Below are 127,662 nucleotides of genomic sequence, written 5' to 3'. Positions count from 1 at the left end.
TCTAAGACTGCTGATTCCTTAAGGCAAACATAAAGTTAATTTAAGAAGGTGTTATTCTTAGAGCTTGACAAGTAACAAGGATTTATCACAATTAGAACTCTGCTTCCCTGTTGATTATGAAAACCAGTGAAACAAACCCTCTACATTATAATCCAACTCTCCTATGATTATCAGGCTGACACTTTATAAAAGAACTATTGATGTAGCCCTCACAAAGGGTATGTTCGAAACTTCTTTGAAATGTAGATGTGACAAATAGTTCAAAATACACTGGTGAGCATTACAAGAAAAAGGGTACGTGGCACTTACAGGAAACAGTCTTTCCATATTATGCAAGAGAGTTACTGAAACCAATTGCAGTGATATATTTAAATTATTGGGGGGAAGGGTTGGGAATCCTGAGATCTGAACATATGTTAAATGATAGAAATGAGACTTTAAATTTCACTTAACTTATATTTACTGTGAACAGATGGGATTGGTGTTTCCTAATTCTGTGAGTTGCCTTTAAAAATTCAAGTCTAGACCAAGTCCAAGATACCTTTTTTTCCAACCACTTAGTCACAGAAAGGACTGGAGGTCTGAGCATATGCTGAAAACTGTTCTCTTCTGCACTTTTTACTTGTAGTTATTAGTGATATTTTCCAATCAGAGGAACTGTGCAATCAAAATCAGATGACAATTTGCCAGCACTGCCAGCTGCTGATGTCATTTCAGAAACATAGTTATTTTTGCTTATGGTATCAGAATGGGTTGTTGTGGAAGTTTATTTTCAATTTCAGCCTAGTTCTGGAAAGAAATAGAAAAATAGCTTACAAATGTAGATCCAACCTTTTCCTCTTTTTGTCACTGCTTTAGAAGAAACAAAATTATTGCTGAAGCAGGATGTTGCTTATATATTTTTAAACAATGCTGGTATGTAATGCTGCAAAAGAGCAAATACCATGATGTTAACCATATGCAATTAGGTAAAAAACTCCAAAAAACCAAAACTACTCAGTGGTCATAAGACAGGCTATGTTCCACCAGGTTAGATAAGCATATCCACAATTTTGACTACAATTTCTGAGAATTTCAATAGTTGGAATTTGGGATTACAGTCTCCATAGAGGCTTGACTTACTTGGCCCAAGATCATTAAATCAATTAACTTCTTGCACTGTATTGGAGGTGATGGATGTGTGTGTGTGAAGGAAATACTTCAGTCTGAATAAAACTGAGCCATCCTCAAACAATATTACACTTCCAGCTCATCGGACTCTGCATGGAAAACTTAATTCACACTGAATGTAATCACTTACAGTTCAGTGTTGGCTAATCTTCAACTGAAATCAATAACTCAGCCTGGACAGGGAGAGATTAGGCCAGTCAGAAACATGTGCTGTGATGTTTGCTTTTGTAGCCTTTTTGAGAGGTCAGGTAATGGAGACATCAATTAAAGGCAGAATAAACAGCAGACTTCTTCCAGTGCAATAGAGTTTTTCTTTCTTAAATGGGAGCATGAATTTAGCTTCAGAGCAAGCTGCCAAATCATTGATTTTGTTTATATCTGATAGAATACAGACATGGCCAGTGAAAACTTCAGTGCTCAGACTGGTTTCGTAGAAAGCAGGGTGTAGATTTCGAGTGAAAACATCAGTGTTCAAACTTGCTTCACAGAAAGCAATGGGGATTTTTTTCAACCTCATTAATTTTCCAGTGTTTGTTCCAATTATTTCAACATGACTTCAACATTCAGAATGAAAGTTGTTTGTGATGGATGTATGTGTGAAGGAAATGCATGTTTGAATAAAACTGAGCAAACCTCAAGCAATGTGTCACTTCTAGCTCCTCAGGCTCCAATGGAACCTAAGCATTCTATCTCCTGAATGTCTTTGTCAGTGATGATAATTTCTGTGGTGGGGTGAAACTACAATATTTATCCATTGCCCTGTACTACCTGGGCTGGTTCATGTAAATATCCTTTTTTTTCTCCCCTATCTTAAAATCCAATAGACTTGATGAATATCATGGTTTCATATTCCTCAGATGTGGTTTTGTTGTGTGGATATTTTTTGTTGTGTGGATATTTTTGTTCCCAGCCTTGTTTCATAGGCCCCAACCAATGATGCTCCAGGTAGTTAGAGATGCTATCACTGAGGCTGTTATTTAACAAGTAAAGTGTATGCTGAATCAGAACATCTGGTGAGAAGTGCTTTGGCAGTGAGTTTGTCCCAAAACTAGGAATTCGGTTGCTCTGATTCCAAGGGCTGGTAATGGACAGGCAGAGGAAAGAAATACTTGAGGCCTTTATGGGGTTGTGTTCTGCTCAGCAACAGATGAGGTCCTTTGGCTGTAGCTCAGAAGATTTACAGAAGATTTACAGCCAAAAGGCAACACACTCTGGTAGCTGATGGTGATTTCTTACATTGCATTGGATATCGAACAATTATTTTGCAAGAAGGCATTGCCAGCTGTGAGACAGATGGAGCCACATATGTTTCCCCACCCAAGAGAAAGGTTTGTGTACAGAATTACAGTCAGGAATAAGGCTGAGGGAATGATATCAAAGGTTATTCATGCAGAGATGTCTGGATTTGTAGATAAATTCACTTGCACTGTATGGATTGGTTATTATTTTTATGTTAACTTTCTGACTATAATGGAGTTTTTATTCCATTGAAGCTGTAAATAGTGAAGAAGTACTTGGAGATTATTCCATTCTGAATTCAGGAAAATTGCACAACTTTTGCATTTGGTCTCTTTCCTTAACCTGAAATGGCTGTGCAACCTTATTCTTTTTCCCCATAACCAATGGCACCTTGCCACTACCACCACCTAGGAAAGTCTAATGAAGAGCAATGCCACATTTCTTTCTCTCTTACATGCTAAAAAACTCTGCAAAATGAGGTCAGAGCTTCTGCCTTGCTGAGCCTCTGCAGGAAAGCAGAGAACAGTCACCAGCCAGGCCCCTGCTTGCTGGCTGTAGCATCATGTAGGGGGAATAAAGCTCACTCAGCAGTGCTCTGATTCCAGGCAGCAGAACCCTTGGGCCACAGCAGGCAGATATTACACAGGACAGCTGGAGCACATGGCACCTCAGAGCCAACATGTGCAAAAGGAATGTTGTCTTTGGGGTGAGTTAGAGTAGATTTTTTCTGTGTTCATATTGTTATTCTCTCTTATAACTTCCTCCTTTAATCTTCCACCTTTTTAGAGACAATGGGACTGAAAAGACTTGCCCATGCTTTAGCCTTATTAAGTCTCTGATGTGAACATAAAATTAGAACAGTGCTGTGGGGGACTGAGCTCTCAAAGTGTACAGCTAAGAACGGCTGAGGGCTGAGTTAATGCACCGAAGGTAATTTGCAGATAGATATCTGGATCTTCCTAACAAATTCCCCTCCCTTGTTACAGTCAGCTTAAGGTTCCATACTACTATTTTTTTCTTTTGTAAGTAAGGAAAAAAAATCACAACTGGGATTAAATCAAGCACAGAGAATTTCAGGTGAGGGAGAATACAGTAAAGTTGGCAAAGCCAAATGTTGTCTGTAGTTATAATTGTAAAGATTCCATTCCTAGGCTGTTCAGTCACTTTCAAAGTGACTTTTAAATATAACATTTGAGGACAGATATTTTATATATTTTTTAATTCATCCTAGAACAAATCCCATGTATATGATGCATAATTTGTTTTTATTTTTCTTTTAGGTACCATGTGTATTTCCTTGAAGAGCTGTTAGTCTTTAGAAATACTAAACAGACTTTCAATTCAAGCTGAAATTGAAGAGCTGCAGATAACTAACACTGCTAAAATGTTGGCCATGTTGTCTTGGTGAAGACTAGTCTGCAAGGGACAGATCTGAGTGTATCAAAAAAGTAATTCAGACAGTAGGATTCCTATAGGCTGAGGAATCCTGCATTTATTATAAAACATCTTCAAGAAAAAGCCAGCTAAGAGATTGTAAATAATTTGAGGTGGGCTGTAAACATTAGCATATCTGGCCTATTAGTGTTTCACTGTTGAAAAGAGGAGTCACAATTCCAGCAGATGAGTTAGGTCATGGTGTCCCAGTTTAGCTGTGCATTTTCTTCTGGCCACGGCCTGACTAGAAACAACACCCGTGAGCAAATATGAGAGTGCAGATTGTGCTGTGTGACATTACACACTGGGTGTGCTGCATGATTTGGGAGATGTAGGGGTCCTTCCTTCTATTACAGTGTCCTAGAGATTGTGATCTTTTCCCTATAACCTATAACATGCTTTATTAAGTACTTCTGAGCATAAGAGACCAGATGTAGTGCTGCATTATCCCTGTGGTAGATTAGCTCACTTGATTTCTAATCAGGATGTGTTGAGCACTGTTTAAATTGCCTGATATTCAATAGACACATCTAGTTCTCTAGATACAGGAAGTTCTGCATTCTGCCTACTTTAGGAAGGGCTGGTGGTAAGGTAAGGTAAGGTATCTGAAAGATATGACTCCCTTTACTCCAGCCTGTAACAGAAAAATAGAGGGCTCAGCATCTCATATTTTGGCACTTATCTCTGTTCTTATTTTCTACCTGTTTGTCTTCATTTTTGTTGCTGCTGTGGTCCTGTGGTGACAGTAGGAGCTGGAAGAACTGACATATTCATTCCCATTTGGCCTTTGTGGTAGCTGAGCTGAGTTGCTGTTGCACTAACAGCAAGTCCGACTGCCTGGACCCTGCCCAGAAGAATGGAAAAGACAGAGCAACTAGAGCTACTAGATGCAGATTAAGAAACTGCTTCAAAATATTGAGCAACATTTCAGCTTAAATGTATTGCAATCGATTTGCCACAATGTCATGGGAGTTTTTAATTGTGCTTAAGGATGTAGTTAAATTTAAACAAATTGGAGTAGAAGGACCCACGTGCCACAAAAGCCTTGCTCAGCAGCTTAACCCCAGGGTCTTTAAAAGCAAGGGTGTCATCAGTCAAGTATGATGACACTCACCACAATTGGTCATCAGTAGCACCACTAGTACTCAAGACTGATGAGAGGTTTTCAAATCACCACCAGAATGCCCAGTTACTCTTCTTGTATTACTGAGAGGGTGTTCAAGAAACAAGGCCAAAATTGCTTTGTTACAACACTGTGGGAGTAGTTCCTTGTGACATCAGGGAATGCCTTTAGAGGTCAATGTTGCCTCTGAGTAAAAGTGCTTCAGACTAGCAGGCTGGTATGATAATACTAATGCTGTCAAATAGGTAAGATGAACTTCAGAAGAAAATGAGTGGTAACCTTTGGAATGATTAATTATCACTCAAAAATGCATTTGGCATTTGTATATGAAATATACTTCTGGCAAAATATGTGAAATAGCTGCCATAGGGTAGTTTAGCTGAGCCATCCACTACAGGATCAATCCTGCAGGACAAGACTTTGTGTCTGGTATTGATGAAAACTCCTTGCTCGACAGGAACCACAATACAGGATATTAGAAAGCTATAACTGGTTCAAGACAGACTGCAGTGGCTGCCACAACAGTTTCCTAGTATTTTCAGAACCTGTAACACCCACAAAAAAAGAGAACATGATAGTGAGAATTAGATACAGGGAGTTTAACCAGTGAACTTTCAGTTTTGCCATATTGAAGAGCTAAGTTAATAAATCTTATAAAAGAGGAGGACAGCTTTTAGGCAGTTCTGAATTTCCAGAGAATTCAGGGAGAAGTGTAACAGCCAAGCTCAGGCCTGACACGCTGCCTGTCCTCCTTTCTTGGCATTTACTTTCAGATAAAACCAGCTGGACTCAGAATAGTGGTTCAGTGCTGAGTGCTTCCATGACCTGGAATTGGAGCAATTATAATTGACAATAGTTCCCTTTCTTCTATTGGTCTTGATAAACAAATTCCTTTTCCTTCCACTGATGTTTTCAGCTTCTCTAGGTATGCTGCTTTCCTCAGTATCAGTGGCTGTTTGTCTGCTGGAGCCCTTTGGACTCTGCACCACTCCTATTCACATGATGCTCTCACATTCCTCCTGGAGACAAAAATGCATGTTCATGCTGCTGGAGAGTGGAAACTTACTGATTGTACAGAGCTCGGCAGAATCTCCTGTTCCAGCCTCCTGACAGGAGCAAAGAGACAAGCTGCATTTCTGTAAGTGCTAAGCCAATAAAAGCCTCTGCACTGATGTTTCTTCCCTTCCTGTCTGTCCCTTCCTCCATTCTTATGATAAGTTCAAAGCAAGAAAGCTTCTTTTTTCTGTACCTAGGCAGTGATGGAAACAAGGTTCGCAGTGAATAAAGTCCCATTTCCGCTGTAGCCCTGCAAGTGGAACTGCCTACAGCAAGTGCTCAGATTATGTTTAATGTCTGACACATCCATCTATTTTAACATATTATAGCAGAAGATGGAACTGTTCCTTCGGAGTCCCCAGATGAATTAGCAGTACAAACTGGCCTTCTAGTGCTTGGAGCTCTGTCTACACTCCTTTGAACTCTTTTTTAGCCACAATCCAGACCACAGAGAAAACTGCAGTGAAACTATGAAGTGGCTGCTCTTTACAGTTTGATAACTTCATGAATTTATGTTTTTATTGCAACATTAATTTACTTAAGCCATTGCTTGTAGTGGAAGAAGATACCTGTGTATAATCTCACCTGTGTGTGACTATATTTGAAGAGAACAGCTCAGTGGATAGAATTTTTTCCCCATTTTCCCCTTTAAAATATTCCAACTAGTAAGCTTTAAGAAAGTGGTTCAAGCACATCTGCTGACTCCAAAGCCATAGCTATGCAGATACTTTAGTAGAAGGCTTGGTGAGTTACTCCTGAGGGTTCAGAGTAAAGGCAGCCTGTTTCTACCTTTCCTTCCATTGCTTGAAGCCCTTTTCATGAAGTCCTATAAAACATGCACTTTGAATGAGTCATATTATGGGCATTTACACAGTCAGACCTGCACATTGATTAATGATCAGCATTAAAGGCATGTCTCCAAATTTTCATCAAAATATCCAAGACTGGCTTTTCATCTGGGTTGTGATAAACTTTTTTGCAGACATGCATTTGCATCCAGTATGCCTGAACCTAGCAGAACAAAGTCTTAGTAGTCTGTAATTGTGCTATTAAAACTGCCAGTCTGATATCTGGAAATTTAAGTCTAAAGGCAGATATTCTTACTATAATTCTCACAGAATAGTAAGGAATGATAAAAAGCTGTTTGAGATTGCCTAAGTTTTAGTGCAGTACTGAGTGTAAACACACTGTCAATAGATCTCTGGTGGATGTGAATGCCAAGGGAGAGGAGGATTAGTGCTGTACCATTAGTTATGATGAAATGTACCTTGAAGAATGTGGAAAACTATTTTTGCTATCAGCAAAATCCATAAGGCTTAGTTTCAGTTAAAAGGTTCTGCTTTCCTAAGAAATTTAAACCCCTATTGAGCAGAGGGAATCAGCTTACATTTCCAAATAGATGAGACGGATGAGCTAAGACTTTTCCCCTCCCTATCTGTCTGTTCTCCTCCTTGGCTGCTGACTGTGGATGTGCTGTGACTCACCAGCTGTTCTGCACGAGGAGCATTTGGGCTGGAAGTGAGTGTGGGACAGGTGAGTGGTTGGAGCCTCTGTCCCCACACTCATCAGTCCGTTCCTTCCTTGAGCTGGCAGCAGAGTGCACAGCAACATGAGAACAGCCACTGTTCTGCTGAACACAGTTCAGTCCTGTATTCAGAGAAAGAAGGTCCAAACTTAGCAGTTTTTCAGCAGGATATTGATAAAACATTGATTTTTTCCAGATTTCCCCCCACCACCCCCCTTGCTGCTTTCCCCTGTCCTATCTACACACAGTCATTACCATGATGGCACAGTGCATTTTTTATTACTGCCTGTGCTGCATCACTTTTCTAAAAGGCAGTTTTCCTCTGCTAGTTTTACTTCTGCTGAGAACCCACAACCTTTATAGACTGTAATAATTTCTGAGTGACAGAATTGCCAGAACATGCAATGATGAAGAGGCAGCTTGGCTAAAGTTGGGTGGGCTCTATTTACTACCTCTGTAACACAGAGAGAAAATGTCAAATAGTGAATGGACAGAAAGCCAGACAGTTTGAAGCCCAGGATGCTGTGTTGTTGCTCTCATGTTTTTTTTCAGTGGCTTATTTTCCTTTTTGGTAAATGATCCTTGCGTTGTTTGCTTTTAAGAGAGAAAATTTTCTTTTTAATGGAAAGCAGTGAGAGAAATTAAAAATTTTAAAACAGAGAGAACTTGTTTTATGGATCTGTGGCCATGGCCAATATGAGAGATTTTACATAAAAGTGTTTTCTTTAGCTAAAAATACTGAGAACAAGTAGAACTCAGAGAAAATGGAGAGCTCTTCAATGCAAGGAGTGGATAGAGGCCTTGTTTTGCTTAGGTTGTTTGATTTCAAGATCAAAAAGAAATTTATGGAGAACTATAATGCTGTGGAGGCAGTTGTTTGAACTTTGGATTTGCTAACCCTAACAACTGCTGATATCCTTGAGAGGAAAATCCTTGGTAGCAGTGCTAAACAAGCCCACTGCTTTCATCTGCATTGGGAAAGGCTTTGCTGAAAATATCACTGCTGGGAACAGAAGAGGAGAGAGAAAGAGTTGGTGTAGTAGCTGCCTAGAAAAATCACAGAGGTGAAGAAAGAAGTGTTCTGAGTCTGATAAGTATAAAGTTAAGATTGAGCACTGGGATTTGATTGCCTTGTGGTTGTGTGAGTTCCCATAAGAGCTGGACTGCATGTTTGTGTAAAGCTTGTATGTCACTCTGAAGTTAGATGGCATGCTTCTCAACCTAGATGGCATGCTTATCTAGGGAAAGCACATAGAGGTTATGGGAAAAAATCAGTTTTTCAAAAAACTGCAACATGGGAATTCAGAAGTCCTAGTTTAGGCCAAAGGTAATTTTGAAGTTATATTGTAGTCTTCCTCTCCTTTTATGTTCTGCCCCTGTCTGACCTGCAATAGCTCTGAAGAAAATTGCTGTGTTGACAACTCCTGATAAGGCAAAGCAGAACCTGTACTGGAAACATTCTTCTTCAGGCAGTTATCAAAGTCCTTGCAGCTTCCCATCAAGGCAAATGAATCCACAACAACACAAATTGAATGTGGTTGTTGATCCTGAGTGCTTAAATACCAATCAGCATAGAGACACTGACTATTGCTTTGGCTGGTTCTAGATGTTATTAAATACTAATGTACTTTTCCCACCCTTCACCTGGCTTGTCTTCCATCTTGCTTTCGAGTTACTCTTTGCCAAACTTTGAACTGTGCTCCCCAACTCCCTTTGAACCCAGTTTCAGCTGGAAGCAGGACTAACCTGTGGTAAAAGGGATCTAAAACTACTTTGTTGTAGCAGAGATGTATCTGACTAGAAGCAGACAGGGATGTGCTTTATTGAGTGTTTCAAGCTGCCTTCCAGTGGGACAGAGCTGAAAACTGTAGCCCTCTTAAAAGCAGTAATGCAATTATGTGTTGTATAAATTCTTTAAAAATCATTTAATGAAAACCAGCCAATTGTGTTGTTATCAGCAGTGCTGGGGCAGGCAATGTAGAACCACAAGGTGATATATTTCAAGGCTCCTCAGCACTGGGGTAAAACAATCAGAAGCACTGCAACACCTGAGATTGGTGTGTAAGGCACATATTGAGCAGACAGCTACAAAAGCATTGTAGCAGTACTCTCTAGCTACTAAATATGCACTGGGTGAGTAAACATTTACTACTACTACAGTATTGCTACTACTACCACCACTAAGCAGATTGTATCTTGAGGGTCTAGCAAGTGTGGCTTTTGGAAAGTTGCTACTTTTTTTCTGCTGATGGCTAAATATGTGGATAGTCACAAGTTATTTGACAGCATATTTTGAGATCTGAGACATTATGCACATTATATTCTGTAAAAACAGTAATTTCATCTGTCTGTTATCTTTGCTCCAGAAAAAATCCCTTTGATAGGGCTTCAAAACTGTGTTCTCTGAAGTCCACCTGTAGCCCATGTAGTTAATAGGCTTGTTTCTGCTGATTTCGTGGGGCTTTGATATAAGAGTATATATGAAAAGAAATTTGTGTATTTCATAAGCATTAGGTACAGAATTATCTCTACAAGAAATTGGAAAAAATACACACCCTCTGTTAGTCTAACAGAGTAGTTTTTACATAAAGATGGAAACAGGCACTTTTTTAAAATAACCCCACAGTTCATTTCTAATATTAGTAACAAATTATATAAGCCCTGTTGTGTGAGTCATAGAGAAATCTGGATCAGAGATGTCATTTTCCAAATGATGGCTGCTTGGAAAGCTTCCATTCCTGTGCTATCCACGTTTTTCTGGAGATTTTGGCTCAAAAAATGTAAGCCTCATATCAGAATAATCAGATGTCACATAGAGGTTCAAATATCAAAAGGATTTAGTAGTGACTGGGATGAGATGAAATATATAGCAAGAAAAAAGAAAGAATGACAAAGCAATGATGTGCAGGGATGCTTTTCTGAAGCCGAGTGCTGGTTGGTATTCCCAGGGATTGAAGTGCTTCCCCTACTCTAGTCCCATCCAACAATCCCACTGTTTGGCTTGTCTTTGCCCCAGCACAGCAGTGGGCAGGACAACAGCAGCAGGATTATTGTATCCTAATGATGAAGTGTGCTGGCACAGTGTCTGGGGTAGCTGTAATACTGTCTGCCAGGCTGTCTAAGCACACACATCCAAGCAGATGTAGTCATCCACCTGTTTAATTAAACCAGAGCTCAGTTTCTCAAGTGCTTCTCACCTGGAAGACTTAAAATGTGCATGGCAAGACAGGAAATAAGGACCATGGAAAAGGACCACTTTACCAATCAGGATTATTTGAGACATTAGGGAGAAAAACCAAAAGGCAGTTCATAAGCTAGGAATACTTCAGACAAACACACATTTTAGGCTAGATGTGTACAACACTTTGTCTTTCTCTGCTCCTTTTGCCTCCATAGGTGAAATGTGGTTGCAAATATCCCCTCATGGCGTGGGATGATGGTGCATGATGCAGCCAGCAGTTGGTCAGTTAGACCTGGTGTAACTTCAGTGCCTGTTCTGATCTCTTCCTTTTTCACATCATTCCACTTGGAAAGTCTGTAGGATAACTCTGTGGGCAGGGAGGGATTCTGCTTTCTCAGAGAAGAAAATATGTTTAGTTTTGGGACAGGTTCTCTTTTCACTTGCTCTGATCAGCAAGTCTCCTTCCAGAATAAAGACAGTGGCATAAATGGGGCTAATAAAAACAACTACCAGGATCTGGACTTTGAAACAAACAGTGTGTGCAAACCTGATCCTTTCAACTTCCTTCACAAATTTCGAGTGTTCCCAGATGCTGAGTCTGTGATGTTGAGCTGCCCCAGTACTGAAGGTGGCCTCACAGTTACAATGGCACACCAGAGCAGCACACACTGCATTTAGCACCCAGGGCAGTGATGCTCATTTAAATGACTTGCCTAGGTCAAGTGTGATGCCCTGTTCTGTGAAACACTTTCATTCCAGAGTAGGACCAGCAGTGGTAGAGAAAGCTAACACACTAGGTAAAAGCCACCACAAATGAAACAACCCCCCAAATTGTTACTTTTTCAATATTGTCTTATCTGTTTTATAACATTACTTTAAAATAATGGAAGATAGTTAGTGACCCACATTCTCAGCTGTTGCAGACTTCTAGTGACTGTGGAAGCAATGCCCAGTTCACAGGGGTGAATTTGGCCTACTCGTATAATTCATAGTTTTTCATTTTAATGTGAGTACTCTGGAGGGGGGGTTAAAAATTGAGCCACTAAAATTAATCCTGTTAGGAGGATGAACAGTCAAAAAGGCAGTATAATTTTATGACTGATCCTATGAGACCTGTAAGCTCAGGGTAATTGGATTTCATACTTCACTTCTTGCACCTGAGCTGTTGCCTAAGGGAGAGCAGAATCTCCTCCAGTATTCATAAATCTGGTCCTGGCTGGAGAATCTCTGGACAATTCACTTGACAACTACCCTGTATTTTGTTTTCCTGCTTCATTGATACAAATCCTGAAACCTTACAGATATTTAAATTTACTGCAGCCACCACTTTTAAATCAAGAAAATCAGTTATGTGACCTTCAGAAGTAATGAGGCCTATCTTAGACCTCAAACTTTTCTGTAATTTTTTTTCCAAAAGTAAAACAGATGTGACTTTAAGAAAGGTCATAAATTGAACAGAACAATTCCTTTCTGTGAAGAACATTCATCAGTGAAGGGTTCATGCCAGCTCTGAGGAGAACCATTCGCTTGGGTGCAGTGTGGAAGGACACAAAGAAAAGCTGGTAGTGCTGCAAGCACAAGGCATTGGGAAAATCTTGGAGCTGGATCTCACTTGCCTATACAGTATCCACTCCTGTGCAGGTGAATCTTTCATTTCTTATATCCGGCTTCTTGAAAGCAGAGTCAGATTTCCTCAAATTTGCAGACTTATTTATAATGCATATTCTAGAGAAAGCAAGGGAAAGTCTACTCAAAATCAAATCAGTGACACTCAGTATCGCTTCTATGGGAGTGGTTTTCAGCTCAACCAGTTGTATTCTTCTGCTTTTTTTTTCACCTGAGTAATTAATATTAAATACTGTAACTTACTTGAAAACAAATGAAAGGGACACTCGTGGCTCAGGGGAAATAAATCACTTTAACATTTTCATTACCTTCTTATAAAGGTAGAGCTACTTATCTGCATTAGAACAAACAATCTAAGATTTCTGTTTATTTTTAATGTTTGGAAGCATTGTGTATAGACAACTTCCATTCATTTTGCTTGGATTTCTCCACAAAGAAACGTGGAGGAAGCAACATTTGAGGCATGTGTTCCCAGAAGAGAAAATATTTTCAGGGAGACTGAATAGGAAGAGCTTTAGAACTCCCTGATCTTTTTAATTGATTTAAGCTAATAAGATGTAATTTTCATGAAGCAACCACACTAGTTTGAATCAATCACAGGCAGACCATTGTCAGGTACCACTGAAGATAAACTACATGAGGAAAAACACATAAAACAAACAGGACAGAGAAAGAGAAGGAATTTAGCAAAGTTAAAGTCAATTTTATGCTTGTGGGAATACTTTCTTTCTATCAGGTAAAGTAGTAAACAATCCCCCCTGCTTTGATACAGAACAGGGGACAATGGCACTGGTTGCAAAAACTGCACATGAACAATGTAGCTCTAGGAAATTATGCACATCTAGGAAACAGTACCACGTATCCTTCTGATCTGTTTGGTTTTACTTTTATTTACTTTTTCTTAATGCATTTGTGTCTTTGGGGTGCAGAGACCGTAACTGCATGCTGTACTTAAGATGTTGGCAAAGCAAGGATTTATATGGCAGCAAAATGATACTTTTCAAAATGTTATTTCTCTTTGTATTCACTCAGATATCAGAATCCTAGAAAAACAGATGTTCACACAGCTTTATTTCCTCTGATTCAAATATAGGAAGCAAAAAAGCATCTAAAGACTTTTTCAGATTGAATTAGGCAGCAGTTATGTCTCATGTATTGTAGGGCCTTACATCAGTACTTGGCAATAGCAGCTGTCTTGTTGCTGTACTTGAAGTGACTGGTTCCTTCTGAGTGCCAGGGGTGAGATACATCCTCTACCTCATGATTTCCCAGCAGGACAGTCCATCTGATGAGGTATCTGGAAGATAATAGATGGTTTTTTTGGTGAAAGTATCCTACATAAACAGGACATCTGGCTTTATGGCTATTTTGTGGTATTGAAGCAGCACCCAGCACTCTGTGTAAAGAACAGGACCCTGCACCACTAAAACTGCAAGTCATCTCTGCTTGCACAGTCTGTCTCAATGGAACTGTGCATCAATTATCTCTCTGATCTGGGTATGAGTAATACACTAGAAAGGAGCTTAGTACCAGCAGTCCCTAAGAAATCTGTCAGTGAATTATAAAAACAAGTGTTTAATTAAAAGATTCATTCAGTCTCATGGCCAGAGAAGCTCAAAGTAGGACACCTGAACAAGCAAGACCTCATTAAGACCAGCTTGTTCAGAGCATCACTCACATAAGCACTGGTAGGGGAATTATCCTAACAACACTGCTTTGTAGAGAGAAATAAATCTCATTTGTTCTTATCGATGCAGGGCCTGTTATTTAGCAAATTCTGAAAATTCTTCAACGCTTTCATGGGAGTAACTTACATCTTATTATCTCAGGTGTGTTTTCCTTTACCACTACTACAAGAAAAAATTTAAATGGAAAACTTTACTAAGTTGGACTAAATAGGATTTATCTCAATCTGGTCCTCTTCCCTACACTGCCCACACCTACAGCTTCATTGTAACTGATGATTCTAACACACTCCTACACAGGCTGACAGCCCAGTGAAGATATGAAGGGTCATCTGTAGCAGTTCCAGGCCACTTTCCATTGAGAAGATGTCAATGCATATCTCTGTTAAATGAAGTCTTGCTTCACATCCTAATTCTTCATACAAATCTGGAAGATCAACCATTGCTTCCCTTCATACGTTCCAAAGATACTGTTTCCATATGATTACATTAATTGTGGCTAACAATCTTTTGGGATTTCAGCTACATCTCCTCTCTGCCCACACTGATTCCAGTAAGGATCCCACAATTATGTACCAGTGATTTACTGAGAGTTTTCAGCAGGAACATTTCCTCTGAAAAGACATCGGAAATTTTACTTGAAAAACTCATGGTACAGTTTGACAGAGTAAAAACTGGTAAATGTATCCTTATCTTTGACCCTAAGATAGTCCTTCCTTGACTACTGTACACACATTTTTTACTCTTATGTATTTACAATCCTTCTATTAATTTTTCAGAAGCTAAACATTTATTTATGTTAGAATTCTTCCTTCTGTATTTTTTTTTCCTCAGTGTCTAGGATGGAGAAAGGAGAAAAAGTGCACTTAATCTGCAGCTCTGGATTTACTTTTACATGTTCAAAGTCTCTGTAGAACTTCATGTGTGGACACAGAGAAACTAAAAATATAAGAAAGGAAATTCAGACTAATGACTAAAATCCCTGTACTGTTTTCACATTGATTACAGAAAAGGAGTGAAGAAACAATTCAGTGAGGACTCAAGCCTTAAGATCATGATAAATATTTTAGGTAGCACTGGAGGAAAAATTTCCAGGATAGGTGATAAGTATTGAGTTACTAATTGCCACGTATTTCTCACTACTTCACTTCTATCCATAAGTATTTATTGGCCTATCTTCATCTGGGGAGAACTCTTTGAGGTGAAAATATAGATGAATTTACATTTCACTTTTTGATAGTGCCAAAATCCCACACATTAATGTTAATTGCGGTGGATGCAATTTGTCTCCTGCAAATTGGATTTGGAGTATGAACGAGTTTATCCAGATCTCAATATCAGCACCAAGTTTTGCAACTCTGATTTTCAATACTTGAAACTGTTGTTTTAGTGTTTTCAGTTCCCTCCTTCATTTAACAGCACTAGAAACTCCTAAAAGAATGGATCATTTAAATATCCCAAGTAAGATGTGCATAAGATCACTACTTTTAATTAACACAGCAAATTTTCTTGAAGTAGCCATCTGCTTACCAAACCCTGACAGAGTTTTCCTGTGATGCAATTTAAAAACCCACTTTACAGCCTGGTGAACTGAAGCATGACAAATTAAACCAAGGCCAAAATAAACCACAGCCAGAAATAAACCAAGTCTAGAGAGAAAGTTATGTTTAGACTGTATAAACAAATTCTAGAAATCTGGACTCCCAGTCTCCCTGTCTGCTTATTTCTCTAACATGCTTGCTCTTACTCCATTAGACTCCTTCAATGACAATATTTGCAGCAACAGTTTGAAGTGGTGTGAATTCACTTTGGACCAGCAGAATTAAAGGCAAGAAGTGAGCTCCTCAGAGGTTCAGTGTGTCATGGTGAGCTGGGTGACTTCAGCCCACTTCTCACACGCTTCTGTGCCTTTAGAAAACCTGGGACTGGCCTAGAAAGGTCTGTGGCCTTTGGGGAGATTATGTGAGATGAGCTCCTGCTATTCCCTTTCTCTTTTGAGTTACTTGTAAAAGGATTGAAAATATCTTGGCCTTCAGCATGAGATCTTGTCTGAACATTAATCACTGCATGTGCTTTTATTAAATCTTTATTAAACCTTTTATTTAAATCTTGCTTTTAGGTAGGCTGATGTTTGCATCTATCTCTTGTGAACTATGCAATATATCTTATATGTGCACAGCTGGTGGGTGGATACAGATGTCACATATTTCCTTCCTCTTGCTGTAGGTACTAAACTTTCACTGAAAAGATATGTTTCCTCATTGCCAGTGGTGTGTGCGTGGGAAGCAGAGAGCTATAAAAAAGGGCGATTTTATTTTGTAGAGGAAACACTGTAAATCACTACTCTGTTCCCAGTTCCATGTGGAATCCCAGCATCTAATTGTTTAGCTCCTTTACTCTATCAATTTATTTTAATTAGGATAGCAAGATGTTTTAGGTATAAGAGGTTTACAGGATTTTGCTATACCTGTATCTATAAATATGACTGCGTAGTTAAAGCTTCTCTTACCTGAATTCAAAAAGCCAACCTGTTTAAAAATTAGGTGATAATTTTGCAAGAATTTCATCTTTTGCCTTCGGGAGTTATTACTGAACATATAAAATGATCTTTCTTACTCTACAACATGGCAGGTACTTCTGCTAAAAGCGCTTGGAACCTTGGATGGCTTGTGGATGATTTAGAAATCGTGAATGCAAAGAGAGATAACCAAGCTGACAAGTGTTTTGGTTGCAGACCTTGTTCCTGGTCTGGTTATCACTTACCTTCAGACTGCTCTGGCAAGCTCTCAGCCCCACTGTTGATTTCAACAAAATGCTGTCAAGGGTCACTGAAAGACAAGGCAGGAAAGAACATTCTTTCCACTCCTTGTTTCATTTTATGTCTTTCACGGTCCTCTAAGTCAATGTCTGCTCCCAACTGTAGCTTGTCCTACATACAAACTCTAATTTGTTTTATTTTTTTTCCTAATTACATAAATGGGATAAGGAACATATATGGAGAGTTTAATGTCTTTACTGGATTCTTAAGCACTTACAAAAACACTGAAAGAGTCTCTTATATGGTTACTAGATAGACTGAGATTAGGAACAGTTTGGGGTTGGCATTTCCAGGTTTTCTCATTTATTCTGAGTTGTGTTATTTGAAAATACATCCTTAGATCCTTACACTTCACTTCTCAGTCTCCACTCACATTTCCTGCTTCAGAGTTCAAGTTGACACATGAAAATTTAGGAGAAATATGTAAAGAAATGGTAGGAACCTGTTGCTCTGCTTTTAGGCAAAACAGACTTACTCTGCCTAGAGAGTCAATTCATCAGTGAAGCTCATCAGCATTGTTCAGTGTTTTATATCCCCCTGTTCCATTGCAGCTCTCAGGCTCTGTGCCTTGCTGTGATGTTTAAGCTTGGTCATTCTGTGTCAATCAGTTCTAGGAAATGATTATAAAGTCCTAGAAAGAGAAATATTGTCATTTTATGTTTGTTTTTTAATCAAAAACAAAACTAGTCAGTGCTGAAAGTAATGTAGTGTAAAAATGTCCTGTTTCATTCATGTCCTATTAAATTTTAGGAGAGCTGCTCAGTAGGGATATTTCTGTCCGAGCTAATGTTTATTTGCTTTTAAAAAGTTCTTGCAGCAATTTTGAGTGCCATCTAGTATTTATCTAGAATGTTAAGAAAGCAGAGATAAGTTTTGCCCAGGAACTGCAATGTATGATCAGTTCTGAGAATTAATATTAAATTAGCTCCCTGTAAGTGAGATAATAGTCCTTAAATAATGCAATCTGGGAAGGATCATTGATGCAAGATTAAGACATGACCATCCCAGAATTCACCCCCCAGTGCTAAGTGTGCCCTTGGCTCTGTGTTGCACTTTGTGCCTGAGGGTGCTTTAAACCTATTTGTGACAGTTTCCTGCTTGCCTTTCCTGTGGGATCTGCAGGAAAAGCTGTGCTTTAGCTGCAGTTTAAAACAGCAGTCCACTGGAAAAGGGGAGAAGACCTGAGAGTCTTGATACTTGTGGCACCTGTATCTCAGTGCAAGGAGCTGGTGGGTCACCCCTACGTGGAAAAGACTGCACCACAGAATAAGCAAGATGGTGCCAGCACAGCCCCTTCAAAATGTGCCCAAATAGCAAAACCAATATGATATACACAAATGTTAGAACCTTGAAGTGCTTTTGCAGAGGGCAAATGTTCTCAGATTGCAGTGCTGAGAGAACACTTGAAAGCGAGGCTTGGTGAAAGTCAGGTTGGCCAAATGCTAGAGGTGTGTGAATCTGGAGGGAAGAAAAACCCCCTTTCTTCATTTATCATGGCCTTTAAGCAAATATGTAATAAATCCACGGGGGAAAAATCTCCTTACACCTGTGCAGATCTGATTTAGACTCTGCATTAACAGGAGATTTTGTGTAGAAGCTCTGTTTATTCACGGTCTATTGATATTTTGGGCATTAATGCACTAGCAAAGAACAAAAAATTGTGTACTAAAACTATTTTCCCGAACTTCAGACAGACATATATCCCACAGGGCATTGTTATTTATTTGTTGTTATAGAAGAATTTTGTTCTAGTTTGATAACTCCAGAATAATTGAAAAATGCAGACATAAGAGCTCAGGCTAAAGAAGATTTCATATGGTTTCCAAAGACATGTTTTTTTTTGTCTAAGTTTTGGGGACTATAATATTTCCTTTTCTTATTTTTGTAATCTTCTTGTTTTCAGGAAAGTTTATGTGCTTTTAAAATTAATGTCTTTTTTTTAAAGCTGTTCTATGAGAACATCTTGCCCTCTAGTGGCGTAGAGAAGTGAGACTGAGTTCAGACCTTGCAAAAGTCGTTAAAAATATTACAAGGTATCTGTGGTATTTAAACACTGAAAATTCAGCTGCATAGATCATCACCCTTTGTGAGCTATATTTCAAGGGCCAGTGGGCCAAGAGAATTGGTGAGCTTTGAGAATGTTCTAAATAAAAGTGAACATTTTATGTGAATAATGAAAATTGTTCTAAAGTGTCCAAGCAAAATTCTTCAGTATTTATAGTATTCTTTGCTGTAAAGCAAAGGAAAAGGATAATCAAAACCACCCTTTAACCTACCCTGAAAAGCACATGTGAATACACCAGTGCTAGAAACACACTTTAGGCTGGAAAAGGAGAAGTTTAATCGAATTGTAATCAAGAGATTTATAAAAGTTTCCTTTGAAAAGCCTCACTCTGAAAGATTAATATGGTAATTTAGAATAATTTGGATTCAGTTTGTCAAGCTCAGAGTTCAGCTAATTTACACTAGAGTATGTCTTATTTTACTCGGTACTTTTAAATATCTCTTTGTAGACAGAGAGGCACTAGAGTACCTCCAGGATTACTGACGTGCTCGTTTGCCACTGCTGATGCTTTTGGCTTCCACAGCACCCTTTTGCTTATTCCAAAGTATTTTCAGGCTTAAACAAGTCTGAGAAATGAGTTGCTGTGCTGCTGGCAAGCTGTGCCCTGCTCAACCCCTGGGTAGGGCCGTGCCAGCACAGAGGCAGGAGCTGTGCCTGGAGAGCTTTTATAAACTGGGGGGTTGTTTCTTTTCTGCACAGCTGAGCAGCAGCTCCCGTGCGAGGGAAAGGGCGCAGGTGGAGCACGGGCGATGCATGAAGTGGGGGACCACACGTGCAGTCATGTAAGTAATTCCCATTTCCAGGCCTGGCAGCTTGTTTGCTAAGCTACCTGTCTGCCTTTCCAAGAGCTGCACAGGCTATTAGTTCACTGGAACGTGTCAAGAAGGCTTCTCGGGCAACCCTTGCCGGAGGTGGTTTGCTTTAACCTGCCAGGGGTCGCGTTGTGATGTGCCGTGGAGGGCACTGGCCACAGGGAGGCAGGGCAGGCAAGCTTTAGTTAGCACTTGCCACATCCTGAAAACACAAAAGGTTGTCCCTGTTCCTATTGACGGCATATTTTGCTTGTGCATTTAAGAAAGACGCAGAAAAAGGTTATAAACAAGTGATCAGAAGTCCACTGAAGCAGTGAGACATGGGGTGGGATGCTTGATTTTTTTTTTTTTTTTTTTTTTTTTAAGCAGAGCTGAGCAGTAGCTGGTATGCAAAGGAAATTACACTGATGGAGCAATGGTTACATACAATGTGGTTTTTAGGAGACCACAAAAGCAGCCCCATTCAATTTTTCCATGCCACGACCTTTAGAAAACACTTAAAATTTGCATACAACGATCAGCAATCACAAAGGGAGATGGAGGCTGGAGGAGTTCCTCCCTGTGCACATTTTTCTTTTTTTTTTTTTTTTCCAACTCTCTGCTCAGTAGGGTTGTAACAAACTGCAAGGCTTCCCCTCACACATCATACAAATAACTACTTTTAGAAGGTACAGTTTACTACAGCTTGCCCTGAGCTAAATTAGTTGTAGTCCTGGTGTTTCCAGTTTTGAATTGAACACAGGCCAAGATCTGCAACACATTCCCATCATGACAGTAAATCAGATGCCATTAAAATAACAGCTTCTTCTAGAGCAGCTTCTCTCAGTCTATTGTGAAATTACACTCCCATTTAACATTTTTGAGGGCGGTTCTGTGCCAAATTGCAACAAGGGTTTTCACTTGCAAACAAATAAGAATTGGACAGAATTTGGAGCGGTCTTCAGGTGCTTCAGTTTTCCGTGTAGGTTGTTTGTTGGTCTGAGAATGTGTGTTTGGCAGAGGGATGTTGTTTTTGGGAACTGGTGCTGGTGGTTGTGACAGGAACTTCTGCCTACGTTAATGCCATTGAAATGCATTGTTCACTTTTTTTTCCCCAGGCTTGAAATACAAGAGGCTCAAGTTGTGGCACTTGGAAGAACTGAGATTTTATCTCACTAGCCAGTTAATCTATATTTTTATAAATTTGTATTTATAGTTTATAAACTCATTTTACTCGCACTGAGTGATGGGAGAGAAATAAACTCTTCACGTGAGAGACTTCTATGCTACTTCAAGCAGAAGGGCAGGATGGCTTACACAACTAGAAATCCAGGTTTGATTTACCAGAGGATTGAAGGAATTGCTCAGTTAAGTTTTGCTTATGTGTTCCTTAGTGTTCAGTGTTTTTCTATAGGAACACTGACATCTTAACTTGTCTCAGGCACAGTGGACTGGGGAGATGTTACCTAGGGATTGCTGTTATGCAGTACCACTGTCCTCCAAGTCTGGTGATGTGTTAAACTGCAGTTTTAAGGGAGCTCTCCCCAACATCTGGATAATTAGAGTACAATTCTTTAAACTAAGAGTTTGGACCCACAGCCTCAGGTCTTTCTGATCTGGTAAGAAGGTTAATGGCAGAGGTCTAAGTTGAATGACCAAGGTGCTAGGATTGGTTTTACATCAAAGTAATTTCACTTTTTCTAGATCCTTTTTCTGAAGTTGGCAGCTGATTTTCATTCACAAACTTTAGCTACCTCAGGAGTAGCATGAATTCTCCTAACCACATAAGAAAAACAACCCAAAGACCAAGCTAACTAAGAACAGTTAAAAATTACTTCCTAAAACCTCCTGCCTTTGAAGACGACCCTTTACCCCTGTAAAAAAAAAAAAAATCACCTGTCAGAAGCTGAAAAAACTTCTTACAAACACTGACTGGTAGATTTTTCAATATATGTTTACTGTAAATAGTCATTTGAAGCCTCTCCATGCTGCATCATTTAGTTCTAGAAATGCTTCTTCATAGCTACTTTTTCTTACAGCATTGAACACAAAATAGAGTTGTTTTCTGGTTAACATTTATTTTTTGACATGACAGTGTATAACAGAGGGCCTCAGAAAACACTATTTTCCTCACCTTTCCTTGTCTGATGACTACGAATCCTATTAGGTATCCATAGATTTGCCAACTCCTAAAAAAAAATAAAAAAGAAAGGCTGTTTTCTACCTCAAGAAAAGATAAATAGTAAGGAAAATGGACAGACTTCTGGTTCTCACTTCTTATCTATGCAAATTGGTCTCATTAAAGAAGAGATTGGCCTCCTACATTCCCCCCTTATATCCATATCCATAGTGCAATAGGACATTTCTATATTTGTCTTCCAGAGTCAGCTTCCTCACAAAGATCCTGCTCCCTCCTTCATCTAGTCTTGAAAAACTGTTACTTTCTCATCTTCCCAAGAAATGTTTTCTTGTTTGAAACACAGCAGAGTGGCTTCCACTTTTGGGGAGAGGTTATCAGATTGAGTAATTTACCACTTTAACAGTTTAAAGCCCTATCTAGGAAGCTGGCAGTGTAGGGTGGTGGGAGATTGTCTCCTGTACTGAAGGAGACAGGAGTTAGCACAAACCAGCCAGTCGTGGCCCCAGCTGAAGGAGAGGGTACTTTGGGAAATGGGCAGATACCTTCCTCCTAGCCCCACTTTTTTTCTCAACTTACAGAGCAAGCCACAGCTCCTCCCAGGACACCGCTGGTGGAGGAAGAGTTGTTGTTCCTCACAGAACTATCAGTGAAGAGCAAGGAGCTGGATCTCTGGGAGAAGCAGGTATCTTAAATAATTTAAAGTCTTCTAAAACACCTACAAATCTTGCTGATGGGAAACCCCTTGTCTGAAAACTTATGGACTGACTCTGCAGTTCACAGTTCTGAGGCTTATCCTGAGGTCCTAAATAAATGCTTGTCATTTTCCATTTCCTCTTAAACACTTCTGACCATTTCTGTTCCACAAAATTCCATTGGCCTTGTCTCATTGGCCCCCCCAAAGCTGCTTTGTCACAGCACTGAGGCTTTGCTGGCTCAAAGGGGTTTTGAGCCAGCAAAATAGTCTGTTCTGTTCTTCTGAGAAGCTTTGAACCTGCTCTGACCTGTTGGAAACCCTGTCTCTTGGAATAACCCAGTTCTGCTTAGGCAGCTATTCAGGCTGTTAAACAAAATAGGGGTCATTGGCTGATGCAATCTGCAGTTCTATGCAGTAGCATGTTTCATGCAGAATTCCTGTGTTTTTCCCATGCTGTACTTCTTACTTAGCTTGGCATTCCTCTGGAGGAAGCCCTGGTTCATGTTTTTCCCCATCAGTGGTATAGTAGGGGAATAGGAGTGTGTGCAATCCATCCACCCCTGCACGTTACTGGAAATGTGTCGTGTTCACAGGGCCCCTGATCCCTCAAAGAAAGAAAGACATGGTAAACAAGGAAAGGAACTTCAGAGGGCTTTTTTCTACTTCACTTTCCACCCCTCTACTTTCACAGTAGCTCTGCTTTAGAAGAACAATTTGCTCAAATTCTGAGTTCCCGTTTTCTGCTCTCCTGGCCCTCTGAGGGGCCACAACATAACACAACTGTCATTTATGCTCCTTTCCTACTTATGGTACTGGGACCTTTCAGGTTCAATATTCACATTTGCCTCAAGTCATTACTGCATCTGCTAAGTAGTGAATAATGAGGTTGCCAATAGAGCAGCACTTTACTCATTTCATGAGGAAAATCTGCATTGACACTTAGCTGGGAGTCTATTTTGAATTTTTCTGGCTATTGATCTACATTCTGAAGTGCAGCTCAGACCTTCTGTCTCTTGACCTGACCATAATTTTTAGTCCTTCATTTACCATGAATTAAAGGATCGTTTCCAGTAAACCCAAGTATAGCCCTGGAATGTTGCCTAATTTGCTGGAAAGTACTGTAACTGCTGTTTGCAGAAAGAAATTTGGACTTACATCCTTAAAACAAAGGCCTAGGGCCAAACACTGACTTCATTTGCACCATGGTAAGTCTAACGTAATTATTCTGCTTGTAGTGGAGCTCCTCTCTCGTCATCCTCTCCCTGTTTGGGATTTGCAGAATATTTTTCAGGAGTAGTAATAATTTCCGTTGCAAGCATCTCCAGGAAATGGTCAGAGTGGAAAATCTTACATGATTTCCCTGGATTTGTCAGTGAAAAGGCAAGTAAGTTATTGCTTGGCCTCTGGTAAGTGATGTCACAAGATCTCTGCTGTGTAACAGTTCTCACTACTGGCACCTCCTTAACTCTGTTTTTACCAAAGAGGCTCTTTCTTCATCCTCATTAAATTCTTAATTCCAAGAAAGAAACTCTGTCTGCTCAAAGAATGGGAGGAAAAGGGAGAGTTGGTGGGATATGGTGGGGATATGACAAAGCATTGTACCTCAGCTGAACAGTCATAATTTAGTGTAGATCCTTAGCTGGATTTTCAAGTATGAGGTAAATAACTTTGAGTGTGAAGAGAAACAGAGTGCCAGTCCAGAGGGCACTGGGAAGTCAATACACACATTAGAATTCAAAGCACTCCTGTGTGTCTTCTGTCCCCCCTGAGAGCAGGCCACAGATGGCTTGTAAAATGTACCTCAGCCTTCAGAATATGAATTTAGAGCTGCCAGCTGATGCCCTGTTTCCCACTGCTGGTTGCAGAGTCTGGTTGGTGGAGATCAGACAATATTACAGCATAAATTGGCTTATATACCTTCACCACATGTTTGCTCTTTAAAAAATACCCTCAAAACACTGATGTAAAAGCATCCTCTTGTGTTCCTTGGGCTAAATAATTGCAGGTAGTGAGCATGGGTAAGGGAAACTAACTTGAAGGGTTTTGTTTTCCCTGTCAGAAACACTATTTTAATTACATCTCCTGTGGCCAAGCAGCACCAAGAATACAGACTTTAAACAAACATGTCAATCGAGGGGTTTAAAGCAATGCTTGCAGGTCTGTTTTGGCTCACTTCCTGGCATTTAAATGTAGGGCTTGCTATGATAATGTTTCTAAGTTTTGTTCTAAATCCATGGAAGCTTGAAAAGTTCAGAAATGCATCAAATAGCTCTAGAAATCTGGAAGGAGCCAGGGGATCAGCAGCTTAAATTCACATCACTGCCCATCGGTGAAATAGGCATCATCTTTTAGAAAAACACAGCTTGCAGGATTGGACACAGAAATTTAGTCTCTATCATAACAGGAAGAAGAAAGAGAAAGAAAAGGGGTGGCAAGAATAAAACAAAGAAAACCAAGCTATGTACATATGACATGGCAGTAGGCTAAGGGAAAGGTCTTGCCTTAGGAAAGCAGCTCTGCTGATGGGGAAAGAAGCACCCAGAGGGGCAGAAGAGCTTTCATTGTGCCCATCCATCATAGGAACCAAACTAGCCAAACCCAGACTCTCTAGTCCTGGCAGCAGCGCAGAGGTAGAGGATAAAGCTGCCTTAAATGTAGCTCTGTTGTAGCTCAGCTCAGCTTGGAATGGGAGTGAAGCTGGTTAGCTGCTGTCTCTGCAGGTATAAAGGGAAAGGGGGATGGCAGGTGAGCCCATTTGCCAGACGAAAAGCATTTTGAACAACACTGTCAAAAAGTGGCAGAAAAATCATTGTTCTCATTCTACAGGCAGTAAAATGGGCCACACAAAGCCTCTGATTTCATCTGTGTGCCTTACACCAGCTCTGAACAGCCTCGGTCTGCACCAGAGGTCTGGCTGTGCCTGGGTACCTCCCAGATCCAAATGTCAGTCTGAAAACCCCAGAGTGCCTCACACTGGAGTTCTGGCTACTGTCTGCTCATTTGGTAGGGACAGGCAGTTGGAATCTAACCAAAAATATTTTCTAGGTTTGGTTCAAGCTTTAAGAGGAATCTTTTGAAATTTGGAAAAACCATTCAGCTGGAGTTGCATAAGGGAGGAGGCTATACCAGGAGGGGCCAAGACATCAACTGAACTACAACATTTGCTTTTATCAAAGTGATTGAGGGACAGGCATCTAAAAATTATAAACTAACAAACTAATCTTCTTTGTGCTTTGTATGTTAGAAATTTCTGATAATTTTCAGATGTGCTGTTTTGAGGGCAGCACTGTGTGTGGATCCATGTACCAATGCCTGTCTCTTCAGTCCTGGTTATCTGAAGCCTCTGTTCTACTTTCTTTGTTATTTTCTCTCCCCACAATCCCAGTCCTACTCCCCTGTCCCCAAAATACATGCAGAATGCCAGTTCAAATGAAGAGTACTAAAGAGGCAGGAGTCCTTTTTAGACAAACTGTTACAGTATCATGGTGTGGAATCCAAGAGGGTTAAGACAATGCTGCTACAACCTACACTTGCAAAAGGCAGCAAAGTTTAAACCAAATGAGACAGATGGTCTCAATGGACTGAGCCACAGAAACACATTTTGTCCTTCATTATTTTTCTAGGAAAAATAAAATCAAGGCAATTTTTTAGGGATACAAAAGTAAAGAGCTGCATCTGGCAATTAGGAGAAATAGAGGAATGGTGGAGGGTCTGAAAGAAAGCCAGTTTGATGGTCACATTCTTTACTGCTTTCATTATGTCTCTGTTACGGAGATGGAAACACAGTTGTGCTTAGCACGTGTTTACCAGCTCAGATCCAGCTGGGAAAATGCAACCAGTACTTCCATGAATAAGAGGTAAAGTTTCTGGGTTTGCTACATATCCTGTTTGCTAAGTGCTGAAGGTCTAAAATTCCACCTCTCTAAGGTATTTTCTGCTTTTCAGGTGAATTGCACTGAAGATTTCTGACATCCTTTTGAAAGCTTCCTGCAGGAAAGATGACATTTCAAACCTATATGTTACCTGAACCTTGATCACACCTTGTCTGCTATTGAAATATATGACCCAAAAGTGCTTCCTGATGAATTAGGCTCTCATCATGCATTTTAACCTCCTTGGAGAAAATTATGCAGGTCTCTGAATTGCCTGCATGAGTTATCTTTTATTCATTAGAATCCTAAATGTTATTGACATGCATTCTTAATTATTCCCTGCTGAAAACAGTAGTCTTCTTGAACAAGTATTTTGCATTTGTTATGTCCTACTGCTAGCATACTTAATAATGTATATAATAATAAAATAAGAAACTATGAGAGCAGAATAAGAGAACTTATTAATGTGATTCAATATAAGAAAATTGTTAGTTCTGGCTTTCACAGCCTAACAACATTGTGTGAATACTTCAAGCATGCAAAATCATTGCTATAGATCTAGCATAGAAACAGCAACATTGTGGAAAGAAGATGGTAAGATATCACCTGCTATCCATCTAAAAAGCATTAACTCTAGTAGTACCTTACTTAATGGAATTTGTTGCTGAAAGCTTTCAGAAGCAGTCTTTGGACATGTTTCTGGAATTAGTGGCTGTTCATTCAAACAGGAAATCACAGCCCTAAAAATTATATTTGTGCTTCAGTGTTTTCCCTGTCTTTCCTCTTTTTCCATCTCTCTTCCTCTGTGCACACACACATAGTTTTCACTTGCTGTTCTCTGTATGGGAAACAAAGAGCGTCTAAAAACTAAGAAGTTGGTTCTGAAAAGCTGTATAATATTCAGAGTTGCTCTCTGGTAGGAAATCTAGAAACCTCAAAAGAGTCAGTAAAAATTACAGCCTTTTGTTGCGTTGTATTTCTTGCACAGCTGCCTCGTACCCCTTTGACTCGCCAACCAGAGTGTGAGATTTGTCAGCATGTCCAGATTTTTTTCCTTAGTCATTTCCAGCTGCCTGCAACTCTTTAAATACATGGCTTTACATGCTGTGCAATTAAATGTCATCCAGTTCCTATGCTGTCATCCTCAGGTTTTTTCATTTCGTTCTGTAGGTTATTTCAGTCTTCTCTGATACTGATAACGTCCCACCTTTGACACTGACAAATATTACCTCCTGCACCTTTTAATGACAATGGCAAAATTAAATATTAAAGAGAGGTAGTCCTAATTTCAGACCTTGAAAAGACCGTCTAGGAACCAATTTTCAGCCTTCCCTTTTTGGCACAAATTATCAGTTCCTTGGTTTAATCAGATCCCTTACTGCTTTATACTTATTGCACTACATGTTTTCCTCAGACTGAAAAAATAAAAGTGCTGTTTAAACACAGCAGGTCTAAACTACTTGGAATTTCTTATCAAAGGAATGATCTGACAGGTGTGGTACTTTTGACCTGATACGAGATATTATCTCAGTGTTCATTCATCACTTCATCTTCAGCATTTCTTGCCTTTAAAATGTATCCTAAAATCTTAAAACCTGTTGAAAGACAGGCCAACAGTCCCACAGTTGATTAAATTGGTTTTCTTGCTGTTATTTTCCAGTCATGTGCAAGTTAACTGTCAACAGCTTCCTGCAGCATTTCTTTCTGTATCTAGAAATCATAGTGTCATAGAATAATTTGGGTTGGATGGGACCTCCAGAGGTCACCTAGGCCAACTCCCTGCTCAAAGCAGGGCTAATGAGATCAAGTTGTGTCCAATCAGGCATGTTGAGTCCAAACAGAGAGGGAGATTCCACAACTGCCTGGGCAGCCTGCACCAGCATTTGACCCCCTTCATGGTAAAAAAAATTCTTTATTTCTAATCACTTTCCTATGTTCCAGCTTGTGCCTGTTGCCTTCTGTCCTACCTCTCTGCACCTCCAAGAGGAATCTGACTCCATCCTTTCTGTACCCTCTGATCAGGGAACTATAGGCTGCAGTAAGCACTTCCTGCAAGTGTTTTCTCTTCCAGGCTGGACAGGCCCACTTCTCTCTGCCTCTCCTCTTACATCATGTTCTCCAGCCCCCTAACCATCTGGATGGCCACTCACTGAACTCACTCCAGAATGTTGATGTCTGTCTCGTACTGGAGAGACCAGTACTGGATCTTATATCCCAGCGAGGTCTCACAAGTGTCAAAGAGAGGGAATGATCTCTTTCCTCAATGTGCTGGCTACTAAATACAGCCAAGTTGAAGCCTCCAGGCTTCTTTGATCCAAGGACACGCTGCTGATTAATGTGAACTTGTCCATCTGGACCTTCAGATTTTTTTCTGCAGAGCTGCTTCCCAGAGTTGGCTCCAACCTGTCTGGGTTGTAAGGGGTCATTCCATCCCAGACGCAGGAAACGTATTCCCCAAAGTCCCTTTCTCTAGGCTGTTTAGGTCCCTTTGCCAGGCTGCCCTGACATCCAGCATGTTCACAGCTCCTCACAGTTTTATGTTATCTACAAACCTGGTAAGAGTGCACTCTGTCCCATCATCCAAACCATTAATGAAGACATTAGACAGTTGTGATCCCAGCACTGATCCTTGAGGGACACCAGTGCTTGCTAACTGCCAGGTAGACTTTGCATCAATGGGTATTATTGATGATTTCTCTCTCAACATGCCAGAATCCAGCAGATCTGAGGGAGATTTTTGTGTCTTGTTCACATTTGTACTGAGATCACCAGTTTGCCAGTGGAGCTTAGTTTGAGTACCAAGTTCTGGGAACACCATTCAGGTGTTTAAATGTGTTGGGAATAGAAAACATTGTCTAAAACCTAAGGACTTCAGCCTGAAGAACCCTTTTCAGTAACAATTTCTTATATTTCACATGTTAATGTGGGTTTTCTTTTTAATCAAACTATGTACAATTAAAAATATTTTAACTGAATTCAGCTGGAGGCCATCAAAATAAAATACAGCAGTGGACTGAAAACAGAATATTTTTGTAATTGTTGATACTAAATCATCCTCTTTACCATTATCTCATGAAGAAAAACTGAAAATTAAAAAGCAAGAGGCAGAACTGAAAGCAGAGCATATTGTATCCATTGTGGACACTTTGGTAACTTTCGAGAATTATTTTCGCAGCCAAAACAACTGGTTGATGCTGAAATAATCACTTGTCAGGGTAACAAGAATCACTAGCCTAAAAAACCAAATTTTACAGCACATTTTAATATCAATACTGTCAGCTATGGGACTTGTGTTCTGTCACTAGTTTTGACAAAGAAGAGAAAGCAATTATAGAGCTGAAACATGTTTGCCATCACTTGTATTTGAAAAGCCTTCAAGTTAAAAGTCTGTATGACACCAGATTGGATAATGTGCTAAAATATGTTTAAAATGTACAGGAATAAAGGCTGAATTAAACTCTTTTCTTATAACACTCTTTAACTTCAAGAAGCAGTCAGACTAATCCATATTTGATGTAAAGTAATACTTCTGCTCTTCATCCATTCACAAATTACCTGAGGATAAAATTCTTCAAGATGATACAGGCATGAGGAGTTTGCTGACCCTGTAAGATTCTGGGTTAACAAAATAATGTCTCAGCTATAGCTGTAACCTGGATCAGAAGAGAGAAACACACAAAGAGAAACTGAAATAATTAGAGGCAAGGCTGAGATACAAAGTGCAGTCTTTTTTTACATTGCCTTTTTAGAGAGAAAATTTGTAGAAAATCTTTTTCAGAGGTACTACCTGGGATCTCATAAAAGAGTAACCTTGTGGGCAGATCTGTCTGACCTGATCATGTTCAGATTTTTAGGGCAATCAGACAATGAATGTCTCTTTCTATTCAGGCAAGAAATTCCTCAATTTACTGCTACTGTTTCAGCTCATTCGAGTTTGAATTTTCGTCTGTGTTTTAGCAGGGAGCTCACTAATGGATGCCTTTGTGCCCACGTTCTGTTGACTTTGAGGGCGAGAGCTGTGCATAATCACATGTGACAAACAGGCTGCAACTCCAACAGAACTTTGTCCTGTAATAACAGTGATTTGCTGAGGAAAAGCAGAGGCATCATAATTCCTACTCTCTCTATTTGATGGATGGAAATCTGATCCTTCTTCCATTTCTCTAAAATTTGTTGGTTTTTTTTGCTTTTGTTTTTTTGTTGTTGTTGTTGTTTTGGTTTGGTTTCGTTTGTTTTGGTTTTGGTTTGGTTTTTTTGTTTCTGGTTTTGTTTGTTTGGGGAGTTTGTTTGGGTTTTTTTAAGGGAATGGAATGTGTGTGCACCTGGCGGTTTACACTGCATTGTGCAACTTTAAACCTAGGCTGCTGTTCTAATCTTTATGCACTGCTGCCAACTGACACACAGCAAAATCTTGAGGGGATGAGATTAAACACACCATGAGTCTCCATTTCTAATGAAAGCTCCATGGGAACACCGCTGGGATCCCTGCTACTTTGCTGCAGTCAAAGTTGTGTGAGCCCATGTGCCATCCCTCTGTGCATGAGGGAGACAGCATATCACAGATACAATGCAGAGCATTCTGCTTTCACACTTTAGGGCATTCAGTGCAAAGAATAGCAATGTTTTCCTCCTGTCCTCAAAGCCACTGGTTTACCCACCTCCTTTGTTCGGAACTGAAATGTTCAGCTTTAAAACCAGAGAGGAAAAGTGCCATTTTTCAAAAAAATAGCAGTAGGAAAAGCACATGAAATAACTGTCTTTTTTAATAAGCTTATTTGTTTAAGCATGCAGGGTGTTAAATTAGCTTCTCATCTATATGGGGTTTAATGCCCCACCCATCTCTTAGCTCAGGACAAAATAGGATGCAACACTATTGCCTGCTGTGACAAGTGCTGAGATGAATTAGATCTTAAAAGACTGAATTACGAGACCAAATATCACAAGGATATAAAGTGTATTGAACCCTATACTGACTGGACTATGAACTGTATCTTTGTCATATGAGTAAGTAATTATGTACAGTAGAGAGGGAAAACTATATGCCCAAGACTGCTAGTGCTAGATTTTCTGAAAAATAATATCCTCTTCCAATTGTACTGCCTACTTAACCATTTTCAGTGAGAAAGTTGTTTAAGATGCTGAAGGCTGTTACACTTAATTAACAAATTATTCAATGTAAGAGTTTGCCCTGGTTTCAGCTGGGGTAGGTTAAACCCCAGCAGAAGGCTTACTAAAACTCCACAGTTAAATATTTTCACCTTGCAGGGGGTTTCTAATCTGCCAAAGAAAACATACTTTCAATGCACTGTAAATAAGGGCCTCTAAACAATAGACAGTACCCTTAGAGAAACCCAGGTTGTTGCATAGTCTGCAAAGAAAGAAGCATTTGCTCCTGGTGTGCAAGATCTCAAATAAACAAACATATACAAACAGTACAATCTCACTTTACTCAGAGAAGGTTTAACCCATAAACCTGACTGAGATTTATATGGTGGTTTTACTTTTTTAAATACAGGCAACCAGACAAAGAGACAAAAGTTTCATAGCACACCCCGTGTAGGTCTGGTTTTAGTTGCCCTTTTCCCCATTTGCACATGGTCTCCCTAAAGGGCCATAGAGTCTTTAAAAGATTTACCTGAGTTACCTGGCATACTTGGCGTGGGAGGTTTTCATTGTTCTTTTGAGACAACCCAGCTCATCTTCATAATTCCCACCTGGTTTGGTCTTACTTCTCATGCAGGGAGGTGAAGTAAATCTGACACCAGCATAGATGAGAGCAGAATGTAAGAGGCAGCTTGCTTTGTATCTGAGCCAATTTAAAGGAATTTTTTTAAATAGACTTTAAACATGTACCTAATATTAGCAGCAGGTCAGTGGAACTCAACTGCATATTAAATGTAAGAATGCTTTCTTAATTCAGAACTTGCACTTGGCTGTGGGCAAGAGGTATGCATTGTTATCTGCCTTTTTAAAAGGGCTAATTCTCCTCCTCTTAGTCATGGTGATGTAAACTTGAAATAACCCCACTGAGGTCACTGGGGAATGGCAGAGTCCTTTTTGTCTATCTGAAATCAGCCTGCAAAATAAGCACAACCAATACAAACTATTTTAAAAGCTCACAGAATCTACTAAGATTGCCATTGCGTACAGAGAAAAAACCCACTTAAATGTTATTTCAATTTCAAAGTTCATTTTAGAACATCTGTTTTTCAGGGGAAAAAAGAGACAAATTTCAGTGGCTAATATTATTTTCAAGCTTCTGGAAAGAAATATCAAATGACTGCAAGTGGGGAAGGGTAATGAAAATCTCAAAATAGAAAACTGTCTTCGCTTGAAGGCTGTCAGAAAAACAGCCCCTCGGTTTCCTGCAGTTGTATAAACAGCCAGAGCTCACTCTAAGGACAGTCAGTGAGAGACAGGCAAGTTGCTCTATTTTCTCCACACTTGGGCTACAGCTCAGTGTGCATAGATGTTTGGTGCTGGGATGCAGATCCAATTCCCAGTTCTCTCACAGCACAGACATGGAGAGGAGGTACCAAACTGGGAGTTGTCTGTAGACCTTTGAATAAGTGACAAACTGAGGTACTTCATGCCCCGCCTGTCTGTCTGGTTGGTGAGGTCCACGGCAATGTATTCCCTGCCATGCTACACACAAAGAAGTATTTTGATGGATCCCTCTGGTCTTAATGCCTAGACAGGACCTGTGATCCCTCATGTGGGATCCCTGAATCATATTTAAGGGGCCCTGCAGCTTTTTCTTGGTAGCAGTAATAAAATTCTCCCTGTCTGTCCTACATCTGTAAATGAAGCTCTTCAGGCTGCTGCAGTTGGGTCACTCTTCATTTGGGATTGTTTCTCACTGACAGCTCTATGCATATGAATATGTTTGTTTTCAGACATGTACTTGAGCTAATAAGGATTTGGGCCTTTGCTTTCTTCATTCTTTTCATTATAGGCAATCTGATTCTCATCCATAGCATTTGTGTTATTTAGCTATTCTCTGCGGTGACTGTGATCAAATGGTCTTTTTTTATCATCACACAGTGCAAAACTTATTTGTCTCTCTCGCATTCCTGCCTCGATACACTCCCATCTCTTCTTGATCTTGTCCTGCCCTTGAAACATGCTAGTTAGCTTTATGCAAAAGCTAACAAGACAAAGAAATCACAGTTTTTCTGAAAAGAAAAAAAACACGAGTCCTCAGAGTGACAATGACAAATGATTTATACTGGCAGGCTCTCTTCATTAACACTGACTGCTGACAGGCTGCATTCAGGCTAGATAGAGGTGACCTCTAGGGCCATCATTTGTTCATTTTGTTATTTGTTCATTTAACCTAAAAAAGATGATGCTGTCTTAAACATACTAAAAAATATAAAAGTTACATTCCCCCTCACAACATATATAATAAAGGAAAATCTCCAAGTAGCCTTTTTAGCATCTGTAATGCTACAGAGCTCTTCAAAAGTTACAGGTTTTCTAGCAATCATCAGACCTGTGGAAGTAGATTTTGTTGCCATCCCATTGCACATGCTGGACCTTCAGCTGTGGGAAGGTATCATTTTCCTGACCTGTATCACACGGCAGCTCAGTGTCCTGGCCCTTTGCCTCTCTTGTTTGTGTTTGCTACACTTCACAAGTGCCTGAACTGAGAGTGGAAATCTTGTAAGAGCTGATAATTGAGAGCCAGTGATGCTATTTGTAGAATATTAAAAGAACTGATTAAAACACAACACAATTCACTGAAGGTGTCTCTGTGCATGACTGTAAGCAAAAAATATTGCTTATATGGAGAGGAAATATATGTTATGGCCCTAAGGGTGCCAACAGGCATTAATGGTCCTGACCAGCCTCACCAGGTGCCCATATCCAAAGGCAAGACAAGAATTAGGAATTAGCTGGCTAAAGGGTCAATAGATATAGAGTAGAATGGGGATTTTTTTTTCTAGGCAAAGATCTGTAAGAGCAGGAGAAGTTTAAATGATCTGAAATGAATCAGGCAATGCTACACTGGCAGTTTTCTAGATATTCTTGGAATACTGTCTGTTGCCTGCTTATCACTGGTGTTCACAGTGGGCTCATCGAGGCTGAATCAAGTATTAAAATATGGCTTTTTCACTTCCTTGTCTGAAAGCAAGTTCTCTTAGGGCTGGAGCTACTCTTAAGGTTACTGGTTTTGTTCGTTTGACAAATCTTAAAGTAGTGAGTAGGAAATTAATTCTTGAAATCCTTGCCCTATGTAGGTGTAAAACAGAGAAGCCTGGCTTAGCCACACTGACTGCTTTTCGTCTGACACACTGAGAAAATACTCCACAACCCATTCACTCCCTGCATTCCACACACTTTCTTATTTACTCCTACACCCTGGGGTAGTGCCTTCTGTCTGTTAATGCAGAAGAAATGGGCACTAAAAATGGGGTGTATTCCTGACACGAGTATTAAACATAGTTCAAAATAAATTACATTGAAGTGTCTGGCTTTATACGTGCTTAGTATGTTACTGTTCATGCCTGGAGCAATTCTATATGTTCATCCTGGAAGTTCATCTGATACAGCAGTAGGTACATGTACATGTGTAGAAGTCTTCTGCTGATTCACAGTATGTCAGTCAGCGTTAATTATAAGCATGAAGAATTGAAACTGTGGGAAGATAGATCTTGCAGTGCTATTTATCTTTACTTAACTAGAACATGGCTCCAGACTATATGTGTCTTGCATTCTCAGCCAATGAATTTGTGCACAGAAATAGGATGCTGAGATACTCAGATACTTAAATTATTCTGTGTTATTCATATTTCAAGTAGCGGTGACTTAGTATTTTCCTTTGAATGTTGTTTCTGCTACACCCACCCTTGTTATCCGTGTTCACATACACATTCTTTGCTGATGGAACATCAGGTCTGTTTGCCAAATGGAGCTGTACCTGCTGGCTTCAATGCAAAGCAGTGTTACTGACTGTAGGCTAGGGAAACTAAAATGTCCTGTTCCACATGATTTCTTTGCCTCTCTGGTGACAAAGAGTATGGTATGAATAATATTTGCATGCCAACATGAACTTCTGGGCATGTCTCCATAAAGTATTCCCAAAGCTTTTCCCATCTTTACATTTTGGACAGCAGTGATTGATTTTAATGAATGACTAAGGAGGAACGGCCACCACTTTTCCTGTCTGGCTGGGATCCCTCATGAGCAGGTTTGAAGTAAATCAGAGAACAGGGTAAGAAGGAAGCTGGCAGTGATGATGTGAGTGCTGAGGGCTATTTTTCCAGGTAGATTTCCCTAATTATACTTTTTAAGGTAGCAGTTTCCTTGAGAACTAAATACAATAGGGAGATAATATCATACGCTTTAAATTCACCTAACTTTATAGACAAGTACACCAGAAGGGTCAGAAACCTTCCTCAGCATGGTACCTGGGCATTCCTCAGAAGCCAGGAAGTGTTCAGATTCCCTAAAGCCAGTTTTGCTGGCATCCAACCATCTGGTCCCAACTCGCCCGGCAACAGAAGGGATAAAAGCTGTCACTGTGAATAACTTTACTGCCTCCCATTTTGGCAAGTTGACTCTGAATTTAACTAAAATCACAGCTTGAAGCGAGAATATTTATGAACTAGGAAACCCTCCTGTAAGCGTATAAGGGTAATTGTATATATATATATATTTTTTCCACACTCCCTCCCTTTCCTCCTATCTCCATGTTAGCAGCCAGCAATGTGGCCACCCTGGTTGCCTAGGAAGCTGATTGCTACTCCTAAAGGATCTGTTTAAAATTCTGATCTGGATTCTAGTCAGGTTTTCGAGACCCTGGGAGTGGAACTCTTGAAGTGGTGGGTACTTTCCATTTTTTTCCCTCTCCTCAGCTCCTCTGGACTGAGAGAAGGCAGCTGTGCTGCTTTGCTAGACAGAGCAGCTGGACTTGGTTACCCCTAGAACCAATTAAGTGCTGTAAGAATGGCTTGCCTTATCCCGAGGAGACAGAAGGAGCTGTTTGGGATCATAAATGACACTGGAGAGTAGTTGTGTATGTATGCAGCTATTTTAAGGGTTGTTTTTGAGGCTTTTCCTAAGCACCTGCTGCCTTTTTGGGCATTTGTACTTTCAACTGCTTTGTTTGAAATGCAAATAAAAGCAATGATACATATTCAGACAGTCTGAGACTTGTGTTTTGGAGGACTAAGCTAAACCCTTTGTGGAGTTTCTTTTCAGAAGTTAATCCTAGTGGAAAATTACTAAATGGGGCTTTAAATAGGTGAAATAATAAGCTTGTCAAATAGTGCACCTATCTATTAGAGTGGCAAAGGTGAGTGCACTCTCCAAGTCGTTTCCATCTCATAGCTCTACACTGCTGACAGCTATTTGGAGAGTTAAAGAGGGGTGATTTAAGAGCAAAGTTCCCTAACATTTAATTTTGGCTTAACGTTGTTCTAGGAGTTGTCTGTCACATCTCATAACATGTGCTGCTCAAGCTTAGGCATTCAAAATAACACCTGGATAAAAATCTATGAACAGAATTACTGATTATGAATGTAACTGATATTCATTAAAAGAGATCTTAGATGGTAGCAAAAGCTAGAGTTTGAGTCACTTGTTTATGCTCTTAAATGAGTGTAGGATCTCATTTAAACCTGCTTTGAAGTGCGAATATGAACAGGAGCCCTTTGATCAGAGCTGAAGTATGGTGTGTCATAATGCATTATGCCAAAATAGAGAAGCCACTTAAGCTTTCTCTCCAGAGGCACTGAGAAAAATGAGAGCTATGGTTCCCATGCTGTCTCTTAAGCTAGCAAGTCATGCTGGAGAAATTTGGCTACAAAGACTATGGCTGAACGTTTGCAAAGTGGGAAACAGTTTGATTTGCTACTGAGGAGAAATCAACAATGCATGATATGGGTGTTTTCTTATAAAGCCTATTTATACTGCACACATTCCTCCAAGCGTGTGGTCCCCCACACACTTCCTCTTTCAGAAACTTCAGCCCCAAATTTAAGTTTGTGCTTTCTGCTGTTTGCAGTACTTTCTCCATAAAGAAGTCAAAACAAGGTCTTTTCTTCAAAATATGTCACTCTGCACATTTAGAAAAAGCACGACTGGAATGTGATGGGCAGAATTAACATGTGGTGATGCCTGTTCCATGAGTGCTAAAACTGCCTCTCTGGTAGCTGACTGCATTGCTGTTGAACAGCTTAACTGGTCTTTGTTATCCTGACATGCACTGGCAATTCTCTTGTGGCCATGTAGGATCCTGCTGGGATAAAACACAGACCTGCTGGGATCAGAGGCCTGTGTTTTAATCCAATGACTGGTACGCATCCAGCTTCATGACAGTGGGACTTGGAAAAAAAAAAAGGAGGAAGAAGTAATGGGCCAAACCAACTGTCCAAGTTATATTTGTTCAGAGGTCCTAATTTATTTTTTAAATCCTGCAACTAAATAAGTGATTTTCCAAATGGAGGGCTATTATATACTCCAGGACACGGAGTCATGAGCAAACAGCCGTCTTCTGTTCACTCTGAAAAATAAATGGGATTTTCTATGATGTTATCCAAGAGAAAAGGTAATATTGGCAAGTACAGCCAGATAAGGCATATTCTTCTGTGGTTTTTTTTTTTTTTTACCTACAAACAATGTAGAATTTGTAATTATTATGTGGGATTTAATCAACCCTTGAAAGAGTAGAGGAAAATAGCGAGATATGTGGTAATATTCCTAGTATGTACTTTAATTACTGATTACTTGATTACTGCTGAAACTGATGAAGCTGAGTGTGATGATATTATCAGGAAGTTAAACCTGACAGCAAGAGATGAAAACGTAGCATTTAACATGATCATGATACACTGCAAAATGGCATCTTTGAGGGTTGGATTGACTGACTCCCTGCAGAGATAATTTAAATGCTGTAAAGCCATATATGTAGAAATGCTGATGAATAAGATCATAGACAGCCTCTGAGGAGAACAGAAGCTGCTGTATTGCAATAGAAGAGTTACAGAAATCTGGGTTAGTGGCTGTGGCACTATATCTAGAGCAATAGTTACAACATTATCAAGATTCCAAAAGATCCAATGAGACTTAGAGTGAGGTAATTTAATGGGCAACGATATTGCCACCCCAGGAATTATAGGAGAATAGTGTTGAAGTATACACGAGTCATCAAGGCATACAAAGCTATAAAACCAGGGCTAACTTTGTAAGGCATTGGATAGATACGTCACATGACACTCAGAATGGTGCAGGAACATGAACAAAGCAACTGAGAGAGGTGACATCAGTCCTCAGGTATGTGATGACAAAAAGAAGACAGAAATAACTGTTTCCAAAGGGGTTTCCTTCCAGAATTGTCAGTTTCTTTAATATATTTAAAAGCAGTAGGACGCAAAGTCAGTAATTAGGAAACTGAAAACAGTGCTTGCTAAGAATGATGGATTATCAGAAGCCACCTTTTACTAGATGATGAGGACTCTCTGAAGCATTCAGGCATGTAGCTGAGAAATCTAGCCCAAGTTAAACAGTGGAACTGAAAGAATGCTTCAGACCACTGAAACTCTTCTGTTTTTAACAGAAGAAAAATCCCCACCCACAGACTTAGAGGGTCTGAAACTGTCAGCGAAGAAATAACCCTAGAAGTGAAACACTGTGTACAAATATTACTTCTTATAAAATACTCTCACACAGTTCAAATGTACAATAGCTTAGAAGTGCTCCAAACCTCTCTTTATGTGCAAAACTGACTGTAAACTTGTCTGTTGAGCGTCAGTTTGCCTCTCTTTCTTCCCACTCACTGGGGCTTATGCACTACACTCCATTACTGTCATGGCTTTTGGGCAGTAGCTGGGATCTAGCTGGTATTTTGGATAAAGTCTTTGGGCTTCCTTCCTGATTCTCATTTCTTGCAGAAGTATTAGCTGTTGGATTGAATAGAAAATTGAATAATTTTATGCTGTGAAATGTAATTGATTGTGTACTATGTGTGTTAGAATTTGTCTGCAGGACAGCTATGAACCAACCTGTAGCCTCTCCAAAGTCTCCTATTCAAAAACTGGCAAACAGAAGAATGTGTAGTTGCTACGACTCAGTAACTAGAAATGAAGGAGACAGACAAAAAAGCCCCACCTAACAGTTGGAATATGCATAATTCCCAAAACAACAACAACAAGAAGATTATGGCCAGGAGCTTGAAAATCTAAGTAAACCCTAAAATTAGAACTGTCCTCCCTGGCTGGTGGGGCTGTATTTCACCATGACCTATCCTCTCTAATTCAGGTTGCCAGTTTACCTCTTGGGATTGAGGTCAGCCAGAGGAGCACCACAGCTTTTTGACCACATGTGATAGTGGATTGTCTCAGTAGCTGTTGGTTGATGCTACCAAACAAACTTACTATTTTAGCACCTAGATGTGCTTTTGGCTACTGTTTTGTTAATGTAACAAAATTTTTGTTAGTTCATAGCTAATTCATTCTACTTTAAGGACAGCCTTACAATATTTGCTAGATGAGTAAATCTTGATGGTATGAAATGGTATTTGCACTATCATTGGGTACATAATGCTGTGTGTAGCAGAAAGTAGACCAGTTGGTAATATCAAGTGAGTGATATGGTGGGGCTGTGCATAACTCAGAGTCTACTCCAAGGACAGCAGCTGCAGTTGCACTGCCCTATGAGTACTCATTTTGTTGTCTCCTAATTTAATCTTTAAAATCCAAGTGTATGTGGTTTCTGCAGAGACATTTTCAGGATATTAACAACTTTTTAGTACAGGATAAATTGTTTTATAAATATCATAATGACTATCTCTAAGGAAGTTGATTTCTTTTGTGTATGTAGACAAGCATATTTTATTCTCCAAAGCAAAAAACATCCTGTGAAGAAAATTAAATCCTTTTATTCCATGGAGAACAGATTGACAGTTTCTGAATCCCAAATCCTTTTTAAACTTCACTTTGCTCTAGAGGGAGGTAGAAATGTGACTGCCCTGGCAAGCATTTGTCATCATGGTAAATCACTGTTTCCATACGGAGATGATTTGTCTGCAATGTATCTTCTGCTTTTTGAGTAGGAAAAGGCCACATTTCTTTGTGCTATTGTTGGGCATTATGCAATCGTAGCATGCCCTAAAGGATCTGGTGAATGACAGTCAGAAATCTCACTGTCCACATCCAGGGGCCCATAGTTTGTCTTCTACTCTTCTGCACGTCATTCCTTTTCAGATGGTTGGCACCGGTCTTACAAAAAACCCAAGAAAATCGTTATGATCAATTAGCTGTAATCTGATGTGATGCTGGTGCAGGGGAGAACAGCTGCGCCTGCGTTTGATGTGCAGCAGTCAGTTGGCAGGCCAACCACCCTGCTGCTCAGCAGCTCTGGGGATGGTTTGTAGAGAGCAGCAGTTGGTAAAGGCTCCACCCTTCTGGCCTGCAGCTGGACAACTGCTTTCCACACCACTGTGCAGTCTGTTGGATAAAACTAGATTAACTTCTACGTGTTATACCAAACAGAAGGATGGAGAACCTCAGCGTGTTTCCAGGTGAAATCACACCAGTCAGGCAAAAGTACGACTTTAGCCAGAAAAATGAGCCTGGTCTTTTTGCTGGCTATGTTGACTCTGTGGATGTGCATTATCAAAGAGAGAAAAAGTGGCTCCATGCTGCAATTTGTGGGGCATTGACCACTGGTCACCCTGACCCGAGAGTAGAGGCCAGAGAGATAAGTGTGTCTGCTTGTTTGGCAGAGCAGTGTGACAGCACAGTTGGAAGCTGGCAGAAGTATCCAGGGTTGCAGGTATCCAGGAGTATGAGAACCATATACACTCTTTGAGGTGCCTCCTGACTGTGACAAAACACCTGACAGCCCTTTACCATAGACACTGGTGCCAAATGTTCTGTGTCAGTGCATCTCCTTTGATCACCCAGCATTCACACAGATTCTGCATTGACATGTCTGAGTACGTGTGTAAAGGGAATTAGGGCATTACCCAAATCTGCAAAATTGATTTCAGAATCTAGTTTAGGGATACATGAAAAATCGGTGTATTTCAAAGATGATCAGCTTGTAGGATTGAACAAGTCCTCCTGCTGGTGGAGAAGAATCAGCTCCTGTGAGGGGAGAGGCTGGTTAGCTCGGAGTTGCTTTGTTGGGAACAAATCTTGCCGAGTACTGAGCAAGTTATGGTATGAACTCACTTGTATCAGCTGTACAAGAGAATATGTTTGTTCTATCTTTGTATTGAAATTTGTGGCATTCCAAAGGGCCGTGACAGATTCCAGTCGCGCTCCCGGTGAGTTAAGTAGGAGACGAACATGCCAGCAGAGTCAGCGGCAGTAACAACCTCGCTCAGCTGCGGGAGATGCTTCTGCTGCATCTCCGGGGAGCCGATGGCCATCCACTCCAACGCTAGGAGCTGAAGCAGCGGGAAGTTGAAAAACAGAGCTGGGGAGTGGGTAACTCGGACTGGGCGCCCGCTGTTGGCCCCGGTGCCTCTCATTGCTCTCCGCAGCTGTGGCCGTGAAATAAGGCAGCGCCTGTGGGATCCACACCTGGCTGTGGGACCCGCCCGTCCCGTCCCGTCCCGTCCCGGCGGGCGCGGCCCCGGCGGGCTCGGGGCGGTCCCCCCGCGCCGAGGGCGGTGTCCGGCAGGGGGCGCGGGCGGGCTCCGTGGCCGCTCGGGGGCGGTGCTCGGGCGGGTCGGGCGCGCGGCGGGCGCGGAGCCGCGGCCGTGGCGAGGCGGCGGCTCCAGCTCCGGCCACGGCACCGCCACCGGCTCCGGGCCCGGCACCGCCACCGCTCCCGGGACGAGGCGCCGAGCGCGGCGGGGCAGGTAAGGGGCCGCCGCCCGGGCAGGTGGGACGGCGCCCGGGGCGCGCTGCCGGGGAGCGCCGGTGCCCCGGCGCGGAGCCGGCGGTGCCCGCGGTGCTCCCGCCCCCGGCACGGACCCGGCGGCGCCGGCGGGGCGGTCGCTGCCGCCGCCCGGGCGCGGAGGGGGTGCGGCTCCGGGGGCCGCGCAGGGTTCGGGGCGACCGGAGCGCGGCGGGCGGCGGCGCCGGGGCGGACCGGGGGGCTTGGCCGGTGCGAGCTGCCCCCGACGGCCGTGAGCTGCCCCCGACGGCCGTGAGCTGCCCCCGACGGCCGTGAGCTGCCCCCGACGGCCGTGAGCTGCCCCCGACGGCCGTGAGCTGCCCCCGACGGCCGTGAGCTGCCCCCGACGGCCGTGAGCTGCCCCCGACGGCCGTGAGCTGGTCCCGCAGGCTCGGCTCGGCGTTGCGGGCGGAGGGGGCAGCACAGCCCCTTGGACGGCGCTCGGCACCCCCGCGCTGACAGCCCCGCTCGTGTCCCCCGCCTGGGCTGGCAGGGGCTCCAGGGCTGGTGCGGAGCTGCTGTGCTGCTCCAGGGACAGATACTGTGTCACCTATTGTTGGATACACTGTGGCCGGAGTTGGAGTAACTTAGTGAGTTCACCTGTTTTCTGATGCCTGTTGTCTTTAGTGTATCCCATGGCAGCACCTTTCTCTGCGCATACTTAACCTAGATATTTTTAGAGCCTTGAACGGACTTCTTAGTGTATTTCTGTGCTCCAGGTTCCTAAAGAATAACACTGAACATTTTGACAAGCGTGGACTTTTCATTGGAAGTGTGTTCTGACATGGACATTGGCTTGGCCTTCATGCAGAATGTGGCCCTTGCAAAATAATAATGAAACAAAAATCTGTAAAAGTATATTTTAAAATGCCGGGAAATAAAGGGTTAAATAGTGTATTTGTAAATACTGTAACCTGAATTTCCAGACAGGTCACTTTACATGAATTCTTTGACAGTGGAAATTACAGAGTGAGAAGACAGTGTGTAATGACCTTACAAGCCTTTTATTTTGTCTAGCATCACAGTCTGAGTTCAGACCTTAAATTTTCTCTTTTACAAATTTTACAAATATAGTTTTATGTGGTGAAAAAAAACCTAGTGAATAAGTGGCTCTATCCTTGACTAACTGCTAAAGCTGTCACATATAATAAGTTATTGTGCCAGTATTACAATAGTAATGGGATATTAAACCAGCACATTTTGGCAGTAAGTAGCTGTAATACTTATGCCCTGTTTTGACGTCTGTAGAAGGAGGATTAGCTCAGACAGAATTTGTAGTGGGAGGGTGTGAGTGGGATGAAAAGCAAAAGCTGCTTAATTTTAATCTTCTCAAAAAGGTAACTACAAGTAGTGCACATGGTTAAAACACAGACGCTTCTCTCTCTAATGGCTTTTAATTGTAGTCTCTTCAATATTTTATGTAAACTCAGTAGTGCTGAAATATTACTTTTTATAAGAATCGGTACATACTAAAAAAGCTCCCTGTTCTGGGGGAAGGGAAGCACTGAGCAGTAGTGGGGTCTCATATGAAGGTCTGACAACACCAGAACTGTAAAAGTGCTTTGGTGTAAGTGAACCAGTGTGTCTGTACCGGTGTCCCTGGGCAGAGGTGGGGCTCAGGTTGGGTTGCAGGCTTTTAATTATGTGGCTTCAGTTTCGTGATTGTGAACTTGCTTTTCTCTAACAGCCTTCATTTGTCTTTTGGGCTTTCTCTTTTAGTTTTAAAAGTGGGCATCTTGGAGTGAAGGCACACAAAAGCAGTGCTTCGGGTTTTGCAAAACACCCTGTCCCCCAGGAAGTTTGCCTCCTCCAGTGGTTTTACAATGGGGTGTATATTTTTACATATTTATCATGACCTCCTTAGACGAATGAAACCTTAAGTGTCCTATGAGGTTTCTTATGTAGGTCTTTGTTCATTTTTGTAATCTCTTAGGGGACCTTTGAAACTAGACTTCAGTTTAATTTTTTTTGGATGCTTTTTCTGCTGAAGTTGCAGATGTAAAAAAAAAAAAGAAATATATATATATATATATTTTGGGTATAAAAGCTTTGTATCACAAGTGTATCTGCACGTTATTGCCCAAATGAGGAATGACGGATTCATTCCTAAGTGTGGCTTTTGTCTGTATTTATGGTCAGTTCTAGTTGCATATTCTCTCATCTCCCCAAGATTTTATCTTTTGACTAATAAAAAAACCATTGGCAATTAATTAAGTGAAGAACCACTGTGAGGTATGTGTTGTTCACAAACATAAATCAAATTAGCATGGGAATTAAATGTTAAGCCACCTACTAACATATGCTTTATGATTTAGATTTATGATGGGTGCTACAAAGGAGGTGGTGGTACCTTAATTGTCCAAGAGGGTGGAGCCCTCAAGGGCCTCTACCAAAAGGAGGAGGCAGGCACTGGAGTAGAACAGACAAACACTGCTAGACAGCAGCCTGGGTGGGGAAAGATCTGCTTAAAAAGAAATGCCCAAATGTCGGACAGTGTACTTTGGGTCAAACCTGTTCAGAAGGGTGTATTTAAAAATACTCTAGCTTGGGTGGGAAATTATATACAAAAAAGAAAACTTAAATTGTGCAGCAAAAGGGGAGGTAATGTCAAACACCTGGGAGGAGACTTTAGATGTAGATTTCATGCAGGATTTCTACTTGCATGGGTTTTAGTGTCATGGTAATTTTACTGGACTTGTACTAAAATAAAGCACAATATTTTATCAGTACTGCAACGAAATACATATTTTCTTCTTTTCTTCTTCAAAATGTTTTCCATAACAGGGAATGAAAATGCAGGACAGTGTAAGGTATAAGTTACACAGAAACAGAACTGGAAACAGTTGATCGTAAACCTACATAAAGAATGGTGACAACTGAAGGTTCATATAGCAGTTTTCCTGAAAGCTGCTAGAAATATCATACAGACCATGACACGCTTCATATTCTGTTAAAACCAGGCTGCACTTCAGTGAATCCCACCAAGGGTGCCCTGAAACAAGCATTTGGCTTTGCAAATCATTTAGGGCAGAAAAGTTTGGGAAATTTTATTGTCTAAAACTTGTAGGGGAGGATACGTGAGTCCTGATGCACGTCAATGCAGGAGCATGTGAGCTTTGCCCATGTGGCTTGTTTTGTGGCATTGAGTTTAGGGTAGAATTCAAAATTAATGTTCTTGTTTGTCTTCAAAGTATTAGGTAGTCTCTGATTACAGCTGGGTGAGACATTTTCTTGCTCAGTGAAGAAATAAAGAGTGGGAAGGTGTACTGTGACAAATGGCACTTATGATTGTTTTTAAAAAATCAGATAATGCCTGAATCATCAGTGTAATAGGTCATCCTAAGCAGCAAAAAAGAACATTTTTTTCATTGTGCAAGCTGATAATAGGAACGTTTGCCAGGAGAGCTGCAAAGGTGGATGGTAAGTGTGTGATTATGCACTAAGTGGTTCTGATGACAGAGAATTCAGAGTATGATTGGCAGGGTATTTCATATTGATTAGAGAAACAAACTGCTTTGAACAGCTAGACAGCTGGCATATTTCTTAAAAATAACTGATTTTTGGAAGCTGAAATAATTAGGCCTATTTGTTTGTGCCACATGGTAAAGTCATTCAGAACTGCTGCTTGGAAATCCTACTTAGTGGTTGTTTTCCAGCTGATCCATTCATAGTTTCTGCAACCACCTCAAATTTTATTATGTACCAAGAATGAAGTTAGTTTCCCCCGGAAATTGTCATGTAATTCATGGCTTCCCTTGTGAAAATATAAAAATAAATACTGTAACTTTGTTTCCGTGTCTGTGATAAATTTCAGTTACGTATGTAGTGGAAGATACGGTACTATGATTTCCCAATGCTAGCAGTGGCTGGTGTAAGACCCTGCAAATGTCTGCTACACTCTGTTGTTAATGACTGTTTTAAAAGGACAAAGCCATATTTTTCTTCCTTTGTTCATCTTTCTTGCATCTGTTGTTATGATGTTGGTTTACTGATTGCTCCTGGAGTCTGAACACAGGCTTCTGTTTCTGTCTCTGAAGACCTTTGGGTACCTTCATAAGGAGCTTCTGTGGGCTGATAAATTGTAAAACCAGCTAAGCAACAAAAATGTGGCCCATGGGCCTTTCTGAGGAAATGCTGGGACATCGTGTTCAATGGCAGCACTGTTTTTGTTTTTGTTTTTCCTTTTGAAGAAATAACTCCTCTGCCTGCACCTGTGTGTTCAGTTGTCTGTGGCTGTAACATGTCGTGTTTCCAGTGGTTAACTTGTGCTGCTGCCCTGAGGATCAAGGGAAAAGCCAGGCATGCCCTTTGCCAGGAGCACAGCAGTGTTCCCAGTGTGATGCCTGTGTCATTCCCCACTCAGCTCTCCAGCAGCCAGGCAAGTTGGCAGTTGTACAGTGCTGTGGGGAAGAAAGGGCAGCAGAAAATGCTGAATGTCTGCTAATGCATCTGAGTAATCACCATTCTGGGGTTAGATTGCAGGAAGATGACAAAATTGCTGAATAAACTCTATTTAGTCTTTTTTTTTTTTTTTCCCCCTTTCTTTTTTCCTTTTTTTCCTCTCCAGTATGAGCTGCCAGTTGTTGGTGCTGCAATGGACAATAGCATAGCCTGTGAAGAGGCAAAAGTTTTCCATTTGGAAGAGAAACAGAAGCCTGTATCTACCCTGTAATTTTGGATCCTTGAGATTGCGTAGAGGTGGTTGAATATGGAAGTTTTGGGTGACCTGGCATATAATAATAGGATGGAATCTTGTAGCAGGGAGAAGTCAGGAGAAACATCTTTTGGGATGAAGGTCAAAATACAGCTCGAGCACAAGGATAGGATAGAAATGTAATGGGTATTGAAATCAGTGTTAGCCATTCCATCCTTCTTGCACAAACACTTCTAACATCAGGTTGTTGCACTGACAATTTTCACATGTATAATTTAGCTAATTTAGTAAAATTGTGTTTTACTTCCTGAAAAGCTCTTGGTAAGGGCCAAATCACCAGATGTAAAATGACAATTTTAGGGTGAGCTGAAGGCATAGCTGGGTAGTGGTTATAGGTGGAGCTTATGAGTGAAGGGCCAGGGGAACAGGGTTGGTTCGGATTCTAGCAATGATTCCAGAGGGTGAAGGATGAAGGACCAGCTGAAGACAGGATATGAGACAGGATGGTGAGTAGGCTGAAGAGATTATTAAGTCAGTGTCTCTTTTGACTTAACTAGAATTTCCCCACGTCCATTCAGTTGGAATACCGTGAGCAAATCAACCTGTGTGAACCCCTGAGAACTGCAGGTGTGGGACCTCTCACATATTAGAGTGTGTGTGTGTGCAGGTAGGTTATAAACTGACCCAGTATAAGGTCATCTGGAATTAAAAGAAGGGCAGATTTGGGAGTTCAGATCCCATTCTCAAATCCATCTAACTTGAGTGGGAGAGCTGACATGCAGAAAAAAATGCTGTCCTTGATACTAACTTCATCTCAAACACTGGATGGGATAACTTTGACCCAGTGTGGGAAAATAAACATTTTTCTGCATTTATGAGTTTTCTTTGCTGATCTGTTTATTCAATGTGACTTCACTGGTTAATCACAACTAGCTTTGAGTGCATCCCTGCAGGGTTTGCTTTCAAAGTGAGTGCCAAAAGAAGGTATTTGCAGCAAAACACAACCCCTGACGCAGAGGCAGAAGGAGGCAGGTTCCTGTTCAGAGGCGTGTTCAAAGGAAATGAATGCAGAGGGGAGTGTTATGGTAGGACATGGAATTGTTTAAACAATTGAAACTGTAAAAAGTAAAAACTTAAAAACCCCTTGAAAATCATTTCATAATTCAAGCACTCTAAGGGCTTTGCCTTTACCTGCTCTTTGGAGCTGTGGTGTTATCTGATCAGCCACTGGCTGTGATCTGGGTGTGATTAGGATCTCTGCTCATACAATTACGAGCATATGGTATACCCTTTTAAAATTGTAAGTTTAAAATAATTACGTTCTGGTGCTGTTTTTTAAGAATTATTTAAGTATCTGTATGTTCCGGAATGGTTTTGCTGCCAGTTAATATTCAGTTCTGGCCTGGAGCCATCAAAATCATAAGGTTTCTTTCAAGTTTCATAATAATGTTAAAAAAGAGTTGCTCAGTTTCCTTTAAGGAAGTAAAAGAACTTCCTTTGGTTTTGTTTTTACTTTCTCTGAAGTTCAGAGACATGTATGACTCATTATTGCATAGGAAAAGGAATAGTAATATGGGGACATTCCTGAAGTGGATGACAGAGAGTTGGGCTTGTGACAGATTTTCCTAGATATTAAAACTTGGTTCATACAGAGCCTCCAAAGTGATGTGCTGGACTGGTGGGTCATTGTTGACTGCAACTTTTTTCAGGTTTCTACACAGTAACATGTACAGCTGTAGGACACTGACATTGTTTCCAGCCAAAAAAAAGTAATCAAGGACAGATCAAAGCACTCACTGAGAAGTTTGTCTGAATGCAAGGATCTCTTGAACTGAGTGTTTAGGTGGACTAGAAGAAACCACAGTTAAGGACATCTACTCCTGGAAATATTTTATGCTCTCATACGTTTGCTGTTCAGACCAGTAAACCACATGATACCTATAAAATCATAGTTGGAAAACCAAAGGCCAAAGCGTGGAGAACTTTCAACAATTCCTTCAAGGAATATGAAAATGAGAGGTGTTAAACTGCAAAGGAACTGCAGTAGTCTCTTCAGTACTTACAATTTGGGTATGCCATGAAGTCTGACTTTTTAAAAAGGGGAATGGTTTCTGATCTATCATTATTTCAGCTCTGTTCTAAGCTTTGTCATTTGACAGATTTTGTTATAGACTGGATTTTATTGGTAGACTGTAACACAACAGTGAAGCCTCTCTGTGGTTTGAAGGGAAGCAGTCCATGCTGTATCGTGTTCTGTCCAAAATGCAGCTTCAGATTCCGAACCACATTCATCCTCAGAGATTCTGCTGCACTCTGAGACCTTACAGCAGTGTTGGTGGTGCCAAACAGACATCTCTGCTGAAGGACTGACCTTCAAAGGTTCCTGTGGGTGCCATGTGGAGCTTTCCCTGGGTGTTTCCCATAATGTGGAGCAGAACTCGGGCACAGAGGTTCTTGTTTCTGCTCTGAGCCCCCAGAGTGAACTGACATCAGAGCATCAGTGACTAACAGTTATGACTAAAAGTACTAATCAAAAAAGAGAGAATGCATGAGCTGCAAAGCATGAATTTTGATGCTGACCATCACTTTGTCCTCTGATCTAAACAGATATCTAAATCTGGGAGAAAGCAGAACATAAAGGAGACTACAGACATGTTGAAATAAACATTCCATAATTGTTTCTATGTGCAATCCTGCATTTTCTCTTTTTTGACAGTCAGAGCTAATTTAGACTCCCGTTAAGTTCCTCTGGGCAGGGGCATGTCACCCCTGTGTCCTGGCTGATGGGAACACTTGATGTTCTTTGTAAATAGAATAGTGAAGCTGGTAGGAGGAAATATGCCTTTGCCACCAGGATGCTGCTGGAGCCTGGGCATGAAGGCAAGCTATCTCCAAGTGGAATCTCTAAAGGATAAGTCTTCTGGGAAGAGGAGGAAAGGAGACTAAATTTAAAATATTTTTATTTATTCGTTTTTAACGGAAGGTTGTGCAGGTCATGGAAATTATATCTGAATTGCAACTGTTCAGAACTTCTCTCACATATGCTGATAATTTTAGGAATAGCAGAGCATAGAGAAGGAAAAGATGATTTAGAGCAGTGACTAAAGGAGTTAGATATTTATGTTTTAAAACTATAGTTTTCTTCATGTATTAGTGGTCAGAGTGCAGAGGAGGTGAGCTGACACACCTACAGGGTATGCTGTGCAAGGGTGAAAAAATATATAAAATCCAACACTTAATAATCTTTTCATGCTTTTTAGCAGTTCCCATACTTTTCTTTTTTTCTCAGTTGTCTTTGTTCAAGATAATATGGGCATCATGTAATCAGAACACTGATGTAAATTTAAGGATGCTCCAGAAACTGGGAGATTTCTGGCTGCAAAATAAGTCAACTTCCAATGCTGGGAGACCCATAAAAGGTAGTTGTAATGTTCTAATGTTACATTACACTAACTGTGACATTAATGCACAAAACTTGAATATAGATGTCTCTGCATGATTGTGTTTATTGCCCAATTTCAAGAGCTTCATAGACTTGTATGTTATATTCTAAAGGACTTAGACTGGAAGAAATCAAATGCAAATCTAAACGACGTAAACAGTTGTTCTGCTTGTGTCTCTGAGCATCTGAGCTCTGAAAGAAGGCAGCTGATAACGGTGATTGAATGGGACAGAGTTCAAAAGATGGAAACAGTCCTCTGAAGGGTGTAAGCTGAAGATGGTTTTTCCAGAATTTCCAGGGTAAAAGTGTATGAGAGTCCTGCTCAAACCTCAGAGCTGATTAGGAGAAAGAGGTGTTCGAAATGATCACCGATTCATCAGCTTGTGCACCTTGAGATTTAAAAGAAAAGATTTTGGAGTCAAGTGGTCCTTTTATATTGAGAACAGTGGATTATCTTTGAGGTGTGGTCAGTTTTCAGCATTGCTAATGGTCCCTTCATCTCTTCTGTCACCCTTGCTGACTGATTAAATTCAGCGGTAAATTTGCTGCACAGTGGAAATAATCAGTGCTGGAGAGAGGGGCAAAATTGTTTGAGTAAGATCTGTTTGATCCCTCAGCTTTTATGAAGTGGAAGCTTGTGCTGGTTGCTTTGACAGAGTGGGCAGCACTGCTGGGCCACTGTCAATAGCTTTTGCACATCACAAGACCAGCTGGGCCAGTTTGAGGATTTTAGTACTGATTAGATAAGGGAGAAACTTGGAATAGGAAAAAAGAGAAATTTAGATGTAGACACTTCAATGTACTAAAATATATTATACTTAAGCAACTGAGGTGTTTGTTTTTTTTTTTTTTTTAATCAGATGCTTGCTGCTAAACTAATTAAAAAATAAAATTATAATAAGTAACTATCAGTTTGTACATATCAACATGTAGCCATGCTTTGTTGGACAGGCACAGCTTCCTGCTGTTTCTGTGCCTGGCTACTCTGGAGTGGTATGTAGCTTTTTTTTACCATGACTTTCCTTATCTTCACTTAGATTGTTTATTTGTTTGGGTTTTTTTTCTTTGTAATGAGACTGCTGACCTGTTTGTACTTTCAGTTGAGGTTTGTGTGTCCTGTGGTTACTGAATTCCAGCTTCAGTCGTGGGGTGGGCTAACACAAGTAACATTACCAAGCAGGTTTTATTTAATATTTTCAATGATGAACTGGTTTTACTCTTTTTAGAAATACGGGTTTTTTTTGCACCAAGTGTTGTGACCTATTTTTCATAAACACTCTTTTTAAAAAGAATGAATGCTCGTTCCTTTCCAGTGGGAAAATGAAGAACTGTGGTTAACAGTGTCACAGGTGCTGGCTGTGTTACTTTGTCATGCTGTGCAAAATGCAGCTGCAGTGTTGCAGGGATCCTCTGCCCACTTTACATTGCTGCTGTTACAGTCGGCTGTGGGGGTTTTGGGAGGGTTTCCTCACTGACAATTACAAGCATGAGTAGCTAAGCAGGTCTTGCTGACCAGAGAATTGAGTGTTCCCATTTCCTCTCTGTCTGGTGCTTGCCACAGATCTTTATAGCACTGGTCGATTTGGTCGTGTCAATCCCAGCCACTGTTTTTCATTCCTGCAGTAAAAAAAGGCAAATCCCTTGAAGCACCAAAGAAAAGGTTTGGCTTGTGCCACTTACTGACTCAACTATTTTCTGCACTTGCCAATTCAAGAGTATGAAGTTCCTCACTGTCTGGAGTTCTCTGGACTTGTTGGTTTTTGTAGGTGAAAAATGTACTGCCTGGTGTGCTGCTGCCCAATGGCTGGGGATTAATTGGTGGAGCATCACAGGTTAAAGTGAAAGCCAAGGCAGACGTTTTCATTAGAATTGTATCAGGAGCTTTCACCTTCATTTCAGATATCTTCAGAACAGGTTTTGTCAGAAAATAAGCCTACAGCTGTAGCTATATCAACAAGATAATTTAAAACTTTCTTTTGCAGTGAAAAGACATCAGACTAGTAAGTGGGTCCCTGACCCGCTTATTCCATGACCTTTTCTAAAACTGTGAATGTTAGTCCAAATCAACTTTATGTTGTCTGTAGGATTTTTTTTTTCTCCCTCCTATGCTCTAAGCTTGCTGCAAAGTATACCTCTGTCTTTGGTCTATAGTTAGGTACAGGCTGAGCACTACCTTCCTTTTTGGGCAAAGTCACCATTTCTCTTTGCTGGTTCATTGTGACCACTTTTGCTCACTTGTTTTAGTAGACAATGTCATTTTGATGTACCACATCAGATAAATACAGTAATTTTATTGAGGCAGACTTTGAGGAGCACTATTGATTATTTATGGAGACATGCTATTTTAATCAAGTAGATTCATTTGAGCTGTCATGGTGAGTCAGTATAATTCCATGCTTACGCTTCATGCTGGAGAGTAGCTTTGTATTATAGATGGATACTGGTGATTTAGAGGATGTAGCAGTATCAGTCAATTGGCACAAAAGTTTGGCAGTGGTGGTTTAGTGTCACGTCCAACCTCACAAGCCATTTGAAAGCATTGATGTCAAGTTATTTTCAGGGCCTGACTTAATATAATCAAAAGAAATAGTTTAGCTAGTCAGCCCTGCAAAAAATGCCTTCTCTGTATTTTGCTGAGGAGGAGGGGTTGCTGGGGGGGTTCTCTGTGAAGCAGTGGCTGCCAGTGCCCCATGAGTGCTGCACAGAAAGTAGGTTAGTGCTGGCAGCTGCTCTGCCTCCCATGGGCTCCTGGCAGACAGGCTGCTCTCCCAACATTTCTAGGGAGTTACTAACTTTTCCAGGGACATGGCCTAGTCTCCTGACTCCCTGGCTTGGCCTTCAATCATTAATCTGCTTTTACCTTTGTGTGAGCATGCAGCAGCTTAGCACCTTACACTAACACACGTGTGTGTGATTAGGTAAGAGCTGAGGGTGCTCTACATGCTGAGAGTCATTCTGACGTGTTTTGATGAGTTGAGGTTTTGGATCACGTTTAAAAGGAAAAGTTAAATTCTGTGGGTAGGTAGGTAGGTATACTGCAAAAGGTGACTCGGAAGTAGCCTTTTACTTATCTGTGTTTCTGTATAGGATGCCTTATTAATGGCTATCTTTATGAATATCTAGACTGCTTAAGTGTGTCACAGTTAGTGTCACTGAAATGTTTGGAGTTCTGTAGGTTGTCTTTATCAAGTCCTACATTCATGGAAACAGAATTGTGGAATTGTTTAAGTTGTTAAAGACCTTTAAAATCATTGAGTCCAACTGTTCCCCCAGCACTGCTAAGCTCACCACTAAACCCTGTCCCCAAGCGCTACATCTACACATCTCTTAAATCCCTCCAGGGATGGAGACTCCACCACTGCCCTGGGCAGCCTGTCCCAATGCTTAACAGCCCCTTCTGTAAAGAAATTTTTCCTGATATCCAATCTAAACCTTCCTGTCTCAGGGATGAGCTTAAATCACTACATTTTGAGCACACATCAGAAGCTGCTGCTGGAATGCTGCCGCTCCCGGTGCCGAGTTCCACCTGTTCTGCAGCGGTGTGGGGCTTACTCACCTTGAAAAGGAGTCAGTACTTCCTTGTGTCCCAGGCACAGAACCAAGGCCTGTTCCTGAGGACTATTGAGGTAGTGCTGTCAGTTGTTGACAGAATTGACCTTTGGGCACTGGGAGCTCACAGTGTGGAGATGGTGGGGCTGGGGCACGACCTGCACTCCGGCCTGTGCCAAGAGTAAATAGATCAAGATCGACATGACCTAAATGTCACCGTAGCAGCAGATGCTCTGCAGTGCTGCAGCCTCTTGCTACGTGGTAGTATAACCTGAAAACCCAAAATGTGTTTTGCTGTGTGGTTTGTTTTGTTGTTTCATCTGCATGTAAAAATAGGTTTGTGGCAAGAGAAGGTTGGTTGGCTTTTATTTTTCCCCCTCCCAGCTTGGTTTTGTCTTTTTTAGCTTACAAATGCTCACTTCAGTGAGTGCTCACAATACTTATTGTACTGCCTGCACTATTCTGTGCTGGCTAAGTGCTGCTTTTCCCTTGGAGCGCCTTGTGTGCCATCACAGAGGAGCAGAGGCTTCAGTACACGGGCTCTCAGATGTTCACCTGATTCCCACGAGCTTGTTACCAAGTAAGAGCTGATGACAAATTGTATTGACAGGCTTTTAATTAACAACTACTCAACAGGAGATGTTCCTGTTCCTCATAAGTTGCAACACAGCAACTTTTAATTTGTTAGCAAGCCAAGGTATATTTAAAAGAAAAGTCTTTCCACCTTGTTTATAATTTCTTGAGTGATGAATTTCAAATTCAATGTTTTAAAACTTCTGATCTTGCAATTAAGGCTTAAAGCTAATTAAGCTTATTCTCTAAAACATTTTGGTATTATGAGGTGTTTATGATCTCCTGTTTTCCAGTCTTGTAATTTTTCCTTTTTTTTGTGGCAGTTTTATTTTATGCAAAAATGTTATTAATGAGTGTAGACTGTGTACAAGACCTCCTGTTCCTGAGAGCTTTTTAATAGATTTTACCTTCTCCTCCCTGCTAAGTCTATTTTTGCTTTTTCCTGTGGTTCCCCTTCTGTTCTTCCATCTGTTTGGTTGAACTGCTTTATTCTCTCCTGGTGTATTGTATACACTAATCCTTTTACCTTTACCCTTCACAGCTTTGTTGAGTTGCAGTGCTGTAGTTCAGTTTTGTTCCCACATGCCTTTCACTAAGATGTTCCCAGATGAGCTATGATTTTGTGAAATTGAGACTGTTAAAATTGTTCCGTCTTTCTCTCTCTCTTTTTTTTTTTAACTTTGTTTTTATTACTGCTTGCACATGCCATTTATGGTGTTGTTGGCATTTGGGAAAAATACTGTAATGATTCTGTTTTTTTGCTTCTCAGAATCTCCAGATCTTTCCATTTTTCCACAGTTTCCAAAAGCTGTAAAAGCAGCTCTCCGAGTAAAACGAGATGGAAAGACCTCAATCCTGCAAAATGCACATGCATAATGGATTTCACTTACTGCAAGCCCCACTGCTTTCATTTCTGTGAGATCACCACTAGTGCTCTTGGGTCTCATTGCTTTGTATGGTGAAAGTCCCTTTGGGCCACATCGTAGATCCCACAACTTTTCAAGACCAACCACAATAGATAAAATAAGTTCAGTGATTCCCGAGACCTTTTCAAATACTAATAAGAAAATTAATTAGGGGGTGGAAGGGAAATCAGAATTTTGAGGTTGTGATTTTTATCAGCACTCAGAGGTAGAGATTAAAATCTTGCTAAGATGGTTAGTTTTCAGAGTGCAGAAGAGTTTTGGCAAGCAAATACGTATTAATTACATGGATGTGTAAACCTTGTCATTCTCAAAAGCAGGAAAGAAGGAAAAGACGTCTCTTTCTGTGAGGAAATAAGTGCTGGGGCAAAATGAAACTGTGTGTGGGGGAAAAAGTTATTTTCTGTCAACATGTTTGAATGTTTTGTCATAAACAGAGCTCAGTTCAAAGGATCTGAGAATCTCAGAAGGTTTCTTTCAAGACTAACCAATTTCCTGCAACACGCTGTCAGTGCTAGGAAGAGGCATCTCTTGCACATAAGAGCAGCTGGTTGTTTAAAAAAAAAAAGTGTAGGGGGGAGAACACCCCACCCCCATCCCCTATATAGAGCTATTTTCCAAAGGAAAATGTACATCTGTGAAAACAGGGCACTTCAGCAAATTTCAGCAAATTCTGTGCACTTTGGAATGTCATTTTGCAAGGAAAAGTCTGTGCATGCTTCTTGTTTGGATATTTTCAGGAAAGGACTTGGGGATTTTTTTGTATTTTCACTTTTGCAATGAGTTGAGCCTTGAAGTTTAATTACTTTCCAATTTTCTGTGTAGTGGTGTTGACAGTTTTTCTTACTCTTTATTGTCTTAAATAAGAATTGTGAATGTATTAACCCTGTCTTAGCAGGGGAAAACTTAATGTTACGGGAAATGGCATTTTTTTAAATTTACTTGAAAGTTCTATCATGTGGAAATATAGTTAACATTATAACTAGGGTGAAGGCAACTTATCCATACCGTTGTTGCCAACTTGAATTTCCTTTTGTGCTTGCCTTTAAGAAATAACTTGACACTGTCAAAAGGATGTCTGAATTTTATTTGCTGTAGCTGATGCTTCCACATCTGAAATATATTTGCCAATGTTTTGTTGTTTGCAGGAACCAGTGGTATATGAAGATGGGACCATGAAGAGAAAGCAGAAGGAATAATAATGCTTTTCCGAAACCGTTTTCTGTTCTTGCTGGCCTTGGCAGCCTTGTTGGCCTTTCTGAGCCTCAGTCTACAATTCTGTAAGTGCCCTCCCCTTTTGTTTTCTATATATACTGATCTATAGGTGTGTTTAAAAATGGCCATGATTATTTGTTGTTTAAGCATTCTATCTGTATTTAAATACTTGGGGTTTGTTTTGGTGTTGGTTTTTTTTTTTTCCCTCAGGGTTTTTGTTTGTTTGTTTTCCAAAAAATAAGAAAAACAGTTTTGTGTGCCTCAGAGGAATCTATACAATTTCGAGACTTCAAATCAGGCTATCTTAAATCAAAAAAAATCTGCATTTTGTAGTGCAATTAAGTAATTGAATGTGATTGAATCTTTCCATGGAAGTAGACAAACCACATTTGAGCGAAAAACTGCAGCAATTCCTTTGAGTAAAATCTGCTGCAATTCCTGTGTTACGTTGCATCAGAGCAGACGGGATTGAGAAAACTGCTGTGAGGGTTGACTGTTGGAACTTCCCCTTATTTGTGCCCTCACATTAGGAAACTTTAAACAGTTGAATTGGCTCATCACAAGTGGTTGGTTTGTTTAAGAAAAGATAAATTATGTTGTGCTTCAGATAATTAATCCTGGGTCAGTGCAGAGGGCCCTCGTGTCCTGATGACTAAGCAGGAGGGTGGCGCTGAAGGCAGGTCAGGGTAGGTGACAAGTGAGCATTGTGCCATACGACTGATGATCACCTACTTCTGAGAGATAACATTTGCTAGGCAAAGCCATGTTTTGTGTAAATCTGGTCTAATACACAGCAGTGTAATTAGCTGCTGTTAGAGGGCAGGAAAAAATGCGTATCCATAGGCTAGGATAACATTCTTTGTTGTTGTTTCCCTCGCATCATGTTTTAATGAGCACGGTCCTTCTGGGCTATGCTCCTTTTGCATAGTGTAAAAAAAAATCCCAAAATTCAAAAGATTGCTTTAGATTTAGAATGTGTCTTTTGCATACGATAGACAACTTATAAGAAAGGGGGAGAGAAGATGAAAGAAACTTTGTGGTTTTCTGCTTCTATTTTTGTGTGTTTAAACTCATCTGCATGTAAGACAGGAACGTGTGGCTTTTTCAGCCTCCTGTGGGCACAAGCCAGCGGGTCTGATTGTAGCTTGTTTTGCCCATTAGGCTCTTTATGGCTCTACCCTTGATGTTGCATGGTTGGTTATGAATTGTGCATAGGGTGCAGGTCCTAGAGGAACTGCAGTTGAAACATGAAACTGAATTGTTAACTAAAATGAGTTTTATTTAGAGATGAGGAGAGTGAATCACATTTCCTCTAAAGAGGAAATTATTTTCTACTTAATTAGAACATGACATTTGTGAAGAGGAATTCCAGGAGATAAAGATGTTTGAGGGGTGCTTTAAAAAGCACATAAGCTACAGCAAGCAGCCGTCATGAAGCTCAGTGCCAATACCAACACTGATACAGAAACTTTTCCATAATGAGAACTGCAATACAGTCTAGTGGGAACCAAGACATACAGGTAGCCTGATGTTTTAACTTCTACCAGCTTCAGGCTGTAGAGCAATTAGTTCAAACTTGGAACAAAGACCATCTCCACAGCAAAGACAAAACTCTCTTCCATCATCATTTACTTCTAGGCTAGCTCTGTCTGCTGAGCAACCTGTAGCTCAGCAGCTTTAGATGAGTTGTCAGTGCTGTCACTTGTTGCTTTCTCTATCAGGAACGTTGTTTGTCACATCCTCACCAGTGCCTCACCAGTTTCTGTCAGGAAACACTGTTTTTCACATCCTCAGAATGTTTAACTTTGGGATTGTTGGGTCAGGCTGGTCTCAGCATTCTTCAACACCAAAAGCAGTGTGACTCCCCCTTCTCCAACTATCACTGACAACTCTTGCAAACAGTAAAGTTCGAGCTGTTTTATCCCCCCTTAGAGGCAGAACATCTTGCTGCAGGCCCCTCAAGAGAGTCCAGGGAAGGGGAACAGAGCTGAGGAAGGGTCTGGAGCTCAAGTCTGATGAGGAGCAGCTGAGGGAGAGGGAGGTATTTAGCCTTGAGAAAAGAACACACTTTACAACTACCCAAAAGCAGGTTGTGTGGGGTGGGGATCCATCTCTTCTCCTGGGTAATAAGTGCTAGGACAAGAGGAAATAGCCTCAAGTTGTGCCAGGGGAGGTTTAGATTGGATATTAAGAAAAATGTCTTACAGAACAGGTTGTTATGCACTGGAACAGGCTGCCCAGGGCAGTGGTGGAGTCACCATCCCTGGAGGGGATTTAAGAGATGTTGTAGATGTGGCAGCTGGGGACATGGCTTAGTGGGGAACACAGTGGTGCTGGGTTAACAGTGGGAGCTGATGATCTTGGAGGTCTTTTCCAACCTAAATGATTCTGTGATATGATTTATGTTCATGGAATGAAAATGGGTGCTTATGCATTTAGACTCAGGAAATTGCCCAAGCCACTGATTTGTTTTGTTTTGTTTGAAGGGAGTTAACTGCTGAAGCATTTGGAGTGGAAATGGATGTTTTATGCTGTTGTGAGATTGTGTTTCTCTGTTAGCAAGCAGTGCACAGCTTTGTGGAGGAGGGTTGGTAATTTTAAAACACACTACTGCTTTTCTAAGCATGGAATATTGAAAATGTCTCTTCTTTTCTGTGATAAATTTGTTTATAAAAGTGAAACAGTAACACTAAATGTATAATTATACAAACGGTGCCTATCTTCCTTTTTCAAACTTCTGCTTTAGGGCAGGACATAGCTCCTATAAATGCTTGATATTTTATCCCTCTTGTCCACATGTGGAACTGTGGCAATTTGAAGCCAGACTTGTGAGTTGTAGCTGACTCTGAAGCAAAGGGAGTAGTAAAGGCCAAGTTCAGCTGATTTTCCATAGGTTCTGACTCAATATTACAGACAGCTCACACTGGGATGGCTGACAAGGTCACAGTCTGGCCTATGCTTGAGCTGTGAGGGTTCAAGAATTGCTTGCAGCAGTTTGCCACCCAGTCAAGCAGAAAGGGATGCTGGTTTACTTTAATAGACTGTGCTATGAAAGGTCTGGAAGTTCTTTATGAGCAGTGATTTCTGCAGCCACGATGAAGTGGAGGTGATGGGTGTCCTGTTAGCAGTCCTAATGCAAGTTTGTCCTTCCTTGTAAGACAAACTCCTGAGACAATTCTTTCAGAGCTAATAGTTGTCACATCTCAAGTTTAGACAAAAGGACAAAAACGCTGGGGAAAACAACCAATATCAGACCTCGGAATCTTCGGTATTGGTAGGCTGGGAATGGACCCAGAATTGATAGAAAACTGTGTCCCCTTTTCTGATGTTTGTTTGTTCTTGGTCCCTTTCTCTTCTATTGTGGTTTCTGAGTTCTGGTTTAAACTAGTCTGATTTCCTGTGTTGTTCTTTTCACCACAAGGCTGGTGCTTTGCTTGGATGCTAATAGTTTAACTTACAGGGTCAGTCATTGAGGAAGTTTCCCCTGAAGACTCTCTTGAGAGCAAACAACTGCTCTGAGTGCTAGAAGTGTTCTCTCCCACCAGCAGTTGCAGTGGATGGAGGTGGAGCGATTGGCAAGGACCCAGATCAGGAGCTGCTTTGTGTCTGCAGAGCCGTGTGCCAGAGGTGCTCTGTGGAGCAGTGGGTTCATGTTTGGCACACATTGTGTGCTGACTTGGCTTGCTGGATCAAATGCCAGCTGAATCTTCATCTCCTCATCCTGAGAAGAGGGAGACATAAGCAGACTGTGCTTTGCTGCATAGTTGGAGAAAGAACTCTTTCTAAACTGTAATGGTCATTCTTCTGAGTGATGGGGTTGCTCTGGATCCCATAAGATCCTTCCTGCTGCCAGAGTTGTTTGTCATGTACATATTGGGCAATGGGGCACTTGATGAGTTCTGCTCTTTATGTCCTTGTTCAGGAGCAAAAGGCCCAGGTTCTGTGTATAGTCTTTTCCTGTGCTGCTCCAACTGCCCCAGGTGCCAGGCTCGCCTGCCTGAGGTACCAGCTGTCTCCCTGGGAATCACACTTGGAGCAATAGGGTGAGGGAACTTTCTTCAAGAAGTTCCACTGTTTTCAAGTTCTGTGTATTTATTTAGATAAATAATGCCTCAGGCTTTGTTTCTGAACATATCTGATGGATGATAGAAGAAATATATTTGAGACACATTTGAAAATTTACTGGAGTACTCTAACACCTATTCATAGTTATACCAGGTTTGGTTACCATTTCTAGTAGGCACATAGAGGACTTTTAAAAATAAGTTATACTTGCTGAAAACATATAAGCTATAAAAGTTCTCTGCATCTTTAATATAATTGTATGACCTGGACTTGGAAGCAAAAGACTGAGGCCAGATGTGCCCTGAGATTCAGTTTGGCCACTAACACTTTGTACAGTGTGAAACCTGGACCTGATCAGCAACAGAGAGAAACTCTCTTGAATGGCAATTGCCTCTGAATTTTTTACAAGTTAGAATTTTTAAATAGTATAGGAAAATGACAGTGTTGAAAGTTAAAACTTGAAAATATGTTCTGCTGCCGACCAGAAATATACTCTGATATCTCCAATGGATAATTATATCAATGAGAGTTTTTGTTTGGGAAACCTGTTGGATAGGGAGATTGGTTGTCTTCCAAATCACATATGACTGGCAGTTCAGAGTTTTATAGGAGATGGTCATTGTTCCCCTCTTGTTTTATGTTTGGGGCTGGATCTATAGAAAAGGGTAGAGAAGTATTTTCCTTATAGTATTTATCTTTCCACTGTCAGTGTTAATTGCACTGATTAGTCCTCAGGTCAGCTCAGGAACAGGAGGTTGCAAATTTGCCGGAGGAGCTGCTTTCTTTTTTCCCTAAAGATTGGTGTAGTACATGAGAAGCCAATTATTGGACAAGCACAGACCTTCCAGTACATTAGAACATCTGTGACTGGCTGTGGGAGCCTGAAGGTGGGTCTCCTCAGGATGTTTAAACTGTTTGTCTTTGAGTTAACTCGACTAAACCAGACAGACAGGCAATTTAAAAGCCAGCTCTTAAGGTGCCATGTGTAATCTCTGTAAAGTTTGCTTGACAATGGTTTTCACTTTGCAATTGAAGGCATGTAAATTAATTTTTTTTTTCAATGACGTAAATACCTTTGTTTTACTTTTTTCTTTTTTTTTCTTTCATTTTGATTATCATTATTGAAAGTCTAAGGAAAGTAACAGCTGAGAGAAGAAGGACTATAACTATTGTGGGAAAGCATCCCTTTTTACAAGCTGTATAACCCTGGCATCAGTTACAGCCTGTCCTTTCAGCCTGCCTGTTCCAGGCACTTCACAGTTGTGAAGCCCCTGGCTCTCAGACAGGTCCTGCACATGGAGCTTCTCTTCTAGTTTGGAGTTTGTTTTCCCAAATACTTTGATACTTTGGTCAGTGGCTCAGGCCTGTCTTTCAATAAAAAGTATTTTGATATCTGCCACTGCTTTTTAGGATGTCAGCCACTGCCCCAGCAGGGCAGTTCCTGTGCAAAGTGTGAAGAGTTGTTTTGTGGTTTTTTTAGAGTTTTTTTAAAAATACTTTCTCAGCCTTGATGGTTCAGGTTGGGTGTTGGTGTTTCAACACGCCTGGAAATGACATTTTGCTGTTCCAGTAATAATTTCCCTCTACTTTCTGTCATCTGATTTTGCACTGGAGGTTTTGGTTTTAAAGATGAGTCACAGGAAACAGAAATCAGGATTCTCCACTCGGAAAAGTAGCAGAGTTTTATTTCGTTGGCTCGAGTGCTGCAGGCAGCTCTGATTTTATGAGGATGGTGTGGGCACCACATGCAACACTGAAGTGTTTGGGGCTTAGCCTGCTGTCCTCACCGTGGCTTCCTTCAACTCCTGCTGTGGCATAACCCATGGGGCTGTGGGTGCTTGGGTGGTCCAGTGCCAGCAGCTCACAGGGACTTGCAGGTGGGAACAGAAGTGGAAGCTGAGGGGGTGCAGCATCTCTGCTCAGCCTTTCCATTTGCAAAGCAGGATGTGCTCCCACAGTCTGGGAAGCTGTACCTGTGGTACTGCAGAGCCACCAGCAACCCCCAGAGACTGCAGGGGGGTGGTGTGAGTGTAAGGGGAGCTGGCACATGCAAAGTCTGTGGAAAAGCTGGGGGAGTTGGGTTCTTTCAAAACTTAATTTCTGAAGGAGAAGGGAAAAGGTGTGGGGAGGAAACCCCAAGGTATTCAATAAAACGAGAATGTGGCCTCCTGTCTGTTTCTGGGCAGGATACATATCCTCACCATCTCTCTAGGGTGCATTCCTTACCTCCTCTTGCTGTTCCATACCAAGAAACAGCAATGACTCATGTTTCATATTTTAAAAATATAATTTCTTTATAGGAAGAAAAAAAGAGTATTGCATTTTGCTATATACTATATTTAAAAAGCCGCAGTTTTAGAATTCTTGATGTAGAGAACTTGTTTTTGTCATGTGTTACCAGCATACGAAATTAAAAGGAGATCAGATATCTCCCTTCATGAATTTTGCCTTCAAGCTCATAGGCATGGAAGATTTTCCACTCATGAGAAGTCTCTTTGGGTTTTTTCAAACTACTAATTTAATCTGAACCTAAGATTAAAGGGAAAAAATGACCCACAAATAATATATCCAGGGCTTTGTACATTTTAGTAGTGAATGAAGAGAACTAACTGTAAATATATAGCTTTTTGTTAAAGATGTTTTTTATGTTGTAACTGGAGATTTAAATAACTTTTTTGTTATTCTCAAAAGTGGTGGTATAATGTACCAGTCCAGAAATGAACCCGTGAAGGGAGAGGAGACACAATGAGTACATGGGACTGATACTGTGGGACAGTGTTACTTTCTCCCACAAAAATAGAGTAATCATTTCAAAATACCTGCTTTAAATATAGGTCAGGTTAGGTTACTTGAGACGGGTTTTGACTGGTCAAAATGTCAGGCTACAGAATTTCATAATTCTTCTTTAAATACATATTGACTTCATCCATGATGGTTAGCTGAACTGTATTTAACCAGAATTAATATGAACTGCTAAAGCACATGTTTGAAGGCTACTGTGAGGTTGCTTCTGTAGCAGTAGGTCTGTTGATTTATGTAAGCTTTAGCAAATTCTGTTTTGTCCTTAAAGCAGTTCTCTGCCCTTGGTTTTTCACAACTCTCCAACGCTGAGTCAGGCTGCCTCACAGGTCACTGCAGGCGTGTTTTGGAATGGCACATGTGTCTTTTAAAGCCAAAAAAATTACTCCTAGGATTTTTCTGTTGTATGCTGAGCTAAATTGTGTTTAAACAACTGAAACATTGTTTTTAAATTCAGAAATTCACCCTATTTTGTTTGTAGAAATAGCAAAGAGAGAGTTTTCTTTCTAATGTGCAGCTGTTACATTCTTTATACATGTTTGGTGATTCAGGGTTAGTTCACGTGGTGAAATCTGCACAACATAAAGTCTCAATTCTCACAAGAACATGTTCCCTCTGTGTGGGGTTTGCATTGTAGCCCTTGCTTGGGGTTTTCAGGAGCACAGATTTCAGTGTAGGGTCCAGTACCTACAGGCACTGGCTGCCAGGGCTCTCTGGGAGATGGGCTTTGCTATAGGGCTTCCTTCCCCTGTTTCATGTTACAGAGGTGATGACATCAAAAGAAAACCTGGATATCTTGAGCTAAGCAGGTAGAGACTGCCTTGTCACTCTGCTTTGTTTTAGTGTGAGGTCTTTGTTAATCTTTTGCTGACCACTCTGATGTTAGACCAGTTTTCTGAGAATTCACAATCGATTCACACTTCATTAGCTTTATCCCTCTTACTTTACTTTTATGAAAGCTTTTAGGACAGTGTTATCTACTAATTGCAGATGGATTCATCATAGATTAATCATTCGCTGGTTGAGATTTGTGTTCTGCATCTTCATCAGAGGATGTTCTGATCCAAGTCTCCCTTCTCTCCTTGTTCAGTGAGCAGAGTTTCAACTGGACAGTACCAGGAAAACTGTCTTAACATCAGTGAGTATAATACAGTCACGTTTGCCCTGTTTCTAGGCCATGTGCAGCCTTCAATAAAGCATAGAGGACTACTTAAACTTTTTTTGATGATAGGTTTGTTTTTCTGAGCTGTACTTTGTGCCTGCCTTAATCCCCACTGTGCTGCTGCAAATTGAGTTGAAAACCATCGGGTTTATAGTTTGCCTGCGTGTATCTGAAACAAAGATGCTTAATATTCTTCACATAGTTGTTGTTCATGTTTCTTCTCAGTCCTTTAAAATTTTCTCTGGCGAGTTATCTTTCAGGCAGTTTTGTTCTTTTATCTATGCTTTTGCTCTTCTTTTATTGCTGAAATGATAGAGTGACTGACTCAATCCATTTGACTCAGAAGATTTTTTTTTTTTGTTTTTTTAAAATGTATTATGTGTTTTTGGGCTTGTGGAGTTTCTCTGATTAATCAGGTTTCTTAAACTGTACTGATTTTGAAGATTTTAATGGCTACAGACAGATTTTTATTGCCTTTTTTTTTTTTCAAGTAAGAGTAATCTCTGTTCCCAAAGTTCCTTCCCTTTCAACTTTTCAAACCTCACTCACTGAGAGAAAGCAGTGCTTGCACATACTGAATGGCAGTGTGGTTTAGTTTAAATGAGGCAATGTCTAAATAGTTGGCATTTAAGAGATTGGGGCTTTTGTGGACTTGCTGCAGTGAAATATGAAGTCTTGGAAAGTGGAAGTGATCTCCCTTTATGATTTTTGTGAGATGGTTGGATTAAAAGAGCTGGAAATGTATGTGGTGTAATTTTGGCTTTACCAACTGTGCACATTAATACTGAATGAAGACAAGGAATGAGATTCTCTGTCTTCCCCTAAGCTGTTTTATGGCAAGAGTCATAAAGACACCGATAATTCTCTGATCCAGAGAGTACTGTTCTGAATTTCTGAGATGAATGACTAGGTCTGTCATGGCAGGCTTCCCCAGCACAAAAATCTGTCAGGTTCTACTGTATTAAATATGTTGTTTCAGAGTTTGCTGCTAGCAAATCCATGGCAGCTTTCTGTGCCCTGGTGCTGACAAGGACAAACAAGTAGGCTGGCTTGGCTTGGGTAAGCAGTGGCATATGGTGTTGAGATCACTTCCCTGAGCAGGTCAGTTTGTGGACAGAAAACAGTTGGGATTAGATGTGAAACAGAAAAGTGCTAATTTAATGCAGTACTGAAAATATTGATTTGAATTTGTAAGGCTTTTTATCTTGGAAGGACACTGCGATAGAGAAGTGCCAGATGTCTGTGGATTGTGTCTGACTGATGACATTAACATATTAAACAGCTTGTGCCCTGTGCCTTTGCAGAGGCTGTGGCTGAGCTGCAGACACGGTGGGTTTCCCTGCCTTTGGGGTGGCAGCCCTTTGAGAGAGAGAGAGAGAGAGAGAGAGATCACTGCCTCTGACCCAGGTGCAGACAGATACTGCTGAGAGGTGCAGGAAGCAGCTCTGTAGAGAGGTGACAAAGGATGCTTTTCACAGTGTGCAAATGTAGTTTGTTGCCCCCCCCCAAAAGCTGCTGACTTGGTGTTTTGACACCAGGGGAGCAATGCTCGTAAAGATGTGGTGGGCAGAGCAAAGGTGTGCTTTTAAGTCCCTTTATTGCATTGCTTTACTTATGTATTTTGTGATTTCTATTTCAGTAGCTGGATATTCTAGTACATGCCCTAATAACAGTTGACATGAATGTCAAAAGAGTATTTGGAATTCTGAGTATTTTGGAATGCTGTCTCAGGAAAAGCTTAGGGAAAAGAGGCAATGACATGCACCTGAAGCTGTAGATAATTATATGCTCCTATTATTTGGTCTTTCAAAGGGGGAAAAACCACTTTCTGTAGGATTATAGAAAACAGTAGTGCAGACTTCCCCTTCATATCCATTTGAGGATATATCCATTGGTGAATTCCCTGAATTCCATGATTCAGGGAGCACGATGGTTTCAGCTGCAGAGTGCCCATGTCAAAGATGTGAAGTGTTAGCAACAGAATGCTGGGTAAGAGAACAGGAACAACTGCTGAACTATCTTGAACTCTACTGTATGGGGCATGTTTTTGTATCATTCTCAGCTGCTGTAGGTGAAAGGATCACTGAAGGCAGAGGATTTGTAGTCCATGTTCCTGAGAAAATACTTCTTGCCATGTTTTCTTCTGCTGTGCTGAACACTTAGTGTACTTGGCTGCTCTGTTGATGTTCTGTTCACATGTGAAATCTGCCAAGCATCTCTTTTTCAGTCATGTTGCAATCACTGCTGCACAGCTTCCTGCTCCAGTATCTGTGAGAATCATACAGGACAAAAAAGAAATCATACAGAACAAAAGGACAAAACAAAGAAAGAAAAAACCAAAGAAAAATCAAGGGTCCCCACCCCCTGGCAGAGGATGGCAGTGGCATTCAGTACATTGTATATCAGCATATAGCAGCTACCTTTTCACGTTCATCTTTATTTTGAGACAATACTGTGGAAATGGGAAGAGTTGCCAACAGTTTCTGAACACAGCTGATAAAAGCTGTTCTGAAAATGTGTTCCAGGACAATTCAGCTGGATTAGTTCATTGAGCAGTTGCTGAGTTCTGTAGACAGAAGCAGGACAGAGCTTTAAAATCTCACTGTAGTGCTCATGAATCTTGTTAGATAAGTAGCAATGGCTGGATCTACTGTATTTACAAAAATCATGCACATAGGCCATAAATTCCCCCCCCCATTTAGTCTTTGTCTATTTAAGCCTTGTTTGGTGGCCCTCAGGACACTGATTTGATATAGCTGAAGTCATCTCCCAGCCTGCTGAGACGTGACAGCTCTGTGGACACAGGAGGGACTTCATTCAGAGCGTTGTGGTTTATAGTGCTGCCCCTCTCATTTGTGAGCCCCAGTGAGCCTGCAATGTGCAAGGGACCAGTGTAACTCCCTCAGCATGAGCAGTGATGAGCTCCTTTTGCATCTTGTTACTAAATAACCTGGAGAACAAGCAAGATTTGACTTGAGTGATGTGTTTTATAGAGCAGGAAATCTGTCTGCTTGTCTCGATGTCTGGTAGGAACCTCCCCCAGCCCCTTCAGACAGACTGCAGAGCCAAGCAGTGAGGTAATTAGTGACAAGCTGCAAAGGAAAAGCTTTACTATGCATGTATATTTATTTCAAGAAAGCAGTATATTTATTTGATGAAAATATAAATATTTTCCATGGTAAGCATTGTAGAGTTTCAGTGTAGTGGGAAAATAGGATAAAATACAGGAGGCATTTTTTACTTTGGGTGGAGAAGTGGAAAATGATTGTCATCTCTAGAGCTTGAAAAGGCTCAGATTTGCAGTCAGCATTGCTGTGTTATTGCTGTCAGGCTGAAAATCCTGGAAGCTATTTAACCAGTGCCATATACCCTTCTGAACTGTCCAGTGAAAAACAGTGGGGGGGAACCTCTAAAACTATAAAGCTCTTTTCAGAGCCACATCTGGACTTAATAAATGCAAGCACCCATTATATAATTTAATGTATCTGCTTAAATTAGGTCTCAAACACAATAGTACAAGGCCTGCCATGCTGTGTTTGGTGCAAAAAGGATTTTCTTAACGTATTTATTTTCCTTGTGTAAGTCCAATTGGGACCTTGTAAAAAAAATCAGCAATGCATGCAGCTGATGCAGCTGGAAATAGGAAACTTGTTCTCTACAATACTGGTGTGAATTTTTAAAGGTGGTAAGCTACCAGACACGGTGGTTGTGTGTAGTTGCTCTATTTATCTTTGAACATGAGTACACAGACAAGGCAATCTGGTCTTTTTTCCTGAGTATGACATGGAATAAGGCCCTGGGTCAGTACCTGCAAGCTATGGCTCTGTGGGCAAGGCAATTGTCACAAAATGAGGAAAAGCTTCAGAGAAGTTCATAACTTGTGAGCCAGAAAATAGGCAGACAAATATCCTACTTCTGGACAGGGGTGGGAGGTTTGGCTATTTCTGTCCAAGTCTGTGAAAAACAGCTAAGAAAAGTAGCTGACTTACAGTAGTTCTCAGGTGTCCACAGGGACATTGGCATCTCCAGTGAAAAACTTTAGGGATCTGAAAACCAAGAAGGCTGAAAACTCAGCTAGTGTTAGGCTGAAGAATAAATAAGCTTCTGGTTGCATTTCATGTGAGAAAAATTCATCAATATTGATTAGTAAAGGTAAGATGCACTTACAAGTTGTAGGTACAATCATGTTATGATCTGGGGAGAAAGAAGGGACAGTGCTGAGAAAGCTCATACAGGGGTGTATTTGTAGACTTTCATTTTGCTTGTGCATGACAGGAGAGCATTGTGAAGTCCTTAGTTTTTTCCTCATATCCTAATATATGTGATTTTCTTTAAAACATGCATATTAAAAACCCAAATATTTTAGTGCTCGCACTCATTCCCCCTCAATCAGATCTGAATTCCACTAGATTAGCTGAAGTATATATGCAGCCTCCTACCCTCCCTGAGTTCCCATTTTCTGTCAGCAAACCTGTGATATACAGGATACTTCAAAAAACTTATATTTCATACACTTTAAACAGAGAAGCAGCATTTTTATTTACTTAAATAGTAAAAAGTGGCTCAGACTTCTAGGGGGAAAATTGCTCGGTAGTACAGAGAAGTAATTGGAAAAAAAAATTAATCCAAGATTATGGAACTTGAAAAAAAATATTGGAAAATGGAAAACTTTTGGTAGCATTTCTTTAGATTTCTTATTTCCAGTAGGTGTACCTGAGATTAGCTCAGCTGGTTAGAGCTTGGTGCTAATTGTGCCCAGGTTGTGGGTTCAAACCCTGTATGGATCATTCACTTAAGAGTTGGACTCAGTGATCCTTGTGGGTCCCTTCCAACTCAGAATATCCTGTGATATGTCTGTCTCAGCCTGGGACAGGTGCTTTTCCTTGGGTTACAAATTAAAAAGCAGCAGACAAACCAAAGAGAGCATTTGTTTTTTTGTTTGTTTCCCTGTGAGCTGAATAACAGTGAGCAGCTGTAGCTGTTGCTTAGTTGTGTTGTCTGCTGCGATTTATCCTCTAATGATGTCCTTGACAGTCTTTAAAAGACAGTTGAGATGCCTTTACTTCTAAGTATTTATTGACAGCAAATGTGGCATGGGCTGATGTTTTCTAGCAGTCAGCTTGCTGCTGGAGCTGAGGAGCATTGTGATGTGCTTGCTGCAGAGGGCCATGTGGAACCCTGCAGGCTCCCCTCTGGGTTTTGCTGCTCTGGGGGTGCCTCCTGCAGAATGCTTTTCTGCTGAAGAACAGGTGAGGCAATGCTGAAGTTCTCGCTTTGTCTGTGAAGAATCACTATCTGTTTATCCTCAATCTGAATTCAAATTTTCCATGAGTATTTTTCCAGTTGGAGGAGAGTGGTTCCTTATGGTGGCTGCCCTGCTCCCATCACCAGATGTTTTGGGGTGAAGAGTGACTGTAGCTGAGTTCCCCAGGTGGAGGATGGGGACAGCAAGGGACCTGGTGCTTCAGGCTCTGTGGTGGCTGAGTCTGCAAGGGTAAAAGAAAAGAGAGATCCACCTCTTGTCTTTATTAAATCACAAGAAGTAATTGGGGAAGGAAATGAGACTGTAACTTGTGTGTCGTCACTTTGAAACAGAAGATGTAGTTTAAGAAATATGAGGAAATACAAACATAGCACTGAATAGAATTTTAAAAGTAGCATTTTTCGATTATTGACCCAAGTAATGCAGAAATTTACCCTGCAAAGACCAGTGCACCAAAATGGACACATCCCCCCATCCACCCCTCTCACTAACTTTGTGAATGTATTCAGTTTCTCTTGGCAGGTTAAAGTTTAGATGTAAGAATTCAAAATATGATGTTGTGTTTCACAAGTCTGCTGCAGGATTCCTCATGGTCTTCAAAAGTAATTGCTACTTTTGCTGTAGGAAGGGACTATGTTTATGTTTACTTGATAGGATCGATAGAACTATTCCAGTGGGCTTTAACTTCTGGTGTCAGAGTATGCTGTGCTGAAGGCTGTGGCAGCACTCTGGTTCTGCAGTATGAAATGCAGGTATTCAGGGCTGCTGTAGCAAGCATTTTTCAGCACTTTTTATTAGAAACACTGGCTTGAAAAGAATATTTATTCAATGATATCTGCTACATGGCTACTACACTTAAGCATTCTTTATGAATATTTTTGAAAGTCTATCCTAGAACTTGACACATAGGGTGCTGGCAAGAGGATTGTGCTTTAAGTCAACAGACTCCTTGAAAAGTCTCTAAATTATTATGAACTCCCTTATAGAAGGAAGAACAGCAGGAGCAATCCAGGAATTGAATGGCTCAAATAGGTATATGCATCTGGGCATGTCTCAGTCCATAACTCATCACTAGTGCTGAGTGTCTGCAAACTGTTGGAAACTCAGAGTAAGGGATCTGTAGTCTCTGTTTTCTGTTTGCTCACATTTGACTGCTCAGTGAATGCTGTGAGGTTGGAAGTTCCTGCCCAATTCTGTACTGAGGTTGATGAGTCTGTATTTGAATCATCCATTTTCAGAGCTTTGGGTTGGTAACGTTTGAAGTGTGTGAGGAGGGAAGTGCTTACTCTGGTACAGCTGCAATCTGAAGGCTGTACCTATGTCACCTTCAAACACACACAATTGTTAGGTTGAAGTATTTATGGAGAAATTACACTCCAAAGAACATTCTTTATCTTGTCAGGGGTTGTCAAGGGAGAGCATTTTGTTGTTGCTATTGTAGGTTAAATTAAGGTGTGTGTCTCCTTTTGCCCCCCACTGTTTTTCTTTCTATTACCCACCCCCCTATAGCTCCCTTTAGTGTTTTATTCTTTGTAGTCGTACTCAGAGAATTTAGCAGCACTGTGGGAAGAAAACCTTGAAGCTCAGAGCCTGCTCTGCAGTAGAAAGGGCTGTGGTTGCACAGGGAGCTGCCTGTGGAGAAGAAATCTGTGCTCGAGGGGCCCCACTTGCTCCACAACATACAGGACACATGGCAGAAGTGGGGAAAATGGAAGGGCAAATGCTTGGGGAAGCAGGGATGTGGTGAAAGAAGTAGGTTCAGACTGGCTGGTTAAGGGGTAGAGGCTGCAAAGACACTGAGGGCTGTCACGTCTTCATAAGTTCAGTATGGACAGATTTTATATTAAAAAAATTCTCATCAGGGTCTGTAGGGCAAGGGGTTTGATTTAAAATAAAAATTACTGGAGTGTTTTCTTAAATTAAGTTACACATTCTAAATAAAGTAAAAGCCTGTGAAAATTTAAAAGTAAAAATTTAGTAGCTCCATTTATATTTTATATAAATACAAAAATCTGAAACTTAGAAGCTTATGTTCACAGGCTTAGAAAGCCTTTTAAAATATTTTTATGGTTATTTTTCTTAATAGTACTTGATAGTTTGACCAGTGTGAGGCTTTTTTTGTTTGTGTGATTACTCAGCATTCAAATACAGCACATTAGTGACAGTGGTGTTATGCATTATGGATGAAGGCCCTCACTGTTATTAGGGATCTTACCTTCGAGACTGTCAAAGCCTTTATTTAGCTATCCAAAAGAAGAAAACGAGAAGAGTGGATTGTGTGTCACACGGGCGCATTTGAACTTCACTGATGTCCAAGTGTGCATTTTTAATCTGAAGCAGAGCTCTAAAACTGTCCCTGGGGATGTCCTGCTCAGGTGGGAGCGTGGGGCACCAGGGATCAGACCCAGGGAGGCAGGGGTTGGACCTGGGATGCAGTGCTGTGCTCAGGCTGCTTCTCTTCTCAGCTGGCACCGTGTCCCTTTGGTCTTGCTCTGTGTGCTCTTAAGCCCACGTGTGCCTTATCTACTTTGTCCAGATTGTTTTTCTTGCTGCACACATCTTTACCTTTTTCCTGTCATCTCAGTCGTTTTGAGGCATTCCTGTCTCTTTCTGGTTGTTCTTCCCTCCACTTCTCCTTTTCTAGCTTACATTATTTTCAGGGAGAAAATAATTAGAAGGGCAGGTGGGAGTTGGGGGTGTTTAACCTGGAGAAAAGGAGGCTCAGAGGGACCTTATCGTTCTCTACAACTTCCTGAAAGGAGGCTGTACCATGTGGGGGTTGGTCTCTTCTCCCAGGTATCAAGTGATAGAACAAGAGGAAATTGCCTTAAGTTGTGCCAGGGGAGGTTTAGTTTGGGTATGAGGAAAACTGTGTGGATGTGGCACTTGGGGACGTGGTAGCGAGTCTATGAATCTCTGAAGTCCATATTCATCACCAGACTCTCAGAAGCCTGAGTGTTCTGCTCTGTGCTAGGCAGCCTTGTTAGTGCCCTGGTAGGAGCAGAAAGGGGGTGGGAGGAAGGTGGAAGTGGATAAATAACTTTTTGTGCTCCCTGACATGCGCATTTGCTTTTCTTGACCCATCAGCATAAGGTTACCTACAGTGGGGTTGCTGTGCTTTTTTTCATTTCAGCTGTGTGGCTGAATTTGTTTGACTGTTTGAAATAGTATGTTTGCATGGGGCTGAAAGAACCTTCTGTTTTATAATAGATGAAAACTTCAGGTCTCTGTTTAGTCAGAAAATCGAGACTAACATGGCTGCTGCTTCTCAGGCTGGTTGGAGCTACAAGGGAAAACAGCAATGGCAACCGGTTTTATTGCTCATCTTTCTGGTTTTAGGTAAATGTTAGTGATTTTTTTTTTTTCATGGATAAGGGTTTTTTTTGTTGGATAAGTCTTGTTTTCTTTTTTAATTTTTTTTCAAAAGGGGTGCTACCTTTTGCTTGTCAAGCTGAAAGTAGGACTGCAGGAGGGAGAGAAATTGATAATGAAGTGATTTGGCGTTTAATTTGGTGTTTCTTCTACATGAAGTGCACTTTGCTTTGTGTTTGGTTTTCTGCTGTAATGAATTCTGTCAGATTCATGTTAATTTTGTAGCCCTAATGTGCTTCAGACTGGCTCCCTGCTTTGGCTTCTGAGCACAATAGCTGATATGGTAAGCTTGACATTCTTCCAGAGGGGATTAGTTGCTATGTAGGAATTGTAACGGTGGTTCCACTGAAAGCACTTCTGAATGACTGCCTCTCTTGCTTAGAAACTACTCATCTAATATTTGTCTTTTTGGTATATTTTGTGGCATTCAGGACTTGGGTGGGGGGTAGGGAAGGGGAGTATGGAAGTCAGGCAGATTAACTTTTGGCTCTTTAAATAGGTTGTCCTTAATGTACACTGGGAATAAAGCTGTATGTCATAATGTTTGAGATACCATTGGGTTTGTTCATGAAGACTTTTCTTAGTCAAACTGGTTACCTAATTTTAAAATTTGGTCCTAGGGTTCTGTGGTATGAATTAAAATAAAAATTGCTGGACGTTTTGGGTTTAATTAAATTTAGTATCAGAGTTTGGATTTTATTTCTTCTGAATTTTGTTGACTTAATAATCTCCATTTGGAGCTGCAAGAATTCTTGAAGGAATTATTCTGTGGCAATATTTAGCTGTAATAGTATGTGACCAGTGTCCTTCTGTCTCTCCTAGGACAGAAGTTGCTGCAAAGTTCAATCAGATCTTCCTTTTGTCTGATACCAGCCCACATGTTTAGTTTTACTTCATGTTTCAAGCAATTTTAGCTCGATGGGACACTGGGCAGAGTTTCTCTGAGGTTTCTTTAATTTTATTGTTTCTGTAACCTTTTACTTTTTGTTCCTAGAAATAAATTTTTCAAAATTAATGTTTCAAAGCAGATTTAGGTAGCTTCTTCAGTTTTAAAAATAAGTTGGTGAATATTGGGAAATAAAAAATAGTCTTTCCCCTTCTGTTGCCAAACTACCTCTGTAATAATATGTACATATTCTTTATAGTTTCAGTGTTGGCAGAGCTTCCAGTTAGATGATGAAATATGTTTCAGATATATTTTATTAACTGCTCTGGCTGTGGGAAACGCACATCAAAATCATCTGTTCCATTTCTGGTTTACATTGCTGTATTCCTGTCATAGTAAAACATGAGCTTTGAAAGGCACAGCAGTGGAAAATTCCTGTTCAAAAACTCAATCATAGATTTAAGTATTACTATGTACACGTTGGCAGACTTCTGTTTGGGGCCAAGTGCACGTTACTGTGAACTAATAGAGCAAGTAATATAAAATAGTGCTAAGCTATAAAAAGTGATGTGAAAACTCTGTAACAGAATTCTGATATTGTAATGATTTACATCTGGAAGAGCAGAACTGAGTTTGGAAAAAAAAACGAATTTCAACTTCATATGGGGGGATTTTTAAAATTAATTTTAATTTATTTTTTCCCTTTCCCCCTCTCAGCTGTGTCAGCCCAGTACTGTTTGTAGGTTTGCTCATTACATGTGGACCAGAAAACCCACTTGGGAGACAGAGATGGATTTGACAGTGCAGAGGAGGATTTTCAGTAATGAAATACTCAGATACAGGAGAAAGTCAACTCTTCAAAGAGCTTTAGATAACTGCTCTATGTGCTATAAGGAGTACAAAACTGAGGGAACAAATTGAGCCTTCTGTGCATAGGGAGCTGGAGAGGATAAGGTGTGCAAAGGAGGACTTGAGAGCCAGAAAGGGAGATTAATGAAGACAGCAAGGGAGTATAAAGACCAAGTACTTGAAATGAGGAGAGAGTGAGACAGGAGAAAACATCCTAAATACGTGAGGCAATAACAATGTCCAGGGAATGGCAGAAGATGAGAAAACAACTTAGAAACAACTGAGAGTTTAGCTGTTGATATGGAAAATACCTCTGTGTTTGGAGCAGGCAGAAATACAAAGAGGGGCTGTGTCACTTGGGGGCCTCATCCCAAAGCACTGAAAGTGCGGGATCGTTCTGGGTTCTGAGGAGCTTTAACAAGGGCAAGGAGGACCAGCCTTGCTGAGTGGGCTCTTCAGGGTCACTGTGCTGAGCAAAGAGAAGGCAGATCTCCAACTGGAATTCATCTCTCCTTGGCCCTGTGGCATCATTCTCCCTCATTGTGCCCCCACCCCTCCATTCTGAAATACTTGCTATTTTCATGTATATACATTCAGTGGAAATTTCCAGTAGACTGCCTAGACTGGTACCCAGTTCATATGATTTTGTCATTTTCTGTTTAATGTATTTAAAAAAAGACACAGGCATTTGTGCAGGCAGTTTGGTTGATTTTGTTATTATTGTTTTCACCCAATATTTGTTATTTCAAGTGTGCCAAAAGTAGATGCTGTTTGTCATGGCAGTGTTTATTTGCACTTAATTTAAGTAGCTGAAATTTTTTGACCACCTTGGCAATTATTTTTGTCAAACCTGTGAACAATTTGAATAATTTAAATTGAATCATAGTGTAGTTTGTGTTGGAAGGGACCTTTGAAAGAGCATCTAGTCCAGTTCACCTTTGAACCCTGGGTTTAAAGTTAGAAGTTCTTTTAGCCTGGTCCCTGTCTGAGGTACCTGAACATGGACAGAGTGGTAATAGTTTAGTGAGGAAATGCTGTGTTCCTCCTTCCCGGGTATAAGGCAAGCTTGTTCACTGTGCAGTAAGGACAATAGTTGGAGTTATTACATGAACTATTGTTATTCCTAATCTGAGTCCATTTCCAGTCCACAAAATATTCTTAAATTGCACCCATTGCTGCTGTGCTGACTCGAGTCTCCTTTAAGGGTGTTCTGTGAGTGGCTTTTTTAACTTCAAACATGTAATCTGGCAATCCTGTAGCTGTTATTTTTTTAATATTTTAAAGGCAGTAGGTGTTTCTCTTTAAGATTTAGGGCTTTTCCTTATCCTTAAATTTGTCTGGCAGTGTTAAGGTATTTATTCAACCAGTTGGATTAGAAATGAGATTTACTGTCTGCAAACAGACTGTTTGGCCCCAGGAATCATAGGCACTTGATTTTAATAAGGTAATGTATGCATCTGTTGGCTTCTGCAGTTAATTGTCTCAGTGCAAAATGTGATCTGTTCACGTTTTTTCACAGCTAAAACTACCTTAGGTAAAAGATTAGGATCCTTATTTTGCCTTTTCCCCCCCAACCAAATTTTAGCCCCAGAGTTTGTAGTTTTTACCATTGGGGTGTGGTTTCCCTGTCTTCTGAAACCCTCATGTGTCTAAACTGGATTGAGTTATATCACCTTTCCAGTACTTCAGCCTGTGTGTGTGTGTGACATTAAGTGAGCAGTAGCAATGTTGTGGGTGGCTCTAGAGAAAATGGCTACAGAAAGCTGAGAGTTGTTGCTTGGAACCTTTTCTGGCTTGGAAACTTGACCAACATAATGTAACTGCTGTAGTTTGCCATTTATACTCTTTAGACAACTACTGCCTTCCATTTGCAGAGTCCAGCAACTGTTGTAACACATTCTTGGGTTTGGGATTTATACCCCAAACCCAGGTTTGCTGCAAGGCCCTTCAAGCCAGAGTTACCAGCCTCTGACAGGTATTGCCAAGGCTCTGTGATACAGCTGGTTTCTCGGTCAGCGGTTTGCAATGTCTCTCAACAACGTGAGTCTAAGCATGGAAGGAGCTAAAAAATGAACCTGGTAGATAAATGCTGGCATGGCAGCTGAGCTCCTCAGTTTAAGTGGCCAAAGTCAAAATTATAGTTTAATATTCTCACCAAGCACAGTTGTGTGCATGAACTGAAACAGCTTAATCAAAAGTTTGAAGTCGCTGCACTTTGTGGGTATTGGCCTTGTCAACAGCACTAGTAAAGCTATGGAAAATGCTTGGATTCTGGTTTTGGCAGGCAAAGGCTAACCAAATAAAAACATCTGAAGTGTAGTGTATTGTAGTGTAAGAATGAAGAGTCTGTGTTGTATTACTAGCTACGTGCTCCTAAAATCTGCATGCTTTTCACTTTGGTTTGCTGTTGTTGTTTTCTTGTTCTGCACAACTCTTTATTGTGAAACAAATTCACCTCTAAAATTGGAGTTGGGAGTCAAGATGGAACTGAGGAACTGACCCAGAAGAATTAGTAAAGTTTTGCTTTGAAATTTGTTCTTTTCTTTCTTTCTTTTTTCTCCCCCCCACCATAGAAGACTAATGGGGTAAAAATACAGACACTTTTCCTCCTCATTTTCACCTTTAAAACTTCTGATTAAAATACCAAAAAATACTAATAGAAAAAAAAAAATGTGGGCATTTGTTATTACAAGTGTAGTCTTGTAAGCCTCATAAATTAACTAATGCTTTCACATCAAGGATGTAAAGGATGTTGTCATTACAACTCTGGCCTTAAATTCAGATATGCTTCTACTTGCTTCTCTGTGTCGGAAGACCTAGTGGTGGTATTTCTGTTAGTTCCCCCACTGTGTATAAACATTTACTTCATTTTTCTGTTTCATGTTTTTTGGGTAGTCTGAGTTATGTTTCAAGAAATATAATTTGTGTGTTGTTTTTTTTTTTTTTTTTTTTTAGGTAAGCCAGACTGTTTAAGGCTGGCAAAGTAGCAAAGTAAGCGCAGGGATTAGTGAGGAAAATGATGGATATTCCAGATCCTTCAATCTTGAAGGAGCACTACTTTGTATTCCCAGTGGTTTGTACTACCATCATCATAACTGTGCTGTGTCTTGTGCTGATGTCCTTCAATGTCAGTTTTTAAGGGAAAATGATGAGAAACAGCTGGGCCTGTTGTGGCTCTTTTTCTTCAATTCATGTTCTTAGAGCTTCATCAGAGACTGACAGAAAAAGCAGCTTCAAGAAGAATGTAAAAGACAGCATTGTTCTATATCCAGGTCTATTCTGAAGTCTTAGCCAAGCATTGACTTTGCCAAGGAGCTCTTCTGGGTGTGTAAATCAGCAAAAAAATCACAACAAAGTTGTATACTATTGAGAGACATCCTCTCATAGAAACCAGAGTCTTTGTGCATAATTACTTAAAAATAATTTTTAAAGAGTTATAGTCTTCTATGTCCTTAAACCCTCCTAAAGATGTATGGTGTATGTTTTGTATCTTTCAGTGCATTTAATACCAGTAAACCCAGTCAGGGAAGATGGGCTGAATCCTAAGAGCCGAAAGAGAATAATGCCTGATTTGCTGACAGAGCCTCCTGCCATAGATCCTGTTTATGAAGCTCATGTTTACTGCAATATTCCCACCATTGCTGAACGCAGCATGGAAGGTAAGTTTTGGGAGTGCAAACCACAGCTTAGTTGCTTGTGTCTGTGTGCTGTCACTGGAACTGATAACTTTGTACATGGTCAGTTCTTTGGTACTTGGAGAAGGTACAGCAAACATGAACCGGTTGCTGAATTTCCTTAAGTCATTCAAAATATGCTGTTCTTCTTTTCTTCCCTTTGTATCCTCTCTGTTGTCTTGATTTTTGGAAGTGGTTCTGTCTCCAGCCAATGGTCTAAAATTCAAAGCGTTGGGATTTGTAATTGTAATTGAATTGTAATATTTAGTACAAGTGAGGTGTGTTGCAAACAGCTGACTTGGAATTTTGAAAAAAAAAAAAACCCCAACCCTGCAGAAGTAATTAATTTTGGATTCCAAACCATTAGACATGGTCAGCTAGAAGGCATATTTGCATTCTTTACCCTACAGCGGCTGCAGCGGCAAGGGAGTCTGAATGAATTCCCTCATTAGCATATCCCACTAATGCATATAAAATAAATTACAAACTAGTATATCAAAAAGCTCCAGATTAGACATGCTGCAAAATCCATCATTATGATGGGGTCTGGAAGAGAGGCATTATGAAAGTGGAATAACCTTATTGTGTTGGCAGAGTTCGGTGCTTGAATAATGTCTTGTGTGGTTGTTGGACTTTAGAGGTCCTATGGAGATGTTCTAAGAAACTCAGTCTTGCATAATTTATCCTGCAATTTAAAGTGAAATCTTTCTTGGGATGGTAAGTTATAATTTCTTAGGGGTGTTTTCTTTCATTGCAATAACAAAGCTATCAAGCTAATTATACCTGCTTTTTTATTAAAGAAAGTGTGGGCAGGTAACATGTTTTGTCTCTTTTTTTTCTTCCTCTTTCCTCACTTTAGGTCATGCACCTCATTATTTTAAGCTGGTGTCAGTTCAAGTGTTGATTCGACATGGTGATAGGTATCCACTCTATGCCATTCCCAAGACAAAGAGACCTGACATTGACTGTATGTTGGTGCCCAGCAGGTAAAATTCTTGGGTTATGTCATTCCTAAGTGCTTGTTTTGCTTGAGAATTATTTTGTTCTTCTTCAGGAAACAATTTGTGCAACCTGAAGTACGTTGTGACTTCAGATATTTGTGTATTGTTATGGTTTAAAAAAAACAACCCCTGTATCAGTGGTGTACAATGCTTCCCTTGAAACAAGAACTATTACCTGTTACCAGTTCAGATCAGAATAAGTTCTTTGTATTTCTTTAAAAAGAAAAAGCTATTTAATTGAATATTTAGGTTGCCATTCCTCTTAGATAAGCTTTTACACATTTTCAAAATGTAAGTTTTTTAGATAGTCTCTTCCATTTCAGCTCAGCATGCTTCCTTTCATCTGAATACAAAAAGGTCTCAGTCAGTTCATCACTACCATAAGTAAACTGATATTTGTAGTTTATATTATTATTTTTTTCTTTTACTTTTCAGAAATATAGGCTATCAGAGTTCCCTTAAATTAATGATTTGTGCCAAAATTCAGGAAAAAATGGGAGTTGTGCATTTAACTTAAAAATGCAAATTAACAGAAAATGCATTTTGCTACTTGAAAACTACCCTTTTCCTGTAGTTAGCACTCACTGTTAAGTACTGTCTCACTAAGTTGTGCCTGACTGAGGTTAAAACACTGGTTTCCTTCCTGTATCAGTACAGAGTGCTTCTGCCTGACGTCATGTCTTTGTAGGTTGCTGATGTCTGTTTTCACACCTGAACCACTTTGAGTTGTAGATATGATCTGAATTGCTTTTCTTCCCAATGGAAGAACCTTTCTTTTTGTTTAGAGTTTACTTGCTGATAAAGATGAAGTGTAAAGCAGTAGAAATAAACAGTGATGATGTAAATCCCCAGCCTTTGCCCTAGATTGCTTGATTACATGTATTTTTTTCTCCTTTTAAAAAGGATCTATGGTATTATTTTTTTTTCCAATAGAGAAATTACCAGCGAACCTACTGAATACTTACAATTAAAAGAAAAATATCAAGAAAAACTGTCAGATATGTTAGCAAAACCTTTAGGCAAATATACAGCTTTATGCTGCTGCCACCTCAGTGGTGTCAGGTGTGGGGATTTCCAAGTGACTGGGGGCTGGGTCTGCTTTGTGTTCCTGCATACATTACTCAGGAAAAGAGGCACAATAGATAAACACAGCACTGTAGATACACCATAAATACCTTTTCCCAGAATAGCATGGAATCTCCTCTGTCTTTAATTCTACACCAGAAAAGCAAGAGCATTATTTCTTCATTCAGAATTGACTTTTCTCTGTCACCCTGAAAAGGTTAATGCCATGCTGAAAGTGCATTTCACCTCAGTGCCTGGAAAGATCATGGAGCAGATCCTGATGGAAGCATTTTAAGGCACATGCAATATAAGGGGATGATCCAAGACAACCAGCATGGCTTTACTAAGGGCAAATTGTGCCTGACCAATCTGGTGGCCTTCTATGATGGAGTGACTGCAACAGTCAACAAGGGAAGACTGACCAGTGTCATCTACCTGCACTTCTGTAGGGCTTTCAGTACAGTCCTACATGACATCCTTACCTCCAAATTGGAGAGACATGGATTTGAAGGATGGACTGCTCAGTGGATAAGGAACTGGGTGAATGGAGGCAGACAGAGTTGTGGTCAATGGTGACCAAACTCCTGTTATCTCTGCCATAGAGCTGAGTGGGCAATTAATTTCTCTAATAAGATGGAAAATGAATCGTTTGCTAATAGCTATGATAACATTATTAATGACTTGCCTTTAGGGCTGAGACTATTTTCAGCATGCAGTACTAAGTAAAGAAATATGATCCAGATTTCCATTGAGTTCTTAGTGGCTCTGATCTTCTGATCTTGCTTAATATCTGTCATGTTAGAAGGTATGTGAGAAAGCTTTATTGAAAAGATGTTAACTGCAAGTGACAATGTTGGATTAGTAGCTGTATTTCTCAATATTAAAGTGCCACATGAGACCTCAGTTTTGTATTTGTCAGAGAAGCTTTTATAGCGATTTCCACTCCAGCTTCAGTCAAGGAATACAATATGAAGGCCCTGGAGTCACAAAAACTATTCATAAAAGGCAAGGAAGCAGTGTGGCACAGAATGACCAAGTGGAGCAGTTAAGAGAACGCAGTGTCAGGCTCCAAGGAGCCCAGTGGGGGACATACCCTTGGCTCGTACCATTTATGAAGCATTAGAGCATCAGTGTACAGATGATACATCTGTACACATCCCTTAACATTCACAACCACTGCAAGACCTTGTTTCCCCAAGAAGAGAACTTATGTAAAACAGAATATCCTGTTTTAGGGCAGCAGAAAGATTAAAGGAGTTGTCTCTGCACTGTTCTGTCCAGAAGTGTTAAAGCTGACCTTCCTGAATAGGGCTGGAATTGATACTGCTTTGGCCAGTGTTTTGAATGGAACATTTATTACTTTAGCATCAGGAAGTGATTTGCTGTGTTTGGCTGTTGGGCTTGTATTCCTTTGTGATGTAAACGTGGTGTTTGATTGTAAACATATTTGTAAGGGGAGTATGACAAGGTCTGTAATCGCTGCCTTTGAACTGAAGGCTTCTTAGTGCTGTACAGTTGAGATGTCTGATTGAAAGTCTGACTTGTTTAAGCTTTCTGGACTTACAGCATCAGATAAGCATGCTGCTCGTATGCAGGCTGTTCATTATTTGACTTGGCATTCATCTGATGGAATTCATTAATTAAGCAGATTATGCTACAACCCCATGGACTTCTAATGGATATGCAAAATAGCCTTGAGGTCACTCTTTGGTTTTGCGAATGATGGATTGTGACATTTAAGTGTGGAATGAATATAAGCAAATGGATTAAATGTTTTGGAGATTTCTTCACTCTAAAACTTCAATTAACATTATTACTTTCATTGTTCCGGATGCAAATTTCTAAAGGGAACTGAATAATATACACTTTTTTCCTTGAGAAAATCAACTGAATGATGTTATGAAAATCTTTTCATTGTAGTGTTTACTCATGAGGGAAATAAATTATTCTCCCACTTTTTGTTCCTTATGTAGATCACATTTACAGTGTCAAAAGTAAAAAAAATATGCAGTGTTTCTTCAGTGAATCTGTATGTGAGAGAGAGAAGAAACGCTTTTTGGAAGATGCTAAAATGATTTCAGAAGACTGCTATAATTTGATAGTAAACTGGATTAATTAGCATATGTTTTAAGGCGTTTTGAGAGGTGTTGATGTTAATCACGAGAAGCTTAGTAACAAATACTGAAATTTTATGTTCAATAGGCACATGTTTTGAAACTGCCACAAAAATGGGATGGAAAAGTGTGGGAGAGGAAGGTATCATACTGTGAGCTAAAGGAGGTGTGGATTTGACCTGGAGTGAGGTCAAAGTACAATCCAGACCAGAATTAGGTGAAGAAAGGTCTCCTCTCGACTCTAAAGACTCAGGAGAGCAGTGAAGTAGGTGGAATTATAAAATCACAAGATGATTTGGGTGGAAAAGGACCTTACAGATCATCCAGTCCCAGGCCCCTGCCAGGGGAGCACTGTAGAGTTTGTTATAAAAATGTAAAAGCTGTGAGACCTTTATGAATAAATAATCCCCAACAGTACTACTACTGCCTTAGGATCTCTTTTATAGACTACACTGATCTATTGTTGGGTTTAGTGGCTCTTTCCATTCATTTGCCTTCTAAAAAGGAAACAGTGCAGTCCTTTGATCTGACACTTTTTTTTTTGTCTACTTGAACTTCACAGAAAAGACACGTTATTTTTGCTTGAAGTTATAAAATAATTTTTTGCATTTTAAGTAAAGAGAAAAGGGGCTGGCTTGGTACAGTTTGCAGACACAATCACATGCTGTACACTTACAGAAAGGTCATGTCTGTCTGCCATACATTTTTTGTGTCTGAACACAGCAAATTTTTATTGAGGGATGTCAGCTCAGTTCCTGGCAGAAATGCACATAGAGTTCAAATAGTTGGGCAGTGTGATTTCTTTCCATGTACACTGGTTGCAGTGTAGCAATAAAGGGGTGATATTTCAGTATTAAAGCTTTTTAAGACCTTTACAAATAAGATATTTAAGTGTTGAATAAGGATTTCAATGTTGGTCCATTTTAATGCTAGTGCATGAAAACTACAGTGTTACATGTGGCATCTATTATCCCAGTGTTTAGTTTGTAAATAAGGAAAAGATAAACTGAATTAATTACTATGAGGGAAAAGAAGCATCCTCAGTTTTGTTACAGGTAAAATTCATTCTATTTTACAAAAATAAAATCATTAAAAGGCAAATTATCAGACTTGAAATATGGGAAACAAATGTTCAGAATGAGGAATTGTGGCTATTGCTAGTGGATTTAAGTGAAAAGCTTATGCTCTGACAAAATTTGAAATATTTATTGTACTAATACTATTTCCAAATGTGGTAGCTTGCCATTGTAATGCTGGGTAAATTACAGAAGGATATCCCTTTAGCCCATTTTTATTTTCTGATTACTTTTATGGAAATAAAATTTTAAAGATAATTCAGTCTTTTCAGCTGTACAACTGAGCAATTTCCTTTGCTTCCTGCTCCAGCAGCCCCAGCCGGGTTGCCTGGATACTCCGTCTCCTGCAGCATCTGTAAATTGGCCAATTCAACAGGAGGATTCATATTCTAAATAAAAGAGAAATCTTGGGGTGGGAGGGGGAATGGTTTGTCAGCTGGCAGCCTGAATGCTGTTGTAAATTCTGCTGCTGAGAAAAATATGTGTTCATTTGCCCAGTTGTACAGGGTTAATTGAGGAGAATTTCTGGTATTTTCAGAATTTGGTTCCATACATGAGGATTACATTCAGGATAAAAGTATTCTGTAGCCTGAGATGTCTGTCTCCTTCAGGCAGAATGGCTCTTATTTCTATTGTTTGGGTTTGTTTTTTTTTTTTTTTCTTCCCTGGAATATATTTAACAAGTAGTAAGCTTTGAATTTGTCATATTTCATAATTTGATTCTGCAAGCATGTCCTTATCTTGTCTCTACTTTAAATATAGTGTAATTCAAAGCTAAGTAACTTACATCTAGGTATCTATATGAAAATTTGACTTGCCTGCCATTTTTTTTGAGAAATCTTTTTGCAAAGCACTGACAAATACTTTTCTTTCTTCTTTCCTTTCTTCCTTCCCACAAGTGGTTGCTGGCAGTTTTGTCAGCACAGGTTTGATTCCATTAGAATTCTTTCAGGTTTTTATAAACAAAGCAGCAAAAGAAGTTGAATGGATAATGCAGTTCCTCAAAGTTTTCTTTCACATGTATTTGCAGAACTTGCTAATTAAATAAATGAAGTTTAAGGAAAATTGTGGTTGGCAGTTTATTCATGTGTAGACTTCTGTAAAGTACAAGATTTAGAAAATTGGTAGTTCAGCCTCCTACCTTTGTGATAAGCTTAAAGAGCAATTTGCTAATGGGTTTAATTTAATTTTCTCAACTTCTCCCATTTTTAGATTGCAGTGCTGGGCTGTGACAATAGTGTAATGTACAAAATGTTCAGTCTGAAATTCTCGTTTGGAGCTTGAGTGAGCTTCTAATGTACAGTTGTACAACAGGAAGCCTTGACTACTTGAGAAAGGAACGAAGCCTGACTTATGTATCTCTGCTTTGCAAATATTAATCTTCATTTGCTTTGTTAAAATTGTAATATGCAGAAGAAGCTGTGGAGTTACAATGTCATAAGTTGGCTGAGTTTCCTTTCAATTGGAAGGAAAAATGGAGTTCTTAATCTGACTTTTTATCTCATTACGCCTTTTGTCTCATTTTACATTGTTTTGTTACTGGCACTTGTACCATGATTTATTGTAACATTTTCCTTCCAGGAGGTTTGTTTTTTTTCCTGAAGGTAAATTAAATACTGGAAAATTCAAGTTTTACAAAATTATATGAGCAACCTTCCTATTGACAGGCACTGACTCTTATGAGATCTCCTGTGTATTCCTGCTGTGAGCTCAGCTCTGCAAGAGGTCTTCTCGTGTCTGAGAGTTTCTCAGTTGGCTCTTCTACGTAAGCAGGGATGTCTTTGTCCCAGTAAACTTTGATTCCAGACACTCATTCCTACTTTAGTGGTGTTATTGCTCCCTCTGGTGGGTCCTGCAACTCTGCTTCTTTGTTTTTTAGACCTGAGGTTTTTATATCAAAATAGTTTCATTCTAGCAAATGGAAATAGGAGGAATAAACACAAACCTCAGACTTCTGTAAAATATCTCAGGCAAAATTTATCTTATATATATAATTTTAGCTTTTTTTTAAGCAACATTTAAAAATATTAACCCTATTCAGGCTGCAAATCCTATTAAAATGACAACCACCTGGGGCAGATTGAGTTGCCAAACAGTTTCTGTTTTAGTTCTGCACAAAAGCAGAGAAGTGACTGTGTGACATTTGGTAACTGTTGACATTTGGTAACCGCTGACATTTAACAAAGAAATCCCTGCTTATGTAATGCATTTCTGCTGTAGAAATGTGAGCATAGATTTATTTTTTAAAGGTTCACACCGCTTTGGGTTACACTGTCTGTGGTCTTTTTTGTATCTGTAGTTTTCTGCACAGCAGTACCACAGTGAGCTGAGTCCAGAGTGTCTTTGAAATTTGCAGATGAGTTTAGGAGATCTGAGAAATCTTTCATGGACTTGAGTTCTGTTTCAGTGAGTTAAGTTAGGCATTTTGGTGTATATTTTTCTTCCAGCTGTATTCATTACTTGCATGGTGGGGGTATCTTATCTGTTCAAGTGTCCAACAGTGTTGGCCTCTTCCTTCCTGGGTTATAGTACAATACCCAAAACAATGACTTTCAATTTTAATGGGGTCTCTGGATACTACTTTCCAGGTACCACTTAATGGAGACTACATGTGCTTAAGGTCTGAAGTAATTAGAAAGAAAGGCTGCGATTGTAATCAGCATTGTACATTACAGAGTTCAAAAATTCCTTCAAGATCATCTACTTAAAATACTGGTTGTTTGAACCCCTTTAGATTGGTAGTACCCTTGGCTGTGCTGTAAGTGCAATGGTACTTTAGAAACTGGAGAGAGGTTTGGTTTTTTTACAAGGATTTTATATATATTTAAATTCACAACAGTATTAGTGACTGCATTTAAAAAAAACAACAAACAAACAAAACAAAACAAAAAATCTTTCCAAATTGCTTACTGAAAGGTATCATAATCTTAACATGAGAAGACATCTGTTTCACTATATCTCTTTGGTAGATAGTGAGTAGTTAGATTTCTTTTCCATACTTGCAAAAGTCCTGAGTAACTGCAGATGTTGTCTCAGTGGGAAATAACCTCACACCATGAAATTTCGGAGCTGACATACTTGGAATACTTGACTCTCTGGAGCTGTTTTCCCATATGCTTTTGGGAGTTTTCACATTTTGGTTTTTACCTCTCTAGGAAACCGTCTCATCCTCAGCTTGAAGCTTTCATTAAACATATGTCCAAAGGGTCTGCAGCCCAAATGGATGGTTCCCTGAGCAGCCTCCCTCGCTACCCCAGTCATTCTCTGTGTGAGATGGGAGAGCTTACACAGACAGGTGAGTTTCCATCGCAGCTCTGTCCTCTGCTCTCTTAAACACAGTCTGCTTGAAAGAGATCTTCTATTTTCTTTATGTTGACATAAGTGCTTTTTTATGGAAGCTTATCATGTTGGTCATAGCATAGGTTATGCTGGGATATGAATAAAGTATTAGTCTCTCTACTGTAAAAGTGGCAACAGTTGTAGAAACCATGGTTTATCCTATAGCTTGACAATTCCGTTACAGACTGGTCAAGCTTGGCATCTCTTAACTTGGTTTGTAGCAGGTCAGAGCACCTTTCCATCATGTTGCTTTACACCACAAAATTGCTTTGTTACCCTTGTGACAAACAGCACTGCTCAGTACCTCCTGAGGAAGAATCTGGTGCTCTGTTACTGACTGGTTTGTGATTCAGAGGAGCCCTGGAACTGAAGAACAACCACTTAGGGCCTGCTTTTACCTGTGTTGTAGCTGCTGTGTCCCTTACAAGGGGTTCTGATGGAACAGACAAACTGGATGCTTGTATTACAGAAATACTTTATACATCTGGTGCCTGTCAAATCCTTATGTGTTCCCATGGGAAAAAAAAACTTGGTCAGTGTCAAGTGTTGCAAAGTGATGTCAGGAGAAATTGAGGCAGGATACCATGGAGCACTCCCTGACACTTCCCAGCACAGCTTGTTGTATGTGGAATTGCACACAACACAGGGATTGTAACTGGTATTTGGGCACTCCTTTTGTCTCTAGCAATGTATGTTATGGGGCATAGATGTTTCCTGCCTGTTGCTTTGCTGCTGTGAGAGGCTAATGCAAGAAACACAGATTCTGGAGCAAAGGTCTTGGTGTGTCAGGAGGATGCACACCTCTTCCTTCCCAGCTGACAGAGCTTTAGTGTAAGAATTATCAAACAATTTAAATTGTTTAAAATTTAGGCAATTTTTTTGTTTAAAAAGACAAAAAGCCTCCTGAAGGAGGCTGGAGAAGAAAGTTTGATGGGATTGGCACACCTCACCACTGTTTTGTGAGTTTACACACTAATTTACATTCTATGTGTTCATTTTGTGATTGCTGGTGGTTTTACTGGCTGCCATAAATTTTCAGGGAGCAAAGCATTCTCTGCCTGTCTGGGTCTATCTTCAAAATCATCTTCAAAACTACTTTTATAGTCATGTTAGATCCATTCAGTCTCTGTCTTGCTCCAAGGAACAAATATCAAACCACTAAGGTTTTAAACAAATCTTGTGGAACCAGGTTTTTCTGCCTATATTTCAGTGTAGTTCCTGGAATCTGAGAGATACTGAAGAAAAACGATTTTTGTACTAGTCAATCATAAGTGAAGTTCAGTTTTGTAAGTTCATAACCTTTTAACTAAGTGTTCATTTATCAGTAAGGCTACTAGCTGTATTTTTTTTTATTTTTCAAAACTACAAAGTTTCTAATCAGATGTTGTAATTTCTTCAAAAATTCTCTTTCAGGGATTGTACAACACTTGAGGAATGGACAACAATTACGAGAAATATATATAAACAAACATAAACTGCTTCCCAGTGACTGGACAGCAAAACAGCTCTACTTGGAGACAACAGGGAAAAGTCGAACCCTGCAGAGTGCATTGGCCCTGCTCTACACCTTTCTGCCAGATTTTGACTGGAAAAAAATTAACATGAGGCTTCAGTGGAGCACCATTTTCTGCTCTGGAAGCTGTGACTGCCCCATGAGAAACCACTACCTAGAGGAGGAGCAGCGCAGACAGTACAGCTTGCGGGTGAAAAACAATGATTTGGAGAAAATATATGTGGATATGGCAAAGATTGTGGGCATTCCCACCAGGCAGCTGAGAGCTTCTAACCCTATAGATTCTCTCCTGTGCTATTTTTGTCACAATGTCACTTTTCCGTGTACCAAAACTGGCTGCATTGGTATGGAACACTTCAAAGTAATCAAGAGACATCAGTTGGAGGATGAGAGAGAAAGACAGGAAAAGAAACTTTATTTCTTGTATGCGCTGTTGGCCACTCATCCTTTCCTCAACCAGACTGTTGATCGGCTGCAACGCGTCGCTGAAGGCAAGAAAGAAGAAGTATTTGTTCTCTACTCTGCACATGATGTTACACTGTCACCTGTTCTCAGTGCCTTGGGCATTACAGAGGCCAGATTTCCTAGATTTGCTGCCAGATTAGTTTTTGAGCTGTGGCAGGATGGGAAGAGACCCAAAGAACACTTTATCCGCATCCTGTATAACGGTGCTGACGTTACATTCCAGACCTCGTTCTGCAAGGATCATTATAAACATTCCAGCAAGCCAATGTGCCCACTAGAAAAATTTGTCAACTTTGTCAAGAGGGATATGTTCTTAATTTTTAACAGCACGAGTTACTACGATGCCTGTCGGAGGAGAGCACTGTAGAGAAGGAGAGAGAAAAGGAGGCAATGTTAACTTGTCTCAGTGAAATCTGTTTTCTGGTTGAGGCACAACTCAGCTTTGTTATTTCTTGTACTTGTGTGTGTAAGTACAGAAGGATATTGCTTGAAACATTCTTCAAATGGTTTCATTTTCATTCGGACTGCAGATGGTCTCCAGTAGAAGAACAAATACCGAGTGTTACATATGTGTGTGCTCACAGATGCTGTTAATTGTAATGATAAATCACATGGGCTACTGTAACCTGGACATGGCTTGATAAAGAGTGAGAGAGCATAGACTTTGTGTCTCTGTATTCCAGAGCAATACTTGGATACTATAAGTTTAAAACCAAAACTTTTTTTTTTTTTGTTTCCCACCACCATCTCACAGTCATTTTAAGCAGTTTGTGTCAAGGTCTTTTATGAATTCCAGGCATCTGCATTAAGGCATTTGTAAGGAATTTTTGAATTTCCTTATTCAAAAGAAGCCTTCTAATGTTATGGGGCAGGTCTTTAAAGCAAAGTGCATGTGTGTGTCTGTGCATACTTACCTGAGCATGTACAAATGAGTGTGTGCCTTGTTGACCTCACAGACCTATAAACACGTGGCTACTGTTGCCAGTGCCAGAGAAGGATGCACTGGAAAATGGATACAGAACTCTATTCTTTGATTGCACTTTCAGCACTTTGAATAGTTCAAACACAGTCTAGAAATATGTAAAGGTCTTGTGACATTAAAATAGATAGCAAACACTAGCTGCGTCACTGAACCTGAGTGGGAAATTAGGATTAGAAAGCAGTTTTATGGTGAAGTGTTGGGCTCTTTCCCATTGTGAACGTGTTCAAACTGTTGTGTTATGGAATAAATCAGTGGTTTAGGAATTTGCTATGGTGACTGCTTGAGACAGCTTGACTAAATACTGGGAAAATTTTGTAGCTGAGTTAGTATTTTTATGGACTAGGAAGCTCTTATTTTATAAGACCAAACTTGTACATATTGTACTGTGTATATTTATAACACAGTAGATTTTTCTTACTTGTTTAGTTTGTAAAGACTTGTGAAGTTCACTTTTTAGACATTGTTTTTCCCCTTGATTGGGATGTTTAGGCTCAAGAAAAAACTGTAGTTTATGGGTAATTTGAACAATGAGTAGATGTGAAAACTTGTACTTCAGACTGCTTTCATCTCTGTAGGAGTAGTAAATTGAGAATCAATTTTTACTAGAATTCATAGAAATTTTATAATGGTGGAGGGTTTTTACACCTCTAGAAATAAATTAGTCTGTGACTTGTGATTCAATGGTGCTAGTTTATCAAAGAAAACATAACTCTGCGTAAGTTCTCTGACTATTGGCATTCCACTCTCTCTTTTTTCAATGCTGCATTTGAACATATATCTTTAAATAAAATTCTGGGGACTCTTTGTATACTTGTGTGTTATGTTTATTGTGACTTCTTTGACTCTTTGCATCAACAGGGTGTGTATTGTTAAGCTGTTTGTTGCATTTGTAACTTCTGCACTTGTGATGTTCTGGGTCCCAGCCTGAGAAGGAGCAAGTATGTGTTTTGTAAATACTGGACTAGAAATCCTGATAGAATATTTGGGGCTTTTGTACCACATTAGATTCGAAACATTTTCTTTCTGTCTAAGAAACTAGCTCTGTTTTCCATCATCCACGTTTGTGTGCTGGAGGGCAAACAGGAAGAGAGAATCTGAAAGTTGAGCTCAGTGTATAAATTAGGTGAATGAGACCATTTGTCCAATATTAGAAGCAAATACTCCAGAGCTGTTGAGGTACCAACAGAGGGCAGCTGTAGCTCTTCAGAGTGTTATCTGCTGGAACTTTGATGCTGTTTGTGACCATTTGCAGGACTGATCCTGAGAGCCAGAAAACATTACCATAGGCATATAATTGATGTTTATTTAGAAACATTGAACCCCCCTTGTAACAGCTTCTGTAAATGCCAGTCTTCAAAAGCCTATGTTAGGAGTAGCAGCTAATTTGCATCTTCTTTTAAAGACAGACCATAGAAGTGTTTTCTTTTGATTTCCTTGTGCAGAAAGATCCCTTTTGTCTGTTGTAGGCCTGTGAATTGGAGGAGAGGTGAATTTGGATGAACTTCTTATTTGTCAGGCTCAAAGAAGCACTGGAATCCCAGATATTAATGGATATTTCAGCAGTTTTCCAAACTTCTTGCTCAACTTTTTTTGCAGAGCAACAAAAAAAGCACTGGTTTTATGCACCACTGGTAGGTGGTCAGCCAGCAAGAATTCTGCTTGAAGTCTCACACAGACCTTGGGGTTAACTCCCCTATGTAAATCAGGTGAGTTGGGTGCCAGAAAATGTGTTCATCTGTGTAGCCATAGAAGAAAGTGAGACAGATGCAGAAAGATCAGGCTGTTAGTAGCTGCAGTTCCTCAGATTGCCCCAGATGTCAAATGTTCATCCTGTCTAATCTCAGTCAATGCTGCTGTGTTGAAGGGTGTCCTTAGCAATGGCAATAACTGTGATTATGAAGTATTGATATCCTCTAGACAGAATTTTCCTTATGCTTAGAGAGGTATGAGAACTGCTATTCCTCACTCAATTCTGTTCTCTCTTAATCACCCTTTATTATTTATACACATTGATGAAATCCCCCTGAGCCTTCTCTTCCCTGGGCCAACAAACCCAGCTGTCTCAGCCTACCCTCATGGAAGAGGTGCTCCAGTCCCTTAATCACCTTGGCCCATCAGTGGGGAATCTCCAATAGCTCCATCTCTTGTCCTGGGTATGATAAAGAGCATGGCAGCTGTTGCAGCCAACATGGCCTTCCACTGTGGTCAGGGCAGTGGCAAGAAACCTGGATTGGGGAATTTAAGGAAAATCTGGAACAAAAATTTCAAAGTTACAGAAGGGTCAGATTCTTCATATTCTTTAGATGGCAGAAGATGCAGATAAGTAACAGCAAAAGGTATTTTTTTTCCAGTCTCTTAATATTTTTGTGTTTTTGTCACAAAATGGTTTTCAGTGTGAGCAATAACTCACTTGCCATGGTACCAGCACCTGCTCACCTGTATGTCTGGGGGTCACTGGGTGGGCAGTACCAAATCTCTAAGGTAAAAACAAATTTTAAAAAAAGCTAATTATTCTTCTGTATATACATAGTTCATTAAGATATGCTCATCTCTTCTAAGCCACATACTCAGAGGATCTGCAGCAATGAAAAACTTGATCCATTCCCAGTGCCACTGGAAGTCCTAAAAGAGTTGCAAGACTGAGATCATTCTCACAAACCTCTTACCTGGCTGTGGAGACAAAATGATAAGCAAACTGCATTACTAAAGTTGGTTAATCATTAGCTTTCGAAGTTTGACCTAATTTATGATTCAATTTGCAATTTCAAGCTGATTTATGTTTGGATTAAGGTAACAAATGTAACTACCTGAACAATGAAAAGAGAAACTGGTGGGAATTTATTTATCCTGAAATTTATGAATAGTTTTTCTGTAGGACTGCACTGATGAATTAGACCTACCAACTGGGAAACATTGACTTCTGCAGTTGCACAGTTTAATCAAATGGTAGAGCAGAAGTAAGAGCTGCTGCTCTAAGTGCTTCTTGAGATGTTGCTGTTGGCTTGAAGTTGATGTAGGTGGGGGGTGTTTTGTTGTGTGCTAAACACAGTATTTAGAAGCTGATGTTTAAACCTGTTGGGGACTTGTACTGTGAGTGAAATGTGTTTAGTGCTTCCTCACAAAGCTCGGCTCATTTTCCAGCGCGGTGCTGATGTGCCGTCCCTCCCCGCCCGCTCCCTCCTTTCTCTGTTTCTGTTCTCAGACGTATAAAACAGCTTTAGTTTCAAACGCTCCTTGCACACTGTGAATGCCGAATGGCTTGGCTTGGGCTGTCCTCCTCTATTTTTGCATTCGGGAGTGGGTGAGAAGGCACCTCAATGCAAAATATCCGGGTGCGAAGTAGTTGGGGAAGAAACCTCTCGTGGGATGGCGCTGGGAGCGGGAGCGCTCCAGCACAGCCGGGTGTGGAGCGCGCTCTCGTGGCCGCTGTGTGCGGTACAGCTTCGGGGTTGGGGGAACCGCACCGGGAAAGATGCGCCCTCGCTCTGGAAAAATAGTATAACCGGGGAAGTTGTAGATGGATTTCACCCTCCAGCCCAAAACCTTCTCCATGGTTTCAGCGAATGGTTATTTATGGAAGATGCTCGAAACCTTGCGGGGTGAAGAAGGGGTAACGACAACAACTGTGGTGGTTATTTTGGAGCAAGTCATTCAGAGTGCTGCACATGGGTGTATTCTGCAGGTCACTACAGCTGTGCTGTCCCGTGTACTGAACTCAGTCCAACACTTTTCAGCAGAGCTATTTTTGAAATCGGTAAAGCCTATCCTACACAGAAGTACAAAGCAGAGTATTTTTTTCCCTGTCAGTGATCTGGTTTGGTCTCAGGTAGTTTGTTTGCCATGTGGTTTTGTTTCTTCCCCTTTTTCACAATGAAAGCAGCTGCATGCTGCTTATTCCTTATTCAGGTAGTTGAGATGTGACAGTCTCTGAATTTGCAAAGTTCCTTCAAACTGAAATCAAATACCATTAAACCTTTGTTTCCAAATGTCCTGGACAGCCGTTTTCAAAAGCAATTTAGAATTACACTTCAGCTAGGCTTGTAGGATCCCCTGACAAAAGTCATCTTTAAGGTTTTTTTCAGTTGGAAGTAAAAAGGGTGAAAGAAAAGTGATGGCATTTGTAATGTAAAGCAGTCCAGATCTCATTCTAAGAATAGTTGTTGTGGTACAGCAAAAAAAAAAAAAAAAAAATGTTCTGTTTGCCAGTTTTTAAGATGCCATTGTAAAATGGTGGTTGGAGGATGTGGAGAGGAAAAGTTTAGGAGCTGAAGTTGTTGCTGTTGTAGTTCCTTGCAAAACAGGATACACAAGATAAAAAAAAAAGAAAAAAGAAAAATAGATAACAAGTAGAAAATATGGCCTCTTGCAAATTCTTGCATGCATCTTCCCTGGAGTAGGTACACAGAAGCAGCTGTTTTAAGCATATTATCCAGGAGACTGGGGATCCAGGGCCAGCTACGGGACAGAATGAGTGTCAAGGTCATTCCAGGGGTATCTGCAGTGTGAGTGTGTGAGGGCTAGTGTGTACCTGGGAGTGTGTGAAGAAACTGGGAGATTAAAGGGTCTGGGTAGATGGAGTGCTGGATAGATGGAGTGCTGACTTGCTGCTGGCTGGACCTGGGCAGGCAGTGCTGCAGCAGTCTTGCCTCTCTAGAGCCAGTGGATCAAACAGGACCAAACAATTTTGTCATCAGAAACAGTGTGATCTGAAAAGAGTGTTCTGCAGATTTATGTGATGAGAGGGATGACTGTAATGCTGATAGGACTGTGTCATCTTTTAAAAAGTTTGTCTCTGAGTAACAGAGAGGGAACCGAGCCTGTTTTCTGGTGAATCAGTGTTGGCCCACTGGTTGCTAATTTCATTCTCCTGTTTGAGCTGGTCACATACTTAAAGTTCTCCTTTAACAATGCCAGTTATAACAGCCCTTGGACCTATTCAGTGCCTTTTTTGTTTTAAAAAAACCCAACAACTAAACAATTATAAGTAATAGGCTACAGTGCTTTTCTGCTACATTCATACATGCCTAGTTCAGGCTTATCTTGAAGGATGATTAATGGCTTCTGTCATTACTAGCTGTCAAGTGGGCAACAATAATGGCTTGAGTCCTATCTCAAGTGCCAGAGATGTATCTTTTTGCTTACATCTCTTCCATAGGGTTTTAAATGATGTCCATGACTATGTAATAGAGCTGGTGTAAGATGACATTTGTCAGCAATTAGTGTGCTCTCAGCTGTGTTCCTAACCCTTTAGATGTGAACCCACAGTTAAGTAGGTTTGTGGAAAGTTTTACCTGTTAATATTTAACTTCAGTCTGGGATGTGGTAACTGGGGTTTTGGCAAGAAAGAGCACTGAAATGCATCAGCTTGCTGAAGAGTGATGAAAAGATTTCTTCTTTTAATAGGGGACTGGAACCAGCCAATGCTGCTCTGAAGTAGTGGTTATAAGGAGGAGGGCAGCCAGCTTAACACAGAGATAGACAGGGTCTCATTAGCTGTAAGGGCTTGTGTATCTGTGCTGCTTCTGACAGTGTTTCTTCTGACTGGCATAGAATGGGAGGTAATTGTCACAGCAGTATCTATGTGTCCTGGTATCTGTGTGAAACCACTGGATTTGGTTGATTCTCACCCTTTCACAAAGGGCTGACTGCTTGCCATCCTTAATTTTTGTAAAGCACTTTGTAGGGATGCAGACATTCACTTTGTCTGCTGGGCCAGGAGGAAAACCTGTTACAAATCCTGGAAGAAGTCCTTGGAAGGAGGGAAAACAGCCTTTGTGTCCTTGATAGCTCCTTGGCAGGTGGGTTTTCAGGCTGTGAGCCCGACCTTCAGCTGGAGCCGATGCAGTCGGGACGTGCCGCAGGTGCCGCGGCTCTGTCCCTGCCCATCCCCAGCTGTGCCATCGCCTCCCCGCTGCCCCGCTCCAGCGGGGGACCAGGTGAAACCCGGCGAAACCCGGCGGGTTTGCTCCTCTTTGTGTCTGTAGCCGTCCCCTTTTTCACTGCCGCCCTCCTCTGCTGGTGTGGAGCAAACGCTGAGAGACGCTGCCTGTGGGCCGTGTAAGTATTTCGGTCGCTGTAGCGGCACCGTTTAGTGGCAGTTTGCTGTTCCTGAAACCATCATCTGTGGTTTCGGTTTTAAATAGGGTCGTAATGATGCTTCCTCATCATTAGATGACAATGCAAATGTCACGTCTTGCTTTTTGTCAGAGTAATAGACCCATTTACTGTCTTCCAGCTCCTTCATTGGATACAAATAATCAGAGTTAGGAGAATATGTTTTCAACTCTGTGTATATGTTTGTTCTCTGAGTGAGCAGGTCTGAGCAGTAAGTGTGTCATGAAGTGTACAAGCCAGGGGTTTCTCTGGAGAGAGCACCTCCTCTCCCTGCAGCAAACCCCCAGAAGGTATTTTCTCCAAGTAACTCGAATGCCACCCCAATGAGCCTTTTGCTTCATCCAGAAAATCTGGATATAGGTGGAGGTTCATGTCCTATGCTGATGTTGTACTCCAACTTCAAATAATGTTTTTTTAATTGCTGTATCCATGGAGGGACTAAACCAGCAGTGGCACACTTGACAGAGAGTCATCAGCTTTTGTACAAACGTTTATTTCCCTATGAATACGAGTATAGATTTCATCCATCTTTGGCTGTTGTGAAGGTATTTTTGTAGTTGTGTGGAGGGCTTGGAACCTGTCTGATCAGAGAACATAAATATTCATAGCATGTGAAAGAGATGACAAAGCTACAGAATGTCAGATATTAACCACTGGTAACAGCAGGTGCAGGGAACAGTTTGCATGAAAGCTCAGAACTGAAATATGTCATGAAATCCCTTTGAATATTTCTGGATGTGGCACTTAAATTATGAAGCTGTACTGTGGTTAATTTGTGGATGGAAAGATGATAGATTAGTAGATGGCTTATTGTGCATACTTTCAACTCTAAATATACTATGAGCAATTTGCTTACTGCTCTGGAATAGGAAATGCAGTGTTGTACAGTTTCCTTTTAAAATGACATTCTGTTTCATCAGTACAGAATCCAGGTCATGCTTTCTCAGTCTGATGTGTTTTTAAATAATGAATATAGATAGAATGAAACATGTTTCATCCTCATTCTCTTAAGCATTCAATTTATCATGGAAACAGTCACAATTCCTCTTGCCTCTTGAAGATCTTTAAATGTATTATTTTGCTAGTATGAAATGGTGTTAAAATACCTGGTGCAATCTTTGAAGATTTTTTCCATCTATGTTTATTAAAAATAACTCTCTGAATAGCTTAAAGACTAAGTGCTCTGCAGATTATACTAATTAAGACAAAATACAAATATTTAGCAATCACGTTGTCAAAAAGGAGGAAGGAGGGTCTTTAGCAGACCACAGATGGGGCTGTGTTCTTGAGGACCCTGAGAGCTGAGTGAGAGGGAGAATCAGAGCCAAGTGATGATACTGTCTGGGGACTGCATGAGGGAGAGTCAAAGGGAGGAAAGGATGGTGTAGTAAAGAAGTGGTATGGCCTACAGAATCCATGGAGCAATCCTTCCACTTTCTCAGTGCTGGTGAAGGACTTGCTTCAAGTGCCATGTTCACTTATGAAAACAGAACATCCAGAACAATGAGAAAGCTCAAAAATATGGTGAAACAACCCAGAGTGAGACAGACTCCAGAGAGAAACTGAATGGAGAGGGGGATTTTATCAAATGCAAATATGGTTACTATGAAGACAAAAAAAAATAAAATTGAAACTCTTCTTCCTTATGGTTAGGACTAGAAGTAATTGCAGGTAAAAATGCTGAAGCTGAATATTTAAGAAAAAAATTGTGAGAGTAAGCACAGCATGATGGCAGAATGAACTGGGGGGAGCAGTCTGAAGCCACAGGTCTTCAGTGATTTTGGGAACAGGGAACACAAATATCTCTCTGGGAGCATTTATTTTGTTTTATACTAGGAGATGAACAGGTGACTTCCAAGTCTCTTCCAACCTTTATTTTAATTTGATTCTAAGGAAATACATTCCTAATGTCTACCACATAAAATACCTCTGGCATGTATTTCTGGTAGCCTCCTGGCAAACTACTCATGAATTCAGATATTTGGAAGTTGCACATTTCTCCCAAGTCTCCCAGCCATGTTCAACCAGCTATCTAATGTCTTCTCATCCATCAAAATGAAGCCACAGAATTTGGCAGGGCTGGGATTTCTCTCAGTTCCCATGGGAGTGTGCAAGTGTAGATTTTGTTCCTGGGTTCCTGCCAAAAACCTCCTCAGGGAAAAATCTGTATCATCTTAATCCATTACCTTTCATTACTTCCTTCCTACCCCATCTTCCCCCTCCCTCCCCATTTTCTCTCTTTCTGAAGAAGCTTAAATATTTTTCTGTTAAATCAGTAACAGCTCAGGCAGCTTCAAAATATTGGTATGTGTTTGAGGTATTCTTTTCAGACACAGAATTTAGAAGGGCTCTGATCCACTATTTTTAGAAATTTTATAAATTTCTTATTTTAAACTTCTTATTTAATCTGGTTGCAAAGTTTGCTTTTCCAGAATCCAAATGGTACCTGTGACTTCATGTGCATTTGTTTGTGTGACTGCATATAAATACAATTTTTAACAGGGGATTCTCTTAAAGCTTTTTTCACCATGTTCTTATTTATGCCCAGCTCTTAAATCTGTTGAGTCAGAATTGAGATTTTCTCTGTGTGTACTGTTCTCTTTCCTCTGGCCCTCCTAAATGTGAATTTTCAAATTTTCTTTGTGTGATTTTCCAGCCATGTTTCCTGTATGGAATGTAATTTTTGTAATGACAAAACTTCTCTGCAAGAGGGGATTACAGTCCTGTTAAATATTGATCTAAGTTAGGTGCCCTTATCAAACATGCTTAACAGATGTGTTTTTTATTGGAGAGTTTTCCTCAGTCCAACAGGATGCTGCTGTTACTCTGGTAAGCAGCTCTGTAAATCACCAATTTTTTTGGTATATGAAAGAAAAGAGCATAAAGCTCTGACACTTTAATGTAGTACTTGAGTGAATCTAGTCTACTGGTAGCATCTTAACACAGAAGTGAGGAGTTTTTGTAACCACACCTGATACTGGTTTGGGGAGAGGTCTCCCTTTGGTAATTTTTGAACCTGAGTTTCAACAGCATTTGACAGGAATGTAGAATTAGTGAGTTCTACAGATTTTGTAAGAATGTATGACCAGGCAGAGGAAAGAGATCCTGCAGTTGCTGCATCTCTAGGGGAAGTTAAATCATGTTCTGAAGACACTAAAGTTGATCAGAGGTGCGATCAAAATGCGCAGACAGGAGGCTGCAAAAATCCTGAACATACTTTTGCCTTTGTTGTTTTCCATCAATAGACACTTGTCAATAAGGGTGGTTCAAATAAGCACCGTTGCCAGATCCTACCTATGCTCCCAGACAGCTGCCCTGAAGAGACAAGTCCCTGTAGGGATAGCAGGTGGGTAAGTTCCAAATTATTTTTTCGACATGGCAGTCTGCTTTCCTGATATCAAGAGAAGAAGCAATTCCAGATGAGTCTGCTGGAGATGTTAGCATGCTATTTGTGTTAAGAAAGGATACGTGCATCTCCCTGATGGATGCTAATAGGATAAGCAAATGAGCATGGCCCCTTCACAGCTGTGAACTAAACTTTGATAAGGCTCACCTGCACCTCGATTGAAAATCCTGAACTCATTCCAACATGCAATGTCTGTCAGGAAGCCCTAACACAGAACAGTTCCTCTGTGATTTTACTGACCACTGAAATTGCCAGTTGAGTGAAGAAACATCAAATCAAGAATGGCTGGAGGGAAACCTTTTTATTAATTCAAATTCTGAAGACTTTTACAAGAAGTAGTGAAAGGAATTTAAACCTTAACATTCTGATGAAATTCCAGACTCTGTAATTACACTGACTCTGAACTCCACCTGCAGTTTCCATATAAAAAGCTGCTCTGCTTCAGGCTGCACCCTGCTGTGCAGCTCTGCTGCTCAGTGTCAGACAGGTGCTAGAGTTCATCTGGGAGGGGAAATGGCAATATAATGTATATAATTTATACAGTGCTTTGTTGCATTTTTCAAAGTCCCTTCGGGATTCCTCTGGATAAAATGGACAGCAGAAATGAGATTCTACTTGAAGAGATTTTTTTTCTTTAATCAACCTGGCTGATGAGTTAACTTTTTGGGGATGCTAAATTGTTATGTTTAATTATGTGTTTTGCCAAAGCTTAAAATGTAACTGCATTATACATATGATCAGTGTATGCAAACATCAATCCAGTGTCCTGAAACTTAGGTCAGCTCCCCTCTAAAAGCAGATCAGAGAAAGGTCCTTTTGATAAAATTGAGAATCCCTGCAACTCATAGGAGCAATTGCTGAGTTCTCTTTGCTGGTCAGGTGTGTATGAGCTGTGAAAGAATGTGCTCCCATTGCACATTACCTGGAATAGAAAGTTTTTCATCCTCTATTTTGAGGAGAGGCAGTGAAAACAAAGGTAATCTGCAGTTAGGTGATGCCAAGTGTGTGCCATCCCTCATTTGTGCTTTTGTAAATGCAGGCATTACCTTGTATTTGTCACTCTGTAGGTCGTGGTGTAAGGGCTGCTCTGCATGGTGGGTTGCTGCAAGGCTCTTTAGTTTTACCAGTTTTTTGCAATTTTTTGAAGGATTTTTCCTCAGGAAGCCAGTTAGTAATTTATGGGGCAACATAAAGAGATTTGCATTGCTTTCTTTTAAAGTAAGTGTTTGCTGTTCTGTAGATGGGGATTTACAAAATGCACACTACTGCTAACACAGCAATGCAGAACTTCCAGCATCTATAGCCTGAATTTTGGCTTTATGCTGGATGTGAAACATTACAGACTGCATTAAATTCTTGTGTGTAACTCAAATTTTCCCATTTTCCTAAACTGATAATGGTTTACTCTATTGGTTCCCCTCCATTAATTTAGCTTGCATGATGATAAGAATGATAATTTGAGTTGCTTACTGATGACTGTCTTTTTAATGTGTTTGTGTTTTTAGTCATGAGACTGCTAGATGAGATTAGACCCACTGCCATAATGCCAGTGTATATACTCTGAGAGATCATCCTTTTACTGAAGTGAACTGGACTAAGAGCTTTGACTAGACAGTGAAAGACAAAGTCCTGTTTTCCTGATCTTCTCCAGAACCTCGGCTATTTCCTCTAGTGCCAGTTGGATGCTATAAATCCTACAGTGCAGGAGTATCTCTGGGATGGTTGCATTTAATTTGCATCTTGCCTCTCTGATTCTTGAAGGTCCATTCTTACTGTTTGTAGACCAGATCACTCATTCTGAGGGTAGCACTTGCACCAGGAAATGATGAGAACTTTATTTTCTTTATGTATATACAAACCCCAAGCTGTAATTGAATGTAGAACTGTTTGAAGACGGGAAGGAAGTGGCTGAATTTAATCAGGGATTTAATGTATGTTATATATGAATATAAATCTCACTCCTTCCTTAAAGTAATTCAGTATTCTGTTAATGCTTGTGTAGGAAACTGCTGTGTGTGTTGAGGAGGGGAGGGGAAGAGTAAATGATTTGAGTAGAGCTCCTGACACCACGACGGGACTTGGTGTGAACTGACAGCTTGAGCCTGCAGGTGATGATTTAACGTTCAAGTAACTTGAGGGAAGGAATATTTTCCAGTTTGCCTTGGGCACTGAGAACCTTTGTGCTTAATGCATCTTAGAAATTTTCTCTGCGGACTGCGAGGACTTCCTGGGGGCTGCAGTGCCTTACCCTTGCTGTTCATTCCTGCCTTGAGGTAAACAGTGCCTGAACGCTCCCAAAGCTGTGAGGAATAGTTCCCCTTTGATCAGCCATAGCCTCTGTGTGCTGCTGCTGTTCTGCTGATTTTTTTTTTTCTAAATTGGGCTGCAAACTGAGAGAGGTACCTGCAGTTTGATCATTTGTAATTTATTGAAAACTTGTTATAACACAGGAGACTGTGGTTAGAAGCTCTCCAAATGAGAGAAATATGTTAGCAATGTCAAATGAAGTTCAAAATTCACATCAGTGACCATGCTGAACTGTGAGTTTTCTCTCCCTCCTCCCATTCTCTTTTGTATCTAATTAAGATACAAGTCAGCAGTGTCCAGGTCAGAAGCTTCACCTGGAGAGCTGTCCAGGTTTGTGCATACAGCACAGCAGCCAGCCACCTCAGGGTGTAAAAATGAATCCCCTGGATGTTTGTTCCACTGTATTGTCTAAGACATCACTGCCATGGAAATGTGCCATGTTGGAGGCCAGGCTGCTCATCTGGGAGCACAGCACTTGTAGAGGTCTTTCTTTTTCAAAGGCTGCAATCAGAACTTACACTTTGTCACATGCAGCCTGGTCAGTGACATCACAAATCCCTGCTCCATTTGCTGCTTTTTATTGTCACAGGCAATAGCATATTGATTATTATTTCCAGGTTGCCTCTTGCAGGCATTCCTTTAAGAAGTTTCATAGCCCTACCTTACATAAATTTTACAGGTGCCATTCTAAGCAAATATGAATGAATGGATCAGGGAGAATTGCCATAATCCATAATGATGTGAAACCATGTCATCTTAAAGAAGTGGGTGGAGAAAATGTGTAGACCTTGGACTTCTAGCCAAAGAAAATGACCCTTTGTTTCCATCTGAGCTATTTTAATTTCTTACTTTAGGAGGTAGCCACCTGAATGGTGATGTGCTGCCAGGTTCAATGTGACATATTTTGAAATGCAGGTAATCAGTCAACAAATGGGATCCCTCTTGTGGAAGATCTGAATTTGAATCAAAAATCATGACTGATTTCATCTAGAGGTTCTTCTCTTCAGTTGTGATTCTAATATAGCTGGTAATTGTTTAAATATGAACAAATTATTTTTCTGAAGAGTACTGTATTTAACTGCTTTTGCACAGGGAAGAATCTTGTGTTTATCAAAGGGAAGCATTCCTAGTTCTTTCCATTATATCCAGATTTGTTGTGGCTGTTTGTCTCCAGATCCCAGGAATATCACTGGTTTCCTTTATTGAAAGTGCTGGAGCAGAGGAAGTGTGTCTGTTTCTCCAGGAGAGGGTGTCCCATCACTGTGTGCCAGAAGGATCTTACATCTACTGAAACATACTTTGCTCTGCTTTTTCACGTGCTATATCTCTCAGCCAAAAACAACTTGAAGAAATGAGAGTAAATAAAAAAGAATAGTAAGAATAATGTGTCTGAGAAGGTTGATGTAAAGACTAAATATTGCTCCTTCACTTAACATCCAGGAATATTCCTAGCAGCCCTGCTGTGGAACACAGAATGCAGCTTGAATGCACTGAGGGCAATTGTACCTACCAACCTTCTTTTTCTGTTGATGTAACAATCTGTCCTATACTGTTATTTCATTAACTCCTTATCAAAATCCAGCACCTGATTTGTGGGCCATATTTCTGTCCTTGTCTGATGTTGTTTTCAGAAACAGGGTGTGTTCTGTGTAGGCACGATAGTATTACATACATCTATGCTGTGAAGCCCCTTTATTTGATTTTTAACTTGCTCTTCAACATGAAGAACAACGTCTCTTTTACCCTTTTCTCTTTTAAACAGTGACTCATTATTCAAATGCATGGAAATTTTAATGGAAATTTGCACGAGGCTGTAGAATTCAGGTTGGCTGATGGCTATGGAATGAATGTGTGCAAAATTTATTTGGGGCTTCAAATTCTTTGTTATAGTTTCAGTTGTTATTGTTTTCCAAAATCCTGGCAGCTGAAGAATGAGAAAAAGAATAAGCAGAGAGAGGATCGATAGCAGGAAAATTAACTTCTGATGTAAAATGACAGCTTGACAGTGAACATATTTGGCATGGATTGCAAATGCAGCAAAGTCTGGGAACCCTAATCTGATACTTTCCCCCCCCTTGATTCTGTATCATTCTTTTATAAAAAGTCTTATATGTACTAACACCACTTGTGTTATAAGAGCCTTAATATAATCAATGTTTTATTGCAAAAGCATTCTCAAGATGGTTAAAGTGTCACATGCCTTCTCAGTGGCATTTGCAGTTAATTTTTGCAGTAGTAAATGTTCATTTTGGGGGAATCTGCATACGTCCTGAATCAAGGAAGTCTTCTGTACTCAATTGAGTCATCTCAAAAGAATAGATAATCTCAAGGCTTCTGTTCTGTGGTGCTCAAATGTCACAGAAGTAACTTAAATTGGTATTATTAGACCTGGATCAAAGCACTAGTCCTTATTTGGCTCATGAATTGTAGCATCAATCAAATCCAGATTCATGTGACCTAAAGGGGTAGTTGATGGCAGTGTGTGTGTTGTGCTCGATTTCTACATTGGGTACTTGGCAGTTGTGGTTCAGGTGTTTCTCCAAATGTTGTATGTAGTGTTTGGGGTTTTCTCCAGCTAATTCTAGCTCTATTTGCTAGACCTGATCCTTGCCCTCCCTGTGCAGAGAAATAGCCAGCACACCTTGCATCTCATGTGAGCATGAATGGAGCCCCCTCTGGACTTTCCCTTTGTGTTTTTGTTTTCTCAGCCTTTGCTGTGTGGCCACTACAAGGGGAATGTTTCTTCTGAGATTGCTACAAAACAACCACTAATTCTTTCAGATATTTTCCACAGCTGCCGAGCATTCAGTTGAACCGAGTGAATTTGATTGCAAACTAAGGAAATATTTAGTTTAGTAGCAGTAAAAGGATTAGAACTAAATGTGGTTTTGTGGCATGAGCCTGTTTTACATTTGAAGCTTAACATTTATTAGAATGCATGGCTGAGAGACTCACCTTGCACTAGTATCAAACACATGCTTACATGTGTCCAATGGAAAAGATGACATTTGAGGAAAACCAATGCTTGGCTGCGTTCATTGAAATTTCCTAAAGGGACCTGGTTCCAGTCTTGTGAGAATGACTTGCAAATCCTGTGTATTACAGTGATTCAGATCTCCATTCACAGCTACAAACAGACCCATCAATTATAATGCTACATCTAAAGCACACCAGCCATTCCCTCAGCCCCCTGCGTGGCTCTTTGGACATGGATCACAAATCCTGTACTTGGACTCATTTTCATTTCTTTGGCTGGTGGAACTGAAAGATCATCAGCCAACTCGTTATGAGAGCCGTGGTGATGTCTCTCTCTTGCAGAGGTTCATTAGCACTCACTCAGCAGGGCTCCCCTCCAGCCTGTGCTCTTTGGAAGCAGCAGCCAGAGTGGATGTAGGTGTGCAGAGGGTGTCTGTCGGCAGCACAGAATCGGCCTTTAGCAGTTGTGACTCTTCCCTGTGAGAAATGACTTCGAGATTCCTCTCCTGCTTTATGTCACATACACACTGGAGCACTAAAGCACTTGCTGCACGTAAGAAGTGTGCACAAGCTCTCTGACTTGCTCAAACAGCCTGCAGTGAGATGGGGGGTGTGTGTGCTTGCACATGTCCAAAATTATGCTGGTTATTGTGCCAAGTTAGAGGCATGAATGTCAAGACATTCCACAAGCCTAGAAGGGATAATAAAAGTATTTATGAATGTTACAGTTGTAACTGTTACAATTTTTAAGACCTCCGCGGACTGGACTGATTTATGACAATGCAGCTCTTTTAAAAAAATGAAAATAAAAAAAAATCAAAACATATTACATACAAAAGAAATTAAGGAAGCCAGAAGCTATGGATTCAAAGAACTATCTAAAAATAAGAAGTACAGCTATAAACTTTAATATCCCACTGAGCAAAGGAGAAGGTTTTTCTAGTCTGGTTACAGGAGTGTGTAGTTTTGCTGAAATGTAGTTCTCATTTCGCCTCATACAGTCAGTGACTGCTATTTTTATTTTAGACGGGGCTTTTTAATTTCCTTATTTATGTTTTCATTAGCATCATAAAGGATGTATTGTAACTGTTCTCTGCATTCTACATGTTTCATTCTAAACTCTGACATGCAACAACCCTGGTTTGAGCTGTGGCAGCTGGAAATTCAGTACAACTGACATGTGGCCCCCGAGTCTGTAAAGGAAGTCGAGTGGCAAAAATACAACTTTTGCAACAGCACAAATGAAGAAAAATGCTCATAGAGACCAGCTGGTGTTGTGTTATACCCACATAGTGACTGCTCTCTGTCACTGTCTGCATACTTAATATTTTTGTCTAATTTTGGCTCTGTGTTCTCAGCTGGTGTGGCAGGGATTCAGTGCCACAGCACAGGTGTCCAGATGTGGAAGTTTTGTGTCTAATCATGGCAGCCCAGGGTGGACACTCAGTGCTCTCCTTCAGTGACAGAGATCAAATGCACTTTTTGGTAGCCTAAAAGAACAGTCACTGTGAGAGAGATTCTGGAAGTCAGTTAAAACAGTAAAGCAACAGAGTGAGAAACTGCTTGTTCCTCTCAAACAGTCCATATTTTTACTGGTTCTCCTGACAGAGTTTTCATCTTGGAGAGAAAATTCTAGCTATTCCATTAAGTCTTTACCAGAAGTGTGAGGAAAAACTGATGAAAATTGTGTTTCTTTTCAGAAGCATACCTTGTTAAATTACTCCTTGGCTTATTTGTCATGCTGGTAGTCATGTAAGCAGTGGCCTGTGTGAGGAAAAATGTGAAATTTAGAATTAATGTTCTTGAATGGAGAGTGTAGAAAGCAGCAGACGATTTTAGCCAAAACGTTCTGGCACTTTTGAGAGGTCTGTCTGAATTTTAGAAAGGAAAAAAAAAGAGTTTGTTAACCACTGTAAATAAGTCAGAAATACAGTGAACAGTATGTGTATCACTTCAGATTTAAACTCAGAATTCCAGTCTAGAGGTTTTAGTATAATATGTGAATTAAATAACACAAATATTTATTTTAAAATGCTGTATTGACAACTTGTAGAAGACTAGGAGACCAAAATATTTTGATCATGCACACATTATGCAGCTCTCAGAAAATATCCATGCTTTCTTTTTTCTTTTTTTTAGCATGCCTTCTTCCCAAGGTGATTTGAGTAGCACCAAACAAGTTGTGATAAATAGAGCCCGAGAGCCTGGTAGATTTGTGTTGCTGATATGCCTGCTTAGCTATGCAGAGAGATAGCAGAGTGATCGTTTGTTAATTGTCTCCTGAAACCAGTTTCAAGCTCTTATTGTCAATGCCTGATTTCAGCCACTGGTCAGCAGGATGACGGGGAAAAGGAGAGTTTAAATAACAGCCTCTAATTAAATCTGTTAGGGGTTTATTTCTAGCCTTGCTTTTGTACTCGCTGGGTGTCCCAAGACAAGTACCTGGGTCTCTCAAAGAGAGGTGCTGTAAGCAGTGCTCTGCTTTGTGGGAACTGGTGGAACAGTTGTGTGCTTCCCTTTGGAAACACTGCCCAAGCTCTGTTTCTAGAACACCTCTGTGTCCAAGGTGTGCATGGGCAAGTAAAGTGAGGTGTGCCCCAGAAAAATGCTGTGGAAATGATGTATTTGAAATGCTTAGGTAATGCAGTGGTAAATCCTGTATAAAAAGTCTGTGTAACTAGGAAAGAGCACATGCTATATATAGACTTGCTGTTTTAAGGTATTTCCAAAAGCTAACTACATTTCATATTCTCCTCATTAGTCAAAATTTCCATGGCCTCCTTTCATCCCTGTTATTTCATCTATCACATGCAGCAATACAAATCTGAGACTGGTTTTCAAACATAATTCTAGCAAAGTATCCCCCCTTTAGCCTCTGCAATGAAATACAGCACAATAGAACATTTTAAGTGAGACATGAGTTATAAAATATATGCAAAGAAATGAAATGCCAGAGACCCTATGGAGCAGGCCTGCAGACATCCTCCCTGTTGTAAAGGGAAGTGACAAGATCCCAAGCTTGTAAAAGCTTTGGGAAAAACATGCCAAAACCTTCTGTCATAATCTTCTAAAGAGAAGCAAAGGCTTTAAGCTAACAACTAGTAAACAAGTTGTGTTACAACATAAGCTGAGTTACTTAACTCTATAAATACACAAAATTCATAATGTCCAAGTCAGCCAGCACCTAAAAAAAAGAGTTTAAATAAACAGTCGTGTTCCCCAGTTCCCACCCCTTCCCACTCCTGCCACAGTGCTGGAAGGTAGATCCTTGCTTCTATGCTTAACTCATTTCAATTGTTCTGTGGATGTAAAACCATCCCTGTTTAAATTTAAGCTTTCTTGATTTGCAACTTTTTCCCTCAGAAGTGCACATGCTTAAGTTGCTGTTGTGCTGTGTATGTGCTGACTGAGCTGGCAGGATGTTCATGGAGAAGTGATTCCCACCCCATGGGCCCTCATGCAGCCCTGTGTGGCAGTGTGGTAGGGAACAGCTGCCCTGGAGAGATGGATGTGGGTAGCTCTGGCTGTTTTGATCTGTCTTTAGAAACCTGTTCATGTCTGTGCTTATACCCATCACTGGCTTTACAATACTTTTATTTCTCTTTATTCCATAGCATAATCAGAACATAACACATTGTTACTCAGTGAAAGTTAATGGTAATTGATGCAGGTGCAATATTTTTAGTGTTTATATCCCTACCATCCCTTAGCCAGCCTCAGGTTTGCTTTCTTCAACACTCATGCACATTGAACAGAGGTGTGCATTGATACATAGAGTTTTGGTTTTGGTTGGGTTTGGGTTTTCTCCCTTCCTGAGTGGTTGCAGTTACTTCAAAGCCCAATTATTTCTGTTATTGAAATGTTGAACTACATGAAACGAGTGCAGGCTCCTAAAACATCCAGATCAGAAAACTATCTCATGGAAATGTAAACAACACTCCAAAATCCCTTCTCCTCTTCCCCTGCAAACTATGGGTAGTCTCCTCTGGAGAAGGCAATGAGATCAAAACCATATGAATGCTCTGGAGAGAGGAAAGGCCCTCAGCCACTCAGGACTGAACCTAAAGCATCATTATGGGCTCATTGGAACTGCTGATTATCAATGAAAGCTGAGCCTTGTACCAACTTGCTAAAGGTACTTCTAAGCCATTAACACATCATCATAATTCTGTAGGAGTCCGAAAGAGGGGAAATAAACCACAAAAATAGTTTTCCTTGACTGTAACTTAATCTGGTGAATGACAATATGTTCTGAATGCGGTTTGTGTAGTTCTCATTATGGTTGTGGCCTTAGATAATTAGCTAATTAACAAGGCTACGGCAAAGCCTATGTCACTGCTTTCATCATAAGTTGCAAGTATTTCAGAGGTCAGGAATGAATGGCAGAGTCAATGAGGTCTCTTTGAACTCATTTGCCCCTTACTTCTTCCATGATCTTTAAATCTGCGTTCCATTACCTCTAAAACCTTCGCTGAACACGACTCTGTGTCAGTTAAGACGCATATTCCTGGGTTCAAATAACTCTGCTGCCCTCTCTTCCTTTCTGTGGCCTGCATTGGGTTCCACTTACATGCATTTCAAACTCTCCAAGATGTGGTAGCTATTTGTGAAAGCAAAATCATGTTGTTACCTCTTTTTCTGTGATAATGGCTGGCTTCTTGAGTGTTTTCTGTCAGGTCTTGTAGTCTGTCGGTGGTCTTGATTTTCCTCATTCAGTTTTCCTGGTATTGATGGGTTTCTTTTCTCTAATCTTTATGTAAAAGAACCACTTGAATTTCATTCTTCTGTCTCACCAAACTCTGTTCAATTCAGTGAAATGAGTAAAACGGGAGGACAGAACTTGTACATGATATTATGGTTGGCATTTGGAGTTTGATCTCCAATGTCCATTCATATCTCTTTTCTTATCCTGATGATAAGTGATTATGTAGTGTTGACATAACCTCATAACCTCTGGATCCACCTAATTTTTTCCATGATCATGTGGCATTTTCTGTGCTTTTTTTTTTTTTTTTTTTTTAATGAACAATTTTTTGTTTCCTGGTAGCTTGAGGTTTTTTTTTTTATTTATTCTTTTACATTTGGGAGATGGAACCAAATGGGTTCTCAATGTCTTTTTGTATTGTTCCTTGATCATCCTTAGACTAAGGTTATGTTGTGGTTTTCCTCTCTCATTTCTTCTCCTGTGTGTTGTTACTCTCTGAATGTTGGCATTGCAGTCTCTTCCTCCTTGGATTTTCATTGGTTATCAGTCCCATTTTTCCTGATTTTGTCCTTTTCTTGCACTCTGGGTACATCTCCAGCAGCTCCCTCAAGAGATCTTTCTTCCTCCTTTAGGTCTGAGGGTGGCACACAGAACCCTCTCTTTTCACTTTTTCAGTGAACATTCCTGTCTCTGATTTATTTTATTGGTACAAATGGAATTCAGTGACTATTTCTATATTGGGGACTATTAGACTGGCCCATTTCAAATCTGCTTTCTTAGGATCAACTAAATCTTCATCTGGTCTCTTAGATGTTGTGGGTGTCTAGTTCATCAATTTAATTTCATCTGTGCCTCACCTTTTCATGTGTTGTCTGACTGTTAACAGAACAAAGTTGTCCATGTTGCTTTAGTTTTTCCATTGTTTCCACAGATTCTCCTGTTTGTTACAAGTACTCTTTCTGCCTGTTAGTTCCATTAGTTAGGGAGCTCACGTGTGAACCTTGAGAGGGACCTCTGTGGAGTCAATTGTATTTGTACTGGATTTTGTACTATTTTTAATATGTTTTTCTCGTGTCTGTTTTATTCAGAAAGACATATTCCATTGTATTACAATCTCTGGGACTGAATGACATGAGCTCAGGGAGTGTTTCTGTGTCACACTTCTGCTAAGAAAACAACAATCCTCCAATGTTCCAGGGTCTTTCAGATCATTTGCTGGATTTTAACTTATCCAACTTCCTATTTAGCCCTTTAATACTTATGTTATTGGTAGAAAATATGAGTTCTTTTTCATCTTACTTAAACTAATTTTACACTTGTATATTCCCACTAGCATTGATTTAATTTGCTGTGAAGTGAATGAAATCAGAATCAGGGCCACTGAATGTATAAAACATACTTGGATTTGCAGGTATGATTAGTTGTGAAATGTTTCATGGCAGTTTTGAGGGCAGGATGGTATACAATGACACACTGTTTGGTACTCTGGGAGAGCCAGGGCTGCAGAGGCCCACAGGAGACAAGCCACAGAGCTCTGTAAAAATGAGAGAGGTGACAGAACAGCAAGCGAGAAGAAGAGAGAGAGAGAACTTGAGGACGGATAGAAGAATGTGTAAATGGACTGATGAATGATGAGAGAATGTGCAGCTGAATTAAAGAATGTGTGAGCTGATAGATGGGAGATTGGCCAAGCAGACAGCAGAACCAAGTGCATTTAGGATATTAATAAATAGAGAGCTGCTCCAAAGAGCTATAAAGGAAAAGAGGGTGAGGGGATATAAAGATTAAATAAGGGGCTCAGAAGACAAAGGCATTCACAGTTAGGCTGGTAAACATTACAGTGAGATGACCCTTTCCAGGAGAACATTGCAGAGCAATTAAGGAAAAGAGAAAGACAGCAATGGCTTACATGAAAAGGTTTGAAGGAAACTTCTAAGTGACACCAATGTGGCAGGACAAATCTAATAGAGCTTTGAATCACCCTCTGAAGAAGCTGGCTTTTCTTCTGGGATTGTCCAGAGTGGGTTTTAAGGCCATATATTGTCTCTGTTTCATGCATGTGCATGCATATTCCTTATAACTCTTACTTTGTGGTCTGAGCTGAGAGCCCACCTATTGCACGTTGGTGTAGACTCTCCAGAGCTCACATATATCAGGAAACATGAATTTATGAATATAACTTCAGAGGTTTAAGGAGCACCTTGGGGGGTTCAATTCTGGTACTGCAATGGGTTCTCTTAGATTACATGTGTGAACTTCCCAGGTCATGAGATGCAGCATCCTCAGAGCATGGAGCTGGAAGTGATCTCTTTTGTACAGCTTTCAGGAGATTACTTAGGTTTCAGTAGAGGGAACTGGGACTAATGAACAGTGAGAATCAACAGAGTTTTTTCGCTATTCCTTGTCTACTTCCTTCCCTTAGAAAGCCTTAACTCACGAGAAATGCTGGTAAGAACTGCCTATGTTGTCTCAAGCACTCTTAGCTGGATTTACTAGCAGAAAATAGTCTGGGTTAAAATTAAGTGCTATTTTTGACTGGTCAGTTTTTATTCTCCATTTGTTACGTAGTATGTTTTGCCATGGTGCTGTACAAATGCTTTTGCTGGGCTGAGAAATGTGGTGGTGAAGGACAGGAAGAAGCAGCTGATGAGTAAGACTTTTTCAGGAAGGCAGTGCTACCTTCAAAGGGTGTGTGAATCTACAGACAACGATGCTCCTTACTTGCTGACTTTTTTGAGCTCTGAAGCCATCCTATCTGATTGCTGAAACCAACCAATATCACTAAGAACATGAACTATGACAGCAATCATTCGTAAAGGTCTATTTTCTGCAGGTGTTGTTCTGGCAGGCAGCAGAGCTGTAAAGGTTGTTGCATTTTTAAAGCAAACTTATGGTGCAAATATTAAAGGACCAATAAATTCAAACCCTATTGTAAGAATTCCCTTCCAAGAACATGATTTTTGAAATATATTCCTAAAAATTCTGTTCAGCCCCATTACACGTACTTACTACCTATATGGTCTGCCAAGGGCTTTGTGAAACAGAACTGCTTCCTCTTCATGTTGTGCATGAATATACACTTCCACATATGTACTGCTAGGAGACAGACTAAGATGCTAAATGTCTCTATTGAGGACTCTCTGAAGATTTCTAGGGTTGATTTTCTATGGAGTGAGATGATATTTTATGCTACTTTAATTTTCCTGGATTAATAGTCTTCAAAAGGATCCACGTAAAAAAAGAGTAAAGTAAAACTCCATGCTATTTTATTAAACTTTGCTTACTGTCAGGATATTAAATAGGATTTGATAATTTCACCCAGGGGCTGAAGCTGGTGATCAACAAATGTATGATCTTGGTTCTGAATAAGCCTGGTGAACAAATTGTGCTCCAGGGAGATGCATGACTTGAATTATGAACTGATTTAGAGGTCAAACATGGTAGTGAAGGTGATTTGTTTTGGTGCAGTTCTTAATACTAAGTTCACTTCTAGATGGAAAGTATAGAAATTTTATTTTAATAAACTCTAAGACTTCTTTCCAACTTAAAAAAAGACTTGTATTGTCAAACCTTCTGTGACATTTTGAAGTGTCTGTAAATAGCTGAAATGGATTAGAAAATATTCAGTGCTGAGTAGTTGTCCTTGCTGATCTAAAAGTGGGCGTGGGAAGACATTAGAGGCACTGATTAATAATCTATACATCTTCACTAGTCATGCAAACCTTTATGGTCATGCAAGATTAAAGGCCCTGGAAAGGTTAATAATGGCCCCAGGTCCTCAGTCAGTTTTTATCCAATCTGTTGACTGAGAAGGATTTGTAAGGGGTACACTGACACAATTACAACTCAGTACAGTGCTGAATTTTAAGAGTTAAATGACTGGGGAAAAGAGCATGAACTCCAAACCAACCCTTATGATTTACTTTTTTTCTCAAAGAGAGTAAGCTAGCACTATCTGATGGAATTTGTTTAGGATTTTATACAAAATAAAATGGTAGAGAGAGATAGATGCCTTAGTGTTTGTTCCTGCCAATTCTTTTCTGAATATTTCAGTGTCTTGCTTTTGCAGGGACTGGCCTTTTGTGCTTAGCAGTGTCAGTTCCTGAGAACTTTAGAATGACCTGGTGAGATTTTCACCCCTTTTTTTATCAATTGAAACTGGATAAGCTGCTCCTTAATTCATAGTTCAGGTTTTAATGATTGGTGGAGTATTTAGTGAGATGTTCCAGAAAAGATCACAGTATAACTGTTGTCTTAGAAGCTCTGTCCAGGTTCCAAGCATGAGAAATGCATTAATTTTACTATCTCAGGGCAAAGCTCTGCAGAAACCATGGGAAACTTTGCAGGTCATAGAATAACCTAAGGAAATCAGTGACTCAAGGCTGATCACACCACATATTATAACTTTCATGATATGTCTGTACTGTGTGTTGCAAGACAAAGCATAAATCAAATGTTAGAAACCACAGAGTCAGAATAGTCTTATTATTTACCTTGGGCCCATTTGCTTCTAAGTTATAGACTACAAAGTCTATATAAAGTTATAGACTATAAAGACTATAGAGTCTATAACTTAGAAGCAAAGGGGCCCAAGGACAATTAGGACAATACTCAAAGTACTCTGTTGGGAACAGCCAGCTCAGCCAATCCCTCCTTTCAGAAGCTGTGCTGGGTGTATCAATAAACTCGACCTCTGTGTCTCCCATCTCCAGTGGTATCTAGCCTTGCTCACCAGGACTCTCCATTTAGGATGTGGTGCAATCCAGTTTTGTCCCTGTGCAGTACCTCTGTCCTTTTTCTCTCCCTCCCTGCCTTTTGCAACCATAAGAACAGCCCAGCCTTGTGCTCTGGGGGCAGATACAATTTTCTTGCATCTGCTGGGAATCCTTGAGGCAGCTGTAGAGACAGGCCAACTAGTCAGAGCACAGCACCATGTTGGCACAACCAGACTGCTGCTGGGAGCACTGATGAGACCTGTGTGTTGTACTACAGACCTGTGTGCTCTCAGAGCTAGAATGTGTACCTGTGGGGTAGCATTATGCTGTGCTGTTATTCCCTAGCAGGCACTGTGTTTGAGCTTTGGGTTAGCACAGTTCCAGCCAAACAACAGTCAAATAAATTCAGTTATCAGGAAAACAGCCTAATTGTCCATTAGATACTATTTATTTCTCTTCTGGACTCTGTGCAATACTATGTTAATCTTGTTTATGTTAGATTTTGCCCATAAGACATCCTTAAGACTGGCCATACTGCTCCCCACCAGGATAGATGTAAAACTAGCTCGTGTGCTAGGCCTGTGTTCCTTCCACACACCTGCAGAGCAGGGCAGTAGTCAGTAGCTAAAAAAAAAATTATGATGGATAGCAGCAATTATAAACCAATAATATACGGGAAACAGAAAAGATTGCAAAGAATTTCCTGCCATATGCATTTAGGAGGCATCTGGACTACATCTGGGAAAGCACACACTCAGGGAGCTGCAGCTCCTGGAGGTGCATGTCTGTGCTATCAAGAATAATGATAAAATGGTGCTGTTCCTGTTTACTTCTTTGTGTGTGGAGGGAGGCAAGGAATACTCAATAGGAAGCATTTCTCCAAACAGATGGAGTACAAGGCTGCATTAATTGGCTGAGAAGTAGGGGAGATCACCTTGTGAGCTGTTTGCTCACTTTATTGCTTAATCATGTTCAAGATGATTGATAACATTCCTTACAGAGTAAGGTACTGGGACTGCTATTAGCATAAGTGGTGACATGTAAATATGACCGACCTTAACATTTACATTTTGGCTTAGTGGCTATAGGGACAAGCTGATGTGTAGGAATGCATATTGCTAATGAGTCATTAAAAACAAGGAGGATTGGAACCCAGCTGAAAGGTGTGCCTGCTGTGTCACCAGAGCAGAGTAATTTCTAAAAAAGAATTGGATGTCCGTTGAGAAAATTGTGGAAGGAAGGAGAAAATGATTTTTTAAAGAGCGTTTTCTAATGTGTGGAAAGATTTTAGATGGTGGCATTTTATTTTGTTGTTGTTTTTTTGTGGTTGTTTTTTTTTTCCCCCTCCTGTCATCTCTCTGTCCTGTTGAAATGAAAACTTTCCTTTAAGGTTACTGAGCTGGTTTTCTTAGATGCTACTGAAAAGTTTGTTGCACCAGTCTCTTCAATTTATATGCACATTCCCATAACTATTGAAACAACTCATAGTTGTCTGTGAGGATATTTAAAAATCATAATAAAGCTCCCCAAAGCAGGGGTCCTGATTATATGGAAATCAATTCAAACACACCATTTTACACTAGTGGACTGTGGGCTTTTATCCTGGCTCACTTGTACTGTCAAAAGAAGCAGCTTGAAAATCACTTTACACCAGACTACCAGGAAGATATTCAAAAGCTTCAGTGCATCTGTCTTCTGGAGGGTTGTTGTAAGGTGCTTGTCTTGCAGCCTTTAAAATTCCAACCTTCAGCTAATAAATTTAATTTCATGAGTACAGTGCGGGGGGGACAATGATGACTTGGTTTATATCTTTTAGACAGGCCCTAGGCTGATTCTTTGTTTCATCAAAGCTTATATGTTCTGGAAGTTATTGTAAAATATATTTCTGTTTGATCTTCCAAGGCTTGCAATTACTCTCATATTTTCTTTTCTGCACGAAGACTGATGCAGGCAAAAAGAATATGCTTGTTTGAAAGCAAATCTATTTAACTAGAGATGAGCAATAATTTGTATCTGATGGATGTGTTACATGATGGATTATTCTAGAGCTTCAGACGTACCTCGTGGGGGTCCAAAATGCATGTGTGAGACTGGGGGAAAAATGTTGTGTCCTGCAGTTAATCTGTACTTGTCAAGAAATAACAGCACATGTCAACTGCTGGATCCTTTAATAACCAAGGTGTTACATCAACACTAATTATATCCAGTCCTTCTGTTCTGTAAGTGTCCATCCCTGGAAGGAGTTTAGAATAATTACGGACCCAGGAATCATTTTGTAGCTGAAACAGAAAGACTTTCTACTATAAGAGTAACATTTTTCTAGGTGTGTCTTAGGAAAAAATATTGCTTACATCTGAAACCTTTCTTGCATGGTTTAGAAGACTAAGTTACCTTCTTTTTTAACTTCCTAAACTAGCCTATAAACACGACTGGGTTTTAGTCAAGCTGTCAAGATTGATACTTCTTTGTAGTTGGAACCTGCCTGTGAGGTAGCACGGTCCAAGTAGATCTGCCTTATTACAAACCTCTGTGGTCCTTAGGAAAAGGGAATATGCATAAAAGCTTTTATTTCCTTGCTTCTCTGTGTGTTGTTCCCATTTGGTAGAATGTTTGCAGGATTCTGTAGCCAGTTCCTACTGGATCCAGACAGGTGAAAGTAGGGGTTTCTGTACCGTTCTAAGAGGTAAAATTGGACTTTTTGGAAGAATTCCATCTCTGATTCCTACAGTTGATACATTCATGCAGCATTTTGGGGAGTTTCTGATACATCTGTAGGCAATATTTAATGGAATTCTTTTGTGAGACTTGTGTGAAAAAGCAGATATTTGATGGAAGTATCCAGAAAAAGAATGTTCTGGAAGAATGTTTCTGAAGGCAATTTCTCTTTGCTTGTTGGATCTCACATATAAAAGTAACTTAATCATCTATTGATATGCCTATATTGTTGGAAAGAAAGGAAGGGAAAAATATACTTTGATTCTAGAATAAAGTTTGAGGGCGATGCATATAATTACTGTTCTTTAAATAAGCTCTGAAAAAGAAGTAATACTCTTCCATAAGTGATTTTCTTTTCTTCCCACCTTCTTCAAGTTTGGAGGGATAAGCTGGCAAGATTCACAGGCCCTTAATATGAGGCCACTGGATAAGAGGAGTGCAAAAGCAAGTTGGTGTCCTCTGTTGGCCTACAACGATGAGTATGTAAATGATGTAGAAAGCACTGAATGTAATCTGGATACTTTAAACAAAGGAAATGTGTCAGAGAGAACATCCCCAGATGAGATTCAGAAATGGATGTGCAAATGAAATTGAAGTATGAGAAGTGGTCAGAGGCCCTCACTGTAGCTATTGACACCGTCTCTGCCAACAAAGGAAAAATGCCAAACAAACAAAAACCCTACAAAACCAAAACAAACAAACAAGATGCAAAGCTAAAGAGTGATTAATTTTCATAAGTGAAATTAGCAGATCTGCAGATGACAATATTACTTCAGGACACACAATGGATAAGAATATCTTTCCCTGTGCTGTCACCTTTTATTCTGTTTCCAAGAAAATGCTGTTTGGGTTTTTTGTTTGTTTGTTTTTAAACACAAGCTGTGTGTGGCCTGTAAGCACCATTGCATGTCGTACAGAGGGCTTCTGATAGCTCCACTTCTTGATCATGTTGTAATCTTCTGGTGGTTCTTCCTATTCAGGTTTGAATTCTTAGTCACTTTATTACTCAGAAACGGCTCAGCCTTTGAATTCTGAGCTATCAGACACAAAAAAAACCCAAACAAAAACGTGAAAAAGAATGTATGTAGAAAAAACCCCAGACGAAATGGAGGAGACATCCAATGCTGGATCCAGGAAACTGCACAAAGGAAAGCTCACTGGAATAAGCACTCGTGCTTACTGCATGAAGAAAGGTGTCAAGTGCAGAGAAGCAAATTGTGGGAATGGGCACATCCTCCAGAAATGCTTGAGGTGCTCACTCTTCTTATAGTTTTATCTGTTTCTTTTTTTTTTTTTTAATGTATTTTTCTCATGTTCTAGTTTATAGCTATTGTAAAAGTTATCTACCTTTGCAAAAGTTTAATTAGAATTACAGCTTTGAACACCCAAAGTTGATGAGATTCGACATTCAAATGATCCCCTGAAAGAAGGGAGGCAAATGGCATAAAACAGAAAAGGAACATTTGAAAACTGGCAAGACACCTCCACCCAATTAATTCTCAGAACATAAAAAAAGGCAATAGATAGTAAATCTTCCATGCTCTTCAGCCATTAATGTGGCTTCTTAGAGAAAGCTGTTACAATTTGAACACCTTGTGTGACATTAAAAAATGAAATATTTTAGTGTGTTGTTTCAAAGGGCAGAGAGGTGATATAACAGTATCTGAGAGTGTTTAACATGTTGCCTGGTTTTGTATCTCTTTGAAGGCTCAAAGGCGAAAGAGTGTAATTTTTTAAATCATTTGTTGTTTTTACTAAAAGTTAACACTAAGTATATTCAGCCATCATCCTCTAAGCATGCCTGTGGAACACAGAGAATAGGGAATGGGAATACAATGTCATTATTTTGCTTGTGCTTAGTTCTACAACCTCAGGCAAATCACCATTTCCTTGCCACTACTCTGGGCTTTAATTTTTCTTTCCCCTCCCATCACTGCCCCAGACGAGGTGAGCAGGGATTTTTTTCACCTGGGATTTGTATTTATTAATACACTGATGCAGCAGAATGGAGTCCCCATTACTTTGGGAAACTTTCATTCCTGTAATAACATCCCAGTTGCATTGATTTCCCCACCTCAAGTCAATATTAGGAGGTTCTTAAGGCCCAATCTTCCGTAAAAGATTACTGTCAGCCCAGGTACAGCTGAATTTTGTCCTCCCTTGGATTTGATTCTTGCAGTAAGACATGCATTCTATATCCTTGTGTTTTCTGAATCAAACAGCTGAATTTTGATGTTTACATGGGAATTTTTTTTTTGTTACAAATTAATTTCACAAAAGTTTAAGAAATCAAAACATGTCAGAACAAAGATTTATTTCATCTTTTGGTTCGCTCTACCTTTAATAACTGTGGCAGTGCTAGAATTGCAGATCTGTGTGATAATAAGTGATCTGCAGTCTGTATCTATGAACTATCAAACAAACCTTTCATGGTAAGTGGAAGATTGTTTAGTGCTACAATAGAAGTAGCTTGTTCCTTGGTGGTTCTGTAGCTCCTGGCACAGTGCTGTGTTCCAGGCTGTTCAAATACAGAGCCCTTTGTGGCAGAGAAAAGCCCTCAGGAGCTTTTTAAGCAATGTGTGCCTTTGATCTAGTTTTGTCTTGCTGCAGCTCTCTCTTCCAGCAGCTAATTTTTATTAATGTTTTCCCCAATTCTTCCCCTCTGCATGCTGAAGATGTGATTTATCCTCCTCACTCTGCTCCCTGCTGGACAGTTGGCTGGATGAACACCACCCACTAAGGCCAGGCTACTAGGCTGGAACTGGCCTAGCAGAAAGCCTTGATGGCTGTGTGGGATGGGGGACAATGGAAACCCACCATCCTTTAGAAATGGCCATGGCTAGAAACACCCATCAGCAGAGCAAAAGAGCAGGAGCAAGCTGGTTCCTTTCAAGTCCCTCATAACAGAGTTACTATAGCAGCACACCTCATGAGCATTCTCAGATGTGACCTAATTCTCAGTCCTGTTGGTCTTCTGAGTGATATTTGCTATTCTTTCTCTTCCACACTGCAGTGGTGTTTTTCTCTCACAGTGTTTTTCTGGCATTTTGCTGTTTTCATTAAGGGTGAGGGGTCATTTCTGCTGCCATTGGCCATTCTGAGTTGTGTGACACGCTGTGAGGAGCCCAGGCCTAACCTAAGGAGGATGGCTATTCTATTAAGCCAACCTAGCAAGATGTTTTCAGAGCAGGAAGGACACGAGACATTGCTATACTGTATTTTCTAAATCTATTACTGTCTTAAATCTTTCATGGCATTGATTTCCTATAGGATATCTCTTTACGTTGATGAGCTAAAGTAATGCTGTCCATGAAATCCTGGCCTTCTTGAAGTCTAGCAAAAACCTTTAGTGATCTCAGGCTTTCACCTTGTTTTTTATTTGAAATTATGTTAGAATAAGCATTCCCATTTCAGAATCCTGTATTGTACTGCTGGTATTGCAATCCTGACAGTCCTCTCTGTTAGCATGAGAAACAGCACTTCAGAGATCTCAGCTGGGATTCATGGCCCCTGCAGGATGACACCAGCCACACCTTCAGCAGCACAGCAGACTGGAGTGGTTCTGCATTTTTAAAAGAATGTGTAAACAGAGCCAGCGGGTGGCTGTGCAGTGCTTTTTGTGGTCTGTCATGAAATCATAAAGAGCTCTACTGCTTTGTCCTGGCTCTCCAAAAGTCTCAGAGCCTGGGCCAAGAAGCTGTCTAAGGCTATAGTTAATGTGGTAACATAAGGTTTTAAAACAAAACAAAGCTAAAGATACAATCAGTGGAGAATGCACAGTGTGCGTAGTGGCTTGCAAGTGATGAGATCAGAAGGGCCTGATGTCCCTGTCTTTTTAAAAGCTTTAGCTCCTGCAACAAACAGAAGAAATCTCATATTTTATACCTTTAAGACTACACCTTCTTTGTTCAGAAGCACTATTAAAATTGTTATGTTGGCTCTGAAATAACACACTAAAGCAGAACTTGCGCTGTTCTGTTTTCTTTTGGGACTGTGGTTTTGATTGTTTTTCCTGAAGCCAAAATGTTTAGTGGAGAAGCTGCCAGCTGTTTGGTTTAGCCTAAATCCCATCAATTTCCCTGCATGGAGTGTCACGACTGTGCAGGGTTCTCTCTCTGCTTATTGTTCTTGCAAGTTGCTGATTAAATTTCTACCACAGAGCTCATGGCTGTTGCTTCAGGAGGCATCCTCCTGAATTAGGAGTTGCAAGCTCACATTTTCGAAACACATTTGAACATGGGCATGGTTCAGGAAGTCACCTAAGTGCTTTATGGGCCAGCAGAGACTTTGTAGATTGTGTTTGATGGGAAGCCTCTGCTTTTTTGTTCAATCGTAGTGTAGACCAGTCTGCTTCCCCACTTCAAGTTCTACTGCATTTGTCTTCATTTTGTTGTGAAGTCAAAGGGGTTTTGTTCTGTTGTTAAGCTTTACTTTTAGTGGGGACAAAAAAAAAAAAGGAAAGAAATGTGAACATCTGTGTAGAAATTACATGTAAGGCCACTCTGATGAAGGTGTTTGTTTTGCTTGTTAAGAAACATATGACTTCAGTACAGTCATCCTAGTAAGTGACCACTGTAGGAATACTGCTGCTGCTCACTTCTGCCCAGTCTTAGACCTTCTCTATCTCAACCAAAGGAGAATGTTTTGCGTCTGCTTGCAAGTATTCAAATTGTTTTTGTCATTTATGTGTTGGAGAATAATCAAGCACACATGGAGCGTGAAAAGCCTCATAGAATGATAGAATGGTTTGGGTTGCAAGGGACCTTTAAGGGCCATCTATTCCAACCCCCCTGAATGAGCAGGGACATCTTCACCTAGGTCAGGTTGCTCAGAGCCTCAGCCTGACCTTGACTGTTTGCAGAATGAGATATGTGTCACCTTTCTGGGTAACCTGTTCCGGTGCTCCATCACCCTTATTGTAAAAAGCTTCTTCCTTATATCTGGTCTGAATCTACTCTCTTTTAGTTTAAAACTATTCCCCCTTGTCCTGTTGCAACAGGCCCTGCTAAAAAGTCTTTCCCCATCTTATGAACCCCCTTAAATATTGAAAGTCTGCAATAAGGTCTTCTCAGAGCCTTCTCTTCTTCGGGCTGAACAACCCCACCTCTCTCAGCCTGCAGAGGTGCTCCAGCCCTCTGATCATTTCTGTGGCCCTGCTCTGGACCTGTTCCAGCAGGTCTATGTCTTTCCTGTGCTGAGGACCCCAGAGCTGGACACTTATTGCAGGTGGGGGTCTCATGAGAGTGGAGTAGAGAATCACCTCCCTCATGCTGCTGGCCAGCTCCTAGGCAGTGAAGTTTGGAACAGGAGAAGCAGTGCTGCTGGAATAGCTCAGGATTCAGACTGTATTCTTAGGAATGGAGAGTAAGGGCACAGAAGCCACAGTGCTTGGAGGGGTAAAAAGGATGGGTGGTCAGTGTTTAGGTTTCCTGAAATGTGCAGCTTAGTTGGGTGAAATCTGCCATGGTACGGGAACCCTTGATTTGAAGTATCAGTGTTTTGATCTGTAAAAGATTATTTTTCAATTCACTTCTTTCTCACCTAATTCTCTCCTCCTTTTCCTTTGCTATGATGGTACACTGAAACACCTGCAAACACACTGAACTAATGCAATCCTAGTGGAACTACAGGCTCAGATCCATCATGGTTTTTCATTGGACTTCCAGTATGGTTGCACCTTATTTAAATTCCTAGATAAAGTTCACACACTGTTGCCCAATTGGCTGCCTGGGTGGAAGTGTATCCAGGAGATACACTGAGAGCACAATATTGAGAAATGTTTCACAGTCCTGGGTGGGGACCAGAGAGCAAGTGTTGAGTGTGATCTCCCCTGTTGGTCTGATATGCAGGTGACTTTGTTCACCTTTCTTGAACCATCCTGATTTACATTCCAGCTATAAGCAATCAAAATGAAACTGGAGCTCTCTCTGTTTCTCAGCAAGAGTCTGAGCCAGGATCATTTCAGGCAGCAATGACTTCATGTGCTGTGTCAGCAGCTCTTACTGCTTTGATGATGCATTTCACACTCTGTCTTGTGCCTTTGTCAGGTGATGCAGGATTTTTAAGCCACTTATTGGATTAAAATATACAGGGGTTCTGTATGTTGTGTGCTTTTTTGGTTGTTGGTTTTGTTTTGTTTTGATTTTTTTAAAAAACTTTCGGCACAAAAATATTTCAAAAATTTGCCAGAGGTGAGGTACAGAGCATCCCATCCTAGAAATGTGGTCTGGGACTGCCTGGACAGTAAAGGCTTGATTCTGAAATCGCTGAAGTGGGTTATCTTGAGAGACATGGTATCACCAATCAGCAGTGCCTTGATCTCCACAAGGCAGAAGCTCTGGGTTCCAGCAAGTCAGAACTATTATAACAGCATTTCCAGAAACCTTTAGTACCCACAGCAGCTCCAGCACTGGACAAAGGAGCCCTGTTATCTGAACAATCTGGTAGCAAAGCATCCAAACATCTTTTAGAAGTGTCCCCTCATCTTTGGGGCAGATTGTGAAACCACAATGGAATCCCCAGGCTACAATGTTGTTCAACACAAATCTGGTGCTTATCTGAAGCCCACGGCCACATTCAGTGACTGGGATGCATCTGGGCCAGTGCAGGATTTCCAGCACCTCTTTTAGAAGCATACCAGCACTGCAGCTATGCCCTTTTGCTACAGAGGTTGTAGGCAATAAGATCCTTCTTTGCTCACTGGTATCAGCTCTGTTGGTATCTGCTCTCAGTCGTGCTGATTGTATGGGAAGAAATAGATCACAGCATTTGTGCTCAGTTAAAATTTAGGTGATTTTATTCTCCTTGTTCCCCCTTCTAAAAGGATTATGATTAGCACTGATTTTTCTTTATTCACCAGGTATGCCAGACACAGTAATTTCGAATATCTCTATATGTGCCTTGATTTCTGTCACGTTGTCCTGAAATCAACCTGGGAAGCTTCTCACAGGACATTATCTGCCAAGAATCCCTGGCTGAGTTTTATGTGCTCTGTGCTACTTGTCAGTAGACAGATGTGGAGATGTGAGTGTGGACCAGAGATTTTCAGAAGATATTCTGCTGTTGCTGATAATGTTGACAGTGGTAGAAAACAAACTCAGAAGTTGCAGTTGAATTTGTAAGCCTATGTAATCATAGTATTCTGGTCCCAGCTACAAAATTACTGAATATTTTCTAGCTTATTTGAAAGAATTACAATATAAGGAAGTAAAAAAATCAATAAAAGTACATCTGCAACAGAACTTATATAAGGTGTGACAGTGCCCTGAAGCACAGCCTCCACATATTTTGATTTTTTGATGTGAATACTGAAATAGAGAAAATGTATTGTGATTTTTAGAAATGATTGATATTCCACTATTTGTGCCAAATTTCAGCTTGGCATAGTGTTGACATTACATGATGTTAAACTTGGAAGAAGATAGGAGACAAACATTTCCTTCTTGCTCTCTGTCCATGTTTCCTTTTATCTCTCTCTTTTTTTCTTTTAATTTTTTTTTAAATTTTTATTTTTTATTTTATCTCTTCCAGCTTGAGAATTTGGTAGATTGCAATCTGGCCAGAATTTGACAATGAATATTGAGAAGAGTAATTAGGGTTAAATTCTAGTTTCTGCTCCGGTGTTATGGAATCACAGAATGGTTTGGGTTGGAAGGGGCCTTGAAGACCACATGGTTCCAACCCCCAGACAATTCATATTCTTAAAAGGTAAAACCATGTTTTTTTGGCATCACCACATCTGCTGCAAGTGAGAGTGGTAAAATGAATACATTTTCATTTCTACCTGATGAAGGAATTCTTTTCCAAAATTGACTTTTCCACATTTATTGATTTTTCTATACATAAAATGTGTTTGGAAATTTGCATATATGCAAAATATTTTCCAGCTAGATTTATTTGTCCTATCAAGATGCTTTTTGTATTTGTTTGTTTGATAGTTTGAAGTATGAGGGAGTTTCCTCAGTGAATTCAGTAAACCCAGGATTTCCCTTGAGTTCCATAAACTTGAAGAAATAAATGGCTAAATTCTAGAAATTAAACACCTTGAAAATATGCATATCTCCAACTAGATCTGAAACTCTTCAGCAAATGCATAGAAAAAAAGCAAATCTCCGGTGCATTAATAAATACCTGAATTATAAAATTATTAGAGTTATACAATTCCGTATTTAAAGGGAATATTGAGAAGCAAAGCATCATCCAGCCTATTTTGTCAGATTGGCTGTTAACTTTGTGGTTTGTGTGAGAAGCAGATTGTTTCTGTCTCTCCCTCCCTGCAGAGTCACTGTGTCTCTCCTGCTCCTGTCCATACCCACCTGTGCCAGCCAGTGCAGGGGCTGCATTCCTGCTGTGCCGCTTTCACTCCCTTGGAATTGAATCCCAGTGCTCACAGGATGTGAAAACACAAGGCTCTTGGTTTCAGTGAAAGTAGGATCAGGCAAGAAGTCCTCTGAGTAGGACATCCATGAACAATGTCTCCATTCAGACACTGAACCCCAGAATATTATACGTGTTACAACACTGGTTGTTTTCTCCCTTGCTGGAATGTGTCTCTGATACTGATGTCCAACCTCTCTAGCAGCTGATAAACTTTGAGGAAAGATCCTTGTGTTTTGGAAGTTCAGGAGAGTCTTTAGTTTTGTTGCAAACTTGTGTGTTAAACATTTTGCACCTGCAGCAAGCAGGCATTCATTTCTGGGAAGTGCCTGCATGCACCACCGTGCTCCATTTACTCCTGGAGTCAACTGGAGTGTCTTAAGCCACAGCTGTTGGCTGTTGGTGCTCAGAGGTTTTCTGTTGATAGATGTGCAATTTACTACAAGTAACTGCTCCTGAAGTAGTAGTAGTAGTTAGTGTTTGATGCAGATGCTTGGCTGGTATTTATTGCAGCATTCCTGGCCAGGAATGCTGAGCCCGCAGGCGTGTCCCGGTGCTGCTGTGCCTGGCTGTGCATGGCTCACACAGCTGGATCCCAAGGGTTGCCATGGAACAAACTGGCATGCCCAAAGCAGGGAAGAGTTGTTAACACAAGCAAGAGTGTGGGCAAAACAGTTCCTGTCAACTGCAGAGCTGATGAAACTTGATTTTCTCAAGACTTATGTCCTGCAGGGGAGCACTGGGGTAGAGTAGCTGATATCTAATCGCAGGCTAAGATCTCTTTTTCTCCCCAGAACACTAATCTATCTCTCTTAATTCCTCCTGGTTTTGATGTAATTTTAAGAAATTAATGTTGTTTGGATTCCAACCTTTTTGTCAAATTGTAAACTGGCCAATAAGTTCAGCACTTGTTTCCCCCCCCCCCCCCATCATCCAAACAAATAGTAATATTGAAAGATTGAAATGGAGAGACAGGTAAACAAGTATATCTAGAATATCATTATAGAAACTTCAGGTTTTAGTCTTTTTTTTTTTTTTTTTTTTTTTTTTTTTTTCAGTTTTTGGGAAATCAGATTAAGAATCATTTATGCTTTGAATGAACCAGAGTTGTTCAAAGCAGGAAAATTTGCAGTGGGATCTGCCTTGGATGTCATTATGAATGAATGTGCCAGGAGGAGGTAGAAATACGTAAACTCCAACTGGAGAAGGAAAAGAGCCCCATATATTACTGACTGCAGCTGTCAGTTCCACAGTCAGTAATTTTTACTCTTGGTTGTATATTACATTATTACAAGGAGCACAATAACATAGAAGGTGATTTGAGATTAAACTTGCTTTTTTTGAATTGCCTGCAGTAAGGTGTAATGTAGGGCATTTTCTGCAGTTGAAATGGATGTTTGCTTCTGGCTTTGGTTTATGTTTTTGCATTGTACTGAACTGTGGCAGGCAGTTTAAGGATATTAAATTTCTGGAAGTAGTTTAGAAGTACATTTCCAAGTATACTTTTTTACCTCTGTCTTCCTCCTGTCTCTTTAGACTTGGGAAAATACCTATCCATGTGGATAAAAACCTTTTTTCTGTCATTCACAGCAAATGAAAATCTGATTTTGGTTATAAAACCTTTTCCAAGGCATAATGTGAGATTTTTCTTGTATGGTTGTCTTTTTTTTTTGTGTTGTTTAAAGAAGATTTTTGCAATAGTAGCAGTAAATGAATATTTCACTGTATTTGCTTTAAGCTGCTTGGTGACCTTGCTTCCTGTGAGTGATGATCTTATTTGTGGGGTTTTAATTCCAGTCTAATCCCAGCATGATGCCTGAATAGCACTTCTTTGGTTAAAAAATGCTCTCCCCTTCTCCCACCTGATTGTTTTTTTTTACTTGCATCTTTTAATTTTCAATTAAGAATTCTGTAGTGAACAGGACCTGGACTAAAGCCAGTTTAAGGCCATTGAAAGTCTTTTCATTGACTGCAATGGGCTTTGGATCTGACAGTAAGTGTATTAAGAAATACTTATTAGTGGGTTGTATGTATAGGACAGTCATCTAACATGGTAAAACCAGCAGCCACCTGGTCCAAATGAGACCAAAATCTGA

The 127,662-nt window shown here is 40.3% G+C and overlaps 1 protein-coding gene across 4 annotated transcripts; it reads left to right on the top strand.

The window, feature by feature from the left end:
• The first annotated feature begins 6,063 nt into the window (after nt 1–6,063).
• On the top strand, nt 6,064–91,060 carry PXYLP1 (2-phosphoxylose phosphatase 1). Of its 4 annotated transcripts, none has more exons than XM_032698343.1 (6): nt 6,064–6,104; nt 56,561–56,692; nt 78,521–78,682; nt 79,557–79,683; nt 87,109–87,248; nt 88,706–91,060. In XM_032698343.1, the coding sequence occupies exons 2-6, from the start codon at nt 56,614–56,616 to the stop codon at nt 89,635–89,637; spliced, it is 1,440 nt and encodes a 479-aa protein (XP_032554234.1). In that variant the 5' UTR covers nt 6,064–6,104; nt 56,561–56,613; the 3' UTR covers nt 89,638–91,060. The 4 variants fall into 4 exon arrangements, with proteins under 4 accessions (XP_032554234.1, XP_032554231.1, XP_032554232.1 ...); XM_032698340.1 differs by lacking the exon at nt 6,064–6,104 and adding an exon at nt 42,142–42,219 and having other exon boundaries at nt 56,557–56,692; XM_032698341.1 differs by lacking the exon at nt 6,064–6,104 and adding an exon at nt 42,163–42,233.
• The last annotated feature ends 36,602 nt before the right edge of the window (nt 91,061–127,662 follow it).

This window comes from Chiroxiphia lanceolata, chromosome 10 (assembly GCF_009829145.1).
Source record: "Chiroxiphia lanceolata isolate bChiLan1 chromosome 10, bChiLan1.pri, whole genome shotgun sequence".
NCBI lineage: Eukaryota > Metazoa > Chordata > Aves > Passeriformes > Pipridae > Chiroxiphia > Chiroxiphia lanceolata.
This window is presented reverse-complemented; position numbering and strand designations above follow the sequence as displayed.

What these genes read in the sequence shown, in the direction of transcription:
- PXYLP1 (XM_032698343.1), top strand. Translation starts at nt 56,614, where the DNA reads ATGCTTTTCCGAAACCGTTTTCTGTTCTTGCTGGCCTTGGCAGCCTTG. An exon ending in GAGCCTCAGTCTACAATTCT is followed by an intron (nt 56,693 to 78,520) that starts GTAAGTGCCCTC and finishes TGTATCTTTCAG; the next exon opens with TGCATTTAATACCAGTAAAC. An exon ending in TGTATGTTGGTGCCCAGCAG is followed by an intron (nt 79,684 to 87,108) that starts GTAAAATTCTTG and finishes TTACCTCTCTAG; the next exon opens with GAAACCGTCTCATCCTCAGC.